Consider the following 144,179-nt stretch of genomic DNA (forward strand, 5'->3'; position numbering starts at 1 on the left):
GGCATCAAGTTTGGGTGAGGCACCTAAGAAGTTCGACAATTCCTCACTGTGGTCTGTTTCTTCTCAGTAATCAAGCTCGAGGAAGGAAGAACCACGTGGCAGAGGACAGTGAGGCGGAACAACAATGGTCATGCAATTTTGTGCAGTTCCACTAAAATTGAGGAAGACATGCCCGGGTATGGAGACACGCATCGTTGTTTCCAAAAATATAAAAAAGGGTTAGCAACGACATCTCAATTGTCAATAAGAATTAATGAAAAGTACACCAACAAACAGAAGCATCATAATTATCTTGATGGGAACTAAACCAGGATACCCGAGAAAAAAAGCATTTCTTCATTTAACAAGTGATAGTACTACCACCATATGGACAATGACCGCACAACCACCATGTACTTTTTGTCGAAACAACATGTATACCTCCACCGAGGCATAAATCAGGACAATTTTTTGAGTGCCATTTCCTCTATAATAGTACAAGTAGGTGATGTTGGACCAGCCGACGAACCCTAGCTACTATGCATGGGGAGCTGGGGAGTAGTCGCACAGAAGAAAACCCGCACGCAGCGACCTGGGGAGCTGGACCAGTACAAGAAGTTATACCTTAGGTGGGCGAGATGTCGTTTAGGCGGGCGGGCGGGATCTGCCCACACGACGGCAGCGAACAAGGGCGCGGATGATCTTCGTCCGCGCCAGCTCCGAGAGGACGGTGCGCATCGGCTTGCTCCGTCGCCGACGGTGACAACGTCAACACTGCACCCTCACCTCCCGCAGCGGACGAGATTCGGCTGGATCTATGACCACCGGTGATGAGATAGATAGAGTGGACACTGTCGTCTTGTTTTGATATGGAGAGGGTGAGAGAGCGAGACGCGAGAAACTCTATCAAACAAGAGGTTATAATGGAGTAAAAAAATCTCTCCATAGCAGTGGTTTTAAATAGAATACGCGCGTTCCCGGAAAAAATAAACGAAAACTGGCGGACAATTTTTTAAGGGTCTGTCTAGGACACATCTTGATGTGACATAGTTATGTCACATATAAGTTGATGTCCACTCTGTTTGTGGTCTTTTCCTAGTTTTTTTTGTTTCTTGTTGCTACATTATATACTTGTGGGAGCTCAGATGTGATATCCTTAAATAACATCTAGATGTGAATTAGACAAACGATTTTCTAACGTACCAAGAAAGAAAACTCGATCAAAAACACGCCCCCGCTTCCAGGTCACGAGAGTCGTCGCGCACACACACATAGACATAGACATGCATATCCGTGTTTACGTAAAATTCCATTTCCATCTCCATCTCCAATCATATTTGTCCAACTGGCACATTATTTACGTTGTTAATTATATATGCAGCAATATTAACGCACATCATCTCTGGTTTGCGCACATCCGGACCGCTGCCACGGCCGGTCCTGACCAACCCGAACCCTCTTCATCACCCGCGCGTGCTTCCCGCCTGAAACAGTCAGTGCCGCATTCATGCCCGGCCAGAGCGGACGCGACCTCTCACTGGCGCCGGCATTGATTGTGGCACACCGGCCAAGAGAGTGTCGCCTGCGCCGCTTCCGGGTGCACGCGGCTGCTCCGCGTTCAAAGGTCACAATAGCCGGCTACAACATGTGCGATCTCTTCCAGTAGTAAGTTCTTGGGAGTCCGTGCTACAGCTAGCTATCCTCCCCATCTCGTGAATCTCTTCTAGTAGTGCTAGTACTCCATGGCGCGATCCATCGACAAGCAGGCGAGAAAGTTATGGTATACTACTCGGTTTGCGGTGAGTGGCATGCCGAGCGACCGTGTGGGGTCGAGCCGTGGAGGAGGGTGAGACACAAACACAACATACGTGATTTAAACGCTGGTTTTGCTCGATGGCGCGATCCAACGAAACGAAACGTTGGTTTCTCTTCCTTTCCATTTTTTCTCTAGAAAAACGGAAACTTTTCCACTCCATTTTCATTCCTATTCCAAGGTTGCCCCATTACAACATTCCATCAAATACAAAGGAAAACTAACACGCTTGCTGATGCATCTCAATGATTCACAGATTATAGCCAATATTTACTTCACAACTAAAGAAGAAAGTTGTGAGAGCGTGTACGATAGAAAAACTACTAATGGGGTCACTACGACTTAAACCCTAAACCCTAAACATGATTTAATTTCCTGGCCAGGTAGAACCTGTCAAAGGGATGTGCTAGAGGGAGATTCTTTAGTGAGAATGTCAGCAACAATAGAAGCAACACTCTTTGGTTCTCCACCTTCTGGTACCTCTTGTTCCATAGCACTTTCCATGCCGGGAAGGAAAGACGGCTGGCACCCTCGGATCATACGATGCTTTTGTGCAGTTCCACTAAAATTGACCTGAGCATCCCTGATGGCAAAGATATTGAAGAAGTGTGATTAGAATAATAGTACTGCCACAAGTTCATGAGACATAAACTCATCACAAATAGAAGCCGGTAGAAGTAGAGAAAGATCGACATGGAGATGGAGCTACGGCAGTGGAGCAAGCCGGCTCCAAAAGGAAGATGGACTACCTGGGACGTCGGGCTGTAGCTAGAAGGGCGGTTGGGACGCGGCATCGGCCCATACCGCGGTGACCCCCGATTGGGACGCACCGACTGTGGGTTTTCTCCCTCGCCGATGTCGACCGTGTCTACGCAAAACATTGTTCCCTTCCCCCAGCTGCGGGAACAGGCCCGTCGTTCTATGCTTGTGAATAGAGCAACCTAAGCAAGCAGGCTTGTAGCTTAGGCTCTTGCTAGTGTATATATAGTGGTTTTCTTTTTATCTCCATATCAACCATTTTATATTGCGTACATGTCATTCAAGAGTGAAATGATGGTTGCTTCTTCCGACTAACTTACTATGTGATTTGACTGCTCCTTAGTGGCCCCTACACATACTCCCCCTACGTGTATGCAACAGTCACACGCACACATGGACACAAAAACGCACGCGACGCCCTAATGCATGCACGTCCGAGCACACGACGGAACACACACGGTCAGACTCTAGTGCTCAACCTACACGTGCATGCACACACATACTCAGTCAGGGTGAGCTAGTGACCATATGAACACCGAAAAATATATATATTGAGCGCAATGAGCGTATTATGAAGTCCACTGACAGTATTTTTACAAATATACAGTGACAGACAATGTATTTATCTCGTTTGAAATTAAGCCATATTAACCGGAGAGGAGGCAGCATGGACTAGCATTACTTTGTTGTGTCCCGTCAACTTGCCGAACAAGGAGAAGCTTGCAGGACGGGAGAAGCTTGCGCGCGGTGGCTCGCAGGATAAGGAGAAACTTTTGACTAATGCAAGCTCTCCCTCGCTCAGGCGGTGGACGTGGAACAGTTAATTCGGTGTCAGATTGCCAGAAGCATACACTATACTACTAGTGCTATTATTGTTCGACTTCCCGAACAGCCAAGTGCAAAGTTTACTAGTACTACTACTATAGTCCATAAAGGTACGTACTATACTAGTACTAGGAACTGGATGGAGCATCTTCACTCTTATTATAATTTTAAAATGTGATAAAACAATCTTCAACACATTTGGTTCTCTTTGAGGGTTCTCGCATGTGATAATGGAAGTTGATTGCATGGAACACTCACCACAATTCTCGCTTAATTCTGGCTCATATCCTGTTACAAATAGTAGCGCTTAGTAATATTTCCTCTTTTTTTGTTATTCAACATGTAAACAGGTTAGCAAACCTTGCGGCGCATCTTCATGCGAACCGTGCTTGCTGCACTTTGAATGTGGCCGAGAGCTGGCCTCATGAAACACCTCACTTCCTACTTCTTTTTTTGCGGGGTACCTCGCTTCCTAGTGACCAGTGTCTTGGCTGATCGTCCTAAGAATGCTTATATATGAATAAAGCTCTCTCATTTACCCGCAAAAAAGATTAAGCCATATTAACCGGAAAGGAGGGAGTATGGACTAGCACTACTTTTTGGTGTGTCCCGTCAACTTGCAGAACGAGGAGAAGCTTGCAGGACAAGGTGAAGGTCACTTACGCCTTTTGACTAATGCAACCTACCCTCGGTGGACATGCATCAGTCCATTCGGTGTCAGATTGTCAGAGGCAAAGTCCTACACTGTAGTACCCAGCATGCGGAGTACCATCATTGTTCGACTTCATGAAGGGGCGAAGAGCCAAGCGCAGTAGTATGCGTACTTGGTTTTGCACCTTCATACTACTCCACCCTCCATCATAGTTTACAGGGCGTGCTTCATTATGATGCATTTCTCTCAATGCATTTCCACCACCAGAGAGACTTTAGACGCGTTTGGTTTAATGCTCAATTAATTAGGGCGTGGTAACCGCAATCAAGTCCACAATTTTCTCTCCATGTACTGTACTACTACGGAGTGCATGCATGTGTGTACCTGGGGTGGAAGCACTGCATGCATGTGTGTACGCATTATTCCCTCTAGTAATAGACGCCGTGCTATAACTACCAATGCTTTTTTTCATGCCGATCGCTAGTCGCCTTGGTCCCACAGATTTTTTTCTTTTTTCTGAAGCATGTTGTATAAACAGTGACGGATGGAGTAGTATGAGCAGATTCAAAGAATAGCGTATTGATGGTTGCTTCTTCAGAGCAACTTATAGTGGGAAAGGTGGGGCTTATGATTTGACTGCTCATTACTCACTATTAATGCGGCACAACGACCGGGCTGAGTCTCCCATGCGGTTGTGCACTACCCCCTCGGTTCTTAAATATACTCCGGAGTATTTGTCTTTCTAGAGATTTCAACGAGTGACTACTCAAATATTTGTATTTTTAGAGATTTCAAATGGAATGGCACATATGGATGTGTATAGACATATTTTAGAGTGTAGATTCACTCATTTTGCTCCGTATGTAGTCACTTGTTGAAATATCTGTTAAGACGAATAGAATATTTAGGAACGGAGGGAGTACACATACGAAGCAAAATGAGTGAATCTACACTCTAAAATATGCCCGTTTGAAATTTGTAAAAAGACAAATATTTAGGAACGAGGGAGTATAATTTTGTGCATGGCACATGGACCCAGATGATGATGAGGCTTCTGGCAATGCTATCAAGCTTCCATCATTTGTTTACATAATTGACATACTATACAAATAATTTTCTAGCGACATGAAATTGTACAATGGTGTGAGCTTTCAGCTTTTGTTTCGCGTGTCTTGCCATCGATGCTCTTTTGGAAACAATAAAAAACTAACTTCCTTGCTAATGCATGTCAATTATTAGCAGATCAAAGCTAATAATTACATCACAACTGAAGACAAAGTTGTGAGAAGGTGTTAAATTAAAATTGATCCATGCTTTCATTGGCAGCAACGTCCCCCCAGCTCTGCCTAAATCAACAAGGCATGTTGGGAAAAAAGTAGTTGTCTGGAGCATGCGACATTCCAATCATTTTGTGCAGTTCCACTAAAATAGAGCTGAGCGTCCCTATTCCAAAGATATCAAGTGTGATTACGATAATAGAGGACTGCTGATGAAACAATAAACACACAAATAGAAGCCGATCACCTTTGCAGTCTCTCTTAAGACTAACTAGTTGGAGAAGATTAGGCTCAGAGTTGGATGAGGAGGATAGAGCAAAACCAATATCCCTTTGTGCAGTCGCACTGAAATGTAGAGACGTTGCCTGTGTGACATTTTAGTACAACTGCACAAAACACTCTTAAGAAAAAAGTGATTTGTGCAGTTCACCAAAAGGTCGCAATAGCAATGACGTGAAATTGATAGCCCTGTTTGCAAAAAGGAGGTAGAAAGGAAACAATTACTGGCCAATAACAGTTGATGACACATGCGACGACAAAAAAGAAGCATATTCCTTGTCCTAAGGGAAGATAACAACACGGTTGTGTTTGTCTAAAACGGTGTGAGGACGAGAATGCAATATGGAAAGTACACCGAATGAGCTACGTTTTGGGCAAAGAACTATGGAAGATCCACATGCAGCAACGTGGGAAAACGGGCAGTGGAGCAAGGCCGGAGGGGATACCTGGAGGTCGTCAGGATGTAACTAGGTGAGCGGCGGCGGGCGGAATCTGCGAGCAGGTGGCATAGGCCCTGCCGCGCCAGAGCTTGGTCAGAGAGAACGGCGTGTACCACAGATCGGGACGTGCTACCTCGGCGCCAACAAACAGAGAAACGATGCACTTCCTCCCTTTCCCCCGGCGGACGGGATGCGGCCGGATCAGTGACCAACGGTGAGAGAGAGAGAGGCCACCGCACTCCCTTTCCCCTGGCGGACGGGATGCGGCCGGATCAGTAACCAACGGTGAGAGAGAGAGAGAGGCCACCGGAGCCTTGTGTGAGATACTCTGAAGAGCGGACTACCTTTTCCTCCAGAAAAATCGTTTTATATTCTGTGTACGTGCCATTGAGCGCTATAACTTTATTTGAAAATAACGCGGCAACGTGTCAAGTCGAACTTTGTTTCGTGCACGCGTGGTACACGACCTCCCTAGGTAAACAACCGCTACAGGCGTTCAAATTAGCACGTGGGCTGCCATTTCGTAAAGAAATGAGCTCCACCGTGTACCCGCGCGGGTGTGGCTGGGCACGAAGCGTGAGTACGTGCACGGTGCACCTATTCTCTTCTTGTATACGTACACCACCTACGTGGGGTTGTGTGAGAGAGATACAAACCTAGAGAGATATAGTGTGTGGGTTCTTGAGAGTTTTTTTGTGGGGGGGGGTCAATCAAAAAATTTAACATATGCAATGTGTGTGAAATAGAGTCCTGGATATAACATATATATAGAGGGGGCGATCCACGAGAAGAGAGTGGAGGTATCATCGGCTTGAGGTGTCCATAGAATCGAAGAGAGGGATGATGTGTGTGTGTGTGTGTGCGCGCACGATCGATAAAGAGTGCCATCGAATTTGTGTGTGCCCACGTCAAAGATATAGAGTGGCTGGCCTACTGGAACGTGAGATGGGACATGTGCAGTTTGTCTCTGTGGCATGGATACCTACCTGCAGTGCTCGACTATCGGTGTGTGGTGGGGGAAGAGGGAGGCCCAATTAACTATAGAGGTACAATGGCTGGTATATGTGTGGAGGAGGAGAGAGGCCTACCTCATGTATTAAGGAGATCGATCTGCCTCATGTATTAAGGGAGATCGATCGGCATTCATGCATATGTGCAGGAGATGAATAAGGTTGGGAGAGAGAAGGAGCTAGAGTGTTGAGGGGGTGGTAGTGGAGTTGCTTCTAACAAATGGTGGGATAGGCTTGCTAGACAAACGGAGGGCACGCCCGCAATATCAATAAGAGAGGAGATGGCTGCTTGTTGTCTGTGCACGTGCGTGTGGAGAGACGGGTCAGGAGGCATGCACGAATGATGAGGGGGACGATGTGGCTGTGGTAAGCAGGCGTAACTACATAGGAAGATCAATCGCCCTTTGTAAGAGAAAGGAGAGACATAACTTGTGAGGTACGTCGATCGATGGGGGGGTAGTTAAAGTCGGTCTAGGTATATGTTGGGAGATCGATCGGTATACATGCATGTGTGTGTTAGAAGCAAATGAGGCACGAGGAGAAGGATAGAGAGAGAGGGATGCATGTAGGAGGTGTACGAGAGGCATACTATATCGAGGGGAGGAGTGTGCGAGTACGAGAACGATGAAAAGAGTGGTGGGAGTGACAAGAGAAGAGGGGAAGCTTGTGTTTGTGCTAGGCACACCGGGCTAGAGAGGCATATTGATCGATGTGTGCCGTAAAGAAGGAGCTGGGGGGCCTACACACACCGTGGGTGAACGACCTAAAGTGAAAAGACGAATTTGCGCGATGGAGCTAGAGAATGCTGAGGGAGGGTGAGAGGGATGCGGGCGTGTGCATGCACAAGAGAAAGTTAGCACTAGCTACAAAAATAAGAGGGTTGTGTGGGTGTAAAAGACGAATAGAGATCATATATACTTCATTATAAAAAGCGAATTCGGATATTTGAAGAATTTATCATAGTGTTTCAGACCGACGGATGTGTGAATATATATAACGGTGATACACATGGTGTGGTTATTAACATGGTATACTACATTTAATATATTTTATCTCTACTCTTATAAAAACGAAGTTGTTGATGATGGTGTGCCTGCCATCCTGCATTATAGGCCGTCTGATTTATATCTGGCGGATAGCAAGGAAACTATGATGGTTGAAGTTGGCAACAATCATGATTGTAGATTCTTATTGAAATAGAGAAACAAATTCAAATTTAGTTCGAATTCAACAGTAGTATAGACATTTGGAATGCACTAAAATGTTGGTATGAGTAGGTTACATGCATTATACAGCAAGCGAAAAAATTTAATCGGACATAACATGGATTCATACTCCCTCCTTCCATCTATATAGGGTGTAATGAGATTTTAAAGACCGCCTTTGACTATTGACAAGATTAACAGTACATGACATGCACAATGTGAAAATTATATCATTGAAAGAACCTTTCACGCACGAATTTAACGGTGTGCTTTGTGTAAGTTGCATGTCATATATCATTGCTCTAATATTTGGTCAAAGTTAGCATCGAAAAACGCATTAGGCCCTATATAGATGGAAGGAGGGAGTAGCTTTGAATAGCGTTTGTATAGTAAAATGGGGCAAGACTCTCTCTTTGTGTGGTGTGAATAGTTTTATTTTTTTCGTTTTCTTTTTGGTTGAGGGAAGTGCGAATTGATTTGGTACGTACAAGTACAATATTACTACACGTTAGGCTTGTCCCTAAAATTCAACTCGCGTCTTGTTATATCCCAAAAATTCAGATATCGTGCTCCCAAAACAGGCGCCTTCACAACCCGCGCCTTGCTATCTCGAAATTACAACACGCGCGAAAACTCCCTCCAGCTCCCTAATCCCGACACGTGAAATCCCCCTTCTAACCCTGAGCCGAAAGTGCCGCTAGTTCAAATCGGTGGGGGGTACTTTTGTAACACACCCTACATTTTGGACAAGCGCGTTCCTAAGTCATGCTTCACCCCCTCCCATCGCCCCCTTTTCGCCATTCGAAATCCCAGGCTGCCATAACCTCTCCACTCCAGCCGCGAAACCCCACCCTCCTCTGTTTGCCACGTCACCGCTGCCCAGCCGGAGCCTCTTCCCCGACGACGTCGTCCACCACAACAGCTCGACGTCCCTCGTCCACCTCCCCGGATGAGGATCCGTTGTCCATCTCACTGTCCCGCCGGTTCAGCCACCCCGTCCTCCACCTCCAAGGAGCTGCTCCGACAATCGCCTCGTCTATCACGGCTGCTCCATCCCCATAGCACCACCTTAACCTGCTCCACAGGAACCGCAACATCCTCACCGACTCCTCGAACGAAGCCGAGGCCTACTCGGCGCCACCAAAGAGGTTGTACACTCATCACATCGCACCTTCTCCTTAACTTGACCTCCCGACGCCGATGGTGCTCCATCCCGCACCCCCATGGAGCGGCTACCTTGAAGCCGGTGCCGCGGGCGACATCTCCACGGCGGCTCTCCCCCAGTGCGAGGCCCCTTCGGCGGCGGCGGCCATACCAGCCGAATCTACTACTGCTGCTCCGGCTCTCGCTCGATTGCTCGCTCGCCCAGCTGCTGCTGCTGCTCTCCCCCTCGCTCGTGCTGCTGCTCTGCTCCGATTAAGCCACACTTCAGTCGACTGAATCGACTTTTGGATCAGTCGATTTTCAGGGGTTGGGGGGCTCGCCGGAGTTAAGGAAGAACCACCCGCAGCAGGGACAGGGGCTCGCCAGAGAGGTACCCCACTATTATCTTAGGGTTCAGGGTGGGGGCGGGGGACTAGAGGGCTGGCCGGGGCGGCGCTGGCGAGTTGTTTCGGAGCGGCGAGGCGGCGCTGGGGCCGGCGGTTCGGCCGGTGGTGGCTGGTGGCTCAGGGGGGTGTAGGTTGAAGATGAACTACAGATCCTCCCTAAACTACATGTCAAGTGCCTCTCTGCTACCATTGTGTTCAATTTTGACAGTAGCATTCAGATTCCACAGTAAATTTCAGTTTCGACAGTTAAGTTCAGAGTCAACAGTTTTTACCTCATCTGTTGTAGTCAGGTGATTTTTGGTGATGTTAATTTTACATCCATTTTACATCATCTATTGGAGATGCTATTAGAATCCCACTTGAGATTGACGATGTCTGTCTTGTGCTGCTTCAGCCTTAACGTCTTACGGCTCACCGGAGCTGCTCCAACGACAGAACGATCCATCACAACAGAGCAGTGCCCTAGACGCCGTCTACAGATTCCTCAGATCTTCCTCCACACCTCCGACAGCCACCTCTGCCTCAACTGCTTCAGCGACCAACCCAATGATGCTGAGGTTGACACGGCTACAGCAAAGAGGTTGTACACTTGTTGCATCACTTATTACTATACATTCACGTCGATCCATTAGGGCTATTTTGGTTCAATGGAAAAACATCGATCCACTAGTTATTACCATCACTCTAAATTTCTGCATGCTCTCCTTACATAATCTCACCATATTTTTTTTGTATGCATGTCAGATACTGTACACAGTCATGCTGAACATGTAGAGAAAAAGAGAAGAGTTTTGTGCGGCAATACAATGTCATGCAGACATCGCTCCATGGTGGGTTCAATGGCAAACCCTCCCCACCCCTCTCCAGATTGTAATCCAGAGGAAGATATCTGTTCTGAGGCGGATTCGGATGCCGCTGACTACTCCTATTTACCCCCAAGGTGTTTGCTCTACCTTGGCATGATGATGTTAGTCATATCATGCATATGTTGCCTTGCAGTGCCTACTTTTGACATCATATATGTCATCTGCTTAGTTTAGACATGTTCTGTAATGCCACCTGTTTAGTTTCTATATCATATATGGGAATTATGCAGTCTCATGTCTTTTTAGCCAGCCATAATATATGTGAAATGTGCAATGCCATCCTGTTTAACCAGGCATCATATATTTGAATGATATCTTGCCCATCCTTTTCTTCATTACATTTCCATTTGTCGACAATGTTTGTACATTAAACTACCCTTCCTGTGAATTAGCCATTTGGGTGGGAGATGGAAAAATCTGGAGTGAAAACAAGGCCTTCAGAGCAGATAGTGCTACCTGTCGAAGAAGATCTCTTGTTGGGTCCTGATAGCTCCTTAGAGATGGATTCAGAGACAGATGACCAGTCCTATTCCCCCGCTGAGGTGTATGCTCTAACTTAGCACGGTTATACTGCTCATATCATGCATATGGTGTCTTGCATTGCATAGTTTAGACATCATATACACAATATTTAACAGCATGTTCTTAGTTCAGACATCATATCGAATGCCCTCTGTTTAGCATATAAATCACATATGTGAATTAAATGATGCGATCCTGATTACTTAGATAACATGTAGGTGAATTATGTCATGCGATCATGTTTAGTTATTCATCATATCTTTGAATTATGTTATGCTATGCTATCTAGTTTAGATAGACATCATATATGTGAAATTATGTCATGCTATCCGTTTTAGTTAAACAATATACATGTCAACTATTTCATGCCCTCTTTTTTCCACACTATCTATTGCATCTGTCTCTCATACAATGTCTGTACATTCAACTATGTTTCCTGTTTATCAGCCATTTGAGTTGGAGCGGGTGATGCCAGTATCTAGCGGACTAAAAACACGGTCTTCAAATAAAACAATGCTACCTCTTGGTGGAGATAGCACCCCGGTTGTACATGCACAAGAACCAGCCCTACCACACATAACCCAAACTCTCGCAAATTGTACCCCTACTACGATGGACAAAGAACCAGCTTCACCCAATCTAACCCCAACCCCAGCCGATAGTAACCCAGTTCCTGTTGACACAGCACCATCCCCACCACAGAGCTCTCAAACAAGAGCAGTTAGTAAGGCAGCTCCAGTGCCCAAAGGGCCAGTACTATCACAGCGAACCCCAATTCCACCAGTCAGTACGCCTATTCCGGTGTAGGAAGCAGAACCAGCTAGTCGTAGTTTAGCATCTATCACATTTGATGTTGTTAAATCGTATGTGCGTATCTTCCCATCTTGGAAATATTATACTAAAGATGAAGGAAAATTCTAGTTGCAGGTGTTTGTCCAGGAGTTATGTGTAAGTAATGTTATTCATGGCAATTACTTTGCTTCGTCCCATACATCCTACCTCCATGATGGTTATAATACAACAAATTTTCCCATTTTTCTCTATAGAGAAGGACCAATTTGGAAACTCAGGATGAGGTAACCTGTGCTAATACCTCTGCTATCTTCAAGAATGCTTGGTGGCAGTATCGGAATTACCTAAAGAAAACGTACTTTACCGGCAAGAAACTCATCAAATTCCCTTACGTTCTCTTGACACACATTTACTGGATGATGACTGGGAATGCCTTGTTCTGTACTGGTCCCGAACCAAGAATGTGGTAAGGTCTATGAGCTCATTTTCTATTTTTAAGTATTATATTCTTGCATCTTACTGTACTCTGTTCATGTAGAACAAGTGCCAAAACCTGAAGAACAACTGTTCTAATTTAAGATTCCATTGCTACCATAGGACATAGGTATATGTTTGTTTGATGCTTTTATTATGTACTAGTACTTGGCAATAGAAGACTTGGTAGTTTAATCATGTCCACCTTACTAATGAACTGGTTCACCGAAATGAGTTTCATATACTAGTACATGCTAAACTTGTTATGTGTCTGCTTGTTTCTTCTTTTAGAATGCTGGCAGAATATTGGGGAAGAGTCCTTATTAAGCAACGGTAAAGGAAGTAATGCAGATAAGGTTCAGGATAGTGACACATCCTGTCTTGGTTTAGTGTTGGAGTTACTGGCCACTACCGCTTGCACAAGCTATTCAAACTCACTGTCTGAATCGGTTCGGTTTCTTGAGTCTCAACTACAAGCTGAAAGACATCATTCAGCTGTGCCACGACAAGAAGCAGAAGGACTATGGAAGTCCCTGGAGCATTCAGATGCATACTTTCTGGTGCAACAGCAAGCGTTGGAGGATTTTAGCGCCAAACAGGACAAAGCTAATCAGCTTGCTAAGCTTATTGCCAGCATGGTGGATACCCAGGATAACATTTCTTGAGCTCTTCTGAAGTTGTTTCAGTTATGCTCTTGTTTTGCTGCCGCTTTTATTTGCACTGGTGGCCAATTTTGATGGCCAGTGTATATGATATGCTGCTTTGTTCCCTATATTTGCACTGGTGGCAAACTTTGATGCCCAGTGGATGTAATATGTGTAATGGCCGTGATAGCCTAGCGTTAGTTGCTTGCTTATGTATTTCCTTGTTGTCTTGTTTATTTGTTTGCTTGTAGTCATTGCAGTTCTTTTTCCGCGGTTAACTAGTGGCTGCAATAACCTATTTTTTAAAACTAGGCCACAATAACGATGGGCTAATATTTACTGTAGTGATACTGTAGTGACATTGGGCCTCCTACGGGCCATAGAAACAGTGGGCCTTCTACGGGCCATAGAAACAGTAGGCCTTCTACAGGCCGTAGAAACAATGGGCCTTCTACGGGCCGTATCATCAATGGGCCTTATACGGGTCGTATGATCGAATGGCCAAACATGGGCCAATAACAGGCCGCATTATGGCCGTAAATGGGCTAGAGTTGGAATCATCCATTCATGGGCCGACCGTAATGGGCCATCATTAATAGGCCGTATTTGATGACACTATGAAAATGGCCCAACGTATTAACGGACCACAAACGGGCCGACTGTAACCACGGGCTGAATTTGGCCCACTAGCAGAAAATGATAGTAATGGGCCGTAAGTAAACGAATGCTGGAAATGAGCCCAAGAATAAATGGGCTCTGAGAAGGCCGAAAGATAACATGGGCTGGAAACGGCCCAACGGAATAACGGGCTGTTAATGGGTATAAAGTGATACACTATTCATTACGGGCCAGTTTCACCACGGGCCGTTAATAGGCCAAGAGTTACATAGGGCCTCATATGGGTCAAAAGACGTCATGGGCCATACATGGGCCAGAAGTGAAAACAGGCTGGAATCATATTGGATGGCCCAGATGACGCTACTGGGCCTAATTCGGATAGGGCGTAACGGGCCTTGGGTTAGGGGGTTGTAAATGGGCTATATGCGAACAGGCCGTTAACAGGCTTTACATGGGCCGGCCCGCCACCTTTTGACCAAGTCAAATGGGCCGGCCTTTTCACAGGAATGGGCCTCTGTTGGGCCGTGCCACGTGTCGACGTATCATAGGCGCCTATCTGACCCACTGACGAGCTGACACGTGTTTTGTCCGGCCAATAAGAATTTTACACGTGGAAATTTCCCATTGGTCGGGGCTGTTAATGGGTTATCGGATCCAAAACCTGACCCGATAGCTTAACGCGTTCCGTTACGGTGGATGCCACGTGTCGGTCACCCTTGACGAAAGCACTTCTGTGAGGCGCGATTTATCGTCATGGAAGTGGACACTTCTGTGATGATAATTTTGGTAATGTCATGGAACACTTCTACGACAACACAGGTATGACTATCTTGATTCTGTCATAAATTTGTCATGGATGTACATGCATGACAAAAAAGCGACCTACTGTGACAAACACGTATCATCACGGAAGTGTATTTTTTTGTAGTGTGACAGTGCATAACCTTTTGTAGCTCAAGAATCCCACCATGTCGTTTCCCCTAGTCGGCACGAAGATGCTAATGTTGACATTGAAAAGCCGCTAGAGAATGTCATTCCTGCTGATAATTTTGCTGGTTCTCCTGTTTTTCTGGCGTCCAATGATATTTCTGATGTATTCAGTGTGGAGTCTCATGTAGCTGAGTTATCCGAGGACGTTGCGGTTGTCCGGACTGTTGAAAATCCAGACAATACAGATGTTGTTATAGTAGGGCAGTCCAATGAGGCTGTGGTGGTTTCATCGCAACCTAGCAGAGAAATGGTTTTGGTTAGCTCTGAAGAGCAACAGCATGAAGACTCTAACACTGAAGGCAAGTGATTTGTTTCCAACAGTGAAGTTCAAGTTTTTCTCATTCATTTTTTAATTACTATGGTAGCTACATCAGATGTTTAATGATAAGTGAACTTCTTTTTTGTTGGTGATTTTCAAAATAGTTGCTAGCTAGCACATTTCCTTATCTTATAGTTGAACTTCATATTTTAGATAAGTGAACTTCATCTTTTATTTGTTCCTTTTTTATTGCAGATGAGGAACTTCCTGTTGTGACACCGTCCAACATTGATACAGCTCCTCTCAAAAGATAGAACAAGTTGTACACTGCTGTTACCAGGGCTTAGAGGGACAAAAAGAAGAAGTATGGCTTATTTGTAAATTGTTTTGTTAATGTTATTTTCTAATCACAGTCTTTGCCCTTTTTCATTCTTGTTATTTTTGTAATATCTTATGTTTTAGTTTTAAAAAAAATCAAGGACATGATTGCTTTTGCAACTAAGTTGGGCGATATTAGCATTGGCGAAGTTGGTCAATATTTTTGGAAGAAAGGTATGCTCACCACATGCCTTGTAAATTTTGGGGTTTCTTTGCTGGTAGATAAGTTTAAGGGATCTCTGATGATGGTTGTCCCGTACCATATTTTTGTAAGCATGCAGAACTTTTTGTTTGTTGTTTGATTTTATTTTCTGTTTTCATGTGATGACCTACTTTCTTCAACATTGTTTCTTGTTTGGTTTTGTTTTAGCAGACAAGTATTTAGAATGGTGGTAGTGTAGGAAGGAGTGTGAAATTGATGTTCTCTTCAAAAGCTAATGAACGTGTCGATAAAAAATATGGTGAGTAATGTTTTATGTGTCCAAAACCATTTTTGTGTGTTGGTTTTATAGTGTTATATTTCTTGTTCTTGTAATAATTTTATTTATTTTTACTTCCAACAGGTCATCTTTGAAACATTTGATCCGCCAGAGACGAGGGATGGAGTTGGCCATTATTGTGTAGTTGCCTTGAATGTGAAGGAAAGGCGGTTCGAATTTCTTAACTCACTCAATAAACCTGGCAGCTCTAAAGTGAACAGGGTTTTAGGAGGGTGGTTAAAAATATCAAGCATGCATGGAAAGAAGGTAGCTCAAGTTCTGATGAGTCGCTAAATCCTCCTACACTTGATGGCTTTACGTTGAAACATGTGGTTGTCCCAATTCATCCAAATGGGTATATTTCTTGTAGCCCTTCTCCCCCATACTCCTCAACTGTTATTTTATATTTATGTCAAACTAATGTTTTTTTTCTTTTTTACAAGCATGATTGTGGATTCTATATGTTTCAATTCTTGTAGACTTGGGATGGTGTTTGAGTTACTCAGTTTGGGGTGGAGCACATCAGCTACATCGGAAAGGCCATGCTCTACACTTGGCTTGAAGGAAATATGCCCTAGAGGCAATAATAAAGTTGTTATTTATATTTCCTTATATCATGATAAATGTTTATTATTCATGCTAGAATTGTATTAACCGGAAACTTAGTACATGTGTGAATACATAGACAAACAGAGTGTCACTAGTATGCCTCTACTCGACTAGCTCATTAATCAAAGATGGTTAAGTTTCCTAACCATAGACATGCGTTATCATTTGATAAACAGGATCACATCATTAGAGAATGATGTGATTGACATGACCCATCCGTTAGCTTAGCACTATGATCGTTTAGTTTATTGCTATTGCTTTCTCCATAACTTATACATGTTCCTATGACTATGAGATTATGCAACTCCCGAATACCGAAGGAACACTTATTGTGCTATCAAACATCACAACGTAACTGGGTGATTATAAAGATGCTCTATAGGTGTCTCCGATGGTGTTTGTTGAGTTGGCATAGATAGAGATTAGGATTTGTCACTCCGATTGTCGGAGAGGTATCTCTGGGCTCTCTCGGTAATGCACATCACTATAAGCCTTGCAAGCAATGTGACTAATGAGTTGGTTGTGGGATGTTGCATTACGGAACGAGTAAAGAGACTTTCCAGTAACGAGATTGAACTAGGTATGATGATACCGACGATCGAATCTCGGGCAAGTAACATACCGATGACAAAGGGAACAACATATGTTGTTATGCAGTTTGACCGATAAAGATCTTCGTAGAATATGTAGGAACCAATATGAGCAATCAGGTTCCACTATTGGTTATTTACCGGAGATGAGTCTCGGTCATGTCTACATAGTTCTCGGACCCATAGGGTCTGCATGCTTAACGTTCGATGACGATATGTATTGTGAGTTATGTGATTTGATGTACCAAAGGTTGTTCAGAGTCCCGGATGTGATCACAGACATGACGAGGAGTCTCAAAATGGTTGAAATATAAAGATTGATATATTGGAAGGTTATGTTTAGACACCGGAAAGGTTTCGGATAGGTTCGGGCATTTTCCGGATTAGCGGGGGGTTATCGGAACCCCCTGGGGGTTAATGGGCCTTCATGGGCTTTAGTGGAAGAGAGGAGGAGGCGGCCAAGAGGAGGGGGGCGGCCCCCCTTTCCTCCTTCCCCTCTTCCCTTTCCTTCCCCTCCTAGTTGGACAAGGAAAAGGGGGGAACCTACTCCTAGTAGGAGTAGGACTCCCCCCCTTGGGCTGCGCCCTATGAGGCCGGCCGGCCCACTCCTCCACTCCTTTATATACGGGGGAGGGGCCACCCCATAGACACACAAGTTGATATCTTAGCCATGTGCGGTGCCCCCCTCCATAGATTTCCACCTCGGTCATATTGTCGTAGTGCTTAGGCGAAGCCCTGCGTCGGTAACTTCATCATCACTATCAACACGCTGTCATGCTGACCAAACTCTCCCTCAGCCTCAGCTAGATCTAGAGTTCGAGGGACGTCACCGAGTTGAACGTGTGCAGATCGCAGAGGTGTCATGCATTCGGTACTTGATCGGTTGGATCGTGAAGATGTTCGACTACATCAACCGCGTTATTCAATGCTTTCGCATTCGGTCTACGAGGGTACGTAGACACACTCTCCCCTCTCATTGCTATGCATCCCTAGATAGATCTTGCATGATTGTAGGAATTTTTTGAAATACTTCATTCCCCAACAATGGCATCCGAGCCAGGTCTATGCATAGATGTTATATGCACGAGTAGAACACAAAGGAGTTGTGGGCGTGGGTATATACATACTGCTTGCCCTCACTAGTTGTTTCTTGATTCGGCGATATTGTTGGATGAAGCGGCCTGGACCGACATTACATGACCGTGTTCATGAGACTGGTTCTACCGACGTGCTTTACACACAGGTGGTTGGTGGGTGTCAGTTTCTCCAACTTTAGTTGAATCGGATTCAATGAACAGGGTTCTTTCTGAAGATCAAAAAGCAATCACTATACCACATTGTGGTTTTGATGCGTAGGTAAGAACGGTTCTTGCTAGAAGCCCGTAGCAGCCACGTAAAACTTGCAACAACAAAGTAGAGGATGTCTAACTTGTTTTTGCAGGGCATGTTGTGATGTGATATGGTTAAGACGTTATGAGATATAAATTGTTGTATGAGATGATCATGTTTTGTAAAAGTTATCGGCAATTGGCAGGAGCCTTATGGTTGTCGCTTTATTGTATGAAATGCAATCACCATGTAATTTCTTTACTTTATCACAAGTGGTAGCGATAGTCGTAGAAGTAATAGTTGGCGAGACGACAACGATGATACGATGGAGATCAAGGTGTCAAGCCGGTGATGATGGAGATCATGACGGTGCTTTGGAGATGGATATCAAAGGCACAAGATGATGATGGCCATATCATGTCAGATATTTTGATTGCATGTGATATTTATCCTTTATGCATCTTATTTTGCTTAGTACGGCGGTAGCATTATTAGATGATCTCTCACCAAATTTCAAGGTATAAGTGTTCTCCCTGAGTATGCACCGTTGCTACAGTTCGTCGTGCTGAGACACCACGTGATGATTGGGTGTGATAAGCTCTACGTTCACATACAACGGGTGCAAGCCAGTTTTGCATAAGCAGAATACTCGGGTTAAAATTGATGAGCCTAGAATATGCAGATATGGCCTCGGAACACTGAGACCGAAACGTCGAGCATGAATCATATAGTAGATATGATCAACATACTGATGTTCGCCATTGAAAACTACTCCATCTCACGTGATGATCGGACATGGTTTAGTTGATATGGATCACGTGATCACTTAGATTATTAGAGGGATGTCTATCTAAGTGGGAGTTCTTAAGTAATATTATTAATTGAACTTCAATTTATCATGAACTCAGTACCTGATAGTATTTTGCATGTCTATGTTGTTGTAGATAAATGTCCCATGTTGTTGTTCTGTTGAATTTTAATGCGTTCCTAGAGAAATCTAAGTTGAGGAATGGTAGCAACTACACAGACTGGGTCAGTAACTTGAGGATTATCCTCATTGTTGCACAGAAGAATTACGTCCTGGAAGCACCGCTAGATGCCAAACCCGCTGCAGGAGCAACTCCAGATGTTATGAACACTTGGCAGAGGAAAGCTGATGAGTACTCGATAGTTCAGTGTGCCATGCTTTACGGCTTAGAACTAGGACTTCAACGACGTTTTGAACGTCATGGAGCATATGAGATGTTTCAGGAGTTGAAGTTAATACTTCAAGCAAATGCCCGGATTGAAAGATATGAAGTCTCCAATAATTTCTACAGCTGCAAAATGGAGGAGAATAGTTCTGTCAGTGAACACATACTCAGAATGTCTGGGTACCACAATCACTTGACTCAGCTGGGAGTTAATCTTCCGATTGATAGTGTCATTGATAGAGTTCTTCAATCACTGCCACCAAGCTACAAAAGCTTCGTGATGAACTATAATATGCAAGGGATGGATAAGACAATTCCCGAGCTCTTCACGATGCTAAAGGCTGCGGAGGTAGAAATCAATAAGGAGCATTAAGTGTTGATGGTCAACAAGACCACCAGTTTCAAGAAGAAGGGCAAAGGGAAGAAGGGGAACTTCAGGAAGAACGGCAAGCAAGTTGCTGCTCAAGTGAAGAAGCCCAAGTCTGGACCTAATCCTGAGACTGAGTGCTTCTACTGCAAAGGGACCGATCACTGGAAGCGGAACTGCCCCAAGTATTTGGCGGATAAGAAGGGCAAAGTGAAAGGTATATTTGATATACATGTTATTGATGTGTACCTTGCTAATGCTCACAGTAGCGCCTGGGTATTTGATACTAGTTCTGTTGCTAATATTTGCAACTCGAAACAGGGGCTATGGATTAAGTGAAGATTGGCTAAGGACGAGGTGAGGATGCGCGTGGGAAATGGTTCGAAAGTGGATGTGATCGTCGTCGGCACGCTACCTCTACATCTACCTTCGGGATTAGTTTTAGACCTGAATAATTGTTATTTGGTGCCAGTGTTAAGCATGAACATTATATCTGGATCTTGTTTGATGCGAGACGGTTATTCATTTAAATTAGAGAATAATGGTTGTTCTAGTTATATGAGTAATATCTTTTATGGTCATGCACCCTTGATGAATGGTCTATTTTTACTAAATCTTGATAGTAGTGATACACATATCCATAGTATTGAAGCCAAAAGATATAAGTTTAGTAATGATAGTGCAACTTATTTGTGGCACTGCCATTTAGGTCATACTGGTGTAAAGCACACGAAGAAACTCCATGTTGATGGGCTTTTGGAATCACTTGATTATGAATCACTTGATGCTTGCGAACCATGCCTCATGGGCAAGATGACTAAGACTCCATTCTTATTAGAAATAATACATACTAATGTATGCGGTCTGATGAGTGTTGATGCTCATGGTGGGTATCGTTATTTTCTGACCTTCACAGATGATTTGAGCATATATGGGTATGTCTACTTGATGAAACATAAGTCTGAAACAATTGAAAAGTTCAAAGAATTTCAGAGTGAAGTGGAAAATCATAGTAACAAGAAAATTAAGTTTCTACGATCTGATCATGGAGGTGAATATTTGAGTTATGACTTTAGTCTTCATTTGAAACAATGCGGAATAGTTTCGCACCTCACGCCACCTAGAACACCACAGTGTAATGGTGTTTCCAAACATCATAACCGCACTTTATTAGATATGGTGCGATCTATGATGTCTCTTACTGATTTACCGCTATCGTTTTGGGGTTATGCTTTAGAGACGGCTGCATTCACGTTAAATAGGGCACCATCGAAATCCGTTGAGATGACACCATATGAACTGTGGTTTGGCAAGAAACCCAAGTTGTCGTTTCTTAAAGTTTGGGGCTGTGATGCTTATGTGAAAAAGCTTCAGCCTGATAAGCTCGAACCGAAATCGGAGAAATGTGTCTTCATAGGATACCCAAAGGAGACTATTGGGTGCACCTTCTATCACAGATCTGAAGGCAAGATATTTGTTGCTAAGAATGGATCCTTTCTAGAGAAGGAGTGTCTCTCGAAAGAAGTGAGTGGGAGGAAAGTAGAACTTGATGAGGTAACTATACCTACTCCCTCATTGGAAAGTAGTTCATCACAGAAATCAGTTCCAGTGATTCCTACACCAATTAGTGAGGAAGCTAATGATGATTATCATGAAACTTCTGATCAAGTTACTATTGAACCTCATAGGTCAACCAGAGTAAGATAAGCACCAGAGTGGTATGGTAATCATGTTCTGGAAGTCATGTTACTTGACCATGATGAACCTACGAACTATGAGGAAGCGATGATGAGCCCAGATTCCGCAAATGGCTTGAGGCCATGAAATCTGAGATGGGATCCATGTATGAGAACAAAGTGTGGACTTTGGTTGACTTGCCCGATGATCGGCAAGCCATAGTGAATAAATGGATCTTCAAGAAGAAGACTGGCATTGACGGTAATGTTACTGTCTATAAAGCTCGACTTGTTCCGAAAGGTTTTCGATAGGTTCAAGGAGTTTAATATGATGAGATCTTCTCACCCGTAGCGATGCTTAAGTGCGTTCGAATCATGTTAGCAATTGCCGCATTTTATGATTATGAAATTGGGCAAATGGATGTCAAAACTGCATTCCTTAATGGATATCTTAAAGAAGAGTTGTATATGATGCAACTAGAAGGTTTTGTAAATCCAAAAGGTGCTAACAAAGTGTGTAAGGTCCAGCGATCCATTTATGGACTGGTGCAAGCATCTCAGAGTTGGAATATACGCTTTGATAGTGTGATCAAAGCATATGGTTTTATACAGACTTTTGGAGAAGCCTGTATTTACAAGAAAGTGGGTGGGAGCTCTGTAGCATTTCTGATATTGTATGTGGATGACATATTGTTGATTGGAAATGATATTGAATTTTTGAATAGCATAAAAGGATACTTGAATAAGATTTTTTCAATGGAAGACCTCGGTGAAGCTGCTTATATATTGGGCATCAAGATCTATAGAGATAGATCAATACGCTTAATTGGACTTTCACAAAGCACATACCTTGATAAAGTTTTGAAGAAGTTCAAAATGGATCAAGCAAAGAAAGGGTTCTTGCCTGTGTTACAAGGTGTGAAGTTGAGTCAGACTCAATGCCCGACCACTGCAGAAGATAGAGACAAAATGAAAGTCATTCCCTATGCTTCGGCCACAGGTTCTATCATGTATGCAATATTGTGTACCACACCTGATGTGTGCCTTTCTATTAGTTTAGCAGGGAGGTACTAAAGTAATCCAGGAGTGGATCACTGGACATCGGTCAAGAACATCCTGAAATACCTGAAAAGTACTAAGGATATGTTTCTCGTTTATGGAGGTGACAAAGACCTCGTCGTAAATGCTTACGTCGATGCAAGCTTTGACACTGATCCAGATGAATCTAAGTCACAAACCGGATACATATTTTTATTGAATGGTGGAGCTGTCAGTTGGTGCAGTTCTAAGCAGAGTGTCGTGGCGGGATCTACGTGTGAAGCAGAATACTTAGCTACTTCGGAAGCAACAAATGAAGCAGTCTGGATGAAGGAGTTCATATCCGATCTAGGTGTCATACCTAGTGCATCGGGTCCAATGAAAATCTTTTGTGACAATACTGGTGCAATTGCCTTGGCAAAGGATTCCAGATTTCAGGAGAACCAAGCACATCAAGAGACACTTGAATTCCATCCACGATCAAGTCAAGGAGGGAGACATAGAGATTTGCAAGATACATACAGATCAGAATGTTGCAGACCCGTTGACTAAGCCTCTCTCATGAGCAAAACATGATCAGCACTAAGACTCCATGGGTGTTAGAATCATTACAATGTAATCTAGATTATTGACTCTAGTGCAAGTGGGAGACTGAAGGAAATATGCCCTAGAGGCAATAATAAAGTTGTTATTTATATTTCCTTATATCATGATAAATGTTTATTATTCATGCTAGAATTGTATTAACCAGAAACTTAGTATGTGTGTGAATACATAGACAAACAGAGTGTCACTAGTATGCCTCTACTCGACTAGCTCATTAATCAAAGATGGTTAAGTTTCCTAACCATAGGCATGAATTTTCATTTGATAAACTGGATCACATCATTAGAGAATGATGTGATTGACATGACCCATCCGTTAGCTTAGCACTATGATCATTTAGTTTATTGCTATTGCTTTCAACATAACTTATACATGTTCCTATGACTATGAGATTATGCAACTCCCAAATACCGAAGGAACACTTAGTGTGCTATCAAACATCACAACATAACTGGGTGATTATAAAGATGCTCTACAGGTGTCTCTGATGGTGTTTGTTGAGTTGGCATAGGTAGAGATTAGGATTTGTCACTCCGATTATCGAAGAGGTATCTCTGGGCCCTCTCGGTAATGCACATCACTATAAGCCATGCAAGCAATGTGACTAATGAGTTAGTTGCGGGATGTTGCATTACGAAACGAGTAAAGAGACTTGTTGGTAACGAGATTGAACTAGGTATGATGATACTGACGATCGAATCTCGGGCAATTGACATACCGATGACAAAGGGAACAACGTATATTGTTATGTGGTTTGACCGATAAAGATCTTCGTAGAAAATGTAGGAACAAATATGAGCATCTCGGTTCCGCTATTGGTTATTGACCGGAGATGAGTCTTGGTCATGTCTACATAGTTATCGAATCTGCAGGGTACGCACACTTAACGTTCAATGACGATATGTATTGTGAGTTATGTGATTTGATGTACTGAAGGTTGTTCGAAGTCCTGGATGTGATCACGGACATGATGAGGAGTCTCAAAATGGTCGATACATAAAGATTGATATATTGGAAGGTTATGTTTGGACACGGGAAAGGTTTCAGATAGGTTCAGGCATTTTCCGGAGTACCAGGGGGTTACCGGAATTCTCGGGGGGTTAATGGGCCTTCATGGGATTTAGTGGAAGAGAGGAGGAGGCGGCCAAGAGGAGGGGCGCGCCCCCAATCCCAATCCGAATTGGGGAGGGGGGCTGGCCCCCCTTTCCTTCTTCCCCTCTTCCCTTTCCTCCCCCTCCTAGTTGGACTAGGAAAAGGTAGTAGGAGTAGGATTCCCCCCCTTGGGGCGCGCCCTATGAGGCCGGACGGCCCCCTCCTCCAGTCCTTTATATACGGGGGAAGGGGGCACCCCATAGACACACAAGTTGATTTCTTAGTTGTGTGCGGCGCCCCCCTCCACATATTTCCACCTTGGTCATATTGTCGTAGTGCTTAGGCGAAGCCCTGCGTCAGTAACTTCATCATCACCGTCAACATGCTGTCGTGCTGACGAAACTCTCCCTTGGCCTCAGCTGGATCTAGAGTTCGAGGACATCACCAAGCTGGACGTGTGCAGATCGCGGAGGTGTTGTGCGTTCGGTACTTGATTGGTTGGATCGCGAAGACAATCAACTACATCAACTGCGTTATTCAACACTTCCGCTTTCGGTCTACGAGGGTACGTAGACACATTCTCCCCTCTCGTTGCTACGCATCCCTAGATACATCTTGCGTGATCGTAGGAAATTTTTTGAAATACTACGTTCCCCAACATGGCTCACATTGACAAAGTGTTCCCTTGAGTTATCTTCACTTTTAATATTTGAAGATAAAGGTTGTGTTAGTGAACTACTTTATTTCCCTTATTTTTTGTCTACTGCTTGCTTTCGCTTCTTAAGGTTTTATTTCTTAGTGTGTTAGTGAAGTGCGTGTTTGACAGTGGAGAGTTGCGTATTGTCTTGTAAGTGAGCTGCATTGTTGTAGACAAGTGAGATGCATTATTTAGGGCAAGTGAGCTACATTGTTCTAGACAAGTGGGTTGCATTGCTCTAGACAAGTGGGTTGCATTGTTCTAGATAAGATAACTGCACTCTGGTCATTAGTGAAATGTATTTTTTTTATTAGTGAGCTGCCTTTAATGTTTCTTGTTTTGTATTTGGACTGAGTGTTCCCATGTTTTCCCCTTGTTATCAGGTTTTTATGGAGGTCTTCTTGGAGGCTGTACATCACTGTTTGAGTCCCAGGGTTCTGAAGCAGTTATGGAGGATTGTGCCATTGAATCTCTCAAGAGAATTCTGGTTCTTTGGCTGGAGATGGTTTGAACACGGGTGTGGCATCTGGACCTGATGGTGGAAAGGTTCCTCCACTTGGCTCTTTTCATGAGGTAGTTGATCTTGATGATGATTTTGTTACGCCGGTGCCACGCCTCACTAGGACTAGGAGTGCAGCAATCAATCATCCTCCCGTTGATGAGGCTCGAGTATTTTCAAACAAGAGGGCAGGAGAGAGGGCTTTTTTGTTGAGAGACTCTTTAGAGAAATTGAGGCCTCCAAGGTTCAAATATATTGACGAGGCGAGGAAAATAATGGATCTCGTTCTCAGCCAAGATTTTGTAACCAAATACAATGAATAAGTTTTATGTGTGTGCCCTTCATCCTTTTGTGTGTTTTGTTTTGAACTTTATTTTGATCCCAACTATGTATCTTTACCGCAGTAACACACTCTTGATTGTGAATAATGCTTTTGATGATGTCGAATCAATCAAAGTTGACTATATATTTAAAACATTTGGCAAAGGAGCTTTCATGGACTCGTATCTCATGGATTATATCATTAATTACTGGAAGCAAGATCCTGAAATGAGTTTAGTATATCATTCTGGTGAATGTGTGCTACTTTCACCTTTATTTATCACGGTAAATGTGTCTGTTGTCATGTATTTTTTGCTTTGATCCATTTTTTCTCTTGTACTAAATTTTTTATGTCCTTGCGTGCATGCATCTTATTCTTTTTTCATGTCCCATTTGTTATTTTTCAATGCAGTATGTTCTTCAAATGCAAATCGATGTGAAGAAAAATGATGAAGGATACCTATGCTGCCGGTTGAGCTTATCCCATTTGTTTTAGAAGATGCGGTTAAGTAGGTCAAGGTTTTTGTTGGCGGTGAAAACTTGTTGGACACGAAACTAGTAAGGCCATTGTTTCCATAATTTCTTCTTCTTTGTTGCATTTCTTTTATACTTATTTGAAGCAGTGGTCCTAATGCTATGCGTCGAATGAACTTCATTTGATTTGTTTTTTTATGCGATAGTTTTTTATGACGCGCTGCAAGGATGGACCTTATGCCCTATACACGATGAACTGGCATCACGAGACCATTGATATCCATGACATGAGGGGGTACATTGGCAATGCTGATTACACGACAAAGTGGCGGATGACCGACTTCCACTCAGATTGCACTGTAGTGGAATGTCATGTTTTTCTCATTTCGGTTTACCGAAAATCTGTTTTTTACTTGCTGTGCTTCAAGCATTAACTTGTTTTTGCTATACATTTTAGCCAACTTCAAAGCTTGTATTTCTCCTGTTGCATATTTTTTAAACCACACAATGTCCACGAGGGAGGGGGCACGCCCCCTATCTCGTGGGCCCCCTAAGGCTCCACCGACCTCAAATCCAACTCTCTATATTCGTGTTCAGGGAGAAAAAAATCAAAAAAATAAGGATTCATCATGTTTTACGATACGGAGCCGCCGCCAAGCCCTAATCTCTCTCGGGAGGGCTGATCTGGAGTCCATTCGGGGTTCCAGAGAAGGGAATCCGTCGCCATCGTCATCATCAACCTTCCTCCATCACCAATTTCATGATGCTCACCGTCGTGTGTGAGTAATTCCATCGTAGGCTTGCTGGACGGTGATGGGTTGGATGAGATTTATCATGTAATCAAGTTAGTTTTGTTAGGGTTTGATCCCTAGTATCCATTATGTTCTGAGATTGATGTTGCTATGACTTTCCTATGCTTAATGCTTGTCACTAGGGCCCGAGTGTCATGATTTCAGATCTGAACCTATTATGTTTCCATGAATATATGTGAGTTCTTGATCCTATTTTGCAAGTGAATAGTCACCTGCTATGTGTTATGATCCGGTAACCCCGAAGTGATAATAATCGGGACCACACCCGGTGATGACTATTGTCATGGAATTGTCACGACAGATGTCCTAGTGGAAGGACTTAGTCTAGGGCCATCGCAACTAGGAAGCTTAAAGGGGTTAATCGAGACAAAGGACATGAGAGGTTTTATACTAGTTCGGCCCCTTACAATGAAGGTAAAAGCCTACGTCTAGTTGTGTTGGTATTGCTCGGGTTTCGATCACCAAGAGGCTAACTCGCCGGCTTGGTTATTGATCTCTTCTTTCTTGCCCTAAGCCGCCACCGGGTCGTCCCCTTATATACATGGGTTGACGCTTGGTGGCCTACAGAGTCCCGGCCAGCTCATAAATCGTGTCCGGCTCGGTGACTTCTTTTACATGCCTTTCTTTACAAGTCTTTCCTTACATACGACGGCTTACAAATTGGGCCTTAAGACGCCTCTAGGCCATTGGGCCTTCTATAAGATTTGATAAACTATCGTCTTGAATGTTTACTGGGCTTCCTTTGTAACCCGCCATTGGGGCTGACCCGGCCCCTCCTAGGCGGGTCATAATTGATAGTTATATCCCCAACATTAGGCTCCAGGTTGACTTTGAACTTTGTTCTTTGTCAATCTTGAACACTTAGACAAAATCCATCTTCTTATCCTCACAGAAGTTTTTGTAACTCGCCATGATGTCATCTCTTGAAAATACAAAAAAACTTATATGACGTCATCCCACAACGAATCTTCATCTTTAATGCCTCCTGAGAATCGAGGCGTCCGTTTAGTTGGATAATCATAATTTGGGTCTTCCTCGATTTTCGCGCCTGTCTATTCAGCTTTTACCATATAAATAGGTGCGCCCCGGCCTTTTCTCCTTCTTCTCTCTTCCTCATCTCCTTCCTCTTTGCAACCCTCCTGTTGCTCGAGCTCCACCGCCGCCGCAGCGCTCATCGTCGTCCTCAAGCTCGGCCACTGCATCACCCTGATTCTGTCCTGAGAACGGCGGCGATCCTCCATAGCAACTCCGTGCCCGTAAGCTCACACCTTCTCACCCCCATAGATCTGCATTAGGGTTCAGGAAGTTTCCTTCTTGTGTTCTTCCTTGTTCATCGTAGATTTGTTGCAACTTCTCTAACCACACTCTCTTTTGATCTAAAAGCAGTGCAGAACTTAAGTGGTAGCTATTTCTCATCCATTTTAAATGTTAGTAGATCCCTTTCCTTTGCACAGATATCTTCTTAGAGCTGATGAACTCATCTGGGCAATATTTTTAGGTCTAGGAGGTTTCTCATTTTGAACGCCCATTTGATCCATAGTAATATCCAAAAGTTAAGAAACCTGTTTGTCTCCATACTTAATCAATTCTGCCACTGGTATTTCTCAAATGTCTGTAGTCATGGCGGCTTACTGTGCCGACTTACTTTTCCTTATATGACATTAGCCCTTAATTAAGCCGCCATTACTCCCCTGTATCATCATCATTTACTTTTACCATTATCATTCAATTGAACCGGCATGTTGCCTTTCTTTTATTTCATTTTTGAACATCATGCCGTCCAAAGCGCCGACTATCTGCAACTGGGTTCCCTCAACAGTGACTGGGGAAAGTTTGAAGGAGTTCTTCTCCATAGGATTTTTGCCAGGAAAAACTGTCATGTCTTACCGTGCACCTGACCCGGAAGAACGGCCCAATCTAAGAAATGGTGAAGTCATTGTGTTTACTGACCACATGAACCGTGGCTATTCACCGCCCAGCTCAAAGTTCTTCAGAGATGTTCTCCATTTTTTCAAACTCCACCCTCAAGATCTTGGTCCCAATTCCATATCCAATATCTGCAACTTCCAAGTGCTCTGTGAGGTGTACCTTCAGGAAGAGCCGACTGTGGAACTCTTTAGAGAGTATTTTTGTCTGAACCGGCAGAACGAGTGCACCAACGGCCCTAGCCTGGAACTTGGAGGTATCTCAATTCAGCATCGACAAGGTGCCGTCTTCCGCCTTATAGTCTTGCCAAGTCATCCCAAGGACTGGAATCAGACTTGGTTTTATTGTCAAGACACTTCACCAGCAAATGAGCATCCATTGTCGGGTTATCGCTCAGAGCATCTTGACTCCAAATTCACACTTCCTGACAAACTCACTGCTGCGGAACACAAGAAGCTGATACCATCCATCAAAAGGATTTAATGCTTTGTTGGGGAACGGCTTAACCGGAGTTGACTTGACCCGTTGCTAGGTGGTGTGGCGGGTCATCCCTCTAAGCCGTCGATCAAAATTGATGTACGAGTATGGCTGAGGCCCACATGACTCTCTTTGTCACAGCTCTATTCAATTAACAGAAGAAGATATTGTTTCAATGTCAACCCTTCTGGTGAATGGAAAATATGAAGACTGCAGTAAAGTTGGGTTAAACCCTTTCTGCAAGCTTAACCCGGTGCCAGAAGTAAAGAACCTCTGATCTCTCTCCTTTGTATTTTTCCCAGTCGTATTGTTTTTTAATAATTGCCTGACCTTTCATCTTGTTTTTTACCTGTTTACAGGCCAAATTTGATTTCTGGAAAGTTAAATATGACCATGAAGCTGCCAAGAAAGCGAGAGTCGCCGCCATAAACGCCAAGAAAACGACCCGGCGGTCGAAAAAGAAGAAGAGCACTTCTGAAGATTTGATGAAGCTTGACGATACTTCTGAGTCGGAGGTAGCCCTTGACTCCCTTGGCCAACTTTTTAATAATCTTATTAACACTGATCATTACCAGGACGACACTGGGGCCAGTCAGGCCGTGGAAGAAGAGGTAACTATTTCCTCCGACTCAGCCCATTTTCCAAGACAGAAACTTCGAGTCGTAACCTAGAAAGTAAGGTTTTCACACCCTTTGGCTTATCTGGACCCTCACTTTCTTTTGAAAAAGCAGCAACATGAGAGCCGCCGTCAAGCCCGGACGGAAGACAAACCACCAGTTGCTCTTCAACAAACTCCTCAAAAACGCCAGAATGAGGTTTATTTCTTTGTCTTTGACTTTCTGTTAATGGATCTCCTCCCTTGCATTACTTACTTTGTCTTATCTTTATAGGAGGTGTCTCGCTCTTGTGGCGGCTCGTCTCAGACCCAATTTCCGGCCTTCAAGACTACCACTGGGTAAGGAAAAATCCTCTTTCTTCCATGTTTTTCAGACTATCTCTTTATACTGACAGTCCTATAACATTTCTCTTAGTGGTCAAGCTAAGTCTAAGAAGGCCAAGGTAACCAAGATGGTGGAAGACCCGCCAGTCCTTGCACCTGAACCAGCAAGGCCACCTTCTCCTCCATCAATTGAAGCTCCAGAAGACCCGCCTATGAATGATGAAGTAAATCCTCCTGAGCCGTTAGTTGACGATACCACCATGAATCCTTCCGCAACTGGACCATCGAGCTCGGCCAACCTGACATCACCGTCTATGCAAGACGTTTTGATCACCGGGAGCCACTTTGTTGAGCCAGGGAATCCCACCGTGTTGGCTCGTCACACGATGAAACAAGAGGCGTTGGAGAGACAGAAAGTGCGTTTTGATGTTCCACATTATGACCATCTGAATGCCAACGACATTTTATCCGGTTATCTCAGCCATGTGCACTCCAGTCGTGACTCAGAGATCGAAATGGTTAACCAGTTGCAGCTGAAATACGAGGTATGTTCTTCCGGCTTACTTATATTCCGCCAGCCCCCAAGTCTTCAGATTATGAGAGAACCGGAATGATCTGTAGACTTTATGATATAGGCTAAGACTTTTACCTTTGAAACTTTTCTGGAGTTCAATAAAATAGAACAAAGCTTCACCTGTAGTCCCCAAGGGACGGTTCACCTGATCATAAATGAGCCGGTACTTTAAATTTTCATAATTGTCTTGTACCGTATCCAAAGAACTTTGTAATTCAGTTTAACCTTGAGAAACTTGCTGAATAGCATACATTAGCCCCCAAGTGCCAAGTGTTGTTACTTTGTAAAATACTTGGGACTTTAAAATATGTTTTTTTAGAGTCATAAGAAATTGTTTTGGCATGCATTAGCCCCCAAGTGTCAAGTGGTGTTACTTTGTAAAGTACTTGAGACTTGAATCTTCACCTTTAAACCTTAATTGAAATCTTGACTCATCTGGGTATGTTTTGCAGAATGCCTTATCTGAACTGAGCTCGCAATTGACTGATGCGAAGACCCGGCTGGCGGATCAGGAGGCAGAATCAAGTATGCTGACTCCAAACTGCAAGTAAGTCTCTCTGAGACGGAAGACTTAAAAACCAGCTTTACTGCCAAGAAGAAAACCTGGGCTGAAGAAAAAACGCTTCTGACACAACATGCCGAGAAAGCTGAAGCCACCCTTGAAGAGGTGACGACGGAGCTGACCGGTTTAAAGAACCGGGTGTCACAAATGGTGTCCGCCATCTTTGGTAAGCCATCTGTACTGAACTTTTTACCTTCTTTTGACCCGGACTGCAAGCCACTAGCTGACCTTCGTGTTTAAAACGTATGCAGGCCCTTGAAGCAAGAATCTGAGTCAAGACCACGTGATTAAGCTAAAGGTGATCTATACTTTAGTAGAGCAGTTGTACATTGGCGCACAATGAGCACTCATCGCTATCTCTCCTGCCAATCAAGGACCCGACCGGCTCAGTGATGTTTTAAAGAAGCTGTCAATCTTGCCCACCAGGTTCCAAGAAGTGAAGCGCTCCTGTGCCAAAGCCAGAGCTTTGACTGCCCTGAGCCGCTCCAAGGCTTGGGTGCCAGATCTAGACCCGGCGGATGTAGCCAAAGGGTATCCTACCGTGAAGGAAGACAGATCTCCCTTTGAACAAGATGACTTTATGGCTTGCGTGCGCAGAGTTCGACCTCAGGCGACTATTCTTAGAGATGAAATGAATATTGACAAGTATTAGCCGGGTTTTGATGTGGAAAATAAGAAGATGGCAACTCCCTCGTACAAGGTGACAGATTTAATCCTGCCTGTTCGTGAAAATACATTTGCTCCGGAAGTTGATCCGGCCGGCCTGATTGACGAAGAAGCAGAATTTGTCGCTGTGAACGGTTTTGATTGGTCAAAACCGAGCTTCCAATCAGCAGAGGGCGGTGAACTAGCGAGGAAGGAGTAATAACCATCTTCATTGACTTATAAAAGCCTTGTAATAGATTAGCTGTGAAAACACTGCGTGCTTTGCCTATGCCATCATGCATAAAACACTGTGTGTGATTCTGTTTTTCCTGATGCCAATGTATGCATCATATTTATGGTTGTCCCTGCAATACTTCAGCTCTGTTCCTGTAGATACAAGAGAGAAAGCTGGCTTGGCGGCTTAGTACCGAACGGGTTAGAACACCCGGCTTATAGCCAATATTTTTACCATAGTAGAAAAACAGAAATAGACATAAAAAGAGAACAAGGCTGAAATAACCCTTTGATTAATACACGAGGCAATTGCTCATAAAGAATAGCCATACTTGTACCTTTGATCTCTGGACCACCGGTTTAAATAACCCGGGTGATGAAGTTGATAATCCAATCTTTTTGAGAAGTCAATGCTTCTGAATACTGAATGATTATCATGCCCTGGCGGCTTGTTGTCAAATAGCTCAGCCGGTGAAAAGACCATGATGATTATTTGTGAAATTGAGACAAAAAACCAATAAAGCGAATAACAAGTAGTAAAAATTAACCTTGTAATTAAAAGTTGGGGGCTTCTGATTCGAATACGATTAGTAAACCGGACCAAAGGGGTTAAGCTAAGGTTCGAATACAACCATATAGCCCCCAGTGGCTTTGGCGTTGCACCGATCAAGAGGGTACCGACAGCTATGTTCTCTTTGGTTCGAATACGACCTATGTTTGAACAGGAAGCCCCCAAATGACCTTGAGAGGTTTTTAACGACCCTGATTCGAATACGATCCAAGTCGGACCCAAAAGGGGTTAAGTTGTGATTCAGATACGATCAAGAAGCCCCCTAGTGAGTTTGGCTTTGAGCCGATCAAAAGGGTTACAACAGCTATGTTCTCTTTGGTTCGAATACGACCTATGTTTGAACAGGAAGCCCCCAAGTGACCATGAGAGTTGCAGCTAGATTCGAATACGATCATAAGCCGGACAAAAAAGGTTAGACTTGATGCAAATATGATCAGCTCCTTAATAGTCATTTGAAAATAATAAAAACAATAAAGATGCGTAATCTTTAAAAGAAAAGAGACCGATGGTCCTGCTTTATTACTTATCATAGTATATACAACATTAACGTATGTACATGACGAGAGCCGGTGGCTTAGGTGTAGTATGGCCGAAGTTGAGCAATGTTCCACGGCCGGCGGGTCTCCTCTTCCGACTTACGTGAGTCTTTGTGCTCTCGAACGTCAATGAGGTAATATGACCCATTGTTTAAGTTCTTGCTGACCACAAAGGGTCCTTCCCAAGGCGGGGATAACTTGTGTGCATCTGACAGATCCTGGATGAGCCGGAGCACCAGGTCGCCTTCTTGAAAGGTCCTGGACTTAACCCGGCGGCTGTGATAACGGCGCAGGTCCTGTTGATAAATTGCTGATCGAGCCGCTGCTAAGTCTCTTTCCTCATCTAACAAGTCAAGTGCATCCTGTCTGGCTTGTTCATTATTAGCTTCAACATAAGCCGCCACACGGGGCGAGTCATGACGGATGTCACTAGGCAACACTGCTTCTGCTCCATACACCATGAAGAAAGGTGTGTAACCTGTAGACCTGTTAGGTGTGGTGTTGATACTCCACAGCACCGAGGGTAATTCCTCTACCCAACAACCCGGCGTTCGCTGCAAGGGAACCATAAGCCGGGGCTTGAGACCTTTTAAGATTTCCTGATTTGCTCTCTCAGCTTGACCATTGGATTGAGGATGAGCTACAGAAGAGACATCAAGCCGAATATGCTCACGTTGACAAAACTCCTCCATAGCCCCTTGGGATAGATTAGTGCCATTGTCAGTGATAATGCTGTGTGGAAAACCAAAACGGAAGATCACCTTTTTCATGAACTGAACCGCCGTGGCCGCATCACACTTACTCACCGGCTCTGCCTCAACCCACTTTGTGAATTTGTCAACTGCCACTAAAAGATGTGTCTTTTTATCCTTAGACCTTTTGAAAGGCCCAACCATGTCAAGCCCCCAGACCGCAAACGGCCAAGTGATCGGGATCATCCGTAGCTCTTGAGCCGGCACATGTGCTCGTCGTGCGAATTTTTGACATCCGTCACATCTACTGACCAGATCTTCTGCATCAGCGTGAGCCGTCACCAGTAAAAACCGTGACGAAAAGCCTTAGCCACCAGAGATTTTGACTCGGCGTGATGACCACAATCACCTTCATGGATCTCATGAAGTCTTTCTTTGCCTTCTTTAGGGGAAACACACCGCTCAAACGCTCCAGAGACGCTGCGATGGTATAGTTCTCCGCCAGAAATCGTCATTGACTTAGACCGCCGGGTTATCTGCCGGGCCAGGGTCTCATTCGCTGGCAGCTCGCCCCGGGTCATATAAGCCAAGAATGACACTGTCCAATCTGGGATGACATGAAGAGCTGCCACCAACTGTGCCTCAGGGTCAGGAACAACTAGATCTTCTTCTGTGGGTAACTTAACAGATGGGTTATGCAAAACATCCAAAAAGGTGTTAGGTGGCACCGGCTTACGTTGAGATCCCAGCCGGCTAAGAGCATCAACTGCTTCGTTCTTCCTATGGTCAATGTGTTCCACCTGATATCCTTTAAAATGTCCTGCAACAACATCGACTTCTCGGCGATAAGCCGCCATGAGAGGGTCTTTGGAATCCCACTTGCCTGATACCTGTTGAGCCACTAAATCTAAGTCGCCAAGACACCGGACCCGGCTCAGGCTCATCTCTTTGGCCACTCGAAGACCATGGAGCAAGGCTTCATATTCCGCCATGTTGTTAGTGCAAGGAAACATCAGCCGCAACACATAACAAAATTTGTCACCTCAAGGGGAGGTTAAAACAACTCCAGCCCCTGAGCCTTCCAACTGTCTGGACCCATCAAAGTGAATAGCCCAATATGTCTTGTCTAGCTTCTCCTCCGACATCTGCATATCTGTCCAGTCATTAATAAAGTCAACCAGCGCCTGAGACTTGATCGCAGTACGTGGCACATACTTCAACCCATGAGATCCAAGTTCAATGGCCCACTTGGCGACTCGCCCAGTGGCCTCTCTATTCTAGATGATGTCCCCCAAAGACGTAGAGCTAACCATAGTGACCGGGTGACCCTGAAAGTAATGCTTGAGCTTCCGGCTTGCCATGAACACCTCGTACACGAGTTTTTGCCAATGTGGATATCTTTGTTTAGATTCGATCGGTACCTCGCTGATGTAATAAACCGGCCGTTGAACCGGATGTTCCTTGCCAACCTCTTTGCGCTCCACCACAATTGCCACAATAACAGCTCGTGAGTTAGCGGCTACGTATAACAATAGAGGCCCTTTCTCAATTGGGGCAGCAAGAATCGGTGGCTCAGTAAGCTGTTTCTTCAGATCCTCAAAAGCAGAGTTTGCAGCATCACTCCAAACAAAATCATCTGTTTTCTTCATCATCTGATACAAAGGCATGGCTTTCTCCCCTAACCGGCTTATGAACCAGCTTAAAGCAGCCACACGACCCGCCAGCCATTGAATGTCATTGATGCATGTTGGTTTGGCCAGGGATGTGATTGCCTTAATTTTCTCCGGGTTAGCTTCAATACCTCGGTTGGACACCAAAAAGCCCAAGATCTTGCCGGCTGGGACTCCAAAAACACACTTAGCCGGGTTAAGCATCATTTTGTAGACCCGAAGGTTATCTAAGGTCTCTTTCAGATCTGTGACCAAGGTTTCCTCTTTCCTGGACTTTACCACTATATCGTCCACATAAGCATGAACATTACGCCCAATCTGATTGTGAAGACAATTCTGCACACATCGTTGATAAGTCGCCTAGGCACTCTTAAGCCCAAAAGGCATAGACACATAGCAGAAAGCTCCAAACAAAGTGATAAAAGTTGTCTTCTCCTGATCTTTGACTGCCATCTTGATCTGATGATAACAGGAATAAGCATCTAAAAAGCTCAAACGTGCACATCCCGCCGTAGCATCAATGATCTGATCAATACGGGGGAGAGCAAAAGGGTCAGCCGGACAAGCTTTGTTTAAATCGGTGTAATCCACACACATACGCCAGGTGCCGTTCTTTTTGAGCACAAGCACCGGGTTGGCTAACCACTCTAGGTGAAAGACTTCCACAATGAACCCGGCCGCCAAGAGCCGGGCCACCTCTTCTCCAATGGCCTTGCGCCTTTCCACGTTGAACCGCCGGAGAAACGATCTAACTGGTTTAAACTTTGGATCAATATTGAGAGTGTGCTCAGCGAGTTCCCTTGGGACACCCGGCATGTCGAAAGGTTTCCATGCAAAGATGTCCTAGTTCTCACGGATGAACTCGATGAGCGCGCTTTCCTGTTTTGGATCCAAGTTGGCGCTGATGATGAACTGTTTGGATGAGTCACCAGGCACAAAGTCAACCATCTTGGTATCATCAGCTAATTTGAATTTCAACACCGGCTCATGCTCCGTTGTCGGTTTCTTTAAAGACATCATATCTGCCGGGTCAACATGATCCTTATAAAATTTTAACTCTTCTGTTCCACAAAAAGACTTAGCATATGCAGCATCACCTTCTTCACACTCTAGGGCTATTTTCCGGCTTCCATGTACTGTAATGGTGCCCTTATAACCCGGCATCTTGAGCTGCAAATACACATAACACGGCCGAGCCATGAACTTGGCATAAGCCAGCCGTCCAAACAGAGCATGGTATGGGCTTTTGATCTTAACCACCTCAAAGGTTAATTTTTCTGCTCTGGAGTCGTACTCATCCCCAAAGGCTACTTCCAGTTCAATGTTGCCAACTGGGTATGCTGACTTGCCAGGTACCACACCGTGAAAAATAGTGTTGGATTGCTTAAGACTCTTATCAGTCAACCCCATTCGGCGGAACATCTCATAGTAGAGGATGTTGATGCTGCTGCCTCTGTCCATGAGTACCTTAGTGAATTTATATCCACCAACCTGAGGCGCCACTACCAAGGCCAAGTGACCTGGATTATCAACCCGGGGTGGATGATCCTCTCTACTCCACACAATAGGTTGTTCTGACCGCCGTAAGTAACATGGAATCGCCGGCTCAACGGCATTGACGGCCCTCTTGTGAAGCTTCTGGTCCCTCTTACATAAACTAGTGGTGAACATGTGGTATTGCCCACTACTCAACTGTTTTGGCTTGCTCTGATATCTGGATTGTTGCTGCTGATTACCTTGGCTGGGTTGTGGGTTATAACCTCCCTGGTTACCTGGATGGCCCTGACCGTGAAAACCTCCTCCACCTGAACCGGTGCCCGGGCCATGGAAACCACCTCCACCTGAACCGCCGCCTGGGCCGTGACCTCCATCAAATGCATTTGAATTTTTAAATGCCTTCATGATTGTACAATCCTTCCACAGGTGGGTGGCTGGCTTCTCCCGAGTGCCGTGTCTTGGACAAGGTTCATTCAATAGTTGCTGAAGGGTGGGACCTGACCCACCCGACCGAGGGGGTTGCCTGCCCTTGCGCCGTTGATTTCCGCCCTGTGCATTGGTGTTAGTGACAAATTCATTAGCCATACGTTTATTACCTCCTGGATTTGTCGGGTTATGTTGGTGACCCTTGCCGTTGCCGTTCTTCTTTCCCATCCATGTCTTTTCTTTGTCAGACACCGGGTCCTTGGTACTATCAGAATCAGCATACTTGACGAGAGCCGCCATCAACTGGCCCATGTCATTGCAGTCACGCTTGAGCCGCCCTAGTTTCTGCTTTAGAGGTTCAAAACGGCAGTTTTTCTCCAACATCAAGACTGCTGAGCCGGCATCCATCTTATCAGATGAATGTATTATCTCCTTGACCCGGCGCACCCAATGGGTTGTAGATTCACCGACCTCTTGTTTACAATTAGTCAGGTCCACAAATCGACATGGGTTGTTTACATGTGTCTTTGAAGTTATGAATGAACCGGGCCTTCAACTCCGCCCATGAGCCGATAGAATTGCGTGGCAACCCCTTCAACCAAGTACGAGATGTTCCATCCAACATCATAGTGAAATACTTGGCCATTGCCGCATCACTGACCTCCAACAACTCCATAGACATCTCATAACTCTCAATCCAAGCCCCAGGCTGCAAGTCGGTCGTGTAATTAGGCACCTTACGAGGCCCCTTGAAGTCCTTTGGCAAACGCTCATTACGTATGGCCGGCACAAGGCAAGGGACACCTTGGTTCTTGTGGCCACTCCTGCCTCGACCGAGGTTGCTGGATAAGCCGGAAAAGTCTGATGAGCCGCCTGCTCTGCTGCCAGTTGAACCGCTCGCTCGGCCTCTTGTCGGATCCTCTCCTGATCCGCCAAATTAAGGGCTCGAGCCTGCGCCAGCTCATACCTGTGCGGTCGGTTGCGGCATTGAGAATTGCTTGACATGTCAGCTGAATACAAATGCCTACTATAGCTTGGGCTCCGGCTCGGCCGAGGAGTTGAATGGATCCCGTCTCGACTGTAGGAGTACGCATCCTGCTGTGCCAGAGCTGTTTGAAGAAGTTCTCTCACCCTTCGTGTTTCGATCGCCGCCGGCGAGTCACCTTCCATCGGGAGAGCCGCCAAACGAGCCGACGCTGCAATGAGGTTTTCCAAGGGATTGGAGAAGTGACCCGGCGGCATTGGTACATAATGAGGTGGAGCGGTATGTACACAAGGTGGTTCCATGGCACGCGGTTGGACCGGTGCCCCGGGTGTCATGATCCGATTCGCCTCTGGTGGGTTGCTTGTCCCAGCCCCGGGTGTATGAAAAAGGTTCCTAGGATCGAGCGCCAGAGGTAGACGTGACTGAGTTTTCTGATGCGTTCTTCTCATGACCTCGTTCGACGCGTTCATATCCACCGGGAGCCGGAAAGTCTCTGCTTGAAGTTGTTGAGCACGAACGTGCAAAGCCGCCCGCTCCGCTGCCATCCTGACCTCCTCTGGTGCTAGATTTTCTTTAGCTTGTACCATCTCTTCATGTATGCGTGCCACCTCTGCGTCATGCTGGGCTTTATCCGCCGGCTCTACCTCGACAGTCAACAAAGTCGTCAGTTTATCCATGAGGTCCATTAGAATCTGAGCCGGGAGGCACGCAGGGTCTCCTGACCCGGCTGCGGCCGACCCGCTAGTTGCTATTGCTGCTGCTACTGTGGAGTTCTGCCCGAGCTGTGTTCCTGCCATGAAGACTCCGACCCAATTCGGCGGCTCAAGGGGGTCCGGAATACTGCTGCCATCGGAACAGCCCCCGAGCACGCCATCCTGCAGCTGATACAAAGAGTCTGTCTCGCCCGTTGATGATGTAGCGTCAGAACAGACGGCCATCTCACCGCCATCCACCGATCCTTCAGAGTATTCACCACCGTGGACGCAGCCTATGAAAGCATGCTTCACGAAAGATTGAAAACGGGTGGTCCTCGCACGCTGAGCCATTTCGACGAGGTTGGCATGGACGTCCGGCTCAGGGCCCGACTCACCGATCCGACCAATGAAAACATGAATTCCGCCGAAGGGGACCCAGTACCCATACTCGATTGAGCCGGCCTCGGGGCCCCATCCTTCGTCGTCGATGTAGAGCTTGCCGCGACGACTCTTGGTCATCCGGCCCATAGCGTATCCCTTGAGCCCTTCGAAGTTGCCCTTCAAGAACTCAAATCCACGGTGCGCTGGCCCCACGGTGGGCGCCAACTGTCGTGGAATTGTCACGGAAGATGTCCTAGTGGAAGGACTTAGTCATAGGGCCATCGCAACTAGCAAGCTTAAAGGGGTTAATCAAGACAAAGGACATGAGAGGTTTTATACTAGTTCGGCCCCTTACGATGAAGGTAAAAGCCTACGTCTAGTTGTGTTGGTATTGCTGGGGTTTCGATCACCAAGAGGCTAACTCGCCGGCTTGGTTATCGATCTCTTGTTTCTTACCCTAATCCGCCACCGGGTCGTCCCCTTATATGCATGGGTTGACGCCTGGTGGCCTATAGAGTCCCGGTCGGCTCATAAATCGTGTCCGGCTTGGTGACTTCTTTTACATGACTTTCTTTACAAGTCTTTCCTTACATACGACGGCTTACAATATTGGGCCTTAAGCCACCTCTAGGCCTTTGGGCCTTCTATAAGATTTGATAAACTATCTCTTGAATGTTTACTGGGCTTCCTTTGTAACCTGCCATTGGGGCTGACCCGGCCCCTCCTGGGCGGGTCATAATTGATAGTTATATCCCCAACAACTATAGTTTGAGGAGTTCATGTATTCACCAAGTGTTAATGCTTTGTTTTCTTACTCTATTAAAAGGAGGCGTTAATATCCCTAAGTTTCCAATAGGACCCCGCTGCCACGGGAGGGTAGGACAAAAGATGGCATGCAAGTTCTTTTCCATAAGCACGTATGACTATATTCAAAATACATGCCTACATTACATTGATGAACTGGAGCTAGTTCTGTGTCACCCTATGTTATAACTGTTGCATGAGGAATCGCATCCGACATAATTATCCATCATTGATCCAATGCCTACGATCTTTTCACATATTAATCTTTGCTTAGTTACTTTTCTGTTGCCACTTTTACGATCACTACAAAACCAATACTGTTACTTTTGCCACCATTACTGTTACTTCCATATTACTTTGCTACTAAATACTTTGCTGCAAATATTAAGTCTTTCAGGTGTGGTTGAATTGACAACTCAACTATTAATAGTTGAGTATATTCTTTGGCTCCCCTTGTGTCGAATCAATAAATTTGGGTTGAATACTCTACCCTCGAAAACTGTTGCGATCCCCTATACTTGTGGGCTATCAAGACTATTTTCTGGCGCCATTGCCGGGGGGCATAGCTCTATTCTTTGAGTCACTTGGGATTTATATCTGTTGATCACTATGAGGAACTTGAAAGATGAAAGAACCAAGATTTTTCCCTCAACTACGACGGGAGGTAAGGAACTGCCATCTAGCTCTGCACTTGATTCACCTTCTGTTTTGAGTAAACTTGCGACACCTACACCTGCTATTTATTCTGATATGTCGCATGTTATTGATTATGCCACTTCTGCTTTGCATGATACTTATGATGAAACTACTTCTATGCTTGATAATACTGTTCCATTAGGTGAATTTCTTGATGAACAACTTGCTAGGGTTAGAGAGAATGAAATTATTGAAACTGATAATATTGATAAAAGTGATGATGAAGATTCTCCCCCTAGATATGAATTGCCTGTTATGGATGAAGAAATTGCTAGAGATTTTTTAGCTTGTAATGATAGATATGGTCCTAAGAAACTGTTAGCTAAGCTGAAAGAAAAGTCTTTGAATGCTAGAATGAAATATGACCCTGCTTTTGCTACTTCACCTATCTGTATTTCTGATGAGGATTATGATTTCTCTGTCGACCCTGAGTTAATTACTTTGGTTGAATTTGATCCTTCTCATGGCTATGACTCTGAAACTGTTGTGGCACATCTTACTAAATTGAATGATATAGCCACCTTGTTCACTAATGAGGAGAAAATTCGCTACTACTATATCCTTAAGTTATTTCCGTTCTCATTAAAGGGTGGTGCTAAAACATGTTTTAATTCTCTTGATCCTGGTTGTGTGCGTAGTCCCTAGGATATGATTTATTACTTCTCTGCTAAATATTTCCCACTCATAAGAAACAAGCTGCCTTAAGGGAATTATATAATTTTGTGCAAATTGAAGAAGAGAGTCTCCCACAAGCTTGGGGGAGGCTTTTCCGATTACTTAATGCTTTGCCTGATCATCCTCACAACAAAAATGAAATACTTGGTATCTTTTATAATGGACTAAGTGATGCTTCCAAAGACCACGTGGATACTTGTGCTGGTTGTGTTTTCAGGGAAAGAACTGTTGATCAAGCTAAATTTCTACTGAATAATATGTTTAGTAATGATAATGATTGGACACTTCCTGAACTAACTCCTAAGCCAACTCCGAAGAAAAGGGGTATTCTATTTCTCAGTCTTGAAGATATGCAAGAGGCAAAGAAATCTAGGAAAGAAAAAGGCATTAAAGCTAAAGATGTTAAGAATTTACCGCCCATTGAAGAAATACATGGTCTTGATAACCCTACACAGGTAGTAAAGGTAAATTCTCTCTATAGATTTGATGAAGGTGATATTCCTCGTTATAAGTCTGCTAGCCAATGCTTAGATGAGTTTGATGATTTTATTGTTAAACAAGAAAACTTCAATGCTTATGTTGGTAGACAATTGAAACGTAATGCTTATGTGATTGAACACTTGAGTGATTATATGTCTAGAGTTAAAGGTGAACTTAAACTTATTAGTAAACATGCTTCTATGATTACCACTCAAGTAGAACAAGTGCTTAAAGCTCAGAATGACTTGCTCAATAAATTAGATAATAAGAAAATGAAAATGATGTTAGAGTTGTGACTAGAGGGGCTAAAATATCTCAGGAACCTTTGTATCCCGAGGGCCACCCTAAGAGAATTGAGCAAGATTCTCAGAGAACTATTGTTGATGCACCTAGTTCTTCTAAGAAGACAAAAAGAAAAAAGATAGGACTTTTCATGGTTCGAGTGAACTTGTTGTTCACACACCTGAGAATCCCAATGATATTTCCATTTCTGATGGTGAAACACAATCGGGTAATGATCATGAACCTAGTGATAATGTTAATGATAAATTTCATGTTGATGCTCAACCAAGCAATGACATTGATGTAGAGATTAGACCTGATGTTGATCTTAATAACCCACAATCAAAGAATCAATGTCATGATAAGAGAGACTTCGTTGCTAGGAAGCACAGTAAAGAAAGAGAACCATGGGTTCATAAACTCATGCCTTTTCCTCCTAAACCACCCAAGAAAAAGGATGATGAGGATTTTGAGTGCATTGCTGAAATGATTAGACCTATATTTTTGCGTATGCGTTTGACTGATATGCTTAAAATGAATCCTTATGCTAAGTATATGAAAGATATTATTACAAATAAAAGAAAGATACTAGAAGCTAAAATTTCCACCATGCTTGCTAATTATACTTTTAAGGGTGGAATACCTAAGAAACTAGGAGATCCAGGAGTACCAACTATACCATGCTCCATTAAAAGAAACTATGTTAAAACTGCTTTATGTGATCTTGGAGCCGGTGTTAGTGTTATGCCTCTCTCTTTATATTGTGGACTTGATTTGAATAAGTTGACACCTATTGAAATATCTTTGCAAATGGATGACAAATCCACTACTATACCTATCGGTATTTGTGAGGATGTACCTGTTGTGGTTGCAAACGTTACTATTTTAACAGACTTTGTTATTCTTGATATTCCCGAGGACGATAGTATGTCTATTATTCTTGGTAGGCCCTTTTTGAATACTGCATGGGCTGTTATTGATTGCAACAAAGGCAATGTCACTTTTCATGTTAATGGTAATGAGCATATGGTACACTTTCCGAGGAAACAACCTCAGGTCCAAAGTATCAATTCTATTGGAAAAATTCCAATGATTATTATTGGAGATTTTGAATTTCCTCTTCATACTGTCCAGAAAAAATATGATATTCTTATTGTTGGGGACATGCATATCCCCGTTGAGGTAACTTAGTGTTATTCGAGAATTCTCCGGTTTCATGCAATTCGGAAAGAGTTTGTTATCAAGACTTCATTAACCTTCTTAGTGGATTCCTTTTGATGAGCATGAGATGGATGAAGTTAAAAAGCACAACTCTCTGTACCCTCCTTTTACATTATGTTATTTAGATTAAATAAAGCAAAAATAGTATTTCCTGTCTGTTTTCTGAATTATCCTTGCAATAAAAAATACCCCAAAAGTAAAAGTTCTCAAAATGTCCTGAAAATTTTAGATGATTTTTTGTAGAATATTTAAGAGTTATTGGCATTGAGAACACACCAGGGGGACCCACCACCTGGCCACGAGGGTCCAGGGCGTGCCTCCTACCTCGTGGACCCCACGTGGGCCCCCTCCACTTATTCTTGCACCCACACACTTCGTATTCCTCCAGAAAAAATCATCCACTAGCTCAAACCTAAGTTCTAGCTCATCTTGCTGCCATTTTCGATCTCTTAGCTCAAAGCTCCATTCACAAAACTGCTTTGGAGGATTGTTCTTCGGTATGTGACTCCTCCAATAGTCCAATTAGTTTTTGTTCTGGTGCTTTATTTATTGCAATTTTTTGCTGCTTAGGTGACCCTATTCTTAAGCTTGCATGTCAAATTTATGTGGTCAAAAGTAGTTTTAATGCATGATATGGCCTCTATGCATTTGTGGGAGTAGTTGCTATCAATCTTGTTGAGTTTGGTTCACTTTTATTTTGAGTCACTAAAAATTTCAGAAATTTTTCAGAGGAAGAAAAATGTTTAGGAAAATGTACCAAGGTGGTTCCTCAAGGAAGCAAGGCCCAAGGCTCGCATTGCGTGAGCCGGACAATGAACTACCAAGGGAAGCTCAAGTGCGGCCTTGTGAATGGCCGTCAGAGGAGTTCATGGTCCAGGTAGGCACCAAGGATGAATTTGACGCATATGTGTGTAATGCTGGTCTTGAGAGCTTTGTGTCAGATAAGTGCCGGCAATACCTCTATCTAACTGATTCATTCGTGAGAAGGTTTAAATTTACATCCTTGCGCAATTCACACACTGTTTTATTTGATCTTTATGATAAATCATATACCATGGACCTAGAAGATTTTAATACTACTTGTAAACTCCCGCACTGGGGCAATGTTAGTGAACCTCACAAATCTGAATATAATGAATTTCTTGCTAGTATCACTGTGGGGGAATCTTGGGAAATCACACAAGCTACCATAGGAAGCATTCATTTCCCTTCCATACATTAATTTGCTCTCTTCATTGGTAGATGTATTAACGGTAAAGATGAGGCTTGTCACATGTGTGTTCCAGAGCTTAGTGTCCTCAAGAGTGCGGTATTAGGTGATAAACAATATAACTTGGGGGCTATTGTTGCACGTATGTTGCATCACAATAGTATAAGTGGAGATTTGTTTGGTGGAATTTATGCAACTCGTGTATCTAACTATCTTGATATACCAATACGTGGAAATGATATTGAGTTGCCTCCTGCTTATCTAGATTATGATGCTATCGTTCGCCACCAGTTTGTTGAGAGGAACGATCGGTTCCTCCAGTACAGACTAATCTTTGACAGACAGCGCACTGCCATGTTGCTTTCCCTGCTCCTACTTTCTTTGACTTTCAGGCAAAAAGGAGATATGTTATAACCAGGGAGGAGGTGAATGAGTACGAGAGGAGGACGGAGGCAGCTCGCCTCCAAGATGCAGCTTGTTAGGCAGTAGCCGATGCATCTCAATACGACCCTAGCTACAACTTTGGATATCCACCAGGCCAGCCATGGCCCTAGACCAACTTAGGCCAAAAGCCTAAGCTTGGGGAAGTACGTATTTCTCACCAACATTACATTCATGTTCACACACTCATTCCTGTTGTCGGTGCTCATACTTTTTCATTGTACTATCCATGCTAGTTTAATTTTATTTTCCAGCATTCTTCTTGTGTGTTTGAAAAACCTTAAGAAAAACAAAACCAAAAAAATAGTTGTAGCTTTTTAGCTAGTTTACTTTCCATGCCTGTAGTAGTAATTAAAAGAAAAACCAAAAAAATAGTTGTAGCTTTTAGCTAGTTTACTTTCCATGCCTATAGTAATAATAATTAAAAGAAAACCCAAAAATATTTCTCATTCTTCTTTTGCTTGTTGGGAGCTTTCCCATGTAAATAGTTGTATTTCCTTTCTTTTCTTTGGGGTCGAGAGGAGAAGACCATGATGAAAATGTTGAGTGCAAGCACGAGTTTGTAAAAGGTTTAAGCTCAACATATTTACAACAACAAGATCAAACAGAGTTTGTAAAAGTTTTTCTTTATCACATTTAGTTTGTCAACTGAATTGTTGGAGGACAAGCAAAGGTTTAAGCTTGGGGGAGTTGATACGTCTCCATCGTATCTACTTTTCCAAACACTTTTGACCTTGTTTTGGACTCTAACTTGCATGATTTGAAAGGAACTAACCCGGACTGACGCTGTTTTCAGCAGAATTGCCATGGTGTTATTTTTGTGCAGAAACAAAAGTTCTTGGAATGACCTGAAACTTCAATTTGAATATTTTTGGAATTTACAAAAAATACTGGCGAAAGAATCAACACCAGGGGGCCCACACCCTGTCCACGATGGTGGGGGGTGTGCCCACCCCCCTGGGGTGTGCCCCCTGTCTCCTGGGCCCCCTGAGGCTCCACCGACCTCAACTCCAATTCTATATATTCATGTTCGGGGAGAAAAAAATCAAAAAAGAAGGATTCATCGTGTTTTACGATACGGAGCTGCTGCCAAGCCCTAATCTCTCTCGGGAGGGCTGATCTGGAGTCCGTTCGGGGCTCCGAAGAGGGGAATCCGTCGCCATCATCATCATCAACCTTCCTCCATCACCAATTTCATGATGCTCACCGCCGTGCATGAGTAATTCCATCGTAGGCTTGCTGGACGGCGATGGGTTGGATGATATTTATCATGTAATCGAGTTAGTTTTATTAGGGTTTGATCCCTAGTATCCATTATGTTCTGAGATTGATGTTGCTATGACTTTGCTATGCTTAATGCTTGTCACTAGGGCCCGAGTGCCATGATTTCAGATCTGAACCTATTATGTTTCCATGAATATATGTGAGTTCTTGATCCTATTTTGCAAGTCAATAGTCACCTACTATCTGTTATGATCCGGTAACCCCGAAGTGACAATAATCGGGATACTTACCTGTGATGACCGTAGTTTGAGGATTTCATGTATTCACTAAGTGTTAATGCTTTGGTCCGGTACTCTATTAAAAGGAGGCCTTAATATCCCTTAGTTTCCAATAGGACCCCACTGCCACAGGAGGGTAGGACAAAAGATGTCATGCAAGTTCTTTTCCATAAGCACGTATGACTATATTCGGAATACATGCCTACATTACATTGATGAACTGGTACTAGTTCTGTGTCACCCTATGTTATAACTATTGCATGAGGAATCACATCCGACATAATTATCCATCACTGATCCAATGCCTACGAGCTTTTCACATATTGATCTTTGCTTAGTTACTTTTCCGTTGCCACTGTTACAATCACTACAAAACCAATACTATTACTTTTGCCACTGTTACCGTTTACTTCCATATTACTTTGCTACTAAATACTTTGCTACAGATATTAAGTCTTTCAGGTGCGGTTGAATTGACAACTCAACTATTAATACTTGAGAATATTCTTTGGCTCCCCTTGTGTCGAATCAATAAATTTGGGTTGAATACTCTACCCTCAAAAATTGTTTTGATCCCCTATGCTTGTGGGTTATCATGAGGGCAAGCCTGGAACGAGCCGGAGCATGTGACGATGCGGCGTGTTGTGGCGTCACATGCGGAGGTGAGTCCGTCACCCCCCGTGGCCCCACTGTCTATCTTAGGGGTGTGTCTCTGGGTTGCGTGCGTGTTTGGGGTTGGAAACAGAATAGCTGCACTGCGCCTGTCAACCAAGCGCACTACGTGTGTTAGCGCGAGGCCGAGCAGGGGGGAGGGGTCGGACACGAACCCCCGTCCACTCCTCCTATGAGGCCGACCCTCGAATGAGTCAGAGCAGGCGATGACACAACATGCCGCAATGTTGCATGAGGAGGTGAGTGTGTCACACCCGGTGACCCCACTATCTATCTTAGGGATGTGGCTCTGAATTAATTCAGGAAATTGCTAGTCACTTAAGAAATGAAGGGAACCGCACTATATTTTTAGAATGAACTGAACTGCATTGCAGATGTAAAAGAACTGCATTGCATATGCAACAGAGTTGCATTTCATGAGGCCGCTGACTGTATTTGTTATGTGACTTCTAGCGTCCTACATTTTATTTATATGAATGAACTACGTCTTCATGAACACACTTTTTTTGTGGATAACCTCAATGTAATGCTGTTATTTTTTATTTTTCGAGACTTTTGTGTCTTTAGTTTGCCATGGTATGTAAGAATTGTTATCTGAGACAGAGACCCATGTCGCTTGCATGTTGGACCTATTGTGGATCAAATACACGTTCGTCCCAATAAGATTTGCGGGCACAGTTGTGTGTATACGGTAGAGTTTAGTCTCACCTTGCCCGCTGCAGTACCCATGACTGGTTTATAAGCGCTGGCTTGGCATCACCATTGAACTCCTCTCGTTCCTGATTTGGCGCTTGCACACGGTGCTAGTGCTACCTCTTGAGCTTGCGCTGGTTTTTCCCTTGAAGAGGAAAGGGTGATGCAACAAAGTAGAGTAAGTATTTCCCTCTGCTTTTGAGAACCAAGGTATCAATCCAGTAGGAGACAACGCACAAGCCACCGAATACCTGCACAAACAAACACCAACTTGCACCCAACGCAATAAAGGGGTTGTCAATCCCTTCACGGTTATTTACAAAGTGAGATCTGATATAGATGGATAAACGGTAAAGTAATATTTTTTGTATTTTGGTTTATGGAACAGAAAGTAAAAGATTGCAAAGAAAGTAAATAGGAAACTAAAATTGTAGATCGGAAACTGATATGATGGAAAATAGACCCGGGGGCCATAGGTTTCACTAGAGGCTTCTCTCAAGATAGAAATTATTACGGTGGGTCAACAAATTACTGCCGAGCAATTGATAGAAAAGCGCAAAGTTATGATGATATCTAAGGAAATGATCATGAATATTGGCTTCACGTCCGTATCAAGTAGACCGACTCCTGCCTGCATCTACTACAATTACTCCACACATCGACCGACTCCTGCCTGCATCTAGAGTATTAAGTTCATGAAGAACAGAGTAACACATTAAGTAAGATGACATGATGTAGCGGGATAAACTCAAGCAATATGATGAAAACCCCATCTTGTTATCCTTGATGGCAACAATACAATACGTGTCAGTTCCCCTTCTGTCACTAGGATCGAGCACCGCAAGATTGAACCCAACGCTAAGCACTTCTCCCATTGCAAGAAAAACCAATCTAGTTGGCCAAACCAAATCGATAGTTCAAAGAGACTTGCAAAGATATCAAATCATGCATATAAGACTTGAGAGAAGATTCAAATAATATTCATAGATAAGCTGATCATAAATCCACAATTCACTGGATCTCGGCAAACACACCGCAGTATTATATCGAATAGATCTCCAAGAACATTGAGGAGAACATAGTATTGAGAATCAAAGAGAGAGAGAAGAAGCCATCTAGCTACTAGCTATGGACCCGTAGGTCTGTGGTAAACTACTCACGCTTCATCGGAGAGGCAATGGTGTTGATGTAGAAGCCCTCCATGATCGAATCCCCCTTCGGCAGGACGCCGAAAAAGGCCCCTAGATGGGATCTCATGGGTACAGAAGGTTGCGGTGGTGGAAAAGTGGTTTCGTGGATCCCCTGGAAGGTTTGGGGGTATTTGAGAATATATAGGTGGAAGAAATTGGTCGGTGGAGTCACGAGGGGCCCACAAGGGTGGGGGGCGCACCCTACCCCACTGGGTGCGCCTCCCGACCTTGTGGCCGCCTCGTGGCTTTCCTGACGTGCACTACAAGCCCTCTGGATGTCTTTTGGTCCAAGAAAAATCATCGCGAAAGTTTCATTCCGTTTGGTATTCCTTTTCTATGAAACTCTAAAACAAGGAAAAAATAGGAACTGGCACTGGGCTCTAGGTTAGTAGGTTAGTCCCAAAAATAATATACAATAGCATATTAATGCATATAAAACATCCAAAACAGATAATATAATAGCATGGAACAATCAAAAATTATAGATGCGTTGGAGACGTATTAGCTAGCTGCAACGCCTCATGACCTGTGGGCCCTTGTGTACATGGCCCCATGCATTGTGGCTCAAAATGGACTCGCCTGTATTTATATGCGGGCGCGTACTTACTATGAGACTGGCTAGGGCCAGGTTACGCCTGGGCGGTCATTCCTTTTTACTTCGTTCTCAACTATTTTTGCTATTCTACACATATCTTTGTGTACAAGTTGTACCAATGTTGCGTACTGCACTGCATGTACAAGTCTGCGGCTTTCTCTTGTACTTTCTCTGCATGCACTTTCACTTGTGCTTCATTTAAGCATGTACTGCACTGCATGTACACACCTTGTGCACTGCCTATATTTACTCTTGTGAACTGCATGCACCTTTCTTATGAGGTAGGAGTTGTAGTCAAACTACTTAGTTTTTTGGTCTTCCCTATTTCTTGGTAACGTAGGTTTTATTAATTGTCCTTCTATTCTGGTGATGTAACTTCCATTAATTATTCACTTTTTTGGTGTGCACTCCATGTATTTTACTTCCCACACTGCATACGTCGACAAAGAGAACTTCATGTACTTTGCTTGTGTACTGCATGTTCCTTCATTCTTCACTGGCTGCCCAAAGCTGTTTCAAAATAGTTTTTGGAACAGTTTTGCTGAACGATGTTTTTGAATCGGTTTGTATGTGTGTAGTATGTTTTGGTGTTACACATCTAATTTTTCAAACTTGTCTGAATACTTGCTCTAATACAAACTCAAGAAGCAAAACCTAGTAAAGCGACCTTATTTTACAAAGAAACATTCAATAGGAAACAACGGAGATAAGCAAAACCTAGCAAACAGGAAACAAGGAACAACACAATTAAAGTAAAAAAGAAACTAAACCTAGCCTTGTTCATTTCTAGTTACTGTATGGGATTACAGCCTTGTTCTTCTTCTTCGCTTCTTTTTCTCTTTCTGCCCTGTCTAGCCCCATTATGACATCATAGATGATTCTCCATGACTCGTAGGTGGCGAATGCATCTATTGCTGCATACTTGATAAGCTTGTCAGGCAGCAGGCAAACCCCCCACAAAGTATTATCTTCGTTGCGGTTGATTTTGTTCTTCATGTCATAGTAGTGAATGTCAATCAGCCTACTGGCAACATCAGCCAAAGAGTCAAATTTGTTTTTCTTGTATGGGTCTCTCCATTCCACCTGAATAATCAATGTAGTTGTTGGAGTTGATCACCAACCAAGATAGCTGCAGCTTGTTTTTTTCTCCTTCAATGGAGAATCCGGCGAAGGTGTATTCATCATTCATGAGGAATTTGTCCAGTTCCATTGGCCTGCTAGTTGTTTGTATGGACCGAATATAGTGAGACTACACCAGTTATTAAGTACCACCCAATGTTTTTTTGATTATCTGAATTGAACTACATTGTGAAACCCTGAATCTATTATAGTAAGTAGCTGCTAATACTTTGTACAACATGACTAGTAAATGTCATAATAGATTCCAGAAACAAATGCATGTTTGTTGTCTTGAATTGAAATTCATACATGATTCAGATAGATTGGACTACAATCTTTTTACCTCCAAATTCATACAGGAATGAAAATAGGCGGTAATAATGCAGTTTTCTATTGTTCAGGCAGATAATTTGTATTTGGTAAAACAAAATGAGACTGTGTGAATCCCTAGATCACCAAATTCAAGAATTAAGTTGCATGGATCCAGCCAAAAATTGTCAATGAATTCCTATGACATGCTTTTAAAAATGAGGACCCAAGTTTATATAAGGGCATTTGCGATGAAGAAAAATAAAAATCCATATTGACAACCAAGAGTACAGATTGATAATTATTGTCACCTATCTTTAGCCGCAGAGATGTGGTAGACAAGGCACTCTTGTTCTACACATAGCTGGACACGTAGTGCATGTACTCGACATCAATGCCTACTAGTTTGACGGACATTTCGCCGAGCTTCCTCCTGAGCGTGGACAACATCTCGTCCACATCTCGACCCTTGCTTGTGCAAATGACGTGGAGCTTATGGTTGCCGTGGAGCTCCCTGGTGTACCTGCGGCACTGCTTGTATAGAGATGCATCTGTCATGGCTCTCCTCTGCTCTCTCGCGTTTGTTTTTGAGAGAGAGGTTAGTGAAAGGAAGTGGGGAGAAGAAGCAGCAATGGGGTTTTGGGGGACGAGGCAGTTCTGATTTTGCTCTTTTTATGGCGGCTTGTGGCAGGACGTGGGAGTGGTGGAGGGGGGTGGAAGCATGGTGGGTCGTGGTTTCAGTTATGTGGCAACTACACAGAGGTTCTGCCATGTGGAGGTTGTGTTAGTGCGTTTGAAATCAGAAACGGTGTCGCCTCTTTTTTCGTGACAACTTCAGATAGGCATGCAACTGTCAGAAATGACATGATTGTGTTTTTGGTGAATTTCTTACTAAGTGCATTGCTTGGATATCATGATAGAACTGCCTATGTCCATAAGTTGCACTGCATGCAACTGATTTTATTCTTCGTATACCATTAGATCAGATCTCAAGATTCATACAAATGTAAGCGCACTGCTTTTTCAATGGAGTGCATTTTTATATTTTTATAGATGACAGTGATCCAATTTTTGTGGGGGTGGAGGGTTGTGTGGATAGGGGTACTGGACTGCTTTGCTTTACTAACCGGATTGCATTCTTCATTTTAACGAACTGCAATGTAGTAGAAAGGGAACTGCATTACAGAAGTAACAATACTTCCTACTTCAACGGGACAACTGCATAGTTGTAGGTTGTGGACTGCATTTGTACGTTGACTTGGGGCTTCCTGTATTTATTTATGAGAGTGAACTGCAGTTTCTGGTAGTGCCCACACACATTTTTTGGTTATTCATTTAAAAAACTTTTAAATTTTTCTTGTTGTTTTATTTTAGTTTTTTATTTGTGTAGTCACTCTTTTATTTTAGTGGGCCATGGTATTTTAACCACTCTCGCATCTTGGGCCTGTGTTGGGAGCGAAGACGCATTTGACCCAAGTAGGCCTGCCGGCACGGCAGCTTCACGATGCATTGTGTGTATGCGCTAAGGTTTAGTCCCGCCTCACCCGCTGAGAGCGCCCGCGACCGGTTTATAAGCCCTGGTGAGGCAACCCTTTCGAACTCCTCTATTTACTGATTGGGCGCTTATACACGGCGCTCGCTGCACTATCCCCCTGACCTATGGACCCTTGTGTGCCAGACACCACGCATCGTGGCTCAAAATGTTCTCGCATCGTGGCTCACAACTATGGGAGCAGATTTAGTAGGGGACTAGTTGGGGCCTGGTTGCACCTGGGCGGTCAATATTTTTTTCTTTTCGTATTGCAAGTATTTTTTTCCTTTTTCTTTTGCACTGCATGTAGTTCTGTATTTCGTATGCACCATATGTACTCCATGTACCTACGTTGCGCACTGCACTGCATGTACTAAGTCTGTGCCTTGTGCACTGCATGAAAGTGCACGCACTCTCTCTTGTGCTTCATTTTAAGCATGTAGTGCACTGCATGTACACACCTTGTGCACTACCTGATATTACTTTCGTGAACTGCATTCACCTTTGTTTAGAATGGTTTGCGAATTATTATTTTTAGAACTATAAATATTAATGAGTTGCGTTTAGTGGGTGGGAGGAGCTGCAGTCAAAGTACACCTTTTGTTGGTCTTCCTTTTTCTTGGTAACATAAGTTTTATTAATTGTCCTTCGTTCTTTGTAACATAAGTTTTATTGACTGTCATTTAATTTTCACTTTTATTTTCTGCGTGACTAGACCTTTTGCATTCCTCTTCTGTATATTTAGGCCAACTTCTAACCTTCCTTTGCAGTTCATTTCCCCTATAGCCGCAAATTCTCCCCTTCCTCCAGCCTCCCTTTCTTTCTTTTCATTTTCTAGGGTTTATTAGCGATGGCTCCAGGCCCCTACGCGAATCTCTCCTTCCGCGACCATGGTTGTGGTGTGCTGACAAACTGCGATTGCTCAGCTGCTCGTAGGTCCGTCATGCTCGCCGGAGGGGAGGTCTTGTGCCGAACTGGGCGAGCGAAGCAACTTGCATACGACATAGTTTTCACAGAGGGATTGGATCTGGACCCTATGAACGTCGTTGTGTTCTATTCTGCCCTGCTTCGCCATGGCCTTGGCCGCACAAGTCCTTTTGTCCATGAGCTTACGCCCACAGACGTGGAGACTCACTACCATATGGTAATTTTCGCTTGATCTATTTTTTCTTTGTGAATTTTATTATTTTGTATAATTCCATAGTAGTTTGAACTTCTAGTACTTCAGGAGCGCACTTCTTTTGTTTATTGAAGTGTACTACATGGTTTTCTTATATCTTGTGTTTATTTTATTTTCCTTGCATGTATGGAGCTCGTGTTTGTTTGCATGTACTATGATGCTCCATGAATATAGAGTTCATACTACATTGTTACAAGATGTGAACTGCACAGGTATGAGATGAGCACTACTAGTTTGCACAATTTTTCTCCCGTGTACGATGTGTACTACATGCAACTTTTTTACGAATTGCATGAAAGTTAGAAGCGTATTGCATATTAGCATGTTGTGTACTGCATGCACCTCCCTTGCATAAGAGGTTCATGAACTGTATGTGTGTTTTATTTGTACTACTTGTTGGTCTGTTGTGCACTTCATCTAGCTCGCGTTTGTACTATCTGTAGGTTTGTTTCTGCTGTGTGCACAATATGAGAATTGTACTTCTGGTATTGTCCTCTAACAGTTTTATTATTTTTTGCAGAAAATCTCCCAACGAGCTGTTAGGTATCTCTGGCTCAAGAAGAAGGGTATTCTCCAAGTTGTTCTCGACAATGGACACCCAAAACCAGCTAAGTACCGTGTAGGCGTTGATGGGTAGTTGTATCTATAGAAAGGCTGGAAGGAATTCCTCATTGAAAGTGGCCTGAAGTCTTAGCAAGTTGTTGCCCTCAACTTTTTTGAACTTGAGGGTCGTATATTTGAAATCACGTTTGACATGATTGGTTAAGATTATGAGTTTGATTGTAATAAGTACTTCTGCGTATCGAATGCTTCATCTATTATACATGTGTGCTTGTTTTTAAATCAGTTTCTAGTTTGTTTATGTGATCTGAAACGCCTGGCTTATAGGTCAGAACTTCATGTTGTCTATGAGGTAACTGCATTTTTATTATGTGTTGTGGATCAAAGTGCGTCAATGTTTACTGCAGACTGCTATATATATGGTTTTCTCTATACATCATTTATCTCGTATGGTTTAGTGGAAGAACTCAAAGTCAGTGGGAAATTCGTGTTTACACAAAATTCAAATTGCTACATAAGTCATACAGATATTCAAACTGCTATATATATGATTAATTTATTGAACTATATCTATTTGGTCATTAACTTGTTGCTTCTTTGCGATGACTGGAGTGCATCTAATGTTGCACTTTGTCTTGTTTTTCGTGGCGGTGTTACCACTTCTTGTATTTGCACTGTTGTGTTTGTAGCCCCTCCCCTAGTTGTTGATGGCGGTTTTTATTTTCGAACGACTCTGAACTACAATCATTTTGCTCCTCGCGTGCTGGTTGATGGAGGTTTTTATTTTCCAGTGCTGCAATCTTCTTTGCTCCTGTGTGCTGGTTGATGTCGGTTTTCGTTTTCCAGCGCCGTGAACTGCATCCTTTCGCGCTCCTACCCTGTTTTCTGTATGTGGTGTCTGATGACGCTTGAAGCTACATCGGTATTTCCCCAAAGAGGAAGGGATGAAGCAGCACAGCGGCGGTAGGTATTTCCCTCAGATATGAAACCAAGGTTATCGAACCAGTAGGAGAACCAAGCAACACAACATAAATAGTCCGTGCACACAGATAACAAATCCTCGCAACCCGACGTGTTAAAGGGGTTGTCGATCACTTTCGGGTAACGGTGCCAGAAATTGGTGCATGATGGGAAAAAGTTGTAATAGATTGAATAAATAGATCACAAATAAAATAAAATGCAGCAAAGTATTTTGGGGTTTTTGGATTAATAGATATGAAAATAAAAGCAAATAAAAGTAGATCGCAAAGGCAAATAATATGAGAAAGAGACCCAGGGGCCGTAGATTTCACTAGTGGCTTCTCTTGACAAAAATAGCAAAGCCATGGGTGAACAAATTACTGTCGGGCAATTGATAGAACTTAAAACACTCATGACGATGTCCAGGCAATGATCATTACATAGGCATCACGTCCAAGAATAGTAGACCGACTCCTGCCTGCATATACTACTATTACTCCACACATCGACCGCTATCCAGCATGCATCTAGTGTATTAAGTTCATGGAGAAACGAAGTAATGCAATAAGAACGATGACATGATGTAGACAAGATCTATCTATGTAGAGATAGACCCCATCATTTTATCCTTAGTAGCAACGATACATACGTGTTAGTTCCCCCTTCTGTAGCGAACCGATCCCAATGGACCGTAGTTTCCGTGCTTAAGTGTCATCCCTGGATAGGTATTGCTGACACACACAGTACTCAAGGATTTATTGCAGAGTTCAATCACACAGTTATTAGAATGAGTGTCTCAATAGAGTACTTATTACAATAATATGGTTGAAGGCCATCTAAATAAGATAATTGCGGAAGCTTCGAAGATAAATGAGTCCATCCAACTCCACGGCAAAACTAAGTGCATGACAACGACCTAGCGCACCTTACTCTCCGTCTGAAAACTCTACAACATGATACGTTGCAGCCATATAGGTCAGCACATGGAATATGCTGGCAAGACAACACTATAGAGCAATGAACAAATAACAGCTATCACTACATGCATATTTAGCTGGTGGAGGCTCTATGGTTATCATTTGCATAAAGCTAATTTTTTCCTACAACAAAGGAATAAATTTTATTTAACTACAAAGTTTGATGACATTACTGAGAAGGTACCCCAACTCAATCCCAAATTAACATATATAACCCAACAAATTCATTATGTAAAGTGATGAGATCAACACAATAATCCAAGCACCAGATACTCAAGATGTCCATAACCGGGGACACGGCTAACCATGATTAGTTTGTACACTCTGCAGAGGTTTGTGCACTTTTCCCCACAAGACTTGATCTCCTCCATTGTATTTCTCGCACTACATGATGTTTGAGAAACGGATGACCGAGACACAGTCTTTCCGAAGAGGTCACCGTAACCGATAGATAGGCTGGTACACCTACAATTCCCCTACATCTGCTAGCCCATCATGGAAAGGATTCCCACAACTTACTCAACTATGCTAGATCCCATAATGGCTTGTGGCTGCACACGGAAGTTTCTAGCATGAATAATCTTATGATCCCTTTGATCCTGGGTGGCATTCCATAGGATGATCACACGGGTACCCCGGGATCTCCTAGGACAACACTGGATTCCCCAGGTGCCCACAACCAATCCACCCAGATGTGTATTTGTAACATCCCAAATTTTCAATTTGGAATGTTATACACTAGATCATCTTTGCATATCATATTTTATTGCATTTTGGTTGATCCTAGAAATTTCACGCAACTCAAGGACCCTCGGAGAGAGTTGGGGATTTCGTTATTTTCATATTTGAGTTGTCTCAAATTTTGAAAATAGGATCATTTGATTTTATTTATTTTATCTTCAATTATTTATATTACAAAAATATGAGAGAGGGAATAAAATGACTTTCCCAAAATAAAGAAATATTGAGGATTTAATAAAAAATCAAATAAGATTTATTTTGGTTTTATTTGCTACTTTATTTGAATTTAGGAAAAATGCGTGTTTTTCAAAATTGCATTTAGGCCCCAAATAAATGTTCATCCTGTGCAGCTTGATTTTAGAAGCCGGGGAAAATTTATTTCGGGATTTTTGGAGTCCGTTTAGTATTTCTTTTGTTTTTTTCCGAGTGTAATAATTAAAAAAAATCCGAACCGACCTTGGGCCGTAACCGGCCAGGACTCCTCCTGGATGGGCCTCTTATAAGCACCCCGAGGCCCCCGGCCAAAGCCCAAGCCGCCCCACCCGAAAACCCTAACCCTAGCCGCCCGCGCCGCCCGCCCGACCCGCCGCCGCCGCCCCGCCGCCGCCGCCGGAGTACCTCCGCCCCGCCGGACCGCCGCCGTCATTCGCCGGAGTTGCTGGAGGTAGTTTTTTTTAGCCTCCGGTTTTTCTCGAAAAACCGTTCGGTTTTCTGACGGTTTTGTTCGTTTTTTTGTAGTTTCGGTTTTTTTAAATAGATCGGTTTTTCCGATTTATTTAATTAGCGAACGTTCGTCCGTTCGTTCGTTTTAACGAACGTTCGTCATTTTTCTTTTTCCCAGATTAAATCCGCGATTTTTCTGATCGCGATTTCTGATCCGATTTTCGTTTTAGTCTAACTTTTCGCTCGTTTATTGGAATGAGGCGATTCAAGCGCCTGGAGTTTCATCTCGAAACCCTCTTTCTGTTTAGCCAACTCAAACAAGTTTTTACCACTGTAAAAAAATGCCCTTGATCCAGAATAGTAAACAAAGCTTGTTTCTTTTGCCGTTTGTCTTTCGTTGCTTCTTTCGATTTGATTCTTTTTGCCAACCGGAGTTCTTAAGTTGAACTTTCTGGTTAGATCTTTTATTTGAGTTTAACCTATGCATTAGTTGATTACTTATATCATGCTTGTTTGTTTGCGATACAGTACCCGGAGTGCGCCGCTTGCTACTTCGAATCGCTAGGTTCCCCGGATCATCAGCAAGGCAAGTAACACTTTGATCATGCTTTTCCCACTACCCAATTTTAGTGCATTAGATCAATCCTCACACGTTGCATGATTAGGATCTAAATAAATTGTGGGTTTGGGAAGTAGTTGAGGTAGTAACTATTACCTGTTTATTATCAAACCTTTGGGAGTTACTTCTACGTTTGCTTATTATGACATGCTATGCTAGTAGACGTGGATTGGGTGAGTGTATCCATGACAGATGTGAGATTGTTAATTAATGGTTTATTTAAGGTGGCAACTTAAAAACACATCTGGGTGGATTGAGGCACCAGGGTATTCCAGCGATTGCCTGTTTTTCTTTTGAACCGCCACGCAGGCTCAAAGGGATCATGAGATTATTCATGCTAGAAACTTCTGTGTGTAGCCACAAGCTATTATGGGCTTTAGCATAGTTGATTAAGTTGTGCGAACTCTTACAGTGGTAGACTTGCAGATGTACGGGAAAGTAGGTGTAACGGTCTACCCGATCGTAAGGTGCTAGCGCTTCTGAAAGACTATGTCTCGGTCATCCGTCTTCTCAAACACCATGTAGTGCGAGAAACCAAACGGAGGCGATCGAGTCTTGTGGGGAAAAGTGCGCAAACCTCTGCAGAGTGTATAAACTAATCATGATTAGCCGTGTCCCCGGTTATGGACATCTTGAGTATCTAGTACCTGGATTATCATGTGAATCTCAACATGTTACTCTAAAAATTAATTTTGTTGGGTTTTGTTTAATGATGATGCTTAATTGGGATTGAGAATGTTGTCAACCATTCTCAATGTTTAACAACTACCATGATAGTTAAATAAAATTTATTCCTTTGCAGTAGGGAAAAATTGGCTTTACGCAAAACTGTAACCATAGAGCTTTCCACCAGCCAAATATGCATATAGAATAGCCTATTTCATTCCATTACTCTCTATGTGTTATTTTTCCAGCATATCCCATGTGCTGACTCATTTCGGGCTGCAACGTTAATGTTGCAGACTTTTCAGACGACGATTAAGGAGTTTTTAGGTCTTGGTTCTATACTCAGTGATGCTGTTGGAGTTGATGGACTCACTTGTCTTCCAAGCCTTCCGCTGTTATCGATATTAGATGGCCTTAAGCCATATTTATTGTAATAAGTTCTCTTTTGAGACACTCGATGTAATAAGTGTGTGATTGCTACTCTGTTATAAATCCTTCAAGTACTGTGTGGTGTCAGCATTACTGATACAGGGATGACACCTGAGCATAGAGATTGGACCGTCTGAGGTCTGGTCGCTACAAGATGGTATCAGAGCACACGCTGACTGTAGGACACGGCCACTAAGCTAAAGACCTAGATCACTACTCACTCACTTCTCTTTCTGACTTCTCATCTTTTCTACTCTTTTAGGATGGCGGATGCAAGGAACAAGTTCACGCAACCGGATGAAGATACACCCTTTGGACGTCACTTGAAGGAAGTCACTAGATACCTGAACATAGGAGTACCAAGCTTCACCAGGACCTACAACGCCACTTTACCTGAAGAAGAGCGCTGGATGATTCAAGTTCAAGTTCCAGGAAGGACGTTCATGCCAGTCACTGAGCCCATAGAGTTTTCTTTTGATGCACCAACTTGGAGTCTAGGAAAGAGCATGGAAGCTCACATCGCCATGGGACGTATTGGAGAAGTCTACCGCAAAGATCTTAAGGATACTATCTACCAGATTTGTGGGCGCCGAGATGAGCACTGGGAGATGATCAGCACCAGGAAGGATAGATCAGTTGCAGCTTTTATCCAGGAGTTAAACCAACACATTCGACGTCAGGAGAACCAGATGTGCGCCGACATGATAGATCTGAAGAAGGCGAGGACAAGAATCAAGGAACTGGAGGAAGAACTCAAGGTTACTCATGAAGATTATGAAGAGGAAATTGGAGTATTAGTAGATAAGAATGCCGACCTAACAATGAAGATCGGAATATTTATGGGAGGCCCTACACCAGTAGAAGAAGACGAAGAACCCAAGGAGATTTGCCCGGAAGACTACATCATCATCGACGACACTGACTCGGATCCAGATGATAGCGATGATGACTATGTTGATGAAGCTGGAGCAGATATCATGGAGTCCGCAACCAAAGAATATTTTTAGTAGACCACCTCATCAGTAGTAGTAGTCCACCATGTAAATATAGTAGTCCGAGCACTTTTGCGATAGTTAGATTGATTGTATGCCCTTGTTTGATTGATTGAATGAAGTGAATTGTTTGATTTTGCCTCATGTGCATATGGGTAGTGTTTTCTCTTTAGACCCCCTCTATTCTTAAATCTCATCTTTTCTGAAACCCTCAGATGCCTCCGAGACGTGACCCCGAATTTACCTTCCCACTGGAGCTCACCCAGTTGATCCAGCAGCAGAACACATTGATGCAGTTGCTAGTCCAGAATCAGAATCAGGGGAACAACAACAACCCACCATCACCACCACCACCTATTGATTACTTAGCCCATTTTCTTAGGCTGAATCCGCCGATGTTTTCTAGTAGCACCGAGCCGATAGTAGCAGATGATTGGCTCCGCAAGACAGCTAGAGAGTTGACCACAGCAGGATGCACGGATGCGGAAAAGGTAAAGTTTGCCGCACATCAGCTTGAAGGACCCGCAACATCATGGTGGGAGAATTTCACAGCCACTTTTCCTGTCGACACTGTCATGTTGGACCAGTTTCAGCAGGCTTTTCGAACTGCCCATGTTTCAGCAGGAGCTATGGCCGTGAAGAAGCGAGAGTTTCGCAACTTGCGCCAAGGAGGACGGACAGTTGGCCAATATGTGGAGGACTTTAGTAAATTAGCATGTTATGCCCCAGATGACGTTGCTATAGATGCAGCTAAGCAGGAGAAGTTTCTGGAAGGACTGAATGATGAGTTGAGCATGCAGTTGATGGTGGCAACCTTCAACAACTACCAGGAGTTGGTAGATCGTGCTCTCATGATTGAAGGGAAGCAACAGCAGATTGAGAATCGCAAGAGGAAGTATGGACAAGGGAAGCACAATTCAGGAGCTCAGCAGAAGCCACGTTTTACCCCTAGACCGGGAGGACATTTTCAGCATACCCATGGAGGAGGTAGTTCACACAATCACAACGGCACCAAGAATGGTAATGGGAATGGAGGAAGCAACGGCCAGAATCGCACCAACCCATCGACACCAGCCAAGAGAGACCTGAGCCAAGTCACTTGTTTTAAGTGCCAGAAGACCGGAGATTATGCCAATGAATGTCCTGAATCACAGAATGCCAATGGCAATGGAAGCTCTGGGAAGAAGCCGAACCTTTCAATAGGGGACAGGTGAACCACGTTAACGTGGAGGAGGTTGAAGAGGAGCCGAATGCAGTAATCGGTAAGTTTTTGGTTAAGTCATTTACTGCACTCGTTCTTTTTGATACTGGTGCATCGCATTCATACATATCAAGGGGATTTGTGGATAAGTATAACATGCCCACCAAAGTTCTTAGAACACCTATGTTAGTAAGCTCACCAGGAGCGGAGTATATGGCTAGTCAAGGATGTTTTCAAGTGCCACTAAGTATAGGTAGGCATGTGTTTCCCTCAGATTTGATAATATTGGAATCACAAGGTTTGGATGTAATTCTAGGTATGGATTGGTTGTCGATGTATGGAGGAAACATCGATTGCGCCAGTAAGTCAATCTTGCTTACCACCCAGAAGTGAGAAGGATCAAGTATGTATCCCGGCATGTGCCGAACAGGACTCAAGTAAATTGTTTAACGGGAGTTGTGCAGGAAGAAGTACCAGTAGTGAAGGATTTCCCCGAAGTATTTCCAGAAGAATTGCCACGCATGCCACCGGATAGAGATATTGAGTTTTTGATTGAGCTTTTGCCAGGCACAGGGCCTATATCAAAGAGACCATATAGGATGCCTGCAAAGGATTTGGTGGAAATCAAGAAACAGATTAAGGAGTTACTGGATAAGGGATATATTCGCCCAAGTTCATCGCCTTGGGGATCTCCAGTACTTCTAGTGGAGAAGAAGGATGGATCGCTAAGGATGGTTGTTGATTATCAAGGATTGAATGAAGTAACCATCAAGAACAAGTACCCACTACCGATGATCAATGATCTGTTTGATCGATTGCAAGGAGCTAAGGTGTTTTCCAAGATCGATCTGCGATCAGGATACCACCAGTTGAAGATTCGAGAATAGGATATACCTAAGACGGCTTTTACCACCAGGTATGGGCTGTACGAGTATACCGTTATGTCATTTGGTTTGACTAACGCACCTGCATATTTTGTGAACATGATGAACAAAGTGTTTATGGAGTTCTTGGATAAGTTTGTCGTAGTGTTCATTGATGATATCATGGTTTACTGGAAGAATGAAGAGGAGCATAAGGAGCATTTGCATTTGGTTCTTGGAAAACTCAGAGAACATCAATTATATGCCAAGTTTAGCAAATGTGAGTTTTGGTTGAAAGAAGTTGGATTTCTCGGACACGTTATATCCGGAGAAGGTATAGCAGTAGATCCCCACTGAAGTTGATACTTTGACCAAGTGGGAAGCCCCAACAACAGTTGGAGAGATCCGGAGTTTTCTTGGACTCGCAGGATACTACCGGAGGTTTATTGAGAATTTCTCAAAGATTGCGAAGCCTATGATGGAGTTGTTGAAGAAGGATACCAAGTTCGGGTGGACTGAGGAATGTGAGGCTAGTTTCCAGGAGTTGAAGAAACGTTTGGTTACCTCACCAGTGTTGATTTTGCCAGACCGGACTAAGGATTATGAGGTGTATTGTGACGCTTCACATTGAGGACTTGGAGCAGTGCTTATGCAGGAAGGAAGAGTTGTTTCATATGCCTCACGATAGCTTAAGCCCCATGAGTTGAATTACGCTACGCATGATTTGGAGTTAGCAGCCGTAGTGCATGCGTTGAAGACTTGGAGACATTTTCTGATTGGAAACCATTGTGAGGTGTACACGGATCACAAGAGTTTGAAGTATATTTTCACACAGAAGGAGTTGAACCTCAGACAAAGGAGATGGTTGGAGCTCATCAAGGATTATGATATGAAATTGCATTATCACCCCGGAAAGGCTAACGTAGTAGCTAATGTGTTAAGCCGTAAGAGCCATGTCAACACCCTAATGACGGGAGATTTACCAAGGGAGTTAGCCGAAAATCTTTGTGACCTATGTTTGGAGATAGTCCCGAGAGGCTATGTAGCAACATTGGAGATTCAGTCTACTTTGATGTATAAGATCAGAGAAGCCCAGAAGACTGACAAGGAGATTGCCGCTATAAAAGATAAAATGAGCAAAGGAAAAGCTAAGGGATTTCGTGAAGATGAGCATGATACCTTATGGTTTGAAGACCGTGTTTATGTGCCTAATGATTCGGAGATCAGGAAGTTAATTTTACAAGAGGCCCATGATTCACCGTATTCGATTCACCCAGGAAATACCAAGATGTATTTGGATTTGAAGGATACTTTCTGGTGGACCGGAATGAAGAAGGATATTGCGGAGTATGTAGCAGTTTGAGATGTATGTCAGAGAGTAAAAGTTGAGCATCAGAAGCCAGCAGGATTGCTACAGCCATTGCTGATACCCGAATGGAAGTGGGATAAGTTAGGCATGGATTTTATTACAAGTTTACCCAGAACTCGTTCAGGCTACGACTTGATATGGGTTGTAGTCGATCGTTTGACAAAGGTAGCTCATTTCATTCCAGTGAAGACTACCTATACCAGTGCAAAGTTGGCAAAGATATATATGACTAGAATCGTTTGTGTGCATGGAGTTCCAAGGAGCATAGTATCAGATAGAGGAACCAAATTTACCTCAAAGTTCTGGAATCAGTTGCATGAAACTTTGGGTACCAGACTGGAGTATAGCACATCTTTCCACCCGCAAATAGATGGACAGACTGAGAGAGTCAATCAGATTTTGGAGGATATGCTAAGAGCTTGTGCGCTAGATTACGGATCTAGTTGGGACGAGAATTTGCCGTATGTAGAGTTCTCTTACAACAACAGCTATCAATCTAGTTTGAAGATGGCCCCTTTCGAAGCCTTGTATGGAAGAAGGTGCAGGACCCCATTGTCTTGGGATGAAGTTGGAGACCGCCAGTTGTTTGGACCAGATCTGATAAGGGAGTCTGAACAGAAAGTAAAATTGATTTGCGATAGGCTCAAGGTAGCTCAATCCAGGCAGAAGAGTTATGCAGATTCTAAATGTAAGGAGACAGTTTACGAAGTCGGAGACCGAGTTTATCTTCGAGTATCTCCACTTCGAGGAGTTAAGTGCTTTGGAGTTAAGGGAAAGTTAGCGCCACGTTTTGTAGGCCCATACAAAGTTTTGGAGCGTATGGGAGAAGTAGCCTATAAGTTGGAATTGCCCGAAGGATTGTCAGGAGTTCACGACGTGTTCCACGTATCTCAGTTGAAGAAGTGCCACGCAGAGATGGCTGATATACCACTGAGAGATATAGTACCACTGGAAGCAATTCAGTTAGACAGTGATTTGACCTATGAGGAGAAACCAGTTAAGATTCTAGAGTATGCCAATCGAGTCACCCGCAACAAGGTTATCAAGTTTTGCAAGGTTAAGTGGAGCCACCACACAGAGGATGAAGCCATCTGGGAACAAGAGGAAGATTTGGTGAAGGATCACCCTCACCTATTTTCTAGCCAACCCGAATCTCGAGGGCGAGATTCATCTTAAGGGGGGTAGGTTTGTAACATCCCAAATTTTCAATTTGGAATGTTATACACTAGATCATCTTTGCATATCATATTTTATTGCATTTTGGTTGATCCTAGAAATTTCACGCAACTCAAGGACCCTCGGAGAGAGTTGGGGATTTCGTTATTTTCATACTTGAGTTGTCTCAAATTTTGAAAATAGGATCATTTGATTTTATTTATTTTATCTTCAATTATTTCTATTACAAAAATACGAGAGAGGGAATAAAATGACTTTCCTAGAATAAAGAAATATTGAGGATTTAATAAAAAAATCAAATAAGATTAATTTTGGTTTTATTTGCTACTTTATTTGAATTTAGGAAAAAAATGCGCGTTTTTCAAAATTGCATTTAGGCCCCAAATAAATGTTCATCCTGTGCGGCTTGATTTTAGAAGCCGGGGAAAATTTATTTCGGAATTTTTGGAGTCCGTTTAGTATTTCTTTTGTTTTTTTCGGAGCGTAATTATTTTAAAAAAAGTCCGAACTGACCTTGGGCCGTAACCGGTCAGGACTCCTCCTGGCCGGGCCTCTTATAAGCGCCCCGAGGCCCCCGGCCAAAGCCAAAGCCGCCCCACCCGAAAACCCTAACCCTAGCCGCCCGTGCTGCCGCCGCCGCTGGAGCACCGCAGCCCCGCCGGACCGCCGCCGTCGTTCGCCGGAGTTACCGGAGGTTGTTTTTTTTTCACCTCCGGTTTTTCTCGAAAAACCGTTCGGTTTTTCGATGGTTTTGTTCGTTTTTTTGTAGTTTCGGTTTTTTAATAGATCGGTTTTTCCGGTTTATTTAATTAGCGAGTGTTCGTCCGTTCGTTCGTTTTAACGAACGTTCGTCGTTTTTCTTTTTCTCGGATTAAATCCGCGATTTTTCTGATCGCGATTTTCGTTTTAGTCTAACTTTTCGCTTGTTTATCGGAATCAGGCGATTCAAGCGCCTGGAGTTTCGTCTCGAAACCCTCTCTCCGTTTAGCTAACTCAAACAAGTTTTTACCACTGTAAAAAAATTGCCCTAGATCCAGAATAGTAAACGAAGCTTGTTTCTTTTGTCGTTTGTGTTTCGTTGCTTCGTTCGATTTGATTCTTTTTGCCAACCGGAGTTCTGAAGTTGAACTTTCTGGTTAGATCTTTTATTTGAGTTTAACATATGCATTAGTTGAGTACTTATTGCATGCTTGTTTGTTTGCGATAGAGTACCCGGAGTGCACCGCTTGCTACTTCGAATCGCTAGGTTTCCCGGATCATCAGCAAGGCAAGTAACCCTTTGATCATGCTTTTCCCACTACCCAGTTTTATTGCATTAGATCAATCCTCACACATTGCATGACTAGGATCTAAATAAATTGTGGGTTTGGGAAGTATTTGAGGTAGTACCTATTACTTGTTTATTATCAAACCTTTGGGAGTTACTTCTACATTTGCTTATTATGCCATGCTATGCTAGTAGACGTGGATTGGGTGAGTGTGTCCATGACAGATGTGAGATTGTTAATTAATGGTTTATTTAAGGTGGCAACTTAAACACACATCTGGGTGGATTGAGGCACCTGGGTATTCCAGCGATTTCCTGTTTTTCTTTTGGACCGCCACCGAGGCTCAAAGGGATCATGAGATTATTCATGCTAGAAACTTCTGTGTGCATCCACAAGCTATTATGGGCTCTAGCATAGTTGATTAAGTTGTGCGAACTCTTACAGTGGTAGACTTGCAGATGTAGGGGAAAGTAGGTGTAATGGTCTACCCGATCGTAAGGTGCTAGCGCTTCTGAAAGACTATGTCTCGGTCATCCGTCTTCTCAAACACCATGTAGTGCGAGAAACCAAACAGAGGCAATCGAGTCTTGTGGGGAAAAGTGCGCAAACCTCTGCAGAGTGTATAAACTAATCATGATTAGCCGTGTCCCCGGTTATGGACATCTTGAGTATCTAGTACCTGGATTATCATGTGAATCTCAACATGTTACTCTAAAAATTAATTTTGTTGGGTTTTGTTTAATGATGATGCTTAATTGGGATTGAGAATGCTGTCAACCATTCTCAATGTTTAACAACTACCATGATAGTTAAATAAAATGTATTCCTTTGCAGTAGGGAAAAATTGGCTTTATGCAAAACTGTAACCATAGAGCTTTCCACCAGCCAAATATGCATATAGAATAGCCTATTTCATTTCATTACTCTCTATGTGTTATTTTGCCAGCATATTCCATGTGCTGACCCATTTCGGGCTGCAACATTAATGTTGCAGACTTTTCAGACAACGATAGGGAGTTTTTAGGTCTTGGTTCTATACTCAGTGATGCCGTTGGAGTTGATGGACTCACTTATCTTCCAAGCCTTCCGCTGTTATCGATATTAGATGGCCTTAAGCCATATTTATTGTAATAAGTTCTCTTTTGAGACACTCGATGTAATAAGTGTGTGATTGCTACTATGTTATAAATCCTTCAAGTACTGTGTGGTGTCAGCATTACTGATCCAGGGATGACACCTGAGCACAGAGATTGGACCGTTTGAGGTCTGATCGCTACAGTATTAAAGCAGCCACCTTAAGTTTCCCTTAGGTATAAATAACTCTAACATCTTTCATTAATCTCACAAACCAATCCACATCTACGAGCATAGCAAAGTAGTGCAAGCATAACGCAATAATACCCGAGGTTTGAATATAAGACAATAGGTTCCTACCTCATCAACTACTTCCAAATAACCACATGTTATCAAAGTCCTACTCATGCAATCTTTGAGGGTTTGAAACTAATGCATAAAAACTGGGTAAAAGGGATATGATCAAAGTGTTACTTGCCTTGCTGATGATCGGAAAACCCTAGTGATTCGTAGTAGCAAGCCTCGCACTCCGAAAACTCTATCGTGAACAAACAATATCATACATAAGCACTCAAGCATAAGATGCAAAGATAAAACAATAAGAAAAAGATCTAAACATAAAGTTCAAGTGAAGAGCTTCGAGTTGCAAAAAGAATCACTCAAAATGGAGTTACGAAACTCATACTACGATCAAAAGAAGTTCAAATTCAAATATGCTTGAAACCAAATTTTAATTTTTCATAATCATGTTAAAGTTGTTAATCTTGACAGAGAGAATCAAGACAAAGATTTTGGCGCTGGTTTCACTGGATTTGGATAAACGAGCAAAAAGTAGTTAGGGTTTGAAGATGAGGGGCTAATATGCGATGAAAATAATTACAGATAGGTCCTTGGCCGAAAATTAAACTAAAAAGAAAAACCTAACGAACGAACGTTCACTAACAGAAAACTAAAGAACGAATTCGTTCGTTAACCGAACGAATCGGGTGAATGTTCACTAATTAACATAACCTAAATAATAAACCGATCATAAAAATAAAACTGAACTTCAAAAAAAGAACGGTTTTATTGGTTTTATACCGGTTCGGGGAAGAAGAACCGGCGGCGACGTACTCCAGCGAGGCGGGGCAGCGGCGGCTAGCGGCGGCGCGGGCGGCGGCGACTTGGGCGACAGGGCGGCGGGGCGGCTTGAGGGTAGAGGGGCGGCAGCGCGGTGCAATTTAAAGGCCCCGAGGGTGGCCTTGCCGACTTGGGGGAGGGGGCGCGAGGCGGAGTCCGGCCGGACTCGGCAGCGGCGCTCCCGTGCGGGAGCCGGACTCCCGCGGCTCGGGGTCGGTGGCGATGGCCTGGGCCGACTGGCTTCGGCCCAGTCGGTCCAAAGATTTTTTTTAAATAATTTCACCGCACAGAAAAATCCAAAATAAAAACCCTAAAATTCCAAAAATAATTTTCATGGTCCTCTCCTAATATTTAAGACCACGTGAACATTTTTCTGGGCTAAAATGCAGTTTTCAAAATTACAATTTTCCCTAATTTATTCGAATAAAATCACAAATAAAATTCAAATAAAATATATTTTTTATTCAAAATTAAATTTCCGTTCTCTTCACTGTTTTGAAGAAGTCATATTATCTTCTCTCATTATTTTAATTATTTTGAAATAATTAGGAAAATAATTTCAAATAAAAATCACTTTGATCCAAAATTCCAACTTTGAAAATTAAAAATGAAATTTTATGAAAACCTCCAAATCTCTCACATGGTCCTTGAGTTGCTTAAGGTCTCTAGGATCAAAATGTCCAAATAAACCAAATTCAAAATGCTCAAAATATGGATGCATATGATGACCTAATGATTAACATCGAAGTTGAAAATTGGGATGTTACAAACGTACCCCCCTTAAGATGAATCTCGCCCTCGAGATTCGGGTTGGCTAGCAAATAGGTGTGGGTGGTCTTTCCATAGGTCTTCCTCTCGCTCCCAGGTGGCTTCTTCCTCAATATGGTGACTCCACTGAACTTAGCAAAACTTGATGACCTTGTTGCGTGTAACTCGGCTGGAAAACTCGAGAATCTTGACGGGTTTATCCTCGTAGGTTAGGTCACTCTCCAACTGAATTGCATCCAGGGGCATTGTATCTCTCAGAGGAATATCGGCCATCTCTGCATGGGACTTCTTCAACCGGGAAACGTGAAACACATCATGAACTCCTGACAAACCTTCGGCTAACTCCAACTTGTAGGCCACTTCTCCCATACGTTCCAAAACTCGGTATGGTCCTACAAATATTGGGGCTAACTTTCCTTTGACTCCAAATCGTTTAACTCCTCGAAGTGGTGATACATGGATATATGCTCTTTCTCTGATTTCATAGGCTACCTCCTTACGTTTAGTGTCAGCATAACTCTTCTGCCTGGATTGAGCTACCTTCAGTCTATCACGAATCAACTTAACTTTCTCTTCAGACTCTCTAATTAAATCTGGTCCAAACAATTGACGGTCTCCAACTTCATCCCACATCAATGGTGTCCTACACCTCCTTCCATACAAAGCTTTGACACGACCATCTTCAAACTAGCTTGGTAGCTGTTGTTATATGAGAACTCTGCGTAAGGCAAATTATCATCCCAATTAGATCCATAATCTAGTGCACAAGCTCTCAACATATCCTCCAGAATTAGGTTGACTCTCTCGGTCTGTCCATCTGTCTGCGGATGAGAGGCTGTACTGAACTCTAGCCTGGTACACAAAGTCTGGTGTAATTGATTCCAAAACTTCGAGGTAAACTGTGTTCCTCTATCTGATACAATGGTCCTCGGAACTCCATGCAGACATACGATCCTGGTCATATATATCTTGACCGACTTCGCGCTTGTACAAGTGGTTTTCACGGGGATAAAGTGAGCCACTTTGGTCAAGCGATCTACTACTACCCAGATGGAATCATAACCTAATCGCGTCCTGGGTAATCCGGTGATGAAATCCATGCCAAGCTTATCCCACTTCCATTCGGGTATTAGCATAGGCCAGAGTAATCCTGCGGGCTTCTGGTGCTCTCCCTTAACTCTCTGACATACGTCACATACGGCTACATATTCGGCAATGTCCTTCTTCATACCTATCCACCAGAAATGTTCCTTCAAATCCAAATACATCTTGGTGTTGCCTGGGTGAATCGAGTATGGTCAGTCATGAGCCTCCTAGAGTATAACTTCCTGATCTTTGAATCACTGGGCACATAAATACAGTCCTCAAACCATAAAGTTGCGTGCTCATCCTCACGAAAACCTTTGGCTTTTCTTTACTCATCTTTTCATTTATCTCCACAATCTCCTTATCAATCTTCTGGGCTTCTCGAATCTTTCCCAACAACATGGACTAAACTTCCAACGCTGCAACAAAACCTCTCGGAACTATCTCCAAATGAAGTTCTCTGAGATCGTCGGCTAACTCCTGCGTAAATCCTCCGGTTACGAGAGTATTGACATAACTCTTGCGGCTCAAAGCGTCTGCTACAACATTGGCCTTTCCTGGATGATAATGCAGCTTCATATCATAATCCTTTATGAGCTCCAACCATCTCCTTTGCCTGAGATTCAAATCCTTCTGCGTGAAGATGTACTTCAAACTCTTATGGTCCGTGTATACATCACAACGGATTCCAATAAGAAAATGTCTTCAGGTCTTAAGCACATGCACTACGGCTGCTAACTCCAAATCATGCATGGCATAATTCAACTCATGAGGTCGAAGCTGACGTGAGGCATATGAAACAGCTCTTCTGTCTTCCATAAGTACACCTCCAAGTCCCTGGCGAGAAGCGTCGCAATATACTTGGAAATCCTTGCGTATATCTGGAAGAATTAGCACTGGGGCTGTAACTAAACATTTCTTCAACTCCTGAAAACTGGCCTCACATTCTCCCGTCCATTTGAACTTGGTGTCCTTCTTCAATAACTCTGTCATGGGCTTCACAATCTTGGAAAATTCTCAATGAATCTCCGGTAATATCCTGCGAGTCCAAGAAAACTGTGTATCTCTCCAACTGAGGTGGGTGCCAACCACTCAGTGACAAACTGAACCTTGGAAGGGTCTACTACTATACCTTCTCCATATATAACATTTCTGAGAAATCCAACTTCCTTCAACCAAAACTCGCATTTGTTGAACTTGTCATATAATCGATGTTCTCTGAGCTTCTCAAGAACCAAGCGCAAATGTTCCTTGTGTTCTTCTTCATTCTTCAAATATACCAATATATCATCAATGAACACCACAACAAACTTATCCAAGAACTCCATGAACACCTTATTCATCATACTCATAAAGTAGGCAGGGGCGTTAGTCAAACCAAAGGACATGACAGTGTACTCATATAGCTTGTACCTTGTGGTAAAAGTTGTCTTAGGTATATCCTGTTCTCGGATCTTCAGCTAGTGGTATCCTGATCACAGATCAATCTTGGAGAATACTTTAGCTCCCTGCAGCTGGTTAAACAAATCATTGATCATCGGTAGTGGGTATTTGTTCTTGATCGTCACCTCATTTAGTGCTTGATAATCCACAACCATTCTCAAAGATCCATCCTTCTTCTCAACTAAGAGCACTGGGGCTCCCCACGGTGATGAACTTGGTCGAATATAATCTTTCTCCAATAACTTCTTAATCCACTTCTTAATTTCTTCCACAACATTTGCGGACATCCGATACGGTCTCTTCGATATTGGTCTGGTGCCTGGTAACAGCTCAATCAAAAATTCTATATCTCGATATGGTGGCATGCCTGGTAGTTCCTCCAGGAATATGTCGGGATAATCCTTCACAACTGGCACTTTCTCCTGAACAACTCTTGAAAGTGAATTCACTTGAGTCCTCCTTGGCGCATGCCTAGACACATACTTGATCCTTTTACCCTATAGGGTGGTGAGGAGAATTGACTTACTAGCACAATCGATATTTCCTCCATACATCGATAGCCAGTCCATGCCTAGTATCGCATCCAATCCTTGTGACTCCAAAATTATTAGGTCTGAGGGGAAAACGTGCCTACCTATGGTCAATGGCAACTGAAAACATCCTCTGCTAGCCATATACTCCGCTCCAGGTGAGCTTACTAACATAGGTGTCTTTAGGGCTATGGTGGTCAACTTAAACTTATACACAAATCCCCTTGATATGTATGAATGCGATGCACCAGTGTCAAAAAGGACAATAGTTGTAAATGACTTAATCAAAAACTCACCAATAACTGCATTGGGCTACTCTTCAACTTCCTCCACGTTGACGTGGTTCACCTGCCCTCTGGTGAAAGGGTTGGGCTTCTTTCCAGAGCTTCCATTTCTGTTACCATTATTTACCTCAGAACAATCATTGGCATAGTGTCCAGTCTTCCCGCACTTGAAACAGGTAACATGGCTCAAATCCTTCTTGGCGGGTGTTGCCAGGTTGGAACGGCTCTGACTATTGTTTCCTCCATTCCCATTTCCATTCTTAGGGCCACTGTGGTTATGAGAACTTCCTCCATTGTGAGAATGGCCTCCATGGTTATGATGGGTATGTCCTCTCAAGTTCGGGGTAATGTGAGGCTTCTGCTAAGCTCCAGAGTTTTACTTCCCCTGCCCATACTTCTGTTTGCTGTTCTCTATCTGTTGTTGCTTTCCTTCAATCATAAGAGCCCTGTCTACCAGCTCCTGATAGTTGGTGAATGTTGCCACCATCAACTGCATACTTAGCTCGTCATTCAGCCCCTCCATAAACCTCTCCTGCTTCACGACATCTGTGGCCACATCATCCGGGGCGTGGCGAGCTAACTTGCTGAACTCATCCATGTACTGCGCCACAGTACAATTTCCCTAGTGTAAGTTGCAGAACTCATGCTTCTTCATACTCATAGCTCCAGTTGAGACATGTGCAGTGCGGAAGGCCTGGTGAAATAGATCCCAAGTGACATTGGACACGGGGAAAGTGGAGGTGTAGTTCTCCCACCATGAGGCTGCGGGTCCATCTAGTTGATGTGCGGCAAAGCGCACCTTCTCAGCATCTGTGCAACCTACGGCGGTCAGCTCCCTTCGAATCTTGCGGAGCCAATCATCAGCAACAATTGGCTCGGTGCTACTAGAGAACACTAGTGGATTGAACCTTAGAAAGCGGGCTAAGTTGTCGACTAGAGGTGGTGGCGGTGGTTTGTTGTTGTTGCCTTAGTTCTGGACTAGCAACTGCATCAAGGCATTCTGCTGTTGGATCAACTAAGTGAGCTCCGGTGGAAAGGCGAATGCGGGGTCACGTCACGGAGGCATCTGATAGGTTTAGAGAGGTGAGAACAGAATAGAGTGAGGTCTAAAGAGAGATTTCACTACCCATATGCACATGAGACAAACACATTCATTTCACACCACTCAATTCAAACAAGATTCATACAATTGATCTGAGCTACTGTTACAAAATCTCATGGACTATTACTATATACATGGAAGAATTCTAATGGTAATATGGTGGTCGACTACAAATTTGATCAGTGGAAGACTCCATGATATGTGCTCCAGCTTCGTCTTCATAATCATCATCGCTGTCGGGGTCGGAGTCTGTGTCGTCTAGTATGATGTAATCTTCTGAATGAAAGTCCACTCCAGGTTCGGGATCCCCCATGAATCCCTAGCTTCTTCTTCAGGTCTTCATTCTTTTCTAGTAGTACAACAATTTCTTCTTCATATCCATCGCGTGTAGACTTGAGTTCCACTTCTAGCTCCATGTTCCGGGTCATCACCTTCTTCGTGTCTATCATGTTCGTGCACATCTGGTTCTCGTAGCGTCGAATGTGCTGGTTCAACTCCTGTATGTAGGCTGCAATGGATTTATCCTTCCTGGTGCGAATCATCTCCCATTGCTCATCTCGGTGTCCACATATCTGGTAGGTGGTATCCTTAAGATCCTTGTTGTACACCTCGCCTATGCGTCCAATGGCGATGTGGGCGGCCATGCTCTTTCCTAGACTACAGGTTGGTGCATCAAAGGAAAACTCGATGGCCTCGGTAACTGGTGCGAACGTCCTTCCTGGAACACAAACTTGAATCGTCCAGCGCTCCTCTTCTGGTAAAGTGGCAGTGAAGGTTCCGACGAAGGTTGGTATGCCGATGTTCAGGTACCTAGTGACTTCCTTCAAGTGTCGTCCGAAAGGGTTGTCGTCATCCGGCTGAGTGAACTTGTTCCTGGGGTCCGAAATCTATAGAGTAGAAATGGATAAGAGTTAGAAATGAGTAGAGAAGAGTATCCTATGGTTTTTTCCTAGTGTCGCATCCTACAGTCAGCGTGTGCTCCGATACCATCTTGTAGCGACCCGATCCCAATGGACCGTAGTCTCTGTGCTTAAGTGTCATCCCTGGATCGGTATTGCTGACACACACAGTACTCGAGGATTCATTGCAGAGTTCAATCACACACTTATTACAACGAGTGTCTCAATAGAGTACTTATTATAATAATATGGCTGAAGGCCATATAAATATGATAACTGCGGAAGCTTCGAAGATAAATGAGTCCATCCAACTCCACGGCAAAACTGAGTGCATGACAACGACCTAGCACACCTTACTCTTCGTCTGAAAACTCTGCAACATTACACGTTGCAGCCATGTAGGTAAGCACATGGAATATGCTGATGTCTACTACACAACCTTCTTCTTGTAGACGTTGTTGGGCCTCAAAGTGCAGAGGGTTGTAGGACAGTAGAAAATTTCCCTCAAGTGGATGACCTAAGGTTTATCAATTCATGGGAGGCGTAGGATGAAGATGGTCTCTCTCAAGCAACCCTGCAATCAAATAACAAAGAGTCTCTTGTGTCCCCAACACACCCAATACAATGGTAAATTGTATAGGTGCACTAGTTCGGCGAAGAGATGGTGATACAAGTGCAATATGGATGATACATAAAGGTTTTTGTAATCTGAAAATATAAAAACAGCAAGGTAGCAAGTGGTAAAAGTGAGCACAAACGGTATTGCAATGTGTTGAAACAAGGCATAGGGTTCATACTTTCACTAGTGCAAGTCCTCTCAACAATAATAACATAATTGGATCATATAACTATCCCTCAACATGCAACAAAGAGTCACTCCAAGGTCACTAATAGCGGAGAACAAACGAAGAGATTATTTTAGGGTATGAAACCACCTCAAAGTTATTCTTTCCGGTCAATCCGTTGGGCTATTCCTATAAGTGTCACAAACAGCCCTAGAGTTCATAGTAAAATAACACCTTAAGACGCAAATCAACCAAAACCCTAATGTCACCTCAAGTATCTGTGGGGTATGATTATACGATATGCATCACACAATCTCAGATTCATCTATTCAACCAACACAAAGAACTTCAAAGAGTGCCCCAAAGTTCCTACCGGAGAGTTAAGACGAAAACGTGTGCCAACCCATATGCATAAGTTCACTAGGTCACGGAACTCGCAAGTTGATCACCAAAACATACATCAAGTGGATCACGTGATATCCCATTGTCACCACTGATAAGCACATGCAAGACATACATGAAGTGTTCTCAAATCCTTAAAGACTCAATCCGATAAGATAACTTCAAAGGGACAACTCAATACATCACAAGAGAGTAGAGGGGGAGAAACATCATAAGATCCAACTATAATAGCAAAGCTCGTGATACATCACGATCGTACCACCTCAAGAATATGAGAGAGAGAGAGAGATCAAACACATAGCTACTGGTACATACCCTCAGCCCCGAGGGTGAACTACTCCCTCCTCATCATGGAGAGCGTCGGGATGATGAAGATGGCCACCGGAGAGGGATCCCCCCCTCCGGCAGGGTGCCGGAACGGGTCTAGATTGGTTTTCGGTGGCTACGGAGGCTTCTGGCGGTGGAACTCCCGATCTAGGTTTCTTTCTGGAAGTTTTGGGTTATATAAGAGGTGTTGGAGTCGGGAACAAGGCAGGGGGTCTCCGGGCTGTCCATGAGGCAGGGGGCGCGCCCAGGGGGTGGGCGCGCCCCCCACCCTCGTGGGCAGCCCGAGACTCTTCTGGCCCAATTCTTCTACTTCCTGGCCTTCTTCTGGTCCAAAAATAAGTTTCGTGAAGTTTCAGGTCAATTGGACTCCGTTTGGTTTTCCTTTTCTGTGATACTCAAAAACAACAAAAAAACAAAAACTGGCACTAGGATCTAGGTTAATAGGTTAGTCCCAAAAATCATATAAAATAGCTTATAAATGCATATAAAACATCCAAGGTTGATAATAATAGCATGGAACAATCAAAAATTATAGATACGTTGGAGACGTATCATATGCTGGCAAGATAACACTATAGAGCAATGAACAAATAACAGCTATCACTACATGCATATTTGGCTGGTGGAGGCTCTATGGTTATCATTTGCATAAAGCTAATTTTTCCCTACAACAAAGGAATAAATTTTATTTAACTACAAAGTTTCAAGACATTATTGAGAAGGTACCCCCAACTCAATCCCAAATTAACACTTATAACCCAACAAATTTATTAAGTAAAGTGATGAGATCAACACAATAATCCAAGTACCAAATACTCAAGATGTCCATAACCGGGGACACGGCTAACCATGATTAGTTTGTACACTCTGCAGAGGTTTGCGCACTTTTCCCCATAACACTCGATATTCTCCATTGTATTTCTCGTTGTAAGGGCATATTCATCCCTAAGGTGTTTTGGTGATTGATGACAACGCGTTTGCGGACTAATCGTGTGCCTTGAGTATCCCAGACATTTCATCGCTAGGCACAAGACGGTTGCGTGCCCCTCGAAGACTGTTGAAGACGACCTCTTTTCTACGTTTCTTTTTGGTGGATTTGAGTCATATGAAAGCCGTACTATTAAGAGGGGGTCCACGTCGGAAAGGTTTGGGTGGAATCATCACGTACACATTTCTTCCTCGTCCCCTCCTTTCCCTTGCACCTTGGAGCCTCCTCCGTTGTTTATCTCGTCACCTTGTTTCTGGCTGTTGTGTTGGCTCGCGGTAGTACTGCTCCCAGGTGAGCGGTAGTACCGTAGGCACTAGCGGTAGTACCGTGCTGCGGCACGGTAGTACCGTAGGTGCCCACGGTAGTACCGCTCCCCTAGAACTGCACTATCGTGGCCCACCAGGCTAGTACCGCTCCCCCACGGTAGTAGGGGCGAATGTATTTTTTTACATCCGCGCCTACCACGGTAGTACCGCTTTCATTCCGCGGTAGTACCGTGCTCAGCTGCTAGGCGGTAGTACCGCCCCTCTGCGGTAGTACTGTGTCGGGTTTTTACTTCTTCCGTTTTTCAGCGGAAGTAAGCACGGTTGTTTCCTTATTCTCTCTCTTCCCAGGCTAGGGGATTCCTGCCTTGCGGTAGTATCGCAAGGGGGAGCAGTAGTACCGCGCCCACGGAAGTACCGCCCTCAGCACTTTTGCCACAGGTCTGCCCTAGCCATTGTTGGTGCAGCGGTAGTACCGCAGGCCTACATGGTTGTACCGCGTGACCTTGCAGTAGTACCGCGTGGCAGCAAGCGGAAGTACGGCATGGCCCCACGGTAGTACCGCTTTCCTGGTGCGGTAGTACCGCTGGCCACGTGCTGGTAGGTGGATAACGGTTGGATCTTTGTCCCTCACTATTTAAGGGGCCCCTTCTTCCCCGTTGACTTATCTCTTCCAACGCTAAGCTCCATTGTTGCTCTAAGCTCCATTTTCGCCCGATCTCACTCCCTAGCCAATCAAACTTGTTGATTTGATCGGGAGTGGTTGAGAAGGCCTCGATCCACACTTCCACCAAGAGAAATTTGATCTTCCCCACAAATCCCTTGCGGATCTTGTTACTCTTGGGTGTTTGAGCATCCTAGATGGTTGAGGTCACCGCGGAGCCATAGTCCATTGTGGTGAAGCTTCATGGTGTCGTTGGGAGCCTCCAATTGAGTTGTGGAGATTGCCCAACCATGTTTGTAAAGGTTCGGTCGCCGTCTCCAAGGGCACCAATAGTGGAATCACGACATCTCGCATTGTGTGAGGGCGTGAGGAGAATACGGTGGCCCTAGTGTCTTCTTGGGGAGCATTGTGCCTCCACACCGCTCCAATGGAGACGTACTTCCCCTCAATGGGAAGGAACTTCGGTAACACATCCTCGTCTCCACCGTCTCCACTCTTGGTTATCTCGTGCCTTTACTTATGCAAGCTTATTTGTGTCATATCTCTTCCTTGCTTGTGTTCCTATCCTTGTTGCATCATATAGGTTGCTCACCTAGTTGCATATCTAGAAAACCTACTTTGATGCAAAGTTTAAATTGTTAAAGAAAAGCTAAAAATTGTTAGTTGCCAATTCACCCCCCCCCCTCTAGTCAACCATATCGATCCTTTCAATTGGTATCAGAGCCTCATCTCTTTATTAAGGACTTTACCATCCAAAGAGTATGGTTGATACCGTAGACGGTGTGGAGGAACACTCCGGTGTGAATCCAATCTCGTCTATGGGCGATGGGGAAACCTCGGTCTCTCGTGAGGAGTTCAATGTGGCCTTGGAGACATTGAAAACCTCCATGACGACCGAGGTTGAAAGCATGTTTACTAAATTCCTTGAAGGGCTTAAACTATCCACCGCACCGTTGAAAGTGGGTAATCCCACCGACAAGGTGACGGATGCTACCTCCGATAAGGGGGAAGCTAGTAGTGAAAAGGCTCCTTCTTCTAGTGGTAAGAATGGCACCGGTATCTTTGCTCATGTGGAACCACCACTTGTTTATGGTGGACCGGTTCCTTCCACTCATTTGAATCATGCCGGTCCTCCCCCTAAGATTGTGAAAAATGAGGACTTTGATTCTTGGGTTTACCGCTTTAAACGTCATTTAAATCATGTGAACACTAATCTTTGGAGAATCATTGAAGAAGGTTTCTATCCGCATGATCCAAGCAACTTCACTCCTCGAGAAGCCGCGGATAATCAATTCAATGAGAATGCTCTCTTCATCATTCAAGATGCAACCCCACCCGAAGACCTACCTCATCTTCGGCCCTTCGCCTTGGCCAAAGATGCATGGCTTTGTGTTGTCTCTCTCTACCGGGGAAGCGCAAGCATTCAACGCTCCAACTATGAAGTGGTGCAAGATGAGGCCGATGAGTTTGCAATGAAAGAAGATGAAGAACCTCGTGAGCTTTATCGGAGAGTAACCAAACTCGCGGTCTCACTCCGAGATCACGGGAGCAAGGACACGGATGACAATTGGATCAAGCGCAAATTCCTCAAGGCAATGATGCCCTACCACAAGGCCATGTCCTCCATCATTCGTCAAAGACCGGACTTCCACACTTTGACCTCAAGCGAAGTGTTGGATGAGTTTGTGGCCATGAACATTTTGGACAAGACCGCCGACAATGCGGTGCTTCGTTCTCAAAGGGCAAAGAAGCCCAACCTTGCATTGAAGGCCAAGCTCTCCGTTGAAGAAGAAGAAGAGGAAGAAGAGGAGAGCAACCCCGAAGATACAAAGTATGCATATCATGAACACATGGCACTCGCTTCAAGGCAATTTTGGAGCAAGAAAAACTCGAGGCCAAACTTTAACAAAAACAACTCAAGTGGCACGAAGAGCAAGCAACGTGTAAGGACTTGCTACAATTGTGGCAATGTGAGTCATTTTGTTGCGGAGTGCCCGTATGAGAAGAGGGAAGACAATGGTGGCAAGCTCATCCGAAAGGACAAGGCCAAGTCGTTCCCCAACAAGAGCAACTTCACCAAGAAGACTCCTCCCAAGGCATTGGTGGTACAAGAAGAGTACAATGAGGATGATGACGATGATGAAGATGGTGAGTTGGCTGCCATGGCCTCAGTTGCCATTGCAACGACTCCACGGGTGTCTCTCTTCGACTCACCCAATGAGAGCATCACCGCCAAGTGCCTCATGGCTAAAGCCACCAACAAGGTAACCCCCAACATCAAAACTACCATCATTAATCATCCTTCTTCGACGGATAGCATTGATGAACATGAGGGAGCTAATGTGGAGGCAAATGAGTTTGAGGCCTTTATGGGAAAACTTAAGGGTAAATCCAAGAAGCACTTTGTTGCTCTCTTGGAACAACTTGGTGAAGCCAATGACATGATCGAGGCTCACGAAGATACCATCACTAAGATGGAAGGGCATAGTCGTGACTATGCCGATGAGATTTCGGATCTTTCCAATGCTCTTGAGGAAGAGCGTGGTCTTCGTTTGGCTCTTGAGGAGTCACACAACGTTGATCATGCTAAGTTAAAGAAAGATTATGATCATGTTCTCATTGTTTCTCATGTGCTAAACTCCGAGAAGGCCGAACTTGAGGTTGATCTTGCTAGACTCAAAGAGGAGTTTGATCTACTTGACAAGGCTCACAAGGTCTTGAAGGGTGCTCATGCTAGCCTCAAAGAGTCTCATGATCAACTTCAAGTAAAGCTAACCAAGGAAAAAGCCACTTTTCCTCGTATGATGTTAATTGATAATGCAAATGCTACTAACCCGTGTTGTGAGCATGTGCATCTTGTTGAGGAGAACGCTAAGCTAAAAGTGAAACTTTAGAGAGGTCTTGCGACTTGCATACAAGGCAAGAAGAACCTCAACGACCTCTTGATCAACCAAAAGGGAGTTGTGGCCAAGGAAGGGGTTGGGTACGTGCCCGAGTCCAAGAACAAGAAGAAGAATGACAAGACCAAACGACCTCCTCCTCTCATGCAAACCTTTGTGAAGGAGGGAGAGAGTGCTTCCAAGGAGAAGAAGAACAATGCGAAGGGTGGCACTGTCAAAAAGGGCAATGCCACTCCTCTCATCAAAGCCGGTGACTTTAATCCTTCTTATATGTTATGTCGTGCTAGTGATGGGCATGTCTATGCCAAATTCGTTGGTTCTCCTCATGAATACATTGAATGGTCTATTTGGGTTCCAAAGACCCTTGTTACTAACATCAAAGGACCCATTACAAAATGGGTACCTAAAACCAAGCATTGATCTCTTGTAGGTGTTTGCTTCCGGTGGGGGATCATGGTTGCTCGATAGCGGAGCTACAAATCATATGACCGGAAGCAAGGACTTGGTGGTGGACGTGCACAAGATTCCACCTATTCCCACCAATGTCGAGTGGGGTGACGCCTCATCTTCTAAGGTATTGGGACTTGGCAAGGTGGTCATCTCTCATGATCTCACGATCGAGAAGGTCATGCTTGTTGAGTCCCTTGCATACAATTTACTTTCCGTTCGTCAACTTGCAATCATGGGCTTTGCCACTTTCTTTGATATCGATACCGTGGCCCTCTTGTGGAGCAAGACTCTTAAAGTAGCCTTTGTTGGGCATGTCGAGAACGGTCTATATGTGATTAACTTTTCGGAGCGACCCACTAAGACCGCGACATGCCTAATGGCTAAAGTTGATGTGGGATGGCTTTGGCATCGCCGTCTAGCCCATGTCAATATGAGATCTTTGCAAAGTCTTCTCAAGGGGGACCATGTCCGTGGACTAACGAATGTTAGTTTTGCTAAAGATCGTGCTTGCAGTGCTTGTATCGAAGGAAAGCTACATGAGAAGGCTCACCCTCCCACGACTATCATTTACTCAAAGAGGCCTTTGGAGCTCCTTCACTTGGATCTCTTTGGGCCTCCATCCTTCGATAGTCTTGGGGGTAGGAAGTATTGCTTGGTGATTGTGGATGACTACTCAAGATACACTTGGGTGTATTTCTTCAAGAGGAAGAGCGAGACCCAACAAACCGTCATTGACTTTGCAAATGAAGCACAACGTCAACACAATGCAAAGATCTTGACAATAAGAAGTGACAACGGCACCGAGTTCAAGAACTACACCTTGGATGAGTTTCTTAGTGATCAGGGGATCAAGCATCAATATTCCGCACCTTATACCCCTCAACAAAACGGTGTTGCGGAGAGGAAGAATCGGACGTTGATGGATGGCAAGGACCATGATGGCGGAGTTCAAGTCTCCGTACAACTTTTGGGCCAAAGCCATCAACACCGCGTGTCATGCATCCAATCGGCTCTACCTCCGCAAGGGCTTGAACAAGACTCCATATGAGATACTCACCGGTAACAAGCCCAACCTCAAGTACTTTCGGGTGTTCGGGTGTAAGTGTTTCATTCTCAAGAAAGGTGTTCGGTTGTCTAAATTTGAGGCTAGAGCTTATGAGGGCATATTTGTTGGTTATGCTACAAACTATCACACTTACCGTGTCCTTAATAAATCCACGGGACTTATTGAGGAGACGTGTAACGTGGAGTTTGATGAGAATAACGGCTCCCAAGTGGAGCAAAGTGGCACTTGTGATGTAGGTTATGAAATTCCTCCTCAAGCCATAAGAAGAATGGGTGTTGGCTTTATCCTACCCATTGAGGAACCCCTTGTGGCCGAAGGAGAAGGACAATGCTCCACTCAAGTGGAGCCATCACCAACCCAAGGCCCACACGCTTCCGAAGAACAACATGAAGGCCCTCATCCTCAAGAACATGACCAAGGAAAGATCATGCTCAAGACGGTGTTGACACATCAAGTGATGCCCAAGGTCAAGTTCTCTCCGCCGAGAAGTTCAATAACAAGAACAAGCTCAATACGACGCTCAAGATGATCAAGTGACCACTCCTCGTCTCACACCCGAGGAGGAATTGGAGCGTCGTGCCGCCAAGGTTGCTTCCAAGCTCTCCACCAAGGATCATCTCATGACGAATGTGCTTGGAAGCTTAAGAAAGGGGATAAGCACTCGTAGACAATTAGCAAACTATTGTGAGCATCACGCATTTGTCTCTTGTGTTGAACCCCACAAGGTCTATGAGGGCTCGAAGATCCGGATTGGCTCAATGCCATGCATGAAGAACTCAACAACTTCGAGCGCAACAAAGTGTGGAGATTGGTGCCAAGACCGACGGGGAACCACAATGTCATTGGAACCAAGTGGATATTTAAGAACAAGCAAGATGCCCATGGGATTATCATTCGCAACAAGGCTCGTTTGGTAGCACAAGGCTACTCCCAAGTCGAGGGTATCGACTATGGTGAAACCTTTGCTCCCGTTGCTCATCTTGAATCCATTCGCATGTTGATTGCATATGCTTCTCATCATAACTTTAAGTTACAACAAATGGATGTGAAGAGTGATTTTCTTAATGGTCCCATTAATGAATTGGTTTATGTCAAGCAACCCCCCAGGTTCGAGGATCCCTACTTTCCCGATCATGTGTATCAACTCGATAAGGCTACGGAACCAAGGTGGAAAGGATTGAAAAAGTCAGCCATTCACAACCACTGGTGAAGGATTCCTTGAAAAGTTAAGGATTAGTAGTTCTTTTTAGAAATCGATTTCCTATGGCCTTAAACAAGCCCCACGTGCGTGATATGACCACCTTACCGAGTTGTTACAAGACCGTGGTTTTGAAGTTGGGCTAATCGACCCCACTCTTTTTACTAAGAAGGTCAAAGGGGAGTTGTTTTTGTGCCAATTATATGTTGATGATATTATCTTTGGTTCCCATAACAAAGCTTTCAATGAGGAATTTGCCGCTCTCATGACCTCAAAGTTCGAGATGTCTTCCATGGGAGAGTTGAAGTTCTTTATAGGGTTCAAAGTGAAGCAAAGAAGAGAAGGAACCTTCATCAACCAAGCCAAATACACTCAAGACATGCTCAAGAGATTCAAGCTAAGTGATGTCAAGCCGGCTTCCACTCCAATGCCCACCAAGTGCCAACTTGACATAGATCCCAATGGTAAAGCGGTGGATCAAAAGGTATATTGTTCCATGATAGGCTCCTTGCTCTACCTTTGTGCATCTAGACCGGATATCATGTTGAGCATGGGAATTTGTGCACGGTTTCAAGCCGCACCTAAGGAAAGTCACTATGTGGCGGTCAAACGAATCTTTCAATATTTAGGTCATACCCCAAACTTTGGCTTATGGTACCCAAGAGGAGCAAACTTCAAGCTTGTAGGGTATTCGGATTCCGATTGGGTGGGAGACAAAGTGGATAGGAAGTCCACTTCCGGAGGGTGCCAATTCATTGGTTGCTCTTTGGTAAGTTGGTATTCCAAAAAGCAAAGTTGTGTGCCTCTCTCATCCACCGAAGCGGAGTATGTGGCGGCCGGTAGTTGTTGTGCACAACTCTTATGGATGAGGCAAACTTTAAAGGATTACGGTGTCATTTGTGACAAAGTGCCTCTTTGGTGTGACAATGAAAGTGCCATCAAGATCTCTCTCAACCCGGTGCAACACTTCAAGACGAAGCATATTGAGATCCGGTATCACTTCATCCGGGATCACATTAGGCGAGGAGAGATCGAGCTCAACTATGTCAACACTCATGATAACCTTGCAGATATTTTCACGAAGCCCTTGGACGAAGCAAGATTTCGCAAGTTAAGGCATGAGCTAAATATCATCGATTCAAGCAATGTTGCTTGAACCCTTGCACACCCCACCATACTCAACTTGTTGTCTTGTTTAGATGTAGGCATGGACATAGGGGGAGTGTTGTTCTCTCAATGAACTCTCCCTCCCCCCATTATGCATAAATTGATCAAGTCTTTCACATTAGCCATGTTTGATGGTACTTGTGCTTCAAAGACGAGTTTTGGTCATGGGCCCAAGGATAATTCTTCGCGGTGCCATACCAATTGACTCAAACATAGGTGGCTACGGCCACCGCCCTCTCTTTGGAGAGGTGGTGTCTCGTGGTTGTTTCGTTTTGTCATTTGCCTTTCTGCCTTTGTGTGTAGCGTGGTCTTGTGGTGTCGTGTTGCCTCGGAGTGTTTGTGCAAAGACCTCTTTTTCATGTGCTTGAAACGTGCATCTTCTTGAGCCCATGGTACTACCGCGGCTCGCCGCGGTACTATTTCTTTGAGAGGTCACGGTACTACCGCGCCAGAGCGCGGTACTACCGCTCAGGTGCGGTACTTCCGCCGAGCGGTACTACCGCGATGAGGCACAGTACTACCGCGCCATCGCGTGAGCGTGGGGGTTATGACTCAGGCAGGGGAGTTCCAACTCCCCATACCCATTCACTTGTCTCTCTCCCCACGTCTCTCCCTCTCTTTTTCTCAAGAACGGCGTCGGAGGTCCTCGCCGGATCTCCATCTCCGGCCACTCTCCTCGGATTCCAACCGGTGGGATCGTTCCCCACCACTTCCTCTTGCCATGGACCAAGGTTTTTCCCCAAATCCCTCTTTTTCTTGGTTGTTCTCTCGCTTCTAGGTTTTTGGGGAGATGCTTGTTGTTCTTGAGATTTTAGGCCAAATCTGTGCAAGACTAGGATGTAGGAGAGTCGTGTTGCGTAGGAATCATACTCGATATGTTGTCCTATGGTAGATTTGTCCAACCGTAGTACCACCGCGGTTTCGCGGGCTTTTATCAGATTTGAACTTGTTTGGATCTGACGCGGTGCGGTACTATCGTGTCTCATGTGAGGTACTACCGCTCGTGCGGTACTACCGCCCATCAGGTGCGGTACTACCGCGCTAGCTCGTGCGGTACTACCGCCCATCAAACGTGGTACTACCATGCTAGCTGTGGCACTAATATCCTACTACCGCTCTCAGACCCGGTACTACCGTGGCCTTACACGGTACTACCGCGACTAAGAGCGGTACTACAATCTTAGTACCGCAACACTTGGCAGTACTACCGTAGGGGTCAAATCTCTCTCATGGCAATTATCTTGTGTGCTTCCTGCATGTTTCTTTTGCTTTGTTGTGGTCTTTGCATTGATCCTTCTTGCTTGTCGTGTGTGTTTTGCGCTTTGTGTCTCAGGTGGTGGCTCTCGCCGTTCCAATCCCAGTTGTGACACTGGCTCCAAGCGTCTGTGCAATCCCCAAGATGAAGCACCAGAGGGCTCCAATGCCCCCAAGCGCAATGTCAAGACCACTTCCAGCAAGCAAAAGGAACCTGCTAAGGGCATGGACGAGATTTCAGTCAATGAGTATGCCGAACGCCGGAAGATCAATCCCTATGTGAATCCTCGGGCTGTCCTCAGAGGCACCGAGTTGTTCTCGACCAAGCAACAGGCTCTCATCTATTTGGATGTGATCAAGAACAAGCAGAATACCTTCATGGATGTCAAGTGGATAGACATGAATCACATGCGGAAGGACAAGTTTCGTGACTATTTTGGAGAGGCTCTCGACTTGGTGGAGCAGTTTGCTATTGATCCTGTGATCTCCTTTCACCTTGACTATGACCCTGAGCTTATCTGTCAGTTCTTTGCCTCAGTTTACTTTCATCCCGGGGATGAGCGGAGGATGACCTGGATGACCAACGGCCGTCAGCTGTCTGCTACATGGAAGGAGTTCATGGATCTGCTTCACATTCCTGATGACGGGCTTCACACACCCGTTGGTGTTCGCCCCCACGCCAACTCTGAGTCTGCTAACAAGAACCTGCTTCAGCCATTCCTTGTTGAGAAGGTGCTCCCCAATGGCAAGTCGACTTGGGTGCTGAACTCCTTTCTGGATATCATGCATCGCATCTTCCGCAACACTCTGTTCCCACGCATTGGCGACAAGGACAAGGTTCATTCCTTATCTAGTGGACATGTTGCTCCTGTGTGCAGAGGCACGTTCATCTCAGACTCAGCCACTTGATGTCTCACACATCATGTGGTGTGAGCTTCGGTTTGCGGTGTTCACTCGCAAGGTACCTATCTATGGACCGTACCTGTTTCTGTTGCTCTCCACAACTTGGGAGAAGATATACCCTGGTGATGAGTTCCTTGCTCCAGACTGGATTCGACATGAGTCCATCAGTCTCCGCATCAAGCCCAACTGGGCCAACACTACCACCCGTGTTGAGGCTTCTTCTGCGAGGAGGGCTCTTGGTGAGGAGGAGGCTGGTGCAGAGAATGTTGCTGAGGACCGTGCTGCTAGGTCTACCACACCTTCCTCTGAGCCGTAGTGGGCCAAGAAGTTAAAGGACAAGATGAAGACTCTCTTCTGCATGTAGGCAAAGGGACAGTACAGGACTCACGTGGCAGACAAGGAGAGTCACCGCCGCGACAAGAAGGTCATGAGGCTCTTTGGAGAGGATGTCTCTGGCGGTTCTGAGGATGTCATCACGCCCGAGGTTGCATGGATGGCCAAGCAGGGGTACCAGTGGACTAGTTCTGAGGAGGACATCGAGGAGACTGTCCCTGCTGCCGAGTCTGACGAGGAGCACGAGGAGCAGTGGGATGACTTCTCTGCGTGAGCCACCCCATGTGTGTAGGTGTCCTCTCTGCCTTTTTGGCGTCTTGATGCCAAAGCGGGAGAGAGTGTAGGGATTTGCGTGTTTGCGAGTCGTGCGTCATGCTTAGTGTGTTTGCTTTGAACCTCGTTTGCCTTGGTTGGTTTGTGCCCTTGAGACTTATCCTACATATGGTGTAAGACATATGCACTCTATCTATCTTAGTTAACTTATGTTTGTGATATCTTGTCTAGTGTTAGCCTTCCTATTACTAGATGTGCCTTGTCTCTATAATATAGGGGGAGCTTTGATCCTAGTATGTGTGCCGTGCAGTCCAAAGCACCCATCTAGTTGGCACACATCTAGGGGGAGCCCGTCTATATTCTAGAGACGAGGGGTTTGCAGTTGCTTAATATTATTTCCCTTGTGCAAATCACGTATTGTCATCAATCCACCAAAAATGGGGAAATTGTAAGGGCATATTCATCCCTAAGGTGTTTTGGTGATTGATGACAACGCGTTTGCAGACTAATCGTGTGCCTTGAGTATCCCAGACATTTCATCGCTAGGCACAAGACGGTTGGGTGCCCCTCGAAGACTGTTGAACACGGCGTCTTTTCTACGTTTCTTTTTGGTGGATTTGAGTCGTAGGAAAGTCGTACTATTAAGAGGGGGTCCGCATCGGAAAGGTTTGGGTGGAATCATCATGTACACGTTTCTTCCTTGTCCCCTCCTTTCCCTTGCACCTTGGAGCTTCCTCCGTTGTTTATCTCGTCACCTTGTTTCTGGCTGCTGCGTTGGCTCGCGGTAGTACTGCTCCCAGGTGAGCAGTAGTACCGTAGGCACCAGCGGTAGTACCATGCTGCGGCGCGGTAGTACCGCAGGTGCCCACGGTAGTACTGCTCCCCTGGAACTGCACTACTGTGGCCCACCAGGCTAGTACCGCTCCCCCGAGGTACTAGGGGCGGATGTATTTTTTTACATCCGCACCTACCATGGTAGTACCGCTTTCATTCTGTGGTAGTACCGTGCTCAGCTGCCAGGTGGTAGTACCGCCCCTCTGCAGTAGTATTGTGTCGGGTTTTTGCTTCTTCCGTTTTTCAGCGGAAGTAGGCACGGTTGTTTCCTTATCCTCTCTCTTCCCAGGCTAGCGGATTCCTGCCTTGCGGTAGTACCGCAAGGGGGAGCGGTAGTACCGCGCCCACGGAAGTACCGCCCTCAGCACTTGTGCCACAGGTCTGCCCTAGCCGTTGCTGGTGCAGCGGTAGTACCGCGGGCCTGCATGGTTGTACCGCGTGACCTTGCGGTAGTATCGCGTGGCAGCAAGCGGAAGTACCGCGTGGCCCCATGATAGTACCGCTTGCCTAGTGCGGTAGTAACGCTGGCCGCGGGTTGGTAGGTGGATAACGGTTGGATCTTTGTACCTCATTATTTAAGGGGTCCCCTTCTTACCCGTTGACTTATCTCTTCCAACCCTAAGCTCCATTGTTGCTCTAAGCTCCATTTTTGCCCGATCTCACTCCTTAGCCAATCAAACTTGTTGATTTGCTCGAGAGTGGTTGAGAAGGCCTCGATCCACACTTCCACCAAGAGAAATTTGATTTCCCTCACTAATCCCTTGCGGATCTTGTTACTCTTGGGTGTTTGAGCATCCTAGACGGCTGAGGTCGCCGCGGAGCCATAGTCCATTGTGGTGAAGCTTCGTGGTGTCGTTGGGAGCCTCCAATTGAGTTGTGGATATTGCCCCAACCTTGTTTGTAAAGGTTCGGTCACCGCCTCCAAGGGCACCAATAGTGGAATCACGGCATCTCGCATTGTGTGAGGGCGTGAGGAGAATACGGTGGCCCTAGTGGCTTCTTGGGGAGCATTGTGCCTCCACACCGCTCCAACGGAGACGTACTTCCCCTCAAAGGGAAGGAACTTCGGTAACACATCCTCATCTCCAGCGTCTCCACTCTTGGTTATCTCGTGCCTTTACTTGTGCAAGCTTATTTGTGTCATATCTCTTCCTTGCTTGTGTTCCTATCCTTGTTGCATCATATAGGTTGCTCACCTAGTTGCATATCTAGACAAGCTACTTTGATGCAAAGTTTAAATTGTTAAAGAAAAGCTAAAAATTGTTAGTTGCCTATTCACCCCCCCTCTAGTCAACCATATCGATCCTTTCACTCGCACTACATTATGTTTGAGAAATGGATGATCGAGACACAGTCTTTCCGAAGAGGTCACCTTAACCGATAGATAGGCCAGTACACCTACAATTCCCATACATCTGCTAGCCTGTAACACCCATGATGCAGCTATATCTCCCACGTGTCGGGGCACGACTTAGAGGCATAGCCGCATGGTAGGTCTGTCGCAAGATGGGTAATCTTTACACATCCCATGTACTGAATAAGAAAGGGATAAAGAGTCGGCTTACAACCGCCACTTCACATAATGCATAAATAATCCATACATCATCAAAGGTACAATCAAGGGTCCGACTACGGAACCAAAATAAAGAAAGACAACCCCAAATGCTAGATCCCCGATTGTCCCAACTGGGCTCCTCTACTGATCATCCGGAAAAGAAACATAGTAACGGCCCGAATCCTCGTCGAACTCCCACTTGAGTTCGATAGTGTCCCCTGCACTAGCATCATCGGCACCTGCATCTGTTTGGAAGTATCTGTGAGTCACGGGGACTCAGCAATCTCACACCCACGAGATCAAGACTATTTAATCTTAAGGGTAGGAAAAGGTAGTGAGGTGGATCTGTAGCAAGCACTAGCTTATATGGTGGCTAACATACGCAATAGAGAGCGAGAAGAGAAGCAACGCACGGTCGAGAAGCTAAAAGTGATCAAGAAGTGATCCTGAAACTACTTACGTTCAAGCATAACACAAGACCGTGTTCTCTTCCTAGACTCCGCAAAAAAGAGACCATCATGGCTACACATGTGGTTGATTCATTTTAATTAAGTTAAGTGTCAAGTTCTCTACAACCGGATATTAACAACTTCCCATCTGCCCATAACCGCGGGCACGGCTTTCGAAAGTTAAAACCCTGTAGGTGTCGTGGTTTTGTCACGGAAGATGTCCTAGAGAAAGGACTTAGTCGTGGAGCCATCGCGGCGGGTTAGCTTGAAGAGGTTAAAGCGGACACAGGGACGCAAGAGAGTTTATACTAGTTCGTCCCCTTCGATGAAGGTAAAAGCCTATGTCTAGTTGTGATGGAATTGATGGGGTTTCGCTGACCAGGGAGCAAACAAGCTTCGCCTATGTCTCGAGTTGTTGTCTGTCGTCCTTGAACCGCCGCCGGGTCGTCCCCTTATATACACGGGTGACGCCCGTCGGTTCATAGAGTCCCAATACCGGCTCATAGATGTGTCCGGTTTGGTCTCTACTTATTCCTAACTTACAATACAAGTTAAATACCAATGCCGGTTTACGGCTACAGGCCTTGAACCGACTATGGGTCTTGAGCCCTCATCTGCCTTCTTGGGCTTTAACATACTTAACTACCGACGAAGTTAACCCGGCCCAGATAGGCCGGTTTACGCCCAGTAGTGATATCCCCAACATTAGGCCCCAGATTGATTTGAACATGTTCATGTCAATCCTTTAGCAAAAATCTTCATCTTCCATATCTTCTTGTAGTTTGTTGAACCGCCGTGATGTCATCTTCTCTGGTCGTTGTAAACCGGCGTGACGTCACCTGTTATAAAGGACCTTAATAGGTCTGCGACAATTAAGGCGACATCTTTGTTTCCAAACCCACGGTCCCTTGATTTTCGCGCCTGACTCATGTCCCTTGCCTTATAAATAGGACCGAAGGGTCATTTCTTTTTCCCTTCTGTGCCCTTGTGCTTCGTCTTCCTCGCGTCGCCCAGCTTCGGAGCTCCAACGCCACCGTCAACCTCTGCATCAACCTTGGCCGCTGCATCATCCTGGGCGCACCAGAGCACCGCGGCAACCTTCCGCGTCTTTCTCATCTCCAGTAAGTCTTCTGTTCTTTTCAACACAGATCTGCTCTAGGGTTTCATGTTCTTCTAGTGTTCATCGCCTGTTTCGTGTTCATACGATAACTCCTAGATGCATCTGTGAATCCTTACTCTGTGTAGCGGTAGTTTTTAGCATCCGCCTTCAGTTTCATGCCTCAAGACCATAGATCTATATGTATCTCTGCCCATTGATTCAGTACTGTTCGTTTTTGAACCTTGAATATTTTCCTTATTTTCTGAACTTGCTTCAGATCCGTCGCTGTAGAGAAGTCTTATGAAATCTGTTTCTGTAAACTTACTCATCTGCTTCAATGTTTAGACCAGGCGGTTTAACTTTGTAGAAAAAATTGCCAAACCGGTATATACCATTAGTCCCCTTGTTGAACCGCCAGATGTTGTTGCTTCATAAAACTCCGGTTTAGATAGATCTGTCTCCAGTTTAACATTGCACATACCAATGTACCTTAATCAATGCATTTTTGAACCGGGATCACCTACCTTGTAGATTTCATCATGGCCAAGCAAGTATATGAGTGCAACTGGGTTCCTTCTCGCGTCACAGAGGCTCAACTGGACGATTTAGTCCTGATCGGCGCCTTAGGCAGCAAAGATACCATCCATTGGAGGGCCCCTGGCAAAGAATGCCCTCCCACACCTCAAGAAGGAGAGGTCGTCATTTTCGTAGATCACTTAGCCCGGGGCTTTAAGCCACCCGGTTCTAAATTTTACCGGGACGTTTTAGCCGATTTTCAACTCCACCCACAAGACACTGGTCCCAACTCTGTTACAAACATGTGTCACTTCCAAGTGCTCTGTGAGGCGTTCTTTCAAGAGGAGCCCGCACTGGAGTTGTTCAGAGACTGTTTCCATCTAAACCGCCGTACTGAATTTACTGATGGTTCAAATACGGAATTGGGCGGTGTGGCGATTCAGAAAAGGAAAGAGGTCGCATACCCTCATGCCAAGCTGCATAGCCACCCCAAAGAGTGGAATCAAACATGGTTCTATTGCAAAGACACCTCCCCTGGTGGTGAAAATCCTTTGCCTGGCTTTCGTCCGGAGCGGCTTAGCAATACACACCCCTTTCCGCAAAGGTTGACTGCCAAGGAGAGAAGCAAATACGCTCCTCAACTGTCCAAGCTCAGAGCCTTTATGGCCAATAGTTTAACAGGGGTTGATCTCGCTCGCTATTGGATATCATGGAGCATACTACCCCTTAGTCAGCGCTCCGGTTTGATGTGCGAGTATACTGGCAGTGTTGATGACCCACTGCGACATACTAACATCCGTCTCACCGACGAAGAGATCAAAGAGGCTTTGAATAAGATGCTGAATGAACCGGAACACATCTATGCTAAAACCGGCCTGCTTCCTTTCTGTGCCACCAACAAACCGCCAGCTGTAAGAGTTTGATTTTTCTTTTTGCTGAACCTGTTATTGATATATCTGGTCATTGTTTAATATTAGTGCCTGTGTAACCAGGGCAATGATCCGTTTTGGAGCAAGAAACTGCCGCAGGAAAAACCAGAAAAACCAGACAAACCGGAAAGATCAACCCGGCAAAAGACTAAAGCTGTGAAGAAGACTGCCCACAGGAAAAGAACCACTGCATCCTCTAATCCGGCCCCTGATGATGATGTGGATAATCTGGACCTTGAGGTAGGGCTTGACTCACTTGGCTTATTTTTCATGCATCTTATTGATGGTGATATTTGTTAGGATGATGCCGAAACCAGCCATGCTGATGCTGCAGAGGTAATTATTCTCTCTTCCGATTCAGAACCTTTGCCTTCACTAAAAATCCGTCAGGCAAACTAGAAAGTTAAATTTTCTCATCCTCTTGCTTACTTGGATCCCAAATTTCTTATGAAGACCCAACAACACGAAGCTCGCCGCACAACCCGGCACAGCGGCCAGGTAGTTACCTCCACCGGTTTATCGAACAGTCCGGTTCAGAAACGCCGTTCAGAGGTCTCTAATTTGCTTGTCAGTGCTTGTCCTGAAGCGGGCTGTTTTCGTCAACCTCTTAATCCATCTGACTCCGATTATTAGGTTACTTCCCACTCATCCTCTAGCGAGTAATCGGCTACTCAGCTGCCACCGCTCAAAATGGTGCTTGGGTAAGCCATACTTATCTTAATATTTCCGGTACATCACCTTGGAACATATGCTGTATTTCACTTTATTATTCCTTTCAGGGCCAGGCCTAGGCCGAGCAAGAAGGCTCGCCTGGATAAAGCGGACGAGGAGGATGCCGTCCCTGAACCGGGCAAAACACCAGATGTTGAAGCAGCTATTCCTGAAGATATACCCAATGATCCACCGCAGCAAGACGACGATCTTATTGCTGAAGAGAGGCCTATTGATACCTCAAATCCTGTCAACCAGCCCACAAGCCCCATCTGGATTGAGAAATCCACCGGTCCAACAAAGCCTACTGATAAGCCAACGGCCCCAGTGCAAACCAGCGACGCCAAGGATGATGAAGTTGTTATCACTGGCATTGGCCATACAGAGCCAAGCAATCCTGTCGCTTTGTCCAAACATACTGCCAAGGAAGAATTTGCTGCCTTTGGCAAAGGCAAGTGGAATGCTGATCTGGCGACTTACGCTGCTCTGAACGCCCAAGATATCCATTCCGGCTACCTGAGCTGGCTGTATACCAGTCGTGACTACGAAGCCGGTCAGGTTAACATGATGAAAGATAAATATGAGTAACGTCCATATGCTCTTTCCTGCTTGTACATTTCAATCTTGTTAACTCTCCTAGCCCCCAAGGGCCGGTTTAGAATCTGCATCCAAACCGGGACTTGCTAATATAAATCCTAATGCTTCGGAACTCGCCGATGTAGCCCCCAAGGGCCGGTTCCACTTAGTGTAGTTAAACCGGGACTTTAAGTAATTGAGATCGCCGCATCAGAATATGTTCGAGCAAATGGCCATTAGCCCCCAAGTGCCAAGTTGAATACTTGTATTGATCTTGGGACTTTATAATCAAGTGAAATATGAAGATCAATGTCACACCCTAGCTAGTTCATGCACTAGAGTGTTGCATCATGTCTATTCTTTCATCAGAAACCTGAAATGGGGATGACAGAACCCCCAGCCCCCTCTGAAACCAACTAGGGTTTACTAAAAACTTTTTCAATGAACCTGAAATGCCCTTCTAAAATGCCCATCATTTTTGTCTTGGTTCAGAGCCTCTGCCAGAAGTGATGCACATTTTCCTAGGCCATCTTAGGGTTTTTGAATTAAATCATAGATATTTGAATTTGGGCATTTAAAATTATATAAAATATTCAAATGCTCAAATATCTCCAAACTAAAATGTTTCATGTTGGAAATAATCCAACTATGGACCAGGAGTAGTTTGGTGATTTTAGGAGTTGCCTAAGTATTTTTAATAATTCAACAAAGTTGCAGAAGTATTAAAAAAACAGAAAACAGGAGAAATAGCAAAAACTTACCTGGCGCCCAGCACCCGGCCCACCTGCCGGCCCAGCCCAGCGCCGCTCCAGCGAGCTGCTTGCCGGCCAGGCAGGCAGGCAGGTGCCCGACGGCGACCGCAGCGCGCGCCACGCAGCTGGCCGTCGCCCTGCTTCACCTCCTCGCCTCGGGGCTGGATGGATGAACTCCACGCCGCGCCGTGAACCTCCAGGACACCTCCATTCTCCCCCAACCCCTCTCTCTCGCGCTCCCCCGCCATGGCCGACGCCATCGCCGCCACCCCCTCGCCGTAGCCACGCCCTCCGTCAACCCCACGCCGTGCCGCCGTGTCCAGGAGCTCCGCCACCCTCCTCTCCTTCGAGCAAGCCGAGCCCCGAGCGCTCGCAAGGCCCGAGCCCACCGCATCGACCTCGACCGAACCGCCGTCGCCGGAGATCCCCTTCAACGCCGTCGTCGCTCCGGCCCGTCCCCGGCCGCACCAAGTGCTTCGTCGAACTCCCCGTGAGCTTAGCCATCTTCCCCTCCCTTCTTTTCTTGCTCCCGAGCCGTGTAGCGACCTCCCGGAGCTCAACCGCACCCACCGCCGCGGAGCTCGTCGCCGACGTGCTCCCGGTCACCCTCCGGCCACAAACTGGTGTCCATCATGCTCACCACGTCACGTAGCACCTAACCAGCTACTCCCCGCACCTCACCGACCCCTCTAGCGTCAAGTTCGCCTTCGGCCGAACTCCGGTGGCCGCCAAAGTCGTCGCCGGCGCCAACTCCGGCCACCCCGACCCCAACGGACTCCACCAAGAGCTGCGGCTCCTCCTCAGCTCCACTCCGATGGCCTCCGCGACTCGTTTGGTTGCCGGAACGGCCAAAACCACTTCCGCCGCCGCGTCGGGCTCGCCGGCGGCTAAACGCCGGTGCAGCCGACCCGGGTTTGACCACGGGTGGGCCCTGGTTGACTCTCCTGAGTCAATGACAGGTGGGGCCCAGCCCTGTTAACTATTTAGGATTAGTTTAAATTAATTTTAGTTTAACTAATCACACTGACACGCGGGACCCACTGTCAGGTTTGACCCGGACCGTGTCCCGTTGACCTGCTGATGTCACACTGACGTCAGGCTGACGCAGTAATTGATTTTCTGGATTTAATCTAATATAGGAAATTCCAGAATATAGTTTAAAACTTCAAAAATTCATAACTTTTAATCTGTAACTCCAAATCAGACAAGTTATATATGAAAAATGATAAGAAAAATCCAATCTATCCATCTGTACTATTTTCATGCATGATTAAACAAGTTAACTTGATGTTTAATGCAGAACAAGGTAAAACACTTTAAAGGGCCATGTATGAGTTTGAAATTTGAATCTTTGGTTCAAATTGGTTCAAACCCTTCTGGTCTTAGTTGCATTAGCCCAACACACTCATATTGCCATGTTTCATGCATGCATCATATTGTCGCACATTGTTTGGTGATGGTTGTGTATCGGTGTTCTTTGCGGCAGGTTCTGCCTCCGAGGAGTACCGTGATTACCCTAGCGAAGAACCGTATCAGTGCATCGAACCATCAGGCAAGCAACCAACCATTTGATCATATCGATACAATCCCATGTTCTCGCTCCTGCTCTCTTTTACTGCATTAAGACAACGCGTTTCAAACTGCTGTGTGCTACGGTAGTTGAACCCATTTCCTCTGCATGACCTGTCATTGCCACAGTAACTAGATGAAACCCACTAGCATGTGTAGGAGTTGTTTGAGCCATATGTATGTGTTGTTCCTACCTTGCTATGCCTGCTATGCTTAGAGTCGTGTCAGGTCTGGTTCATCTGGGTGATGGACTAGAGTGAAATGATTATGTCGGTAATGAGAGTGGTGTGGTGAACACGATTTGGTAAAGGTATCGATGAGAGGCCATGTAGGAGTACATGGTGGGTTGTTTCATTGAAGCCGACCTTAAGCACTGAGATCTGTATGTGTGATTTAAGATTCAGCTACTACCATGCATTGGGCCCGAAACCAATGGACCCTCTCGACTTCTTATTCACCCTAGTTCTCTGTCCAGGAGTTGCAAGTAGTTTCTGGTGTTTGTAGCCTACTGGAGGCCGTGGACAGCGCTGACCGTAGGGGTGGGCTGTGATGCGGTAGGTACGTGGCACGGTGTACCGAATACCCGTTAGGTATCTCGGGAACCCTGTTCACATCGTTTGGGGCTGTGAGCGAAACCTCGGCCGGATCTCCTCATGGATGGAACCCGAATAGGCGATAAACCTGGACTAGAGACTTAGGTGATTAGGTAGGTCGTGGCCGACACCCACGTTGGGCTTCCGCTTGAAGGTTGCCGAGTACATGTCGTGTAAACGACGGTAAGTGGTGAGAGCGTGTATGAAGAAGTACACCCCTGCAGGGTTATCATGATCTATTCGAATAGCCGCGTCCGCGGTAAAGGACTACTTGGTTGCCTATACAGTTCATAGACAAGTAAATGGAAACTACTAAAAGCCTCAAGATAAGTGTGAGTGCCGAGGATGGCTCTTCCGTAGGAAGACGGAGGTGGATCCTCGGTAGTGTATTGAAGTGGTGAGTAGTGGACTCGTGTGCGCAAAACCATTTCAAGTTGGAGTCTCGTAGGATAGCCTAGCCAAGAGTCAAAGCTGGCTTGCTGCAATAACTCCACCAACCCTTCTTGATAATGTGCATGTATGTAGGATCTGATGTAAGTCTTGCTGAGTACCTTTGTACTCATGTTGCTATAATTTACATTTTTACAGAAGACGCTGCAACCCCTTCTGATGGGTTCTTCGTAGACGTTGACATCAATGAGTAGGCTAAGGCCCAGGTGGTGATCCTGAGCTTGTGAAGGACCACGTAGTATAGCTAGGCTTTCCAAGCCTCTTTTATTTTACTAGTTGTCTGTACTCAGACAAGTTACTTCCGCTGCTGGTTTGTATGACTGTATGACTTGAATGCTGGGTCGTGTGACCCGTACCTATGTGTATGTTATGTATGGCTCTCTGAGCCTTAAATAAAGTACTTGTGTCGTAGAGTCATGTTGTGATGCCTTGTTGTATTTGCACATATCGAGCATATTGTGTGTATGATTGAAATGCTTGGTATGTGTGGGATCTGACTATCTAGTTGTTTATCTTTAGTAGCCTCTCTTACCGGGAAATGTCTCCTAGTGTTCCACTGAGCCATGGTAGCTTGCTACTGCTCTGGAACACTTAGGCTGGCCGGCATGTGTCCTTCTTCGTTCCTGTGTCTGTCCCTTCGGGGAAATGTCACGCATTGAGTACCGGAGTCCTGTTAGCCCGCTACAGCCCGGTTTACCGGAGTCCTGCTAGCCCAGTGCTACAGCCCGGACCCACTTGCTGATGACCGACACGTTCGTTGCTGGGTCATGGATGCCTGTCCCTGTAAGTCTGTGCCACTTTGGGTTTACGACTAGCCATGTCAGCCCGGGCTCCTTATCATATGGATGCTAGCGACACTATCATATACGTGTGCCAAAAGGCGCAAACGGTCCCGGGCAAAGGTAAGACGACACCCGTGGGAATACCGTGCGTGAGGCCGCAAAGTGATATGAGGTGTTACATGCTAGACCTATGTGGCATCGAGTCGGGGTCCTGACAGCGTTGGTATCAGAGCCGGACTGCCTGTAGGTTCTCCAAGCCAAACTGGTCGATGTTGAGTCTAGAAATTCTTTAGTTATATGTAGGGGAATTGTTTGTGGGTTGGAACGTAAGGCTCTTTTTACTCCTTTATCTTATGACATTCTGATCTGAGTCAGTCTATTCTTCCACCGGGGGTTAAGGAATTAGGATCTTTTCTCTCTATCAGGTTCACGTGTTACTAATCAGTAGTACCTTATAGGTTTGATGGATACAAGCCTAGTTCAGTTCTACTACCACATTATGTTGCTAGGATGGACTCAGAACTTGATATGATGTTGTTGAGTGTGTATGAAATCCTTTGTCAAATGTCTCAAAATCCTTCTTGAGCATTTACAGCTGTTATGCTGTCGAAATTTTGCTAGAAATTCTAATGCCTTTGCATTATGGTTGTGCTTTCAGATGGCCACTCGCGACCTCAATCAAGTGGTTCGCCTGACTCGATGCCTAGATGTACCCGGCCATACTGCCATGTTGGTCAGGGTAATGACTGAGGCTGGATACCGTTGGTATCCTGAGTACACGGTCGAAGAGCAATTTCGAGACTTTAATCAAAGCCAGTATCTCTGCACTGTCAGGATATTTCCATCTTATCCTGGATCCACCGAGCCCCTTCACTGCTCCTATGGACTCGGGGTTACTATTGAGATGGCTGTGCAGGACGCCGCCTACTCTATGATGACCATCATGCGAGTCAGGTCTGGCCTATTTCGGGACTCTGATTTCCGGTATATGCCAGGATCACTTCCGGGAGCACAAGGGTATCTCCAGGCTATCTATGCTGACCCCACTCAGGAGGATTCACGGACTCGCACCACTGCTGAGATGCTCGAGGATAAGGACCGTGAAAATCGGGCCTTGAGGCTAGAGCTTTTCAATACCCGTGCTGACCATTGGGCCACGTTGACTCGGTTTGCACCGGCGGTGCAAGCTGGATATTCGGATATGCGCGATCTCTATCCTGTGAGATCTGCTCTGCCAGACGTGATGGGTTGGCGTGATGTAGGAGGCATCACCCCACCTCGCGGTCCCCGCAGGCCACCGTCTGTTGGTCCAAGACCTCATCCTAGCCCCTATGGTCCACAAGCTCCGCGAGATCGTCTGTTCCGGATGATCATGTTGAGCTTCCAGGCTATGGAGGTGATTTCTACGAGGACTACTACGGATCGGTCTGAGTTAGTGGTAGTATCACTAGTTCGTACTAGCTGTGTCGTCTATCGTCCTGCGTGACTCGTGGGATATGACCTAGTTTGTACCGCTTCCGGAGGTGTAGAAAAATAATGTATAGGAGCTTGGGATGCCTCCGATGAGATGTAATCCTCTTTTCACCGTAATAGTACCTTGTTTGGTCTTGTACTAAACCTTGTATGGTGTGTATGACGATGGAATAAAGAAGCAGTTTCTGTATCTACCATGTCATACGGATGATCATCTTGCATTCCGAGTTATTCCTTACATTCTGTATCCTATGTCGGAATCTTATCATTCTGACTAAATCATTGTCTTGTTTACCTAGGATGGTCAACACGCGCAATAACCCTGCTCCTCAAGAGCAGGCCGAAGGCAGTGAAGTCAGGAATGCAAATCTGCCTCATCCTCCTTCCCTAGCCGAGGTTATGCTGGAAGCCGAGAGAAACAAGCGGGAGACCAACCGTTTGTTGGAGCGTATTGAACAGAACACAGCACACCATCAGAGAAATAACTTGGTGTCACTCAGTGATTTCATCAAGTTACATCCACCCACGTTCCACCACTCCGTCGAGCCTCTCGACGCTGATGACTGGCTTCGCAGTATTTCTCACAAACTGCGTTCCGCGCTAGTAGCTGAGGCTGACAAGGTCACCTTTGCTGCATATCATCTTGAAGGCCCCGCCAGTCTATGGTGGGAGAATTATGGAGCTATGCGCCCAGCGGGCCATGTCACTACTTGGGCTGAATTCAGCGAGGCTTTCCGTGAACATCACATTCCGGAGGGTCTCATGGACCGTAAACGTGAGGAATTTTGCAGTTTCACTCAAGGCCGACTCTCTGTGGATGCTTACAGCAGGGAGTTCGGTAACCTCGCACGATATGCCACTGAGGAAGTTTCTACTGATGCCAAGAAGCAAGCAAGGTTCCGTAAGGGACTTAGTCCTGAGCTTCGCCGCGACCTCCGTCTGCATGAGTGCACATCTTTTCAGAAGCTTGTTAACAAGGCCATCAGTGCTGAGACTGGTCAGTCTGATTATGACGCAACACGCAAGCATGGCCGTGACGTGGGTTCCTCATCCGGTGCTGGCCCTCAGAAGCGCCGCGTGTGGGTGCCCAACACTGCCCTGCCACCCAGGTTCACACCGAGGCCATCCTTCCAGGCGCCTCGCCCCGTTCAACAGTCTGCACCAGCCAAGCCCTATGGTGGTCCAACCAACAATGCTCCTCCACGTACCAGTTCCGTGACTTGCTTTAAGTGTGGGGAATCTGGCCACTATATGCGCGAGTGTCCCCAGACCAACCCCAACCAATCTGCTAAAGCTGTTGGCCGTGGCAAGCCGACAGGGAAAGTGTTCCACGCCAAGCCGGCCACCGCTACACGTGGCCATGTCAACTGTATCTCTGCCGAAGAAGCTCAAGAGGATCCCAACGTCGTTCTCGGTACGCTCCTTGTTAATTGCCACCCGGCATCTGTTCTTTTCGATACAGGAGCATCTCATTCATTTCATATCCGAGAACTATGCTCGCTTGCATAACACCGCATTCTGTGACATGCCATCCTCTATGGTAATTCAAACTCCGGGATCCAAATGGCAAACCTCTAGGGTAAGTCATGGAAATGAAATCCAAGTCGACAGACTTGTTTTCCTTGCATCTTTGATAGCTCTTAAATCTTCAGATATTAATATCATCTTGGGTATGGACTGGCTGTCAGCCCATCATGCCAAAATTGATTGCTTCTCTAGGACTGTTCAACTCACCCATCCTTCGGGGAAGATAGTCAATGTCTTGACCCGAATAGCCAAGCGACAGTTATATTCTCTTAACGCCAGCCCTTTGCCAGACCTTGAGGACGTTCCGGTAGTCCGTGACTTCCCGGATGTCTTCCCAGAGGAATTGCCAGGTGTTCCACCTGACAGGGATGTTGAGTTCGTAATAGACCTTATTCCAGGAACCGTCCCGATTGCTAGAAGACCTTATAAGATGGCACCACTAGAACTAGCCGAGCTTAAGAAACAACTCGATGAGTCCTTGAAAAAGGGTTTCATCCGACCTAGTTCATCTCCGTGGGCTTGCCCCGTCCTCTTCGTCAAGAAGAAGGATGGTACGGACCGGATGGTTGTAGATTATCGACCTGTCAATTTGGTCACAATCAAGAACAAATATCCGCTCCCCAGGATCAACGACCTGTATGATCAGCTCGCTGGATCCTCAGTCTTCTCCAAAATGGATTTGAGGTTGGGCTACCATCAAATCAAAATCAGGAACGGGGACATTCCTAAAACGGCCTTTGTTACTCGTTATGGCCAATACGAGTACACCGTCATGTCCTTCGGTTTAACCAACGCTCCAGCCACCTTTTCTCGGTTAATGAACTCAATCTTCATGGAGTATTTGGATAAATTCGTCGTGGTTTACCTCGATGATATACTCATCTACTCCAAGAACGAGGAAGAACATGCCGAACATCTAAGGCTAGTGTTGAAGAAACTTCGAGAGCATCGTCTTTATGCCAAATTCTCTAAATGTGAATTTTGGTTGTCAGAAGTGACCTATCTGGGTCATGTAATATCTGGTAAAGGTATTGCTGTTAACCCTGAGCGAGTTCAAGCCGTCCTTAATTGGACTCCACCTGAATCGGTCAAGCAAGTTCGGAGTTTTCTGGGCTTAGCGAGCTATTGCCGTCGCTTTGTCGAGAACTTCTCCAAAGTTGCTAAACCTCTAACCGAACTCCTCAAGAAAGATAAAAAGTTCGAATGGACTCCACAATGTGAGCACAGCTTTCAGGAACTGAAAAGACGCCTGACTTCTGCTCCCGTACTGGTACCGCCAGACTTCTCTAAGGACTTTGTTATCTACTGCGACGCCTCGCGACAAGGACTAGGTTGCATTCTCATGCAAGATCGACACGTAATTGCTTACGCTTCACGGCAATTGCACCCACATGAGGAGAATTATCCTACTCATGATCTAGAGCTTGCAGCCGTAGTCTATGCACTTAAAACCTGGCGACATTACCTCCTTGGTAATCGTTGCGAAATATTCACTGATCACCAAAGTCTGAAGTACATCTTCACCCAACCGGATTTGAATCTCAGGCAAAGACGTTGGGTTGAGTTGATCACAGATTTCGACTTAGGAATAACTTACACCCCAGGGAAAGCCAACGTCATGGCTGATGCGCTAAGTCGTAAATCTTATTGTAACAACCTGATGTTACAACAAAGTCAACCGCTTCTCCATGAGGAATTTCGGAAGCTTAACCTTCACATTGTTCCTCAAGGTTTTCTTTCCACCTTGGTGGCGAAACCTACCCTTACGGATCAGATCATCAAAGCACAGAAGGTAGATCCGGGAATTTCCCGCATCAAGAGAAACATCAAGAAAGGAGTTGCGAATTGTTTCTCCATTGATGATCAAGGGGTCGTATACTTCGGGAATCGACTAGTGGTTCCCAAGGTGCGAAACCTGAGGCGATTGATCCTTAAGGAAGCTCATGAATCTCCTCTCACCATTCATCCCGGTAGTACCAAGATGTATCAGGACCTACGCCAGAGGTTCTGGTGGACTAGGATGAAGAGAGAAATTGCTCAGTATATTGCTAATTGCGACGTCTGCCGTCGTGTAAAAGCAGAGCATCAACGGCCTGCTGGCACCCTTCAACCCCTAGCTATTCCTGAATGGAAATGGGATAAAATTGGTATGGATTTCATTACCGGTTTTCCCAGGACCAAGAGAGGGAATAATGCTATCTTCGTCGTGGTCGATCGTCTTTCCAAGGTAGCCCATTTCTTACTTGTTCGTGAGAGTATAACCGCTAGTCAGTTGGCAGACTTATACATCTCCCGAATCGTGTCTCTCCATGGTGTTCCTTTGGAAATTAACTCGGATCGAGGAAGTCTTTTCACCTCTCGATTTTGGGAAAGTTTCCAAAATGCTATGGGAACCCGCCTTTCCTTTAGCACCGCTTTTCACCCTCAATCGAGTGGTCAAGTAGAACGCGTCAACCAGATTCTAGAAGACATGCTTCGAGCCTCTGTTATCTCATTCGGAATGGAGTGGGAGAAATGCCTTCCATTTGCCGAATTTGCTTACAACAACAGCTATCAATCTAGCTTGGGTAAAGCCCCTTTTGAAGTTCTCTATGGACGACGGTGTCGAACACCCCTTAACTGGTCAGAAACCGGGGAAAGACAATTCTTTGGCCCGGATATGATTCAGGAAGCAGAAGAGCAAGTTCGCATCGTTCGTGAAAAGTTGAAAACAGCCCAATCTCGTCAAAAGAGTCAATATGACCGAAAACATAAGGCTATGACTTTCGAGGTTGACGAGAAGGCTTACCTTCGGGTTACTCCTCTGAAGGGAACCCATCGTTTCGGTATCAAAGGCAAATTGGCTCCCCGTTACATTGGACCTTTTCGTATTCTCGCTAAACGAGGAGAAGTTGCCTACCAGTTGGAACTACCTCCGCATCTCTCCAGAGTCCACGATGTCTTCCACGTTTCTCAACTCAGGCGTTGCTTCTCGGATCCTATCCGTGGAGTGGACCACGAAACGCTTGATCTCCAAGATAATCTCACGTATCGAGAGTACCCCATTCGTATCCTCGATCAGGCCGAGCGTACCACTCGACGTCATAATATCAAGTTTCTCAAAGTTCAATGGTCGCACCATTCTGAGGATGAAGCAACTTGGGAAAGGGAGGATCGTCTTCGACTCGAGTATCCCGCCTTCTTTCCGGAGGAACCCAAATCTCGGGACGAGATTCTTTTGAGTGGGGGTGAGTTGTCACACCCTAGCTAGTTCATGCATTAGAGTGTTGCATCATGTTTATTCTTTCATCAGAAACCTGAAATGGGGATGACAGAACCCCCAGCCCCCTCTGAAACCAACTAGGGTTTACTAAAAACTTTTTCAATGAACCTGAAATGCCCTTCTAAAATGCCCATCATTTTTGTCTTGGTTCAGAACCTCTGCCAGAAGTGATGCACATTTTCCTAGGCCATCTTAGGGTTTTTGAATTAAATCATAAATATTTGAATTTGGGCATTTAAAATTATATAAAATATTCAAATGCTCAAATATCTCCAAACTAAAATGTTTCATGTTGGAAATAATCCAACTATGGACCAGGAGCAGTTTGGTGATTTTAGGAGTTGCCTAAGTATTTTTAATAATTCAACAAAGTTGCAGAAGTATTAAATAAACAGAAAACAGGAGAAATTACAAAGACTTACCTGGCGCCCAGCACCCGGCCCACCTGCCGGCCCAGCCCAGCGCCGCTCCAGCGAGCTGCTTGCCGGCCAGGCAGGCAGGCAGGTGCCCGACGGCGACCGCAGCGCGCGCCACGCAGCTGGCCGTCGCCCTGCTTCACCTCCTCGCCTCGGGGCTGGATGGATGAACTCCACGCCGCGCCGTGAACCCCCAGGACACCTCCATTCTCCCCCAACTCCTCTCTCTCGCGCTCCCCCGCCATGGCCGACGCCATCGCCGCCACCCCCTCGCCGTAGCCACGCCCTCCGTCAACCCCACGCCGTGCCGCCGTGTCCAGGAGCTCCGCCACCCTCCTCTCCTTCGAGCAAGCCGAGCCCCGAGCGCTCGCAAGGCCCGAGCCCACCGCATCGACCTCGACCGAACCGCCGTCGCCGGAGATCCCCTTCAACGCCGTCGTCGCTCCGGCCCGTCCCCGGCCGCACCAAGTGCTTCGTGGAACTCCCCGTGAGCTTAACCATCTTCCCCTCCCTTCTTTTCTTGCTCCCGAGCCGTGTAGCGACCTCCCGGAGCTCAACCGCACCCACCGCCGCGGAGCTCGTCGCCGACGTGCTCCCGGTCACCCTCCGGCCACAAACTGGTGTCCATCATGCTCACCACGTCACGTAGCACCTAACCAGCTACTCCCCGCACCTCACCGACCCCTCTAGCGTCAAGTTCGCCTTCGGCCGAACTCCGATGGCTGCCAAAGTCGTCGCCGGTGCCAACTCTGGCCACCCCGACCCCAACGGACTCCACCAACAGCTGCGGCTCCTCCTCAGCTCCACTCCGATGGCCTCGCGACTCGTTTGGTTGCCGGAACGGCCAAAACCACTTCCGCCGCCGCGTCGGGCTCGCCGGCGGCTAAACGCCGGTGTAGCCGACCTGGGTTTGACCGCGGGTGGGCCCTGGTTGACTCCAATGAGTCAATGACAGGTGGGGCCCAGCCCTGTTAACTAAATAGGTTTAGTTTTAATTAAACTTTAACTAATCTAATTACCCTGACACCCTGGACCCACAGTCAGGTTTGACCTGGACGTCCCCGTTGACCCTGACGTCATCCTGACGCATGGCTGACGCAATAAATTAATTTCTGGATTTATTCTAATATAGGAAATTCCAGAATATAGTTTAAACTTCAAAAATTCATAACTTTTAATCTGTAACTCCAAATCAGACAAGTTATATATGAAAAATGATCAGAAAAATCCAATCTATCCATCTGTACTATTTTCATGCATGATTAAACAAGTTAACTTGATGTTTAATGCAGAACAAGGTAAAACACTTTAAAGGGCCATGTATGAGTTTGAAATTTGAATCTTTGGTTCAAATTGGTTCAAACCCTTCTGGTCTTAGTTGCATTAGCCCAACACACTCATATTGCCATGTTTCATGCATGCATCATATTGTCGCACATTGTTTGGTGATGGTTGTGTATCGGTGTTCTTTGCGGCAGGTTCTGCCTCCGAGGAGTACCGTGATTACCCTAGCGAAGAACCGTATCAGTGCATCGAACCATCAGGCAAGCAACCAACCATTTGATCATATCGATACAATCCCATGTTCTCGCTCCTGCTCTCTTTTACTGCATTAAGACAACGCGTTTCAAACTGCTGTGTGCTACGGTAGTTGAACCCATTTCCTCTGCATGACCTGTCATTGCCACAGTAACTAGATGAAACCCACTAGCATGTGTAGGAGTTGTTTGAGCCATATGTATGTGTTGTTCCTACCTTGCTATGCCTGCTATGCTTAGAGTCGTGTCAGGTCTGGTTCATCTGGGTGATGGGCTAGAGTGAAATGATTATGTCGGTAATGAGAGTGGTGTGGTGAACACGATTTGGTAAAGGTATCGATGAGAGGCCATGTAGGAGTACATGGTGGGTTGTTTCATTGAAGCCGACCTTAAGCACTGAGATCTGTATGTGTGATTTAAGATTCAGCTACTACCATGCATTGGGCCCGAAACCAATGGACCCTCTCGACTTCTTATTCACCCTAGTTCTCTGTCCAGGAGTTGCAAGTAGTTTCTGGTGTTTGTAGCCTACTGGAGGCCGTGGACAGCGCTGACCGTAGGGGTGGGCTGTGATGCGGTAGGTACGTGGCCGGTGATACCGGATACCCGTTAGGTATCTCGGAACCCTGTTCACATCGTTCGGGGCCGTATGGGAAACCTCGGCCGGACTCCCTGCGGATGGAACCTGGATAGGCGATAAACCTGGACTAGAGACTTAGGTGATTAGGTAGGTCGTGGCCGACACCCACGTTGGGCTTCCGCTTGAAGGTTGCCGAGTACATGTCGTGTAAACGACGGTAAGTGGTGAGAGCGTGTATGAAGAAGTACACCCCTGCAGGGTTATCATGATCTATTCGAATAGCCGCGTCCGCGGTAAAGGACTACTTGGTTGCCTATACAGTTCATAGACAAGTAAATGGAAACTACTAAAAGCCTCAAGATAAGTGTGAGTGCCGAGGATGGCTCTTCCGTAGGAAGACGGAGGTGGATCCTCGGTAGTGTATTGAAGTGGTGAGTAGTGGACTCGTGTGCGCAAAACCATTTCAAGTTGGAGTCTCGTAGGATAGCCTAGCCAAGAGTCAAAGCTGGCTTGCTGCAACAACTCCACCAACCCTTCTTGATAATGTGCATGTATGTAGGATCTGATGTAAGTCTTGCTGAGTACCTTTGTACTCATGTTGCTATAATTTACATTTTTACAGAAGACGCTGCAACCCCTTCTGATGGGTTCTTCGTAGACGTTGACATCAATGAGTAGGCTAAGGCCCAGGTGGTGATCCTGAGCTTGTGAAGGACCACGTAGTATAGCTAGGCTTTCCAAGCCTCTTTTATTTTACTAGTTGTCTGTACTCAGACAAGTTACTTCCGCTGCTGGTTTGTATGACTGTATGACTTGAATGCTGGGTCGTGTGACCCGTACCTATGTGTATGTTATGTATGGCTCTCTGAGCCTTAAATAAAGTACTTGTGTCGTAGAGTCATGTTGTGATGCCTTGTTGTATTTGCACATATCGAGCATATTGTGTGTATGATTGAAATGCTTGGTATGTGTGGGATCTGACTATCTAGTTGTTTATCTTTAGTAGCCTCTCTTACCGGGAAATGTCTCCTAGTGTTTCCACCGAGCCATGGTAGCTTGCTACTGCTCCGGAACACTTAGGCTGGCCGGCATGTGTCCTTCTTCGTTCCTGTGTCTGTCCCTTCGGGGAAATGTCACGCATTGAGTACCGGAGTCCTGTTAGCCCGCTACAGCCCGGTTTACCGGAGTCCTGCTAGCCCAGTGCTATAGCCCGGACCCATTTGCTGATGACCGACACGTTCGTTGCTGGGTCATGGATGCCTGTCCCTGTAAGTCTGTGCCACTTTGGGTTTACGACTAGCCATGTCAGCCCGGGCTCCTTATCATATGGGTGCTAGCGACACTATCATATACGTGTGCCAAAAGGCGCAAACGGTCCCGGGCAAAGGTAAGACGACACCCGTGGAATACCGGCGTGAGGCCGCAAAGTGATATGAGGTGTTACATGCTAGACCTATGTGGCTTCGAGTCGGGGTCCTGACAATCAAATAGGCATTAGCCCCCAAGCGCCAAGTGCATAACTTGTTATGTGGTTGGTGCTTCAATTCTTGTACTACTTGCTGAATCATATAACTGTCTGTATGCAGGCTGAGCTGAAGACAAAAGAGACCCAAATCGCCGATCTCCAAGAAAATCTGAAGTCCCAACAGACTGAAACCTCAAAAGCCAAAGAGGAGCTGACTAGCGCCTTAAGCGTCATGGAACAACTTAAGAAGGATTTCAAGAAGGAGCGGGCGGATTGGGCTACTGAAAAATCCGCTTTAACCAAACGAGCAGAAGACACCGAGGCTGCACTAAAACCGGTGGTGGATGAACTGACCAGCATAAAGCGGCACGTGCATGCCATGACCGCTGCTATCTTTGGTAAGCCGGTTTGATTTTTGAATTGATTCTGCCGCCTTACAAAGCTACCGGTTTGTTAACCCTTGGTGATATTTCAGGGACACGCATTGGTCACTTGGGTTCAGATGTGCGGAAGAAATTGAAAGCCGCCTACACGTTGATCGAACAACTGTACACTGGTGCCCAACGGATCATCTGTACTGCCTCCCACAATAAGCCGGCGCCCACTTTGATTCAGGACACTCTGATGAAACTGTCGGTGCTTCCTGCCCGGGTTGAAGAGCTGAAGAAATCTGCTGCTTGAACCGGTGCAATCAATGCCTTTATCCGGGCAAAAGCTTGGGTGCCGGATTTTGATCCTATTGAAGCGGCTCAGGGCTATCCCAGCTTGAAGGAAGACGGGTCAGAGTTTAGTGAAGCGGATCTGCGGGCAATAAACCGGGAGGTGCGTCCGCTAGCTTGTCAATTAGCTGAAGAAGCAGACTTGTCTCATTATCAAGCCCAATATGACAATCAAAACAAGCGAGTAGCTGCACCAATTCATGAAGCGGAAAATCTTATCCCTCCAATCCATAAGCATAATTACGCTCCTGATATTTACCCGTCGTTGCTGATCCATGATGAAGCTGTCTTTCAAGCATTAATGGGAATCGACTGGACAACTGTTGATTTCCAGCCGCTGGGTAGAGAAACTAAAGCTGAAGCGGCGCGGGATGACCCACAACCGTCAGGTCGGGCTGGTGACCAAGCTTGAACCGGAAGCCAGCTTAAAACTGCTTCTCCCTTGCGAAAAACAATGATCTTATTGTGGGCACCGTGTTGCCTTGTAATAGGCTAGCTGATACTTTTGATGCTGATATGCCTTCGTGCATAATTACTGCAACTTGCTCTTCCTTTGGGTGATAAACTTTCCAAAGTACTTTCTGCAATAAAAATCTTAAAGTGCCACCGTGGTTGTACCGTCAGGCGGAATATGATGTCTGCATACATGAAATCAAAACATCCAAAATTTTTAAGTATATGACCAAATTTTGAGATGCATAATACCTGCCATCGTTGGACGTGAAGTTGGCTTGGCCAATCTTGAAGTGGAGTTTTATAAACCCACACTGTTGGAGGAGATAGCAGCTCCTGTATATATATGACGCCGGTTTACCATGTAAACCGTGCCGGGTTATAATAAACACCGTGTTACTCCATAATAGGATGTTAACAAAAAAATCTAACCGAGCAAATAGTCTCCGGATTAAAATGGACCGTGTTCCGGCAATTGACAGTTTGAACTGGCTTAAAACTTTGTCGATTTAAAAACGCAATAAAAAGAAAGAAATATCTTTCAAAGAAAAGTGTGAAGCAAAGGCAATGACAAAACCGTTTGCAAAAAGAGGCTTATTTGAGCTGATCAGATGGCGTTACCATGGTCGAACACGACCAAGCTCCCGATAGGTGTAGCTATGGTTCAAGTCAGCCAGGTCCCCAAATGAAACCGTGGCATTTATGCCGATCAAGTGGCATGGCAATGGTTCGGGTTCGACCAAGCCCCCAAGTGATTCTGTGGCCTTAGGCCGATCAAGAGGCATGACTAGTTCAGACGTGACCAAGTCCCCAAGTGATCTGGTGGCTCTCGCCTATCAAGAGGTATTGCATTGGTTCGGACATGACCAAGCCCCCAAGTGATATAACATGATGCTTTTGAAAAGCTAACTCAAGGGGTAAACCGGAGGCCGCTTTAGAAAAACTCCGTGTAACCACACATGATGTAAAAGAACAGATACCCCGCTTTAGCTGAGGTTCCGGTTTATTATATTTAATCATAATATGTACATCGTCGTAATATGTACATAAGTAGAGCCAATGGCTCAAGTATAGTAAGGCCGAAGATGAGCTATGTTCCACGGCCTGTTGGTCTCCTCCTCTGATGTACGTGAGTCTTTATGCTCTCGAATATCGATCAGATAGTGTGACCCGTTGTGCAGATTCTTGCTAACGACGAAAGGCCCCTCCCAAGGAGGGGATAGCTTATGCATATCAGTCTGATCTTGGATGAGCCAAAGCACCAAATATCCTTCCTGAAAGGTTCTGGTTCTGACTCGGCGACTGTGATAACGACGAAGATCCTGTTGGTAAATCGCTGATCGGGCGGTTGCTATGTCACACTCTTCATCCAACCGGTCCAAAGCATCTTGCCATGTTGTCTCATTGTCTGCTTCAACATAAGCCGTCACACGAGGTGAATCATGACGGATATCACTGGGGAGAACCGCCTCCACTCCGTAAACCATGAAGAACGGTGTGTATCCTGTTGATCTGTTGGGTGTGGTATTGATGCTCCATAACACAGATGGTAATTCTTCTACCCAACAACCCAGCTTTCTCTGCAAAGGAACCATGAGCCGGGGCTTGATGCCTCTCAAGATCTCTTGATTAGCCCTTTCTGCTTGACCATTGGACTGTGGGTGTGCCACTGATGAAACTTCAAGCCGGATATGCTCCCGTTCGCAGAACTCCTTCATGGCACCCTTGGACAAATTGGTACCATTATCTGTGATTATACTGTGTGGAAAGCCAAACCGGAAAATCACTTTTTTGATGAACTGAACCGTCGTGGCTGCGTCACACTTGCTAACAGGTTCTACCTCCACCCACTTTGTAAACTTGTCAACCGCCACCAAGAGGTGAGTCTTCTTATCTTTGGACCTTTTGAAAGGCCCAACCATATCCAGCCCCCAAGTTGCAAACGGCCAAGTAATTGGAATCATTCTCAATTCTTGAGCCGGCACATGAGCACATCTTGAAAACTTTTGGCAACCGTGACATCGTCTGACCAGATCCTCCGCATCAGCATGGGCAGTTAACCAATAGAAGCCATGGAGAAACACTTTAGCTACCAAAGATTTTGAACCGGCGTGGTGACCACAATCTCCTTCGTGGATCTCACGCAAAATTTCACAGCCTTCTTCAGGAGACACACAACGTTGAAACGCCCCTGATACACTGCAATGATGCAACTCGCCATTGACAATAGTCGTGGACTTGGACCACCGGATTATCTGTCGGGCCAGAGTCTCATCCTCTGGTTACTCGCCCCGGTTCATGTACGCCAGGTAAGGAAGCATCCAATCCGGAATGACATGAAGAGCTGCCACCAATTGAGCCTCCGGATCAGGAATAGCCAAATCTGATTCACCAGGGAGCTTGACCGACGGGTTTTGCAGCACATCCAGAGAAACGTTGGGCGGGACCGGTTTGCGTTGAGAGCCCAGCCGGCTTAAAGCGTTCACTGCTTCATTCTTCCGTCGGTCCACGTGGTCCACCTGATAGCTTTTAAAGTGACCTGTAACAATATCCACCTCACGACGATATGCTGCCATGAGTGGGTCCTTGGAGTCCCAAGTGCCAGACACTTGTTGAGCCATGAGGTCCGAGTCACCGAAGCACTTAACTCGACTTAGATTCATCTCCTTAGCCATCCGGAGACCATGGAGCAAGGCTTCATACTCAGCTGCATTGTTAGTACAAGGGAACATTAAGCGGAGAACGTAACAAAACTTATCACCTCGTGGGGAAGTTAACACGACTCCAGCCCCCGAGCCTTCCAATTGCCTGGATCCGCCAAAATGGATGGTCCAATATGTGTGATCCGGCTTTTCTTCAGGTGCTTGCAGTTCTGTCCAATCATTGATGAAATCAACAAGTGCTTGAGACTTAACCACCGTCCGAGGCACATACTTCAATCCGTGCGGCCCAAGCTCTATAGCCCACTTGGCAATCCGGCCAGTCGCTTCCCGGTTCTGGATGATATCCCCCAAAGGAGCAGAACTGACCACCGTAATTGGGTGCCCTTGGAAGTATTGCTTAAGCTTCCGGCTTGACATAAAAACTCCGTACACCAGCTTCTGCCAATGTGGATACCTTTGCTTGGACTCAATGAGTACCTCACCGATATAATAGACCAGACATTGAACCGGATGCTCCTTACCTGCCTCCTTTCGCTCCACCACAATAACCATGCTGACCGCACGTGCATTAGCAGCAACATATAGCAGTAATGGCTCCTTGTCAATAGGAGCGGCGAGCACAAGCGGATTGGCCAATTGTCACTTTAAGTCCTCAAATGCTTCATCAGCAACGGAACTCCAGACGAACTGATCCATCTTCTTCAACATCTGATACAAAGGGATTGCCTTCTCCCCAAGGCGGCTAATAAACCGGCTTAACGTGGCAATCCGGCCTGCCAGGCGTTGAACATCATTGATACACTTCGGTTTAGCCAGGGAGGTGATGGCTGTGATCTTCTCCGGATTAGCCTCAATTCCCCTGTTGGACACCAGAAAACCCAATAACTTGCCTGCCGGTACACCAAAGACACACTTGGCCGGATTAAGCATCATCTTGTATGTCCTAAGGTTATCAAAGGTTTCCTTCAAATCGTCAACCAGAGTCTCCTTTTCCCTGGACTTAACCACGATATCATCCACGTAAGCATGTACATTACGGCCAATCTGCTTGTGAATACAATTTTGTACACACCATTGATAAGTTGCCTGGGCACTCTTGAGCCCAAAGGGCATAGACACATAAGAGAAGGCTCCAAAGGGAGTTATGAATGCCGTCTTCTCCTGGTCCTTAACTGCCATTTTGATCTGATGATAGCCAGAATATGCATCCAACAAACCTAAACGCTCACAACCCGCCGTAGCATCAATAATTTGATCAATACAGGGGAGGGCAAAAGGATCTGCTGGACAAGCCTTATTAAGATCTGTGTAATCCACACACATGCGCCAGGTGCCGTTTTTCTTAAGGACCAGCACCGGATTGGCAAGCCACTCAGGGTGAAAAACTTCAACAATAAAGCCAGCTGCTAAGAGCCTGGCTACCTCTTCTCCAATCGCCTTGCGTCTTTCTTCGTTAAACCAGCGAAGGAACTGTTTCATCGGTTTGTATTTAGGATCCACATTAAGGGTGTGCTCAGCGAGTTGCCTCGGTACACCTGGCATGTTAGAGGGCTTCCATGCAAAAATGTCCCGATTCTCACGGATGAACTCGATGAGTGCGCTTTCCTATTTCGGATCCAAGTTGGCACTGATGCTGAACTGCTTGGACGAATCACCGGGTACGAAGTCAACAAGCTTAGTTTCTGTAGCCTATTTGAACTTCAGGGCCGGATCATGCTCCGTAGTTGGCTTCTTTAATGGAGTCATGTCCGCCGGATCAACATTGTCCTTATAATACTTCAGCTCCTCGGTGGCACAAACCGACTCTGGGTAGGCCGCATCTCCTTCCTCGCACTCCAAAGCAATTTTACGGCTTCCGTGAACCATTATTGTCCCCTTGTGACCCGGCATCTTGAGCTACAAATACACATAACAGGGTCGTGCCATAAACTTGGCGTAGGCCGGTCGCCCAAACAGGGCGTGATATGGACTTTGGATTTTCACCACTTCAAACGTCAATGTTTCCGACCTGGAATCATGATCATCTCCAAAGGCCACTTCTAGAGCTATCTTACCAACAGGATATGCTGACTTGCCAGGTACTACACCGTGGAACACCGTATTAGACGGTTTGAGATTTTTATCTGTTAGTCCCATACGATGGAAGGTCTCATAGTACAAGATATTAATGCTACTCCCTCCATCCATGAGCACTTTGGTGAACTTGTAACCTCCCACCTGAGGCGCCACCACTAGAGCCAACTGACCCGGATTATCAACCTGGGGACAGTGATCCTCTCTGCTCCATATGATTGGTTGTTCAGACCAGCGTAGATAACGGGGCACGGCTGGTTCAACAGAGTTGACTACCCGCCTCTGAACCTTCCGGTCTCGCTTGTCCAAGCTAGTGGTAAAGACATGGTACTGCCCACTATTCAATTGCTTTGGGCTGCTCTGGTAACTTGACTGTTGTTGTTGCTGGTTGTAACCACCCTGGTTGTTCTGATTATTTTGACTGTTATGTCTGCCCAGATTACCGTTAAATCCTGAATCGGAATTTCCTCCACCTTAACCCGGCCCGGATCCTGAGCCACCGCCAGAGCCGTGATCATACCGGAAAGCATTAGAATTCTTGAACTCCTGCATAATGAAGCAATCCTTCCAAAGGTGGTTTGCTGGCACCTCCTTCGTCCCATGTCTTGGACAGGGCTGGCTCAGTAGATAATTTAGGCGGTCTGGGTTAGGGTTAGGTGCCCCATTGCGATTTTTCGGTTTACCCTTGCGTCGTTGGCCATTGTCCTGCGCGTTGGTATTAGCCACAAAGTCCATGTTACCATCCGCTTTATGCTTGCCTCCACCACCATTGCCTACCCAGTGATGCTGCTGACCTTTGGAGTTGCTGTTCCTCTTTCCCTTCCCTGCCTTGTCATCATCAGATTCGGGATCCTTGGTACTATCAGAATCAGCATACTTTACCAAAGCAGCCATGAGGGTCCCCATGTCAGTGCAATGGCGCTTCATCCGTCCCAACTTCAGCTTTAGGGGCCCAAACCGGCAGTTGCCTTCTAGGGTTAAGACTGCGGTGTCAGCGTTGATGTGGTCTGATGAATGCAACACTTGTGAGACCCGGCGCACCCAATGAGTCGTCGATTCTCCTTCCTCCTGGACACAGGCAGCTAAGTCTACTATCGACATGGGCTGCTTACATGTATCCTTGAAATTACTGATAAACCAGGTTCATAATTGGGCCCATGAACTGATAGAATTGGCCGGTAAGCTTTTTAACCAAGTGCGGGCCATTCCTTCAAGCATCATGGTGAAATATTTCGCACATGCCGCATCATCCACATCCAGCATCTCCATGGCCATCTCATAGCTCTCCACCCATGTCTCTGGGGGTTGATCCACCGTGTAATTTGGTACCTTGCGCGGGCCCTTGAAATCCTTGGGCAGGCGCACATTGCGTAAAGCGGGGACAAGGCAAGGCACCCCCAAAGAGCTAGAAGTAACACCGGGTTCGACCGAAATAGTTGGACGAACCGGCGTAAGATGCCGAGCCTGATATTATGCGGCTAACTCGGCCTCCCTGCGTGCTCGGGCCCGGTCCACCACTTCCTGAGCGTTATCAGCACCACCCGTCGGGTTGTTGCCGCGAGGTGCTCCACGTCGTTCATTACTTGACACTGTTGGTTCCTCCATACGCCTGCTATAGCTCCAGCTTGGGCGAGGGGTCGAGTGGATCCAACCGCGGCTGTACGAGTATGCTTCCTGTTGGTCCAAAGCTGTCCTAAGAAGCTCCTTGACCCGTCGCGTCTCTATCGCCTGTGGTGAGTCACCTTCAATTGGAATGGCCTCCAGCCGTGCAGCAACGGCGACGAGATTGTCCATTGGGTTGGAGTAGTGACCCGGAGGTGTTGCAACAGCCTGAGGTATAACGGTGTTTTGACGAGGCGGATCCATCCGACGAGGCTGAACTGGTGCACCGGTTCCAGGAGCTTCCGCCCGGTTTCCCTCCAGCGGATTAATGGCTCCTGCTCCCGGGGTGTTGAAAAGGTCTCTGGCCTCGAAAACCGGAGGCAAATGGGATCGGTACTTCCTCCTCATGACTTCATGCGACGCGTTCTGGTCCAACATGAGCCTGTAGGCTTGTGCGTCTAGAGCGGCCCCCTTTGTGGCCATCCTGGTATTCTCTGCTGCCAGGTCCACCTTGGCCTGGGTGATATGTTCCCTTACCTTTGCAATCTCCGTGTTGTGGACGTCCTGATCCGCCGGATTAGCTTCCGCCATAAGCACAGCCAATGCATCAAATAGCTCTGATAGAACTTGAGCCAGCGGGCGCACAGGGCCTCCTGCCCCGGCAGCCGTCGCCGCTGCTGAACCGGAGGTTGTTGCCGCAGCGGTCGAAGAATGAAGCGCTGCTTGTGTGCCGGCCATGAATATTCCAACTCAGTTGGGCAGATCAGAGGGGTCCGGAATACTGTCGCCGTCGGAACAGCCCCCAATCCGACCATCTTGTAGCTGATATAGAGATTCGGTTTCTTCGGTTGATGACTCATCGCCGGAGTAAATGACGGTCTCACCGCCAGATCCCAATCCATCCTCATGACCTCCTCAATGGATGACTCCCACGAAGGCATGCTTCATGGCCGGTTTAACCCGGGCAGATCGCGCATGCTGAGCTGTTTCGATGAGGTCGGTGCAGATATCCGGCTCAGGGCCCGGTTCTCCGATCTTGCCGATGAAAACGTGTATGCCACCAAAGGGGACCCGGTACCCGTACTCAACTGAGTCGACCTCGGGGCCCCAGCCTGCATCGTTGATGTAAAGCTTGCCGCGACGACTCTTAGTCATCCGGCCTATGGCGTAGCCCTCGAGTCCTTCAAAGCGGCCCTCCAAGAACTTGAAACCATCGTGCGATAGCCCCACGGTGGGCGCCAACTGTCGTGGTTTTGTCATGGCAGATGTCCTAGAGAAAGGACTTAGTCGTGGAGCCATCGCGACGGGTTAGCTTGAAGAGCTTAAAGTGGACACAGGGACGCAAGAGAGTTTATACTAGTTCGGCCCCTTCGATGAAGGTAAAATCCTACGTCTAGTTGTGATGGAATTGATGGGGTTTCGATGACCAGGGAGCAAACAAGCTTCGCCTATGTCTCGAGTTGTTGTCTGTCGTCCTTGAACCGCCGCCGGGTCATCCCCTTATATACACGGGTGACGCCCGTCGGTTCACAGAGTCCCAATACCGGCTCATAGATGTGTCCGGTTTGGTCTCTACTTATTCCTAACTTACAATACAAGTTAAATACCAACGCCGGTTTACGGCTACAGGCCTTGAACCGACTATGGGCCTTGAGCCCTCATCTGCCTTCTTGGGCTTTAACATACTTAACTACTGACGAAGTTAACCCGGCCCAGATAGGCCGGTTTACGCCCAGTACTGATATCCCCAACAGCAGGGGTGTCCCAACTTAGCCCATCACAAGCTCTCACGGTCGACGAAGGATATTACTTCTCCCAGGAAGACCCGATCAGACTCGGAATCCCGGTTACAAGACATTTCGACAATGGTAAAACAAGACCAGCAAAGCCGCCTGAATGTGCCGACAAATCCCGTTAGGAGCTGCACATATCTCATTCTCAGGGCACACTAGATAAGCAATCCGTACAACTAAAACCAACCCTCAAGTTTCCCCGAGGTGGCGCTGCAAGGGGCTCTAGTTTGGACCAACACTCAAAGGAGCACTCGCCCAGGGGTTTAAAATAAAGATGACCCTTGAGTCCATGGAACCCAAGGGAAAAGGCTTAGGTGGCAAATGGTAAAACCAAGGTTGGTCCTTGCTGGAGGAGTTTTATTCAAAGTGAACTATCGAGGGGTTCCCATAACACCCAACCGCGTAAGGAACGCAAAATCAAGGAACATAAGACCGGTATGACAGAAAACTAGGGTGGCAAGAGTGGAACAAAACACCAGGCATAAGGCCGAGCCTTCCACCCTTTACCAAGTATATAGATGCATTAAAGTAATTAAGATATAATAATGATATCCCAACAATATCCATGTTCCAACATGGAACAAACTTCATCTTCACCTGCAACTGGCAACGCTATAAGAGGGGCTGAGCAAAGCGGTAACATAGCCAAACAACGGTTTGCTAGGAAAGGTGGGTTAGAGGCTTGACATGGTAATATGGGAGGCATGATATAGGAAGTGGTAGGTAGCGCGGCATAGCAATAGAGCGAACAACTAGCAAGCAAAGATAGAAGTGATTTCGAGGGTATGGTCATCTTGCCTGCAAAGTTCTCAGAGTTGTCGAAAGCTTGATCCTCGTAAGCGTTCTCAACAGATTCCTCGGTCACGTACTCTTCTCTCGGCTCTACCCAAAGCAAGAACACAAGCAAAGGACCAATAATCAATCACGGTGCAATGCACAAGCAATATGATGCAATATATGGCATGATATGCGAGATGTGAAATGCAATGCATATGCGTGCTTCGGAAGGGAAAGAATGATCAAGGCATCAACTTGGCAAACCAAGGGTGCTGCTGGAAAGATGAGATGATTTCGGTCGAAATTGATATAAAGATCACCGGAAACAGAGGCACGGTTTGCAAATGGCAAGCAAAACAAGTATGACACAAATCTGCGATTAATAGCACGATGCCATCTAGAATGCAACAAGAAACTAAGCTAGTGCACTCCAACATAACAACAAAGCATATGTCAGTGATGTACACAAGATGCTTGACAAAACATGAACACTGAGCTACGGCTAAATCACAATAGAATAGGTTTAAACAAGCATGGCAAAAGTGCAAAAGATATCAGTTTCACAGACTTAGTGAAAATACTAACATGCCAGGAATAACACCAGGAAGCCATGTTTAGAGCAAGCAAACGACATGCTATAGGAACATACCATAGCAAACAAAGGCATGTCTTGAATCTACTAAATGCATAGATCAAAAGACCCTTACTGATCATGAGCCAAAAAGGCACAGAAGATATGATGGCACCCATGTAAACATAGCAAGTTGTATTAACAGTTTCAGACTTAGCAGAAAACAGAGCATGGCATAAACAGAATTATGAAGGCATCTTTGCGAGCTCAAACCACTCATCACAAAGCCTTGCATGACAAAACAACCATACTAACAGTAAAATGACATGTTCATGAAGCTAACCATGGCAAGAGAAAGTTCATAGCATGCATGGATCAATAGCAACAACCATGGCAAAATTGATTAACATGGAAACAATCTGCCAGGAACATTTTATAGCAAAAGTAGAGCAAGAACAAGACATGTTAGGGCACTCCATAATTGCAAACAGGGGCATGGATGGATAGCGCATAACCATATGTCCAAAACATCCTTACTGAAGCATCTCAAAACAAGCATGGATCTCACTGTAGCAACATGTTTACATGGCATCAAAATAACAACAGGAAAAATGACTTAGCAAAATCCTAAGTCCCTAAAATCAGAAATATCATGAAGGCTACTTTGCATGCTTGTTATAGTCACCACATAGATCACAAAAATACATGGCAAGCACCTCTGTAAAGATGGCATGACATAGTTTGAGACACATGTAGAGCTCATGCCCATATGATGCACACATCAAAGGTGACAAAAATGACAAATCATCATAATCTGATAAGTAGCAGCAGTAAACATTTTATAGCACTCTTGCATCAATGATTAGGGCCTCAAGATGAACTCAAACAATCATGCCACAATGGAATGAAATGAATAGCATCTCACAATGAACATTTCGATATATCGTATGCATGAAACAGAGCTACGGTCATGCAGTTATGATGCAATGAACAGGGGCACAAAATGTTGCAGGGAAAAGACTAAGAGGAAAAAATGACCTCCCGGATCTCAGATCTAGGGTTGTTCGTCTAGCATGCGAACCGAGGTTCGCCGGAAGCAGCTGGCCGGAGTTGGAGGTCGCGGTGGCGTGTAGGACTTGCCGGATCCGAGGCGGAGCTGCGCCAGACGGCGAGGTGCGGTGCAGGCGAGGTCGCCGGAGTGTGGTGGCGCGCGGGACGGGGCACGGCGGAGGCAGAGCTGCACCGGACACCGGCGAGGGTACTGCGGTGGCGCGCACCAGGCGGTGAGGCGCGGGGCGCCGGGAGGAGGCGGCAGCGAGCGGAGAGGCTCGGGCCTCGCGCGGGCAAGCGGCGGCGGCAAATCGGTCCCCGCGGGCCAGGCGCGGGCTCGCGGGCCGGAGTATATCAATTGTGAAAAGTCGGGGTGTTTTTACATTCACACCCCTAGCCACATAAACGAGCCACCTATTTAATGGAGACAATCCTGGAGGTGTATATCAATTGTGGAATGCCGTGCAAAGAGACAATCCTGGAGGTGTATAGCTCTGCCAGCTGAGCTGCTGTGATAGATTCTTTGATTGGCAGGAAATGAGCCACTTTAGTAAGCTTGTCGATGACAACAAAGATAGCATCATTTCCATGCTTGGACTTGGGAAATCCAGTCACGAAGTCCATTTCAATATGGTCAAACTTCCATTCTGGAATAGCAAGAGGTTGGAGGAGACCAGCTGGTCGTTGGTGTTCTGCTTTCACTCTTCTGCAGACATCACATTCATTCACGAATTGAGCAATTTCTCGCTTCATTCGAGTCCACCAATACGACTGCTTGAGGTCATTGTACATCTTCATACTTCTAGGATGAATGGATAGGGGGGAATTGTGTGCCTTGTTCATAATGACTTTCCTTAGATCACCTTTAGGAACCACAATTCGATCCTCGAAGAATAGAGTGTCTTTGTCATCAATGCGATAGCACTTCTACTTGGGTTGGCTCTTGGCAATCCCATTTTTCACCTTATTCACCATGGAATCAAGAAGTTGTGCCTCACGAATTTAATCTTCCAAAGTAGGAGAGACTTGGAGGTTGGCAAGAAATCCTTGAGGAACAACTTGGAGGTTCATTTTGCAGAAAGCTTCACAAAGATCCGGTTGGAAGGGCTTGAGAATTAAGCTGTTGTAGTAAGCCTTCCTGCTCAAAGCATCTGCAATGACATTGGCCTTGCCTGGAGTATATTCAATACTCGGATTGTATTCTTGAATCATTTCGACCCAACGAGTCTGCCTGAGGTTGAGGTTGGGTTGAGTGAAGATGTACTTGAGGCTCTTATGATCAGTGAAGATGTCGGCTTTCCTTCCCAACAGGAGATGTCTCCATGTTAATAATGCATGGACAACTGCTGCCAACTCAAGGTCGTGAGTCGGGTAGTTCTTTTCATTGGGCTTCAACTGGCGAGAGGTATAATCCACAACTTTCTTCTCTTGCATTAACACAGCACCAAGACCTTGCAGGGAGGCATCACAGAAAACTTCAAATGGTTTGGATTCATCGGGAGGAGTCAAGTCAGGAGATGTGACTAACTTCTCTTTGAGGGTGTTGAAAGCAACGTCACACTTAGGCGTCCAGACATACTTGACGTGCTTCTGGAGGAGGTTGGAAAGAGGCTTTGCAATCTTAGAGAAATTCTCAACGAATCTTCGGCAATTGCTTGCAAGCCCAAGAAAACTGCGGAGCTGCTTGACATTCTGAGGAGGCTCCCAATTCACAATTGCAGACACCTTCTCGGGATTAACAGCGGTGCCTTTGGTGGAGATGATATGACCAAGGTAAAGAACTTCCTCAAGCCAGAACTCACACTTGGAAAACTTCGCATAGAATTGAAGCTCTCTGAGTTTGTTGAGTACCAATCTCAAATGATTTGCATGCTTGATGTCTACTACACAACCTTCTTCTTGTAGACGTTGTTGGGCCTCCAAGTGTAGAGGTTTGTAGGACAGTAGCAAATTTCCCTTAAGTGGATGACCTAAGGTTTATCAATCCATAGGAGGCGTAGGATGAAGATGGTCTCTGTCGGTGTCAAAACCGGCGGATCTCGGGTAGGGGGTCCCAAACTGTGCGTCTAGGTCGGATGGTAATAGGAGATGAGGGGCACAATGTTTTACCCAGGTTCGGGCCCTCTCGATGGAGGTAAAACCTTACGTCCTGCTTGATTAATATTGATGATATGGGTAGTACAAGAGTAGATGTACCACGAGATCAAGGAGGCTAAACCCTAAAAGCTAGCCTAAGGTATGATTGTTGTATGATGAAGTTGTCCTACGGACTAAAACCCTCCGGTTTATATAGACACCGGAGAGGGTTAGGGTTACACAAAGTCGGTTACAATGGAAGGAGATCTTGAATATCCGCATCGCCAAGCTTGCCTTCCACGCCAAGGAAAGTCCCATCTGGACACGGGACGGAGTCTTCAATCTTGTATCTTCATGGTCCTGGAGTTCGGCTGAAGGTATAGTCCGCCTACCCGGACACCCCCTAATCCAGGACTCCCTTAGTAGCCCCCGAACCAGGCTTCAATGACGACGAATCCGGCGCGCAGATTGTCTTCGGCATTGCAAGGCGGGTTCTCCTCCAAATTCTGTGTACCTGCTGAATAATGTCCGATTTTCATAATGTAGCGCACCTTGGCTTCCATGCCCAATAATGGCCGTCTTCCACGTGTTAAAAGAATGTGAAAAGTCGGGGTGTTTTTACATTCACACCCCTAGCCACATAAACGAGCCACCTATTTAATGGGATGGGGATTCAGATCCAAACCACACCTTCTCCTCTCCACGAGTAATCATCAGAGCGCCTCCAGCAAAGGTTCATTCCAACATGGCCAGCCGTCGCAGCTCCTCCTCTCTCCCTTCCAGTCCTAAACCTGGAGACTGGGAGAGGTGCTCCATCCCGCACAGTGAGCTAGTGTGGCTTCAGGCCAAGGGATTTCTCCCTCAGGCCTATATGGTCCCGGTCCAAGCCGGACTCGCCACCTATAATGGTGGAGAGCAAGCGGAGAGCACCCCCTGTCCCTCCAAAGGAGAGCGGGTGTGCCTCGTCCCTTATCTAGTAAGAGGACTTGGATTTCCAATCCATCCATTTCTCCGTGGGCTTCTGGAGTTCTACGGCCTCCAGCTGCACGATCTCATGCCCGCCTCTATATTGCATATCGCGGGCTTCGTCGCTCTTTGCGAGCTATTCTTGGGTGTTGAGGCTCATTTCGCGCTGTGGAAGAGATTATTCTGTCTGGTGCCCCACTCTCAAGAGGGGTCTATATGTCAAGTGGGCGGAGCCGAAGTGTGGCATATCGCCGGGACCAGATATCTATTTGAAACCCCAAAGAAGGCATCCGAGGACTGGCCTTCGGAATGGTTTTATATAGATGATGTCCCGCTACCGGACCCTATCCGGGTCGGTCTCCCCAAATTCAACAGTGCTCCCTTAAAGAAACGCCTAAGCTGGCATCCGCGGAGCTCTCAGAGAGAAAGCGACAGGGACGTGCTTCACCTGATGGGTCGGATAAGGCTATTGGCTCATTCCGGACTAACCATGATTGGAGTCATGGCCGCATGCATTATGCGGGGGGTGCAGCTGCTTCAATATAGAGCCACCCCATGTGGGATTTTAACGGGGAGGATGACGCCACCCATTACGGTCATAAGGGGCCAGCCTTAGTTGCCGCTCTAGTAAAGATCTTATCCTCTTTGTACAAGGGAGAAGAGGAGGAATTCCTCCGTGTCAACCCGCAGGGCGGATTTAGTATGTACAACCCCCCGAGTTGGGTAAGTGAACAATTGTGCCTGCCCATCCGCTTTATATTCCCATGATTAAATATGTAGTCCAACGATTTCAATGCAGGAACTGCGTCAGGAAGTAAAGGATATAAACAACCGTCCCCCACAACCCGAGGATCCAGAACGGTCCCTAGATCCGGACTCCGAAGAGGATCCGGATATATCAGTGGAGTTGATTGACGGGGTGTTTCATCAGTTAAGCAAGGACAATACCTTGGTGGCCATTACGGCTGATTACCCAGGGTTAATCCCGGCCTCCCAGGTAACAGAGAGCGAAGTCTCATCCCTTTGAGAAGGAATCCATTCTCACGCATTTCAGTTTTCCTGACCGTGTTTTGCAGGGGAGGTTTCCAAGGCGGGAGGCCGAACCTGCGGCGGCTAGCCAACGAGGGGCCGTAGGGCCCCGTGGGGCAAAAAGGAATGTAGTCCGGACTGGGATGCCGGCGCAAAGGTATAGCGCATCGTCCTTTTTCCCTGGTGTTATTTCTTCAGGGCATATTAACGTTCGTGCTATCTTCAGGACAAAGAGACCTCACCGGACTACATCCGGAGAGGCTGCCAACCGCGCCTCCACCAGCCAGGCTCCAATGCCTGGCCCGGAAGCGGGAGCGAACACGAGGCGCGCACCGGATGCTCCTCCGACAAAGGATGCGGACAGGCTGTCTGCCACCAATTCCGAGGTGGAGAGCACCATGAACCACAGGCGTCGTCGGACAGTTCTTCGCGACGCTTGTTTCTCCCGAGAGGCATTAGATGCCTTCAATTCGGGAGATGCGTACCTCCGTGCCGCTCAAAATGGTTTAACCAGAGCCACGGAGCAATATGTAAAAGACATACGGGTAAGAAAATTTTGGTAAATATATATGGATATACCAGTAGCCCCGAGACTTGAAACAGTTAGAGTAACTGGTTTAAGGATGATTTTTTATGCAGGTTCTTACAGAGAAGAATACCGTACTGTCCCAGGAGCTGAAAGAGTGCAAAGCCCAACTGGAGGCCACACCAGCCGCGGCAGGGGAGCCTAAAGAGACCCCCTCTGGTAATATACACTTCGAAAGATTAATATCTTGCAAAGTGCAGCGTGGGTATGAATCTACCAAATCATATTGCACATGGCGCCGGACTGGATCCGGAGAGGCAACAACTCTTACGCCGGCTAAAGGCCGGTGAGAGTATGTTGACAAGGGTGAGGCGGGAGAAGAATGAGCTTCAGGATGCCAACACCAAGCTGGACGTTGAACTTAAAGATGTTCGTGGCCAGCTGTCGGACTCTACTAAGGAGAATCAGCGGCTTCGACGCGGCATATTTAGTAAGTGCTTAAGCGAATCTTTGAAAGAAAAGAAGTCGACTAACAGAGTAATGTATGTAGGTATGCTAACGGGTCGTCCTGCAGAGGAGATGCCCGGTGCTACGGGTGACCTTCTTCCCGAGCTCTCGCAACTGCACGAGCGAGTTCGGCAGGCGATGCGAGGCATTGCCCAAGCCTTATGGCCTTCCCACTCCATGCCCGAGGGCCTTGGAGAGCTTTCGGAGAAGCTTCAGGGAGCTCGGCGGCGCTTCTGGTTGTGGAAGATATCAGCCTGCCCACAAGGCTCTAGGGAGGCCTGGGCCATGGTGATGACGCGGTACACGAAGTCTGACCCAAACCACATGGCCGAGGTCGGACCTGTGGGCCCTGACAGGAAGGAGATTCCTGTAAGCTTAGTGTACGGCCAAGTAGAATTGGCCACAAAGTATTCCCAGCAGGACTGTAAGTTAGACAGCCTGTTAGATGGTATTGAAGAGGAATACAATCAGTCAGAGTGACTATATAATTTTTAATTGACATGTGTAATGCCTTCTAGCCGGATTGTAGATCGTTTGTCGTTGCCGACCTTTTCGCTTCAACCTCAGGACCTGATGGTCCGGAGTGTGTCTGAATACCCTACCGGTTATGTAAGAACCAGGGTATGCATGGAGACCAGGCGTAGGTGTCATTAGTGCTTTATCAGACAAGTGCCCAACTAGTTATGTTATATTACATGGTTAGTAAGAAACATCTTCCAGAGAGAATAGTTCCGTTAGGGGTTCCTTTCTCTGGGAGGCATGCCCTAAAGTGCATGTCCGGACTGCAAACGCAGGAAAATCATCTGGGGGCATATACATAAATAAGTAAAAAAGGTCATCTTTTAGTTCACCGACCGAATATTCCCTTAAGAACGCTAGCTTTCGGCTTCACCCAGTCTAAGGTACACATCCGGCTGATCCGGCAGTAACAATCGCAGAGGTGCTCCCTTTACCACCTAGCCGAACAATCGGGAACGTAGGGGTAAGCACAGGAGCCAGGCAACCCAGCTTGGCCAAAACTTAAGTCATATCGATGCATATAATGGTGAAGAAAAGGTACATGCGGAAGTTTGACACATGTGGTGCGCGTGAAGCCCGTACAAATAAGCTTCTGTTAAAGAAGCCCCCTGGTTTAATGAGCACGAGTAGCACTTCACTTGAGGAGCCTTTAAGGGCTATAAAAGAGAAGAGGGGAAGGCGAGAAATGTAAGATAGAAAATGTAAAAAATGGACAGAGGAAGGAGACAAACACAGAGTCTGGCGCTAGGCATAGAATCTTCGGAGACGGGCTGCGTTCCATGGGTTCGGCTCGAGTCGGTTATCCGACGCATCTCGCAGGCGGTATGCTCCACCAGTCAGGACTTGGTCGATTATGAAGGGACCTTCCCACTTGGGCTTCAGCTTGTCCTTTTTCTTGTCCGACAGGCGTAGAACTAATTCGCCAACGTTGTAGCTTTTGGCCCGCACTTCTCTGCTTTGATATCTTCGAGCCTGCTGTTGATAGAATGCGGAACAGGCTTTTGCCACGTCGCGCTCCTCCTCTAAGGCGTCCAAACTGTCCTGCCAATCAAGCTCGGCCTCCCTTTCTTCGTACATGCGCACTCGAGGTGAGTCATGAATTATGTCGCAGGGCAAGACTGCCTCTGCGCCGTACACCATAAAAAATGGTGTGTATCCGGTGGTGCGGTTCGGCGTGGTCCGCAGCCCCCAGAGTACAGAGTCGAGCTCCTCTACCCAGTGCGTGTTAGATTCCTTGAGGGACCGCACTAATATGGGTTTGATGCCGCTCATGATGAGACCATTTGCACGTTCGACCTGACCGTTAGTTTGTGGGTGATAGACGGAAGCATAATCGAGCTTGATGCCGATGTTTTTGCACCAGAGTTTTATCTCATCGGCCGTAAAGTTCGTGCCATTATCGGTGATGATGCTGTGGGGGACGCCATAACGGTGTACGACCCCAGATATAAAGTCTATCACAGGTTCAGATTTGGCCTTCTTAACAGGCTTGGCTTCTATCCATTTGGTGAACTTATCCACCATGACCAGTAAGTATTTTTTCTTGTGGGTTCCGCCTTTAAGGGGTCCCACCATGTCAAGCCCCTAGACCGTGAAAGGCCAAGTGATGGGGCTAGTTTGGAGGGCGGTGGGTGCCATATGGCTTTGGTTTGCAAAAAGCTGGCAACCAGAACGTAGGAGGAGGATCCACTGCCACCTTTGCTCTTCTGCTGCTAAGGCTGACGAAACGTAGGAGGAGGAGGCAACCAGAACTTCTGTTGCTTAGCTGCCACTTGTGATGAAGAAGAAGATTGAACTGCATCCCTGACTCTCTTCTTAGATGCCTCACACTTAAGCTGAGCAGCTTCTTGCTTTAGTGCCATGTTGTAGAATCGATCAAACTCAGTCGGCTCAAGAAGCACGAGAGCTAATTGCAGATCTTCTCTAAGGCCACCTCTGAATTGACAAATCATACTCTTTTCATCAGGAACGTCTTGTTTAGCAAAGCGAGCGAGTTTCTGAAACTGGATATTGTATTGATACACGGACATGCTGCCTTGCTTGAGATTGCAGAACTCCTTGCACTTGCTCTCAACAACACTTTATGGGATGTGATGAGCTTTCAAGTCTCAGCGGAAATCATCCCAGGTAATCACATGACCTCCTCTGGAATCTCTGTATTGTTGAAACCACTCAGCAGCTTGGTCCTTGAGTTGAAATGAAGCAAACTTGACAAAGTCCTCAGGCCTGACATTGCTACACTCAAAATGTTTGCAGATATCCATGAGCCAGTCGTCGTCGTCTCAGGCCTCGACACAGTTACTGAAGGACTTCAGCTGGTTTACGAGGAACTAGTTGAGGGTAGCAAACTGAGGCTGATTGTTGCCTTGGCCTTGATTTCCTTGGTTGCCTTGACCTTGAGTGTGCTCTTGCAAGAGTTGCATAAGCATCTGAGTGTTGGCGTTGGTGGCTGCCATGACAGCTTGCCATGCCTCCGGAGGTGTAGGTGGTGGCGGATTCTGACGCGTTGGAGGGGCCATCCTGAATAGGTTGACATCTGTTAGCATCTTGAAAGACAGATATTCAAGTTGAATCAATGGATCGAAATTGCAACATAAAGTCTTAACATTCGAACAAGGATGAACGAATGAATTCCAAAGTAAATCATCACACTTCCATTAAGGTTGAGAAGCCACTTAGATAAAGGTAGATGAATTAAGCAACAAGGTACGGATATGAACAAGTAAGTGGTAAGGATTACCTAATCACAAACCAAATATCTACGGGAAGAAATACTAGAGCTACTTGAATTCCCACCTATAAAACTCCCGAAACTTTCTGGTTATGCAATCAGGTGTTGGGGATACAGGGGAAGCATAATATCTCACCCAAAACTAGCAATTCCTACATCCAACTGTATCCATCCTTCAACACATAACCAAGAAACCTTCTGAAATTATTTACCTCAACCTTCGAGAAGCATTCGTTATATGAGTTATGTTAATACTCCAGATCTCCCGCCCCAGTACTGGGTGGCGTCGATGTTATCTCACCAACAACTGCATAAAAGAGATTTTCGATGTCGGCGAACTCAGGTATTTCAGAACTGCAACGATAAAATTGTGACGACAACACCTCGGAGCTCAACTCCTCGGGACACTGCCACAACCCCTAAATGTCAGGAAGCACCAAGAACAATGTTCTCGTCACAAAACCATTGGAACGATTCCAAGATACCCGCGTGATCCTAAATTTTTTTTGTGAAATTTGGGGAGAGAAGAGTCAAAATTCTACTTCAGGAGGCCTCACCAGAGAGACGAAGGGACTGAGGAGTAAAAAGAATCCTACTCTCTGATATATATAATCCTAAGACTCAAAACATTTAGTTCTAGACTCAACAACGTCAGCGATTCGATCAAGCAGGGGGCTCCTAAGTCGAGGAAGGCTCTGATTACCAACTTGTAACACCCATGATGCGGCTATATCTCCCACGTGTCGGGGCATGACTTAGAGGCATAGCCGCATGGTAGGTCTGTCGCAAGAGGGGTAATCTTTACACATCCCATGTACTGAATAAGAAAGGGATAAAGAGTCGGCTTACAATCGCCACTTCACACAATACATAAATAATCCATACATCATCCAAGGTACAATCAAGGGTCCGGCTACATAACCAAAATAAAGAAAGACAACCCCAAATGCTAGATCCCTGATCGTCCCAACTGGGCTCCTCTATTGATCATCCGGAAAAGAAATATAGTAACAGCCCGAATCCTCGTCGAACTCCCACTTGAGTTCGGTAGCGTCCCCTGCACTGGCATCATCGGCACCTGCATATGTTTGGGAGTATCTGTGGGTCACGGGGACTCAGCAATCTCACACCCGCGAGATTAAGACTATTTAAGCTTAAGGGTAGGAAAAGGTAGTGAGGTGGAGCTGTAGCAAGCACTAGCTTATATGGTGGCTAACATACGCAAAAGAGAGTGAGAAGAGAAGCAACGCACCGTCGAGAAGCTAAAAGTGATCAAGAAGTGATTGAGGGAGTCTTGGATTAGGGGGTGTTCGGATAGCCGGACTATACCTTCAGCCGGACTCCTGGACTATGAAGATACAAGATTGAAGACTCCGTCCCGCGTCCGGAAGGGACTTTCCTTGGTGTGGAAGGCAAGCTTGGCGATACGGATATGAAGATCTCCTACCATTGTAACTGACTCTATGTAACCCTAACCCTATCCGGTGTCTATATAAACCGGAGGGTTTTAGTCCGTAGGACAACATACACATCCACAATCATACCATAGCCTAGCTTCTAGGGTTTAGCCTCCTCGATCTCGTGGTAGATCTACTCTTGTACTACCCATATCATCAATATTAATCAAGCAGGATGTAGGGTTTTACCTCCATCGAGAGGGCCCGAACTTGTGTAAAACTTTGTGTTCCTTGTCTCCTGTTACCATCCGGCCTAGACGCACAGTTCGGGATCCCCTACCCGAGATCCGCCGGTTTTGACACCGACATTGGTGCTTTCATTGAGAGTTCCTCTGTGTCGTCGCCATCAGGAATGATGCCTCGCCCCGTCTTTAAAGACAGCACCGTTGCTAAGAGAGCTTTGGCTGTCGGCCAAACCCTCCTGTTAGGTGGCTTTCTTATGACCGCCTGTTCGGCTTCTGTGCCGACGATGACCTCTCGAGCCATCGAAAACAATCTTCATGTCAACTCGGAACTCGCCGAGCAGTTAGATCCAATAGAGCTTTCCTCCATAAACGAGCTCTTGGATCACTTCGCCGCCCTGGGAGTCGCTACGGATTACGACCAGATTGGGCCTAGAACCAATCTGAGAGAGATTAACTCTCCCCAAGTCACCCATCACATTGCCGTGGTAGAGGGACAGTGCGGCGACCCTTCATCTATCTTAAGGACTCGCTACATCCGGATTCCCGATCCCTCCAAGCCGGATACCCGCGGAGGGAAGGATATCACTCAAGATCTCAACTTAGAGTCAGGCGACGGGCTGGATTCATTAGACAACATCCAGGAATCCAAATTTTCGAGTTCAGAAATTCCTCGGCCTTTGAGCCTTATATGGGGTGAGGCTTCGGATTTAATTCCACCCACCCACCCCAACAAAGCGATCTATCCAAAATCAGGCAAGAACCCGATGAAACAGTACATCATTACTGGGCCAGATTCCTCCTGGTTAAGAACAGGCTAAGCGACTGCCGCGAGGAAGACGCAATCTCAATCTTCTTCAATAATTGCATGGACAAGGGAATACTCAACGCCATAAGTTGCCGTGATATTACACGCTTCGCTGACATGGCGTCCATTGTATGAAAGTACTGTGCGATGGAAAGTGCCTGGAAAACCGAAATAAAATTTTGGGACGGTCCGGCCCTGAATACAAACCCAGTCCGAAATAAAAGGGTGCATCATCACCAGTCACCCGGGTCAAGCACTAAAAAGAAAAAACCCTCTGCAGGGCATGGAACCATACTGGAAGGGTGGCTTAATGGACCCTGTAAAATTCACAGTACAGAGGATGCCACACCAACTCACAGCCTCAGAGCATGTTGGATACTCCGGCAGGTGGCCAAAATTGGCGAAAATCGCCTAATTCCGGAGGCCACAGAAAGCCCCCCCCCCCAGAGACACCAATACGGTATTAACAGTCTTCGAGACTTTCGCATCAAATAATATGCAAAAAAGGACACTTTGCAGCCTTGCCGAAGTCTACGAAGTAGCAACAATAAACCCATGGAGTGACACGGTTATTACCTTTAACGCCAGTGATGAACCTAAATTCCGAACAGCCCGAGCACCAGCCGCATTGGTCCTCAGTCCAATAGTGGACGACTTTCATCTTACCAAGGTACTCATGGACGGTGGCAGCGGATTGAACCTCATTTACGAGGAGACTCTTCAAAAAATGGAAATAGACTGGAACCGCATTGAGCGAAGTAGCACAACCTTTAGAGGAATAATCCCTAGTCGGGAAGCGTGCTGTATAGGAAAAATCACACTAGATGTGGTGTTCGGCACGCCGGATAATTACAGGTCCGAAGAGGTCACGTTTCAGGTGGCTCCGTTCAGCAGCGGTTATCACGCTCTGCTAGGGCGGGAAGCGTTTACAATCTTCCAAGCAATACCCCATTACGGGTACATGAAGCTCAAGATGCCCGGGCCTAATGGGATGATCACTCTCGCTAGTGATCCAGACATAGCACTCCGTGCCAAAAACAAGACAGCCGCACTGGCCCTCGAGGCACTATCCGAAGCCCTAGCGGCTGAGGAGCTGAGTGCGCTGTGCTCTACGGTGAATAGGGATGATGTGGTACTCGACAAAAGATCCAAGTCCACCTCCTTTAAACCGGCGGACGAAATAGTCAAATTCCAAGTCCATCCAACGGACCCCAATAAAACAGCTTCCATCGGAGCACAGTTAAACCCTGATGTCGACGCCGCATTGCGAGAGTTCCTACGAGAGAACTGGGACATTTTCGCCTGGCACCCTTCAGACATGCCAGGAATCCCACGCAGGCTGGCCGAGCACAACTTAAATATCCAAATAGGATTCAAACCTATCAAACAGGCTCTTCGGCGTTTTTCCGAACCTAAGAGACAGGCCATGGGAGAGGAGCTAGCAAACCTATTGGAGGCCGGATTCATCAGAGATATAAAACATCCGGACTGGCTAGCAAACCTGGTGATGGTACCAAAGAAGGACAAATCCTGGCGCATGTGTGTTGATTTTAAAGACCTTAACAAGGCTTTCCCAAAGGATCCCTTCCCCCTCCCCCGCATCGATCAAATTATCGATGCTACCGCAGGACACAATTTGTTGTGTTTCCTCGACGCATATTCTAGCTACCATCAAATCAAGATGGCAGAACCAGACCAAGCCGCAACGACATTTATAACACCATACGGGCTCAAAAACGCCGGCGCAACATATCAGCGCATGATTCAGACGTGTCTGGCAAGCCAGATCGGCAAAACAGTGGAGGCATACATAGATGATGTGGTCGTCAAAACAAGACATGTTGAATCTCTAGTAGACGACTTAAGGCTCACATTTGATAACCTCCGAACATACGACATCAAGCTCAACCCGGAAAAATGCATTTTCGGTGTTCCAGCCGGAAAGCTCTTGGGCTTCATTGTATCCGGTAGAGGAATTGAAGCAAATCCAGCCAAGATCCGAGCTCTGTCGCAACTGGATATCCCAAAGGACCTCAAACAAATACAAAAGTTAACCGGATGCGTGGCGGCTCTAAGCCGCTTTATCTCTCTCTTGGGAGAAAAGGCCCTACCCCTTTACCGCCTCCTTCGGCGCACCAAACACTTCAAATGGACGGACGCAGCCACGGCCGGACTCGACGAAATAAAAGCCATACTGGCAACAAACCCAGTCCTGGCCGCGCCAAACATTGGCGAACCAATGCTATTATACATTGCAGCAACACATCAGGTTGTAAGCGCAGTGCTCATCATCGAACGAGAAGCGGACGGACACAAATTCCCCCTTCAAAACTGGTCTATTATGTGTCCACTATCCTCACTCCCTGCAAATCACGGTACCCGCATTATCAAAAGATTGCGTACGCGGTATTCATGGCATCCCGGAAGCTACGACACTACTTTCAAGAGTGTTGAATAACAGTAGCTTCGGAAGTACCACTTAACGATATTATAAACAACCGTGACGCAACGGGCCGGATTGCGAAATGGGCCATCGAGCTCCTCCCGTTCAACATAACTTATAAGCCACGACGAGCCATCAAGTCACAAGTCTTGGCCGACTTCGTCGCAGAATGGACGGAGGCCGAACTCCCTAAAGAGTACGGCACATATTCAAATTGGATCATGCATTTCGACGGCTCCAAGATGTTGGCCGGACTGGGGGCTGGCGTCGTTTTGACGTCCCCCATAGGAGACACAGTTCAATACGTACTACAGATTATGTACATGGACTCCAACAATGCAGCCGAATATGAGGCCCTTTTACATGGTCTCCGGATGGCAGTATCCATGGGCATCCAACGCCTAGAGGTGCGCGGGGACTCGAACCTCGCAATATCCCAAATAAATAGAGACTTCGATGCCAAGGATCCAGAAATGGCAGCTTACCGCAATGCCGTCCTAAAAATGTCAGCTCAGTTCGAGGGGCTTGAATTTCACCATATAGCCCGGGAAAATAATCAGGCGGCAGATGTCCTGGCACGCATCGGCGCAAAATGCGATGTAGTCCCCCCTCCCCCCCCAACATCTTCTTAGAAAGGCTGTTCAAGCCATCCGTAGCAAGGGAAGGGGAGCCAAACAATAACAGCCCGGACCCAACCGCACTGCCCGACACCGAACATTCTGACACAATCGGAGGCTCTGCCAATGAAATAACACCTTCAGCCCATGAAATAATGGCCGTCATCGCCCCGTGCACAGAACCATTCCTCGCCTACCTTACTAGGCAGGAACTCCCCGAGGACCAAAATGAGGCACGCTGCATAGTGCGGCGATCCAAAGCCTACAGAGTCCACGAGGGAGAGCTTTATAAGAAAAGCACTACCGGAGTCCTTCAAAGGTGCATCTCTGAAGAGGAGGGGTGGAATCTCTTGGCTAAAATTCATGCCGGACTCGGCGGTCATCACGCTGCAGCCCGGTCCCTTGTAAGCAAATCCTTCCGTACAGGCTTTTATTGGCTGACGGCCCGGGCAGACGCTCAGGACTTAGTCCAATGATACACCGGTTGCCAGCTCTTTGCAAACCGAAGCCATATGCCACCCACCGCCCTCCAAACCATCCCCATTACTTGGCCCTTCGCGGTCTGGGGGCTTGACATGGTTGGACCCCTTAAAGGCGGAACCCACAAGCAAAAATACTTACTGGTCATGGCGGATAAGTTCACCAAATGGATAGAAGCCAAGCCTGTTAAGACGGCCGAATCCGGACCAGTGATAGACTTTATATCCGGGGTTGTACACCGTTACGGCATCCCCCATAGCATCATCACTGATAACGGCACGAACTTCACGGCCGGCGAGGTAAAACTCTGGTGCAAAAACATGGGCATTAAACGGACAGGTCGAACGTGCAAATGGTCTTATCATGAACGGCATAAAACCCAGATTAGTGCGGTCCCTCAAGGAATCTAACACGCACTGGGTAGAGGAGCTTGACTCCGTACTCTGGGGGCTGCGGACCATGCCAAATCACACCACCGGATACACACCATTCTTTATGGTGTATGGCGCAGAGGCAGTTTTGCCTTGCGACATAATTCATGACTCACCTCGAGTGCACATGTACGAAGAAAGAGAAGCCGAGCTTGATCAGCAGGACAGCTTGGACGCATTGGAGGAGGAGCGTGATGTGGCAAAATCTCGTTCCGCATTCTATCAACAGCAGGCTCGAAGATACCAAAGCAGAGAAGTACGGGCCAAAAATTACAACGTTGGCGAATTAGTTCTACGACTACCAGACAAGAAAAAGGACAAACTCAAGCCCAAGTGGGAAGGTCCCTTCATAATTGACCAAGTCCTGACTGGTGGAGCGTACCTCCTGCGGGATGCATCGGATAACCCACTCGAGCCAAACCCATGGAATGCAGCCCGTCTCCGAAGATTCTATGCCTAGCGTCGGACTCTGTGTTCGTCTCCTTCCTCTGTCCATTTTTTATATTTTCTGTCTTACATTTCTCTTCTTCTTCTTCTTCTCTCTCTCTTATAGCCTCTAAAGGCTCATAAAGTGACGTGCTATCCGCACTCATTGTACCTGGGGGCTTCTTTAAATAGAAGCTTATTCATGCGGGCTTCATGCCCAACACATGTGTCACACTTCCGCATGTACCTTTTATTCACCATTATAAGCATCGATATGACTTAAGTTTTGGCCAAGCTGGGTTGCCTGGCTCCTGTGCTTACCCCTACGTTCCCGATTGTTCGGCTATGTGGTAAAGGGAGCACCTCTGTGATTGTTATTGCCGGGTCAGCCGGACGTGTACCTCAGACTGCGTGAAGCCAAAAGCTAGCATTCTTAAGGGAATATTCGGTCGGTGAACTAAAGATGATCTTTTTTATTTTTATCTATACGCCCCCAGATGTTTTTCCTGCGTTTCTTTTCACAGCATGGACATGCACCTTAGGGCATGCCTCCCAGGGAAAGGAACCCCTAATGGAACTATTCTCCCTGGAAGATGTTTCTTACTAACCATGTAACATAACATACCTAGTCGGGCACTTGTCTGTTCACGCCCTAATGACCCCTACGCCTGGTCTCCATGCATTCCCCGGTTCCTATATAACCGCATGGGAATTCGGACACACTCCGGACTGTCAGGTCCCGAGGCTGAAGCGAAAAGGTCGGCCATGACAAATGATCTACAATCCGGCTAGAAGGCATTATAAATGTCAATTAAATTACATAGTCATTTTGACTGGTTGTATTCCTCTTCAATACCATCTAACATGTTGTCTAATTTACAGTCCTGCTGGGAATACTTTGCGGCCAACTCTACTTGGCCGTATACTAAGCTTACAGGGATCTCCTTCCCATCGGGCCCTACAGGACCGAGCTCGGCCATGTGGTTGGGGTCAGCCTTTGCGTACCACGTCTTCACCATGGCCCAGGCCTCCCTAGCGCCTTAACGGCAGGCTGATATCTTCCACAATCGGAAGCGCCGCCGTGCTCCCTTTAGCTTCTCCGCAAGCTCTCCAAGACCTTCGGGCATGGAGACGGATGGCCACAGGGCATGGGCGACGCCTCACATCGCCCGCCGAACTCAATCGAGCAGTTGCAAGAGCTCGGGAAGAAGGTCACCCGTAGAACCGGGCATCTCCTCTGCAGGACGACCTGTTAGCACACCTATAGACATTGCTCTGTTAGTCGACTTCCCTGCCGAACTTTCTTTCAAAAGGTTCATTCAAGCACTTACCAAATATGCCGCGCCGAAGCCACTGATTCTCCTTCACGGAGTCTGACAGCTGGGCACGAACATCTTTCAGCTCGATGTCCAGCTTGATGTTGGCATCTTGGAGATCGTTCTTCTCCCCCATCACCTTTATCAGCACCCTCTCACCAGCCTTTAGCTGGCGTAGGAGGTGTTGTCTTTCCGGATTTAATCCGGCACCATCTGCAATTTCATTTGTCAGATTCGCACCAAAGTCGTGCTTCGCAAAATACTTATCTTTCGAAGTGTATATTACCAGAGGGGGACTCCTTAGGCTCCCCTGCCGTGGCTAGTGCGGCCTCCAGTTGGGCTTTGCACTCTTCCAGCTCCTTGGACAGTAGGGAATTCTTTTCTGTAAGAACCTGCATATCAAATGATCTTTAAAACAGTTATTCTAACTGTTTCAAGTCTCAGGGGCTACTGCTATATATATAATTACCAAAAATTTCTTACCCGTATGTCTTTTACATATTGCTCCGTGGCTCTGGCTAGACCATTTTGAGCGGCACGGAGGTGCGCCTCTCCCGAGTTGAAGGCATCTAACGCCCCTTGGGAGAAACAAGCGTCGCGAAGAATTGTCCGGTGATGCCTGTTGTTCATGGCACTCTCCACCTCAGAGTTGGTGGCAGACAACCCGTCCACATCCTCCGTTGGAGGAGCGTCTAGCGCGCGCCTTGCATTCGCCTCCGCCTCCGGACCAGGCTTTGGAGCCTCACTGGTGGAGGCGCGATGGGCAGCCTCTCCGGGTATAGTCCGGCGAGGTCTCTTTATCCTGAAGAGAGCATGAGTGTCAATGTGCCTCGAAGGTATGACACCTGGGATAAGGGGGCGCGCCATACCTTTGCGCTGACGCCTCGGTCCGAACTACACTTCTTTTCGGCCCACGGGGCCCTACGGCCCCTCGTTGGCTTGTCGCCGCAGGTTCGGCCTTCCGCCTTAAAAACCTCCCCTGCAAAGTTCGGTTGCAATCAGGAAACTAAACACGAGTGGGCGGACACCTATTCGGGGTACTACGACTTCGATCTCAGGTACCTGGGGAGTCAGGGTTAGCCCTGGGTAATCGGTCGTAATGGCCACCAAGGCATTGTCCTCACTCAATTGATGGAACACTCCATCAATCAGCTCCACAGATATGTCTGGATCCTCTTGAGAGGCCGGGTCGAGGGACCGTCCTGGGTCCTCGGGTTGTGGAGGAGGGCTGCTTATTTCCTTAATAGCCCGACGCAGTTCCTGCATTAAAGTCATCAGACTGAATATTTAACAATGGGAATACAAAACGGATGGACAAGTAAATATAGCCACTTACCCAGCTCGGGGGATTGTTCATGGAGAATCCACCCTGAGGGTTGACACGGAGAAATTCCTCCTCTTCTCCCTTATACAAAGTGGACAAGATCTTTAGTAGAGAGGCAGCTGAATCCGGCCCCTTACGGCCGTAGAGGGCGGCGTCGTCCTCCCCGTTGAAGTCCCACATGGGGTGGCTTCTATACTGAAGTGGCTGCACCTCCCGCATAATGCATTCGGCCATAAACCTGATCATGGTTATTCCGGAATGGGCTAACAATCTTATTCGGCCCATCAAGTAAATGATGTCCCTGTCACTTTCCCTCTAAGGGCTCCGTGGGCGCCAGCTTAGGCGCTTCTTTAAGGGAGCACTGTTGAATTCAGGGAGGCCGATCCGGACAGGATCCGGCAGCGGGACGTCTTCTATATAGAACCATTCCGAGGGGCAGTCTTCGGACGCCTTCTTTGGGGTTCCGCATAGATATCCGGTCCCGGCGATGCGCCACACTTCGGCTCCGCCCACTTGATACATCGACCCCTTCTTGGAACGGGGCACGAGGCAAAATAGCTCCTTCCACAGTCCGAAATGAGCTTCAACACCCAAGAACAGCTCGCAGAGGGCTACAAAGCCCGCGATATGCAATACTGAGGCAGGCGTGAGATGATGTAGCTGGAGGCCGTAGAACTCCAGCAGCCCCCGGAGAAATGGGTGGATTGGAAATCTGAGCCCCCTTATTAAGTAGGGGACAAGGCACACCCGCTCTCCTTTGGAGGGATTAGGGGCATTCTCTGCTTGCTCTCCGCCGTTGTAGACGGCCAGACCGGCTCGAACCGGGACCATATAGGCCGGGGGGAGAAATCTCTTGGTCTGCAGCGTCACTAGCTCTCTATGCGGGGTGGAACATCTCTCCCAATATCCAGGCTTGGGGCTGGAAGGGCGAGGGGAGGAGTTGCGACGGCTGGCCATGGTGAAATGGACCTTTGTCGGATGTGCTCTGATGAACACTCGCGGAGGGGAGAAGGTGTGGATTGGATCTAAATCCTCGTCCCCTTAAATAGGGCAGCTCATTTACGCGGCTAGGGGTGTGAATGTAAACCACTCAGACTTTTCATATACGTTTGACACGTGGGAAGCGGACATTATTGGGCGTAGAAGCCAAGGAGCGCAACATCTACAAGAAACCAGACTTTATTCAAACAGGTACACGGAATTTGGAGGAGAACCCGCCTTGCAATGCCGGAGACAATCTGCGTGCCGGACTCATCGTCATTGAAGCCTAGTTCGGGGGCTACTGAGGGAGTCCTAGATTAGGAGGTGTTCGGATAGCTGGACTATACCTTCAGCCGGACTCCTGGACTATGAAGATACAAGATTGAAGACTCCGTCCCGCGTCCGGAAGGGACTTTCGTTGGCGTGGAAGGCAAGCTTGGGATACGGATATGAAGATCTCCTACCATTGTAACCGACTCTATGTAACCCTAACGCTATCCGGTGTCTATATAAACTAGAGGGTTTTAGTCCGTAGGACAACATACACTTCCACAATCATACCATAGGCTAGCTTCTAGGGTTTAGCCTCCTCGATCTCGTGGTAGATCTACTCTTGTACTACCCATATCATCAATATTAATCAAGCAGGACGTAGGGTTTTACCTCCATCAAGAGGGCCCGAACCTGGGTAAAACTTCGTGTCCCTTGTCTCTTGTTACCATCTGGCCTAGACGCACAGTTGAGGACCCCCTACCCGAGATCCGCCGATTTTGACACCGACAGTGATCCTGAAACTACTTACGTTCAAGCATAACAGAAGACCGTGTTCTCTTCCCAAACTCCATCGAAAAGAGACCATCATGGCTACACACGAGGTTGATTCATTTTAATTAAGTTAAGTGTCAAGTTCTCTACAACCGGATATTAACAAATTCCCATCTGCCCATAACCGCGGGCACGGCTTTTGAAAGTTCAAAACCCTGCAGGGGTGTCCCAACTTAGCCCATCACAAGCTCTCATGGTCAACGAAGGATATTCCTTCTCCCAGGAAGACCCGATCTATTGGGAATATAGCTACCAGGTAAGACCCGCCCAGGAGGGGCCGGGTCAGTCCCAATGGTGGGTCACAAAAGAAGCCCAGTCACATTCAAGGCGATAGTTTATTAAGACTCATAGAAGGCCTAAGCCCAGAGGTGGCTTAAGGCCCAATATTGTAAACCTCCGTATGTAAGGAAAGACTAGTAAATAAAGGCATGTAAAAGAAGTCACCGAGTCGGACATGTTTTCTGAGCCTGCCGGGACTCTGTAGGACGCCAGGCATCAACCCGTGTATATAAGGGGACGACCCGGCAGCGGCTTAGGGAAAGAGACAACAACTCGAAGCCAGGACAAGCATATTCGCTCCCTGGTCTTCGAAACCCCAACAATTCCAAACACAACTAGATGTAGGCTTTTACCTTCATCGTAAGGGGCCGAACTAGTATAAAACCTCTCGTGTCCTTTCTCCCGATTAACCCCTTTAAGCTTCCTAGTTGCGATGGCCCTACGACTAAGTCCTTTCGCTAGGAGATCTACCGTGACAATTCCACGACAGTTGGCGCCCACCGTGGGGCCAGCGCACGGTGGATTTGAGTTCTTGAAGGGCAACTTCAAAGGGCTCAAGGGATACGTTGTGGGCCGGATGACCAAGAGTTGTCACGGCAAACTCTACATCGACGATGAAGGCTAGGGCCCCGAGGACGGCTCGATTGAGTACGGATACCAGGTCTGCTTTGGCGGAATTCATGTCTTCATCGGCCGGATCGGCGAATCGGGCCCTAAGCCGGACGTCCACACCAACCTCGTCGAGACGGCTCAACGCGCGATATCCGCCCGTGTTCAACCTGCCGTGAGGCATGCCTTCGTGGGTTGCATCCATGGAGGTGAATACTCTGAAGGATCAATGGATGGCAGTGAGACGCCCATCTGTTCTGACGCTACGTCATCAACAGGCGAGACAGATTCTTTGTACCAACTGCAAGATGGCATGCTCGGGGGTTGTTCCGATGGCAGCAGTATTCCGGACCCCTTTGAGCTGCCGAATCGAGCCGGAGTCTTCATGGCAGGCACTCAACCTAGGCAGAACTCCACGGCGGCAGCGGCAACAACCACCGGGTCAGCAGCGGCCAGGTCAGGAGACCCCGCGCGCCCCCCGGCTCAGATGCTAATGGACCTCATGGATAAGTTGACGGCTTTGTTGATTGTTGTGGTGGAACCGGCGGATAAGGCCTGGCATGACGCGGAGGTGGCACAGGTACGTGAAGAGATGGCACATGCCAAGGAAAATTTAGCAGCAGAAGAGGTTAGGATGGCCGCAGAGCGGGCGGCTTTGGACGCTCATGCTCAGCAGCTTCAAGCGGAGACTTTCCGGCTCTCGATGGATCTGAACGCGTCAAACGAGGTCATGAGGAGAAGGCGCCAGAAAACTTAGTCACGCCTACCTCTAACGTTCGATCCTAGGAACCTTTTCCACACACCCGGGGTCAGTCCAAGTAACCCACCGAGACAAATTGGATCACGACACCCGGAGCGCCGGTTCAGCCGCGGGCCATGGAACCGCCTCGTATGAATACCGCTCCGCCTCATTATACACCAATACCACCGGGTCACTTTTCCAATCCTTTGGAGAATCTCATTGCTGCATCGGCTCATTTGGCGGCTCTCCCGATGGAAGGCGACTCTCCGACAGCAATCGAAACACGAAGGGTGCGAGAACTTCAGACGGCTCTGGCACAGCAGGATGCGTACTCTTACAGTCGAGACAGAATCCACTCAACCCCTCACCCAAGCTGGAGCCCAAGCTATAGCAGGCATATGGACTCAGCCGAAATGTCGAGCAACTCTCAACGCCGTAACCAACCATGCAGACACGAGCCGGCGCGGGGTGGAGCCCTTAACTTGGTGGATCAGGAGAGAATCCATCAAGAGGCTGAACGGGTGGTTCAACTGGCAGCTGAGCAGGCGACTCATCAGGCTTTTCCGGCTTATCCGGCAACCTCTATTGAGGCAGGAGTAGCCACAAGAACAGGAGGTGTCCCTTGCCCGGTGCCGGCTATTCGCAATGAGCGCTTGCCAAAAGACTTCAAGGGGCCTCGTAAGGTGCCTAATTACACGGCCGACTTGCAGCCTGGGGCCTGGATTGAAATTTATGAGATGGCGATGGAGCTGTTGGAAGTCAGCGATGCATCAATGGCTAAGTATCTCACTATGATGTTGGATGGAATGGCTCGCACTTGGTTGAAAGGATTGCCCCCCAATTCCATCGGTTTTGATGGGTAGAGTTAAAGGCCCGGTTCATTCAGAACTTCAAGGACACATACAAGCAACCTATGTCAATTGTGGACCTGACTAATTGTAAGCAAGAGGAAGGTGAGTCCACGACCCATTGGGTGCGCCGGGTCAAGGAGATAATACATTCATCTGATAAGATGGATGCCGGCTCGGCAGTCTTAATATTGGAGAAAAATTGCCGTTTTGAACCTCTGAAGCAGAAGCTAGGGCAGCTCAAGCGTGACTGCAATGACATGGGCCAGTTGATGGCGGCTCTGGTCAAGTATGTTGATTCTGACAGTACCAAGGATCCCGTGTCTGATGAAGAGAAAACAGGGAAGCGAAAGAAGAACGGCAATGGAAAGGGTCACCAGCATAACCCGGCAAATCAAGGAGGTAATAAACGTAAGGCTAACGAATTTGTGGCTAACACCAATGCACAGGGCAACAGCCAACGGCGCAAGGGTAGGCAACCCCCTCGGTCAGGCAGGTCAGGTCCCACCCTCGAGCAACTATTGAATGAACCTTTTCCAAGACACGGCACCCAGGAGAAGCCAGCCACCCATCTATGGAAGGACTGTACAATCATGAAGGCATTTAAAAATTCTAACACATTTGATGGAAGTCACGGGCCTGGCGGCGGTTCAGGCGGGGGCGGCTTTCATGGCCCAGGCGCCGGTTCAAGCGGAGGCGTTTTCATGGTCAGGGCCATCCGGGTAACTAGGGGGGTTATAACCCACAACCCGGCCAATGTAATCAGCAGCAACAGCAGCAACAGTCCAGATATCTGAGCAACCCAAAACAGTTGAATAGTGGGCAGTACCATGTATTTACCACTAGTTTATGCAAGAGGGACCAGAAGCTTCATAAGAGGGCTGTCAATGCCGTTGAGCCGGCGATTCCACATTATTTGAGGTGGTCAGAACAGCCTATTGTGTGGAACAGAGAAGATCATCCTCCTCGGGATGATAATCCGAGTCACTTAG

The sequence above is a fragment of the Triticum aestivum genome, chromosome 2A (genome assembly GCF_018294505.1).
Source record: "Triticum aestivum cultivar Chinese Spring chromosome 2A, IWGSC CS RefSeq v2.1, whole genome shotgun sequence".
NCBI lineage: Eukaryota > Viridiplantae > Streptophyta > Magnoliopsida > Poales > Poaceae > Triticum > Triticum aestivum.